The 144,179-nt window shown below is 29.1% G+C and overlaps 4 protein-coding genes and 1 non-coding gene across 11 annotated transcripts in view; all 5 read right to left on the bottom strand.

The window, feature by feature from the left end:
- RKL1 (receptor-like kinase 1) overlaps nucleotides 1-3,073 on the bottom strand; it is a 3,300-nt gene extending 227 nt beyond the window's left edge. Inside the window, exons 1-2 of the mRNA XM_022882356.2 lie at nucleotides 1,364-3,073; nucleotides 1-744 (exon numbers count right to left, since the gene is read on the bottom strand). The exon at nucleotides 1-744 is cut by the window's left edge and continues 227 nt beyond it. Of these exons, the coding sequence (XP_022738091.1) occupies nucleotides 122-744; nucleotides 1,364-2,720 (1,980 nt within the window). The 5' untranslated portion in view covers nucleotides 2,721-3,073 and the 3' untranslated portion in view covers nucleotides 1-121. The remainder of the gene's footprint in view (nucleotides 745-1,363) is intronic.
- A 49,470-nt stretch (nucleotides 3,074-52,543) lies between these two features.
- On the bottom strand, nucleotides 52,544-53,051 carry SMP1 (seed maturation protein). The gene is given in 2 exon segments (XM_022881521.2): nucleotides 52,544-52,870; nucleotides 52,872-53,051. Coding segments are annotated over 2 exon segments (435 nt in total). The 3' UTR covers nucleotides 52,544-52,615.
- Nucleotides 53,052-56,522: 3,471 nt separating this feature from the next.
- LOC111289224 (phenylalanine--tRNA ligase beta subunit, cytoplasmic-like) lies at nucleotides 56,523-101,238 on the bottom strand. 3 transcript variants are annotated; one of them, XM_089768008.1, is made up of 12 exons: nucleotides 100,985-101,217; nucleotides 100,836-100,891; nucleotides 100,644-100,753; nucleotides 100,192-100,485; nucleotides 99,978-100,093; nucleotides 98,976-99,042; nucleotides 98,385-98,426; nucleotides 92,739-92,780; nucleotides 92,471-92,547; nucleotides 91,888-92,026; nucleotides 57,044-57,139; nucleotides 56,523-56,923 (listed from the first exon to the last, which is right to left on the bottom strand). In XM_089768008.1, exons 4-12 carry the CDS (start codon nucleotides 100,216-100,218, stop codon nucleotides 56,750-56,752), a joined length of 780 nt encoding a protein of 259 aa, XP_089624134.1. In that variant the 5' UTR covers nucleotides 100,219-100,485; nucleotides 100,644-100,753; nucleotides 100,836-100,891; nucleotides 100,985-101,217; the 3' UTR covers nucleotides 56,523-56,749. The 3 variants fall into 3 exon arrangements, with proteins under 3 accessions (XP_089624134.1, XP_089624133.1, XP_089624135.1); XM_089768007.1 differs by having other exon boundaries at nucleotides 100,192-100,891; nucleotides 100,985-101,238; XM_089768009.1 differs by lacking the exons at nucleotides 56,523-56,923; nucleotides 57,044-57,139 and adding an exon at nucleotides 86,933-87,179 and having other exon boundaries at nucleotides 100,192-100,891; nucleotides 100,985-101,238.
- Nucleotides 79,509-79,615, bottom strand: LOC149516053 (small nucleolar RNA R71). The gene has a single exon (XR_016346755.1). It is a non-coding gene; the product is annotated as a small nucleolar RNA R71 (small nucleolar RNA).
- A 27,429-nt stretch (nucleotides 101,239-128,667) lies between the features above and the next one.
- On the bottom strand, nucleotides 128,668-133,188 carry LOC111291298 (nuclease). 5 transcript variants are annotated; one of them, XM_022882954.2, is made up of 5 exons: nucleotides 132,920-133,183; nucleotides 132,317-132,413; nucleotides 130,387-130,846; nucleotides 130,086-130,311; nucleotides 128,668-129,529 (listed from the first exon to the last, which is right to left on the bottom strand). In XM_022882954.2, the coding sequence occupies exons 2-5, from the start codon at nucleotides 132,388-132,390 to the stop codon at nucleotides 129,021-129,023; spliced, it is 1,269 nt and encodes a 422-aa protein (XP_022738689.2). In that variant the 5' UTR covers nucleotides 132,391-132,413; nucleotides 132,920-133,183; the 3' UTR covers nucleotides 128,668-129,020. The 5 variants fall into 5 exon arrangements, with proteins under 5 accessions (XP_022738689.2, XP_089624130.1, XP_089624131.1 ...); XM_089768004.1 differs by lacking the exon at nucleotides 132,317-132,413 and adding an exon at nucleotides 131,945-132,054; XM_089768005.1 differs by lacking the exon at nucleotides 132,317-132,413 and adding an exon at nucleotides 131,945-132,049.
- Nucleotides 133,189-144,179: the final 10,991 nt, after the last annotated feature.

Below are 144,179 nucleotides of genomic sequence, written 5' to 3'. Positions count from 1 at the left end.
AGATCGAGGTCAAGCATTCAACAAGGCCACCAAACTTATCATGCTAATTATGGACATAATAAAGGAATGACAATCCATCTATCCATCAGAGAACATGTTATGGTGGCCGGCCTGAGATAACTTATCGAGAGTCATCTGCATCATTGACCTCATCAGGCTGTGCATCCAGATCTTCTCGCAAACTAGAACGACGTAGCTCCTCAATTCGGGTTGTCACTTCAGACATGGAGGGGCGATTGTCAGGGTATTGGGCAGCACAATCTACTGCAAGTTGCAAGAGTTGGACCATCTCTTCCTCCACATTCTGATACCTGATGAGCTCAAGATCAAAAACCTCAGAAGTCCATTCCTCACGAACAACAGACTGCACCCATCTTGGGAGGTCAATTCCTTCCTCATTCAAGATTGAATGGGTGGGGGCTTTCCCGGTCAGTAGCTCCAAAAGCAACACACCAAAGCTATAAACATCAGCCTTTTGTGATACTTTGCGGGGGTCAGTCACCTCCGGTGCCCGGTACCCAGCCACTCGATTGGGAGTGGAGGAAGGCCCTACAAGGTGTGCCAGGCCAAAATCTGAAACTTGAGCTACATAGGATTTAGTGAGGAGGACATTTGAAGACTTTATGTTTCCATGAGAAACATTAGGGCCTTGAGAGTGCAGGAATTCGATTCCCCGGGCAGCTCCAAGAGCAATTCCAGATCTAGTGTCCCAGTTCAGTGGAGTCCTTCCTGCTCCTTTGTTCCCTGTATCCCAAAAGTTTAACAGTGAAATGAAAGAAAAATTAAAGCTAAATACAGCACTATCACTCCAGACTATGATGTAATCTCCAGAAATAGCTGAAAAATGATGCTAAATAAATCAACAAAGTTTGATGACAAACACTTAGATGAAAGCAAAATTGAATTTTGCTCATAACAGGAGAGGTAAATGGCTGAATGAGAAGATCAATGCAATATCATTCATATCATTCACCTATGAAGAATGAATACCATCTACATATCAAATTAAGCAACTTCAAAAGAAGCAATGAAGAATTACTTTGAATTCCACCCATTTAAGCATCCTTTTTTATCAGTTTTTTATAAGAGAATCAACCCATAATAATAATAATAATAATAATAATAGTGCAGTTTATTATTATCTTCACAAAAGAACCAAGTCTAAGAGCTAACTAATAACAAATAATAGTATCAAAAAAATTAGAAACACACACACATAAAAAAAAAAAAAAAGGCTCAGTAATCATCTCCACCAACAGATGATGAATGAAAATGATAACTATTCACCAACATAAATCTGGAAAAAGCAAAGCAATAAATGATCTAAAAAGGATTGCTCTAAATTTAAAAAAAAAATGCTCACCATGCAAAAGCGCAGATAAGCTTCCCATGGGCATGTAATCATAAACAAGAAGCTTCTCATCCCTACTAAAGTAGTAAGCTCTGAGAGGGACCAAATTTTGATGATCCATAGCTCCAACCCCTTCAATCTTATCCTTAAATTCCCTCTCAGAAATTGTGACATCCTTGAGCCTCTTAACAGCCACTGCATTGCCACCTTCCAACACTGCTTTATATGTTGTTCCAAATGGTCCTTTACCTAAAACCTCAGCAGAAGCTCTCAACAAATCCTCCAAGTCAAACACTCTCGCTGCATTCCCAAAGAAAACCAACTTCTTAGCTCCGGTCCCATTGGTTTCAGCTGCTTTCACTCCACCACTACCCACCATTGCTGCTGCTGCTGCCGCCGCGACTGAATACCCATTCCCATATCCACCATTCTCCATTTCTCCACCTGATTTCTCCCCAGGAATCTCCAATTCTTGATTTTTAATCGAAGCAATGGCAATTGACCTCGTTTTCTTGCTACTCTTCTTTCTACATAAAACCATCAAAATCATAACAATCAATAGAAATCCCAGCATAGATCCGATCACAATACCTGCAATTGCACCCCCAGACAACTTGCTCTTCTTATTTTTCTCGTGTTTATTCACGTCCGTCGGATTGGCAGGCTCAGTTGCATTCCCTGCAGCAGCAGTAGCAGGGCAAGCCTTGTCAAGTGGCAGTCCACAAAGCAAATTCCCCAGAAAAGCATCGGACCCATACTTCTGTAACCCCTTTGGGATTGAGCCGTTCAACAAATTATTTGACACATTAAACTGATCGAGATTTTGCAAAGAACTCAAATCAGGTACCGACCCAGAAAAGCTGTTGCTATCAAGAAGCAAAGTTCTTAACCTTGTCAAATTGTTGAAACCAACAGAGATTTCCCCAGAAAAATTATTACCGCCAAGATTTAGCCTCACTAAACCATGAAGACCAAACAGGAACTCCGGGATCTCACCAGAAAAACGGTTCCCTTGCAAGTAAAGGTTTCGGAGATTCTGACAAAAAGCAAGATCCGAAGGGAGTTGTCCGGTTAACGAGTTGAGACGGAGACTGAGGGTGCGCAGCTGAGTCAAGTTCCCGAAAATGCCAGGAGGGATTTGACCTGAGAGTGCAACGCCAGGTAGCCTAAGCCCTGTAACGCGGTTCTGCTCGCACCTAACCCCAGCCCAGGAGCATGGACTTTGGTTGGAGATGTTCCAGAACAGGGTTCGGCCTCCGACCGAGGAACGAAGCGCCAAAAGCGCTGCTCTATCGGTGACAAGATCTGGTTTGGTCGCCTTTAGTAGGAGCAAAAAAAGAATGGAAATGAAAAAAATTTGGGTTGGCATTTTTGGTTTTGCTTAAGACAAGGGATTAAAGATATACTAATGCGGATAATATGGGAGGATTTTGCCCCTGTTTGTCTCCCGTTTGGCTTGGAAGCATTCAAAGAAAAAAAAAGAAAAGATAAGAGAAGAGAATAGAGAGAAGAGAGAGTTTAATGAGAGAGCATTTTTTTCTATGTCGATAGGTAAAGGGTGGGTGAGTAGTAGTACTGTAGTGACGAATGTGAAGGAAATACAACCCAATCCAATACAATACGGTAATACAATACAACGGAAGAGGCAAACCCTAGCTGTGTACGGTATTGAACGATGCTGGTTAGTCAACAGGGTTTCCTACCTGCTTTTTCTTTTCTTTCGTCTTTAACGGAGTATTTCTTTTTGTGTTTTTATTTTTTTAAATGAGTAAATTAAAACATATTTAACAGAATATCTCTATTCATTTTTGTTCTTTTTTACTGATAAGCTGTAAACGTTTTTTCATCGTATTTTTCTCTCAACGGAGATGAAAATGCGGCTGAGTAAAATTAAAGGTTTTTTTTTTTTTTTATTTGATGGGGGAGTGTCGGGCCGAGGCTTTTATTTTAGCTTTTGCGAATATAGAAATTTAGCATTATGCAGCGGGAGATTCAAGATTTTTTTATGTTTAATTAATAATATAATAATAATAAATGTTGATAAATTTATTAATTTATTTAAAAAATAATGTTAAAAAATTTTGTGAATTTTTTTATTTTTAAATTTTTGGGAGTTTTCACGAATATCTTAATTCATCATTTGAATTTGCCACTGACGTTGTGTATTTATTATTTTTTAATAAAAATTTCACAAAATTGATGTCACGTTGTTAATATGGATTCGTCATTGGATGCTTTAACTACAACAAAAAAAATTTAAAAAAATGAAACGCAAAATGAAAAGAATTTGCAATTTGGTTTCTCTTTATCCAATTATAGAGATGATGCTTAAAAAATTTGGGTTCATTTGAATTAGCAAAAAAATTTTGTTTTGATGATATTAAAATTAATATTATTGTTAAAATTATAATTATTGTAATAGTGATATTAAAATCAATTTTGATATATAATTTAGATATCAATGTAATAATGGGAAAAATGTTAAATATAGTGTTAAAAAGTAAATAACAATAAATAACGTTAGATTAAAACTTGTATATAATAAAATTTATAATATATATTTGATATTTGTAAAATTAATAAATTATAAAAAATTATTTAAAATTATTTTTATATTAAATAATATTTTTATTATTAAATATTTAAAACTTAATTTTTATATATATTATTATTATATATAAAAAAAAAGAAAATAAAATAATGAAAAAGCAAAGTTAAAGGCCACAAGTGATACAACCATTTTTGTCCCTTCACTATTGTTTCAAAAAGTGAAAAAGATTTTAAAAAGTTAGCATTATTGACAAGGAAACCTGCAGTAGAGATGGAATTTACAATGTGACGAAAAAAAAAAGAAAAAAAAATATATGGTGCGTATAAAACAACTTCAACTCCACTGAAATTGTTTGCCAAATGTATGGTTAATCTAGTTTGGGAGCAAATTGCACCTCAATTGGGGACATGGGCTTTTAGTGAATTGTATCGCACTAAGGTTTTACTTTGTAGGGAAGATGAAAAAGAAAACGAAAAACTTGTTAATATAATTATTAAAATTTATAATCATTTTTATTATTTTGTAGATTAAACATTATATTAATAAATTTTTTATTCTCGTCCCTTCTAATAATTTTTATCAAGCAAAGCCTAATTGTCCAAAGAGAAAATTTTCACTATGTTAGAGACTACTTTCGCCAAGAAAAATGAATTTTTTTTTTATGGATTGTTATTTTATATATTGTGAGTGAAATTTTACAAATTAATGAGATTGAAATATTATCATACATCTTTTTTTATATTAATATTTTTATTTTTTAAGTATATTTTAAGTGGGTGTATATCAACCTCTAATCTTGATCTATGGGTAATGTACAAGATAAAATTTTATCATTTATTCAAAAAAAAACTTGCTTTATTATTTTCTTTTTATAGACGAAAATCTATTCAATTTAAATTACTCCTTCCATCTCATAAATTATGTTTGGCTTGTGTTTTTTGCAATGAATATAATATTCCAATAACATATGATAAAATAGTTTAGGTTTTCCCGAAAATCAAGTAATTAAATATTTGAATCTTTTTCATTAAAAAAAAAAACAAAAACCTTCCGTAGTCTAATTAATATAAGCCACTAGGCTCAATACTTAACTAATAATTACATTATCTGACAAATGTTCAAAGTTATATCTAATACTTACATTATACACAAAAATAGAAAGTAATTAAAAGACTTAATTAAATAAAGAACTATTCTTGATTCTAATTAGCAAATTAGCAAACAGCACCAAAAAAAAAATCCTCTTTGACCTTTTTTTCTCGTGATTGTTTCGTACATCGATCAGTTTGTTTCTTAGTAAATAGAAATTTATTAGCAAATAGCACCAAAAAAGAAAATCTCAAGTTTAACTTCATATAAAAGTGCTTGGCATGCTTCAACAACATATCGGAGATCTCAAAATTACATGAAATTATGATTGGTCCCTCGTTCTGGTTATCAAGATCATCTTATTCTTGGGATTGCATCAACAATTCCTTGAAAATTGAAAGTGAAAGATACTCTTACCTCTTACTCTCATCCTTTATGTCATTGGCATGAGTACAAGAGCTCAAATGCCGAAGATAAATCTAGCCTTTACTCTGATCGACCTTATACTTGTTATTTCAAGTTCTTACATGCAATTCAAATTTTGCACTAATATTTTGGCACACCAAGTAAGGGCTTTTTTTTGTTAAGTTTGGAATGACACCATGAAGAAAAGTAGTAGAAAAATGAGGTCAACCCATAACAACAAAAACCTCTAACACCTAACTCACCTTAAAACTATGGTGGTTGAGCTAGAAGTGATCGAGATGGTGAAGATCCAAGGTCTACCTGACTAGAGAAAAGTTAAAAAATAGGAGATTGATGGAGCTGGCTGTGATTGAAGTGGTGGTTGACCTTAAGAAGGAAAAAAAAAAGAGATTGATTGCTCTTAGCCTTGGCTTTCGAATGTCCATTATTGAAATCTAATCCAAGGTCTGGCTAACTTGATGAAAGAGGAAAAAAGAGATCGCCCACTCTCAGCCTTGGCTTTTAAATACCAATAGTTGAAACCTACAATGGTATTTCTAATCCTTTTAATCAATTGGATTTACTATATGCTAATATATTGATACAATGAGCAATACCATATAATAAGGTTCAATATTGAAGCTTCAAAAGTGAACGAGCTTTACTACAACAATAAGTGAAGCTACAAAAGTGGATGAGTTTTGAAAACGAGTTCGGCATAAGAGCTCAACTCGATAAAATTGCATTCGTAAAGGTCTAGCTCAACGAAATAGCTCATCTTGACAAATTACGTTCATAAAGGCCTAGCTTAACAAAAGAGCTCATCTCGACAAATTGCATTCATAAAGGCTCAGCTCAACAAAATTGCTTTCATTAAGGCTTAGCTTAGTAAATGAGCTCACCTTAACAAATTGATTATTAAAGGCCTAGCTTGGCAAAAGAGTTTAACTTGACAAATTGCTTTTATAAAGGCCCAGCTTAATAAAAAGAACTTATCTTGATAAATTGCCTACAAAAGGTTGAACTCGGGAAAAACTGTTTATCTTAAGAAATTGCTAGCAAAAGAGCTCATCTCGACAAATTACTTTCATAAAGGCTCAACTTAACAAAAGAGCTCATATTGATAAATTACCTTCATAAAGGTCCAGCTTAACAAAAGAGCTCATCTCAACAAATTATCTCCAAAAAGCTTAGCTTGGCAAAAAAACCACTCTAAAAAAATTTTCATATACTGATACTTGGTTATACTGACGGTCAAATTGCATTAATAAAATAGACTTTTACTCATGAATTTTTAATACCGTCAGAATATACCATACTTATATACTATACATGTACCAACACTTTATTTAACCGTTGGTATAAATAAACTTTTTTTTACAGTATATGGCTATCCGTTAGTATAAATATGTTATATACTGATGGTTATTAAAGTAACCGTTAGTATAGGCTCAAAAACAATTATTGGCTTTTGTTTAAGCAAAAAAATTAGAGGGCATTTGGTTCACGAAATCGTAGATTCCGAGAAAAAGTGTGATACCTGAGGTTTTCTTTCATTTTTAGGGTATTTCATGTTTAGATTCACTTGTTCAGTTGGAGGGATTCTATATATATTAAATCTAAAATAATTACTATAATTTCCTTGGCATATATGATGATAATTTAAATAACCTCATTTTAATTGAATGAGATTATTCAAGGCGTTTTCTAGCAAAAAATACCTTGAATAATTTCTTGAAAAACTTAAAAACTCTAGAAGTAGGGATCGAACCTATGACCTTATGGTTAACAGTTGTATGCTCTAATCGATTGAGCTACTTCAATGTTTTTATAATTGAAAGGTATTATTTAAACTAAGAATAATCCCCTTTAGGAGGGGATTATAAAAACGATTTGAATAATCCCCTCCCATTTTCTTTTTGGATTATTCAAAACATTTTTGGCTAGAAAACACCTTGAATAATCCCATTCAATTTTTTGTAAGAGATTATTCAAGGCATTTTCTAGCCAAAAATGCCTTGAATAATCCTCTCATAAAAATTGAAAGGGATTATTCAAGGCATTTTAGCCAAAAACATCTTGAATAATCCCATTCAATTTTTTGTAAGAGATTATTCAAGGCATTCTTCCAATCAACTCTACATACTTAATCTCTACCTCCCACCAACTTTCTCCACCCATCGGTACCCATAGCCTAATCTCCATCTCCCACCAACTTTTTTCACTTTTCATTGACTCTACAAACTTAAACCCATCAGCACCCATTTTGTTTTAGAGCTGAATCAAAGTTGAAGCATCAAGACTCTCATCATTTCTCAAAAGGCATTTTTCATTTTATGCATGTCAATTTTGTGTCATCGAGCATGCCTTTTTTTTTTGTCCTTCTACTGGCATTGGCTTTGATGATTGAATGTTTTGTGAAGAAATAATAGCTTAAGACAATTAACTGTTTGGGGTTCACTTCAAACAAAACATAATCTCCATTTTCTTGGTAGTTTTGGTAATGCATCTTTGTTTTAATGTTTTCTCGTTATTGATTGACAAAATTTTCTCTATTTGGTTAAAATTTGTAAAGGATGGCAAATTATTGCCATATTAAGGTGTAATCAGACCATTCATATCTAATTAAAATCAATAAAAAGAAATGAAGCAAAAGTTCCTTTCCTGCCTTGTATATGCCTAAATAATGGATAGCTTTTGGATGTTAACAAATAAGACTCAAGACACACATGATTAGGATGTCTAATGTGAAAACCTCTTGGAAGCTTGGAAATGTCTATCTCTCTTGTGCGTGTTTTGATAGCTTCACTAAATTAAAAATGATGGCAACAGTCTCAAACATTGACCTATTTATACTAAATATGTATTTTCTAGGGAATTAAGTAGGGGAATCCCAATCACTACAAAAGTTTCTTGATTTTTTATCTATTTGTTGAATTACGTTAAGCATAACATTACACCTCTAATTGTGATCATGACTAGTAATGAGCTAATCATTTCACATTTATTAGAGACTCCATTACTAGTTACATACTAAAAAAGTTGATTTTCTTTGTTTTTTTCTTTTTTTTTAATGACTAAAATTGAAAGTTTTTTGTTAAATGGGCACTTCACCAAATTATTTTTTATCCATATTTTCAATATTTTTATGGCAAACAAGTTTCATGGTATCTATGAATAATTGATAGGTTAGCAGAGGATAAACTTACAAAGTTGAAAATTTTGTGCAACCTTGAGCTAGAAATCAGCACACGAGTTCTTGAAAGTCAAAAGATGGGTTGTTCTCTTTTAGGTTTTTCTTTTGTTGCAAAGACCTCCTCTACTTTGGACTTTTAAGAGGTAAACATACAAGTAAGCTCTCACCAGATCCATCTACCTCAGTAGTATAAATTATAAATATTTTATTTAATTAATCATATGTACCTTGCTTGATTTGATTATTTTAACCAGAAAACATATGGAAAGAGCTTGCAATCTCTCACTTTCAGCCTGATATCCATGGTTTTTCTTTGATATCAAATGAGATGCTTTATATAATTTAAATTGCCTAACTTTTAGTCACTCATGATAGCTGATAGCACAAGGTATTGTTGTTCAAGAAAATGAGTTTCTTGTTTAAGCTTCAGTTTTTGTATTTTTAGCTGTATTAGATAAATCTAGGCTCAGTCTTTGTCACCTCAAAAAGTAAAAAGGGCCTATAAAGATTTTAGAAAAAAAGATTTTAGAATGTCACTTACAATGTCACTTTTATTGCAGCTTTTTCACTATTAAAGATCAGAATAGGCAGTACCCTACAAGATAAGATCATTTTTTAGACAAAAGGTGATAAAAATCCTTGTGCACAATTTACTAAAAATAGCTTAGAGATGTTTGGTTTCTCAAAAAATTGCTTACCCTTGTTTAGATGGGATGGACTCAACATTTTTTTCAAAAAATCTAAGTAAGTAAACTATAGTACCATCTTCATAAACTTTGTAATTTGTCTATTTCCTATCATTTAAACAGCTTGTTGAAGTTTCCTTTTACTTGGATCCAATGCCTTTTACTTCCAACATAGGGTTATTGTCTTTTTTGGCTTAAATGCACTAAATGAAAGGACTGTAGGTCCAAACAGTTCTACCATGGGAGCTTGGAATTCTAGTAATGATGAATCGCTTACTAGATACACTGTCAACCAGGGTTATACCATTCATGGCTTGAAACTTGGTAAAATCTCTCCCTTAATATGCAGTTTAATGTGTAGGAAAAAAATGGTAATCTTGCCTTTATTTTTTCATTAGCAAATTTTTTTCCTACATTTTTTGTTATCTAAAACAATGAAATTTCTTAAATAACAATATGACTGATCAGGAAATGAATTGTGTGGCTCCGGCATTGGAACAAGAGTTGCAACATATCAATATGCATCTGATGTGAACAATCTTCAAAACATTATTCAAAATATACATAGAAGATTTAAGGTTCAGCCATTAATAATAGCACCAGGAGGATTCTTTGATGCAAACTGGTTCACACAATTTGTACAAAAGACACCCAAATCTTTACAAGTAGTGACTCAATATATTTACAACTTAGGTATAGGTACAACAAAATAGTAAATTACATTATTTAAAAAATATTTCCTAGAATTCAATAATTAAATTACTTATTTTCCCTATATGTTGGTAATGATAATCAGCTTATAAACAAAATCCTAGATCCATCTTATCTAGATGGTGGGTAGTAGCCCTTTAGAGACCTTCAAACAATTTTGAAGAATTCAACAACTTCAGTAGTTGCATGGGTTGGTGAAGCATGATGAGCCTATAACAGTGGATACAATCTTATTAGCAATTCATTTGTTTATAGTTTTTGGTATGCTTAACTTAACCTTGGGAACATTTCCTATGTTAATTGACTGGTAAAAGCTTAATTTGACATGGAATTCTTTATTGGGTTTTACTAATTAAACAAGTATTTAGACAACTTGGGATGGCATCATCTTACTTTGGGGAGTTGTTTATTTACTTCGAGTACCATATTTGTAGACATTCAATCATAGATATTAATGTTTTTTTTTTTTAGATTTGGTACAATAACGATAGTTCTTGACTTAATTTAAATTTGTGGATTATAAAACAATTTGTTTGTTGTTTTATTTCAAATGTTATTAAATATTTTTACTTTTTATGTGTTTTTACTTTATATGAAATCATATCATATTATGATTATAAATAAATTAATATTAATAATTGAAAATATAATTCAAAAAAAAGTTTTTATCAATGCCTTAAAATTTATACCGATGCGTTTTACTATTAGAATATTTCAGGCTATACTAACAGTCATCACGAACTGTCGGTAAAAGTTAAAACACATAAGGCTATACTAACAAACATTGACTATTGGTAAAAGATATATTAATGGAGACATCGTCGATATAAGTTGAAAAAATTAAAACATACGAGTCTATACTAATTGGAATAACCGTCGATAAAAGGTATAATGTAGAACACACAATAGTTGCTATACCAATAGCTATATATATAGTGACAGATTAAAATTGTCAGTATATCTCCATTACATATTTCAACAGCTTAAAAACTATCAGTATAGATCTATACAGACAAGAGATAAGAGATATACTGACAGTTATAAATTCATTGGAATAGATATTTTGACCATTAGTATAGGGTTTATTATGCTATATCAATAGATTTTTAAGTTTTACTGATGGTTTTTTTAGCGTCAGTATAGAGCATTTTTTTTGTAATGAGCTCAACTTGATGAAATTGTCTTCATAAAAGCCCAACTCGACAAAAAAGCTTTTTTTGATAAATTATCTACATAATGGCCCAATTTGGAAAAAAAGCTTACCTTGACAAAATGCCTTTACAAAGGCTTAACTCGACAAAAAAGCTCATCTTAACAAATTGCCTTCATAAAGGCCTAACTTGACGAAAGTGCTTAGCTTAGCAAGTTGCATTCATAAAGGTCCAGCTTGGTGAAAGAGCTCATCTTAATAAATTATCTTCATAAATGCCCAACTTAGTGACAAATCTTACCTCAACAAATTACCTTCATAAAAGCCTAGCTCAAGAAAAAAGCTCAGCTAAACAAATTATCTACAAAAAGGCATAGCTCAGTAAAAGAGCTTAACTAGACAAATTGCCTTCATAATGACTCACCTCGACAAAATAACTTAACGCAACCAAATTTTTTTCATAAATGATCAGCTCGATCAAATTTTCTTCATAAAAAGATTAGTTTGACCAAGATGACTTCATAAAGGCTCAGTTTGGATAAATTTCCTTCATAAAATGGTTAGCTCGACTAAAATACCTTTATAAGGATCAGCTAAGCTAAATTGCCTTCAAAAAGTTTCAACTCAACCAAATTGTCTTAATAAGGTCTTAGCTAGACCAAAATGCTTTCATAAAGTCTCAATTCGATAAAATTTCCTTTATAAAGGATTGGCTCAGCCAAAATGCCTTCATAAAGGCTCAGTTTAATTAAATTTCCTTCATAAAAGATCAACTTTGTCAAATTACTTTCATAAAGGATCAGCTTGGTCAAATTTCTTTCATAAAAGATAAGCTTGGCCAAATTTCTTTCATAAGGATTAGCTAAGCCAAAATGTTTTCACAAAGGATCAACGCAATCAAATTTCCTTCATAAAATATTAGTTTAAGCCATTTTCCTTCACAAAGGCTTAATTCAACAAATTTCCTTTCATAAAAGATCAACTTAGTCAAAATACCTTTATAAAGGCTCAACTAAGTCAAATTTTTTTCATAAAAGATCAGCTAGCCAAACTACTTGCATAAAGGCTCAGTTCAACCAAATTTTCTTCATAAAGGCTTAATTTGACCAAATTTCTTTCATAAAATATCAACTCGATTAACTTTCTTTCATAAGGATTAACTTGGATAAATTACCTTCACAAAAGGTTTAACTTAACCAAATTTCTTTCATACAGGATCAGTTCAGCCAAATTGCTTTTATAAAGCTCAACTTGGCCAAAGTTCCTTTATAAATGATCAACTTGGCCAAATTTTCTTCATAAAGTATTAACTCAGCCAAAATAACTTCATAAAAGATCAACTCAGCTTAAATGCCTTCATAAAAGATTAGCTCTAACAAATTTCCTTCATAAAGGATTAACTCAGTCAAATTTCATTCATAAAGGACCAGTTTGATCAAATTTCATTCATAAAGGACAAGTTTGACCAAATTTCCTTCATAAAAGATCAACTTAGCCAAAATGCCTTCATAAAAGCTTAGTTTGGCCAAACCTTCATCATAAAGGATTAGCTAGGCCAAAATTTCTTTGTAAGAATTAGTTTAACCAAATTTCTTTCACAAAAGCTCAATTTAAACAAATTACATTCATAAAGGATTAGCTCAGCTAAATTTTTTCATAAAAAATTAGCTGAACTAAATTTATTTCATAAAGACCATCTTTACAAAATTCCTTCACGAAGGTTTTGCTCAGTTAAATTACCTTCATAAAAGATTAGCTAAGCCAAATTTCCTTTACAATGAATCAGTTTGGTCAAATTGCCTTCATAAAATCTCAGCTTGACCAAAATTTATTCATAAAAAATTAGCTCAGCCAAATTACCTTCATAAATATCTTAACCAAATTTTCTTCATAAGGGATCAGCTTAGCCAAAACACCTTCATAAAAGGCTCAACTCATCCAAATTACCTCTACAAAGCCTCAATTTGGTCAAATTTCTTTCATAAATGATCAACTCGGTAAAATGGCCTTAATAAAAGTTCAACTCTACCAAATCTCCTTCATAAATGCTTAGCTTGATAAAAGAGCTCAGCTCAACATTACCTTCATAAAGGCTCAAACGTTTAACTTGGCAAAAAAGCTTAGTTTGACAAAAATGCCTTTAAAAAAGCTTACTTTTATAAAAGTAGCCATTAAAAGAGCTCGCATTGCAAATTTCTTTCAATAAAGCTTAGCTTGATAAAATTATCATCATAAGAGCTCAGCTCGTAAAAATTTCCTTTCTAAGAGCTTAACTTGGCATAGACCACCTAGGCACAAATTCACTTCGACAAAATGAAAACATAATTAAGTATTATTTACCACCTCATAATTCCACCGCATTGAAATTCAACGAGGATCACTTTAGTATAAGTCACTTTAATATAAAACCATTTGCTAAAATTATCCATCTTATGAGCCCACCTTAGCAAAGATTATCTCATATGAGCTCATTTTGATAAAATTATTCTTGTATAACAAAAACTTACACCCATAAGAGTTTACTCAACATAAACTACCCTTGTATGAGGTAACCTTGGCATAGATCATTAGTTATAAAATTCACTTTGATCTAAATCACCTTGGTACAAATTCACTTTAGTATAAATTCACCTCAATATAAATGACCTCAATGCACATTATGAAAATCACTTTGGTACAAATTCCTCTCAGTGTGAATCACTTCAACACAAATTTACCTCAGTATAAATCACCTCAATACGAATTCATCTTTATAAAAATGACATTAGTATAGATTCATCTCGATATAAATCACCATAAAATAGAAAAACCTTGGCATAATCATCTTTTACAAGTATTCTTTCGAACAAGGTAAAAGAAGATTGACCTAAGGGAAATCTTTTAAAGATTGGGATAAAAAGCCTGACACATAACCAACATTTCTTAAAATTAAGCTCAAATATAATGCTATATTCATCACAATCATTGACCAAGTAGGTCCGCCAAATAATGATAAAATTATCCAAAGCATTTTAAGCTAGATTCTGATGCTTCAACCAGCTTGGTTTGATTGTTCAAGCCATTTGATTTAGGGACAAAATGATAAGGGTATTTTATAATCTAAAGGGTAAAATCATTTTTTATTATAGACAGTGATCAGTAGAACAATAAGAGTAATTTAGTCATTTGGTCCAGGCTTATGTGGCGGGCAAAGCTAACATGGCAAATCGATGTAATTTGTCAGAGCACACCTCACTAATTATTTGTATATGCCCTTCAAACTGAATTGATTTTGGTGAAAAACATTGTCATATTATGATACTTTGATATTTTATATCTAATAGAGGTCTTGATTGTTTTATCATTAAGCTTGTTTAGATATATTTTGTTGTTGATGCTTACATAATAAGATCATCAGAATATAAATAAAGCTTTGCAAGGGAATTATAATAAGATTATAATTATGAAATCTTCTTTGCATAAAAGCTATATGTTCTTAAAAAGTTTCTAGTCAATACTTATCAATAATAAGATAATGACAAAAGTTGTTGAGACTAACACATAGTTATGTTCTTACTTATGAAGCAAGCAATCATTTCTCATAAGTTAAAGTTTGGGTAAACTTGAGCTAACATGTGGGTACTTTTTGTAAGAACAAGTTAACTAAACCTAACCTGAGTTAAAAATGCTATATGATAGTTCACATAATGTCTATAACTATATTATCATGTGATGATCATATAAATGATCTTTTGACTTGAGAATACTTTGACTTTACTTATGGTTCTAATCAAGAATGATCTAGTCAAGTATAGTTGGGTATAACATAAACCCTATGAAGATGCATGAAGTAATCAAGATGAGATTCATCACCTTATGTAATTAATAAAGTATCTTAATTAATCTTGATTGAATTAACTCCAAAAATCATCGGGCAAAGTGAAATAAGAGTTTAGAATGGTTTTAAAGCTTATTTGTGAGTTAATGTCAATGATAAGACTCAATAAAATTAAACAAGATTAAGTAGACACTAAACCATGCTTAATGTACAAGTCGAGATGCTTTGTGATGAAAAGATATTAATTATATATTAAGATCATGCACGGATAGGTTGTCAAGCCAATATTAACTTTCTTTAGCAATTAAGAGCCATGACAATGTAGCTAGCAATGATCATGATCTACAAGTATGAGATTGGCTAATTAGAGAATTAGTGATGAAGTCAAAAGATTTGATTCATCTAATTCCAAATATAAAAGATTACATTGCTTATATTTATTACCAACATGCTAAGAAACCTAATGGGTTATACATAATAGGACAACTGTGAAATATTAAAATTAGGATAAATTATGTTGGACTTAATTTGAATTGGGTAAAAACCAAAGATAGAGGAAATAAACAAGAGTCACAATATCTACTTAATATGTGCAATCAGCATCATAAGAGTTAATTACGAATCACGTCACTCATGCATAACCCTAATTTAGTTTAACCTCCTCTATATAAGAAATATCAACCACCCCTTTATAAGAAGTAGAAAGGTACAAGCTAAGAGCAATTCTAAAATAGTACAATTTCATCTCATATGTTGAGAACAAATTTGAGACAAAACTAAGAAAAGGTTTCACTGTACTCACTAGCTAGAGTATCAATTTTGTTTCTTCTATCATTAGACAAGGTTCTTTCATAGTTTTTTTTATGTGAATCACAACTAGAGGCTGCATGTTTGCATAGCTTTTGGCTAGCAAAAAAATTTAGTGATCACTTGTTTTATGCAAAGCAAAGTTGGCAATAGAGGTAAACCACCCTTAGCTGAAACCCATGTATTGTGTTTGTATGATCTTGGTAATTAATCTCGGCTTTAGGGAGTTAAAAATTTTAAAATTTTATTGCTATTACTTTGTATATTGAAGCATAATTTCCTTTAAATGATATTAGACCCTTGTCAATATAGATTATACAACTTGGAACTTTGTTTGGTTGTTCATGATATCAAAACTATTTTTATTACAACCTGTTATTGTGATAAAGAGGCTAGAAAATGTGTTTTTCTATGTTATTTTGATTTGATTCTTTTATAATATCAAACATGATGTCTTAAGATGATTGACCATGAATTTTATGATTTATGAACATTGTTTGCGTGCTCTATAAATTTTTTTATTTGTAATCTATTCACAAATAGAAAAATTTAGCTATAGAAATATTGTGAAAATTGTTCTCACTCTAGGGCTATTTTTTATACAAAATTTTAACTCATGAAAATAGGCACATTGATGATCACTGTGTTAAATTTTGAGAATTTTTGGAGTTGATTTGGTCATTCAAAAGTTGATGACAAATTCTACCCAGAAATCTATCACTGCTAAACATGTAAAATATGAATATGATGCATAAAAATGCTAATGTGATTATGGTACTTTGCTTTCTTAATACAGTTGATATTCTTAAGTGTTGAGAGACTCTAAAAACTTTTTCACTAAAGTTTTAATGAAAACCAACTTGGTAATCATTATTGAAAATCTTAGAGAACTTATTTATCAAGATTTTAAGATTTACTTTCTTGATTATCAAGTAAAGTGGATTATTTTTTTATAAAAGCTTGAGTAATTATTACTTGTGATTAAAGAATCATGACTAGAGGCATAAGAAAGCATGGGAAAGAATTTAGAACTCTTAAATGATGGCTTAGTGGGGCCAGGATAGCAACCAAAACTGAAGCTATCAAGTTTTTCATCTAAACAACCCTAGCCGTATGACACTTTCCTATTTTGAATAGGTTTCAGGCAAACCCTATTATGACATTAATGCTTGTTGAATTTGGATTCCTAAATAATTTAGGATTGAGAAATTAGATTTCATACAAAAGTCGAAATTAAATTGGACTTTCTAAATTGTTTAGAACTTCTAATGAACAAGAAACTACTTCACCACAACACTTAGTGTGACTAGGAATTCCCAATACATGTATTTTGTCTTGGATTTAATTGATTGGCATTCCTAAATGGTTTAAAGTTATGATAATCATATTATACTAAAATCTAAGTTAAATTATAATTCCCTAATTGTTTAGGAAATTATGATTGCAAATTATAATTTCTAAGACATAAGATAGACATACTTAGCTACCTTGCTAAACATGTTTATGCCTTGCATCACATTGAGTTGGATTAATGTTTGATATGTGATATTAATATTTATTCAAGGAATAGATGTGTAAGATCATGAATTTGAACCAAACATGTTGTCTATTGATATGTAATAAAATATGCATGTAGTTATGAGATAAATACCAAGTGTGCGATGTTGGTTTGTTATTATACATGCTAGAATTTATGTGTGATAAATGACATGTATAATTGTAAGATACATGATAAGATTACATGTATTAGGTATGTAATGAATTTTTATGCATGCTATATGAGACCTATGATAAATTGAAAATCCTTTAGGAAAATTTTAAGTCTTGATACCTTCCATAACATAACTTAGTAAGGGCTTATTGGGCTCATTCAAGGCACTCGTTATTCGAAATAAGGTTGTGCTATAGTTCATGAGTGTTGCTTAACTAACATTATACTATTTGAATGGGAAAAAACTTGACCATATAATTTTGGAGGCAATGATTGGGTAAATCACATAAGATGTGGTTAGACAAGGATTTGTTACCCAATTAATCTAAAAGCCATTTAGGATGTGATTGATAAGCAAGTTACCTACCTAATTTACTTATCATAGCTTATTGGGTTCACTCAAGGCTATGATAAACTAAATAAGATCCGAACTCACTAAAAAAATATGATTTTTCTTAATTGATAGTGAGGGGTATTAATTTGATAAAAAAAAGTGAAAGCAATCAATATATAGATTTAGACCTTATCAATATTGGTATTGAACAATATGACTAATACTTGTTTATATTTTATAGGTTACAAAAGATGAATAATAACTTGTCACTTCATAGCATACTTAATGTTAATAAGCTTACAGGGCCTAACTTCAATAATTGGTACCATAATCTCAAGCTTATCCTATGGCAAGAGAAGATGCTTTATGTTCTTGATGAGCTGATTTCATCAAAACTGGATGCTAGTGTTAATGATGAAGTGTGGTGAGTTTATGAAACCTATGAAGACCATGCTAATTAGGTCGTATGTACCATGGTAGCTAGCATGATCTCCGAGATACAAAAGTAACGTAAAAATATGATGCTCTAACAATCATTCTGCACCTAAAATAATTGTTTGACAAATAAAAGTGGACTAAAAAGTTTGGGACCTTTAAGGAATTGTTCCGAGTAGTGATGTCTAAGAACACTTTGGTTATAATACATTGTCTTAAAATGATCAATTGGATTGAGAAACTTAAACAATTAGGATTTATGATGGATCATGAGTTAAGTGTTGACTTGATCTTATCTTTTTTTCCTAGTAATTTTTCACAAGTTGTAATTAACTTCAATACCATCAGATGGAAGTGTCATTACCATAATTGATGTATATGTTAGACATTGCCTAAAATACCATAAAGCATCAAAAGCTTGAGGCTCTTCTAATTTTTTTATCCAAAGTTAAGAAAAAATTGGCTAAAAAGAAAAAAAAACAAGTAGGTTGATAAGAAGGGATCCAAACAAGGCTATTAAGACTACTGGCAACATCAAGAAGGACAAGGGTGCTTGTCATCACATGGTAAAGAAGGTCATTGGAAGAGGAATTACAAGGTCTACTTGGTAAGTTTAAAGGGCAAGAAGTCTAAAGAGACTCATAATTCGAGTATGTTAACGATTGGGATCAATCTATCTCTTTTTTACACGTCTCCATATGTATTAGATCCCAAACATAGTTCTCACTTATGTAATGATATACAGGGGCTAAAAAATAGTAGATCCTTAAAAAAAAGAAAGATGTCTTTATAGGTTAAGGATAAGCAAGTGTTGTAGCCTATGCCATGGTGACTTATTGCTTGCCTTAACCTTCTAGTTTAGTATTAAAGCTCAAAGATTATTATTATGTTTCAGTCATAACTAGAAACATCATTTTAGTTTCTTATTTGAGTATGAATGATGAATTTTCATTTAATATTAAGGGCAATAGTTGTTCCTTTTATTTAAATGATATTTTTTATGGCATAAGAATGTATGATAAATTTTGTATGTTATTAGATTAAACAATAATATTTTCAACATAAATGTCAAGAAACCTAAACTAGATAAACCAAATCAATCTAACTTTTGGCATTATAGGCTTGATCATATCAATGAAAGAAGAGCCACAAAGTTACATAAATAAGGATACTTTATCTTTTGGATTATGAATTTTATAGAACTTATGAATCATGTTTGCTTGGAAATATGACCAAATCACCTTTTAGTGGAAGAGAAAGAACCAGTATGGTTCTTGGACTAGTACATTTAGATGTATGTGATCCAATAAACATAAAAGCTAAAGGAGGATATTCTTATTTCATTACATTTATTGATAGTCATACAAGATATGAATTTTTGTATTTAATGAAACACAAGTTTGAATCCTTTGAAAAGTTCCAAGAATTAAAAAAAAAAGGTTGAAAAGATAATTGTTAAGAGTATCATGACAATTAGGTCCGATCAAGATAGAGAATACTTAAGCCATGATTTTTAAGGTTATCTAAAAGAGAATGTGATTCTCTCATAATGGATTCCATCGAGAATACCATAGCACAATGGAGTTTTCAAAAAAAAAAATAGAACCTTGTTGAACATAGTTCGATCCATGATGAACAATTTAAATCTTTCTATATCTTTTTGGGTTATGCATTTAAAACAATCGTTTATCTTATTTACAAAGCTTGATAAGACACTATATAAGATGTGAAAAGGTAAAAGACCTAACTTATCATATATAAGGATTTGGGGTTATGACGCGTATATGAAGTATGCATAAGCCTACAAGTTTGGAGCAAGATCAGTTTAGTGTAAAATTATAGGATATCTAAAGAAAACAAGAGGATGTTATTTTTACAACTCTAAGGAACAAAAGATATTTGTTTATAGACATGATGTCTTCTTAGAAAAAGAATTTATCTTGGAAGAAAACAATGGGAATAAAGTAGAACTTGAAAAGTTCAAGAAACATAATTTGACACTATAATGAAACTTAAGCTAATGGTTAAAGTATAAAAAATGCAGCCAAAAACTCAAAGTATACAAGAATCTTATAGGTTAAGTAAAACTCGCCAAGTTCTTGGAAGATATGGATTTTTCATACATAAGGATGTGTTAATCATAGATAATAATCCTACAACCTATTAAGAAACAATGTTGGACATTGATTCTGAAAAATGTCATGAGGCCATTGAATCCGAAATGAAATCCATGTGTATAAACCAAGATGGGCTTTTGTGGAGCCACCCAAAGGGATAAAACCCATAGGGTGTAATTAGGTTTTCAAGAAAAAAACCAACATGGAAGGCAATGTACAAATGTACAAAGCCATGCTAGTTGCAAAATGATATAATCAAAAATATGGAGTTCATTTTAAAGAAACCTATTCACCAATAGCCATGATAACATCCATTATAATTTTGCTAGCAATAGCTGCATATCATGACTATGAGATATGACAAATGGATGTTAAAACAGCAATCCTTAATAGGAATTTGCATGAGGAAGTGTACATAACACAACTTTGATAGGTTTAAATTTAATGATGATGCCAACATGGTGTGTAAGCTTTAAAGATCTATCTATTAGCTTAAGCAAGCATTAAGGAGTTAGAATATACATTTTGACAAAGCAATTAAAAAATTTAGATTCATCAAAAACATAGATGAACCTTGTGTATACAATAAGACTGAGAGAAGTGCAATCATTTTCATAGTGCCATATATAGATGACATATTACTTATAGGAAGCGATATACCTATGTTACAATCTACCAACGTATGGTTATCAAAGAAGTTTTTTTGAAGGATTTAGTGGAAGTAATATATGTGCTGAACATAAGGATCTATAAAGATAAATAAAAAAGGTAGCTCGATCTCTTACAATCCAAATATATAGATAAAATGCTAAAAAGTTTTAGCATCGAAGAGTCTAAAAGGGGATTTTTGCCAATGTCAGATAACATAAATTTTTTCTAAAGACATATGTTTTAAGACACAAATTGAGAAAGATCGCATGGCTAATATTCCATATGCTTCGGTAGTTAGATCTATCGTGTATGCAATGCTATGCACAAGGCCTAATATATCATATGCTTTAACCATAACAAGTAAATATCAAGCAAATCTCGGTGAATGTTATTGAAAGGTCGTGAAAATAATTCTTATGTACTTAAAAAGAACTAAGGATGTGTTTCTTGTCTATAGTGGAGCCAAACTCCAAGTTAAGGGTTATTATGGTTTCAATCTAATAAGGATGATAGCAAATCTCAAAGTGATTAATTTTTATACTAAATAGTTGAGTAGTGAATTTGAGAAGTTTCTAACAAAGCATAACTGCTGATTCTGCAACTAAAGCCGAATATAACTTTGCATCTGTGGCTACAAAAAAGATTGTTTGGATCAAGAAGTTCATAACTAAACTAAGTATTGTTCCTAACATTGTTAATTTGATAACAATCTATTATGACAACAATGAAACAATCACTCAAGCCAAGGGACCAAGGTCTCATTAAAGATCTAAACATGTATTGAGGTGATATCATCTCATTAGAGATTTCATTTCTAAAGTGATGTTAAAATTGAATGAGTACCCATTGAGGATAATATTACTAATCCGCTTACTAAAGCATTAACCTAACAGAAACATGATAAGCATGTAATCAAATATGGTATTAAATATATAGATAATTTGGCTTTAGTGTAAGTGAAAGATTGTTGGTATATGCCCTTTAAGCCGAATCAAGTTTGGTGAAAAACATTGTCATAGTGTGATACTCTGATATTTGATATCTAATAAAGGTCTTGATTTTTTTGTCATTAAGCTTGTATACATATATTTTTTTGTTGATACTTATATGATAAAATTCTTAGAATATAAATAAAACTTTGCAAAGGAATTACAATGAAATTGTAATTATGAGATCCTCATTGCTTAAAAACTATATATATTCCTAAAAAGTTCCTAGTTGATGCTTTATCAATAAGAGGACATTAACAAAAGTTGATGTAGTGAGTAAAGCAAATGTGGCAAATTTATCTAAACTTTTTGGAGCACATTTCACTAATGCCAACATGGTAGACCACCAATCCCTAAAGCATAAATACCCCTCTTTTCATCTAGGTGAGAAGGCTACTCATTTTCTCTCAGCTCTCTCATTTTTCAATTTACTGTTTTACCTCTTTCTTTCTTTTTCTACCTTACTAACTTAAGCATCGAAGTACAAATGTTGGAAACAACTTCAGTCTTTACTCTTAACAAACCTTTTGTAATATCAAGTTCTTGCACTATGCTTTGAATTTAGCACAAACAATAATAAAATAAATAGCAAGTTTGAAAGTTGATAGCAAAAAGAAAGGGGCAAGGAATAACAAGTTTGAAAGTTGATAGCAAAAGGGATGGGTGTGAATGATCGAGCGAGCATATGGAAATAAAACTTACAAAATAACAAGCTTGAAAGTTTATAACATGTTATAACAATTATTAGGTTATAAAAAGAACAACCAAAGGTGTCATGTGTTTGGCCTCCAAGATATAAACCTCTATAAGAAATGTAGGGTCTCGTAGTATTCTTTTTACAAAGTAAGCTACAATCTAAGGATAGGGAAAGAAGTTACAGGTATTCAGATTTGAACCTCATAGTTATTGGATGTTACCTCTTAAGAGTGACTGTATAAACCAATTGAATTAAATTTTGAGTTCAAATCTTATTGTATTTGCATTAAGTACATTTAACATCTCAATGTAAGGTTTCCAAGTAATGTAGGATCTTCAACCATAAGCAATGGTCTTACCCAAAGAATGATCATGTGCAGCCAAATAACATGTGCTCTACAAGCAACAAAAAAGGCTCATAAGGACAACTTCTATAGGAATCACTAATAAATGATGGAATCACTTATAGTATAAAGAGAAGAAAAGGACATTGGGTTTGACATTGCATATCACTACTTGTTCAATATGTTAGTATACAATTTGGTAATGCATGCAAGGAAATAACGAGCAATCAAGACTATTAACACATTTTTGTTGAAAATATTTTATTAATTAGTGATTTATAAAAATAAATTATTAGACGTAGATGTACTAAAAAGCTAAATCATTGAAATTATATTATTAATTATATTTTGGTTGGAGTGGGATGTGAAATACCTAACCTTCCACTAAACTTGACTATGACTTGAGTGGTCTGTCAAAGCAAAGGGCTTGACTTAGCTCAAGCAAGCCTTTAGACAATATTTTTTAAGTTTGAATCTCGAGTTGTTTGACACATGAAAATATTTTATTATTAAATATTTTAGTTTTATATAATTTTTTAAACATATTTAAAATATTAATAATTAATATAAAAATATTTTAATATTCAAGTTATACTAAAATTAGTTTTAGGCAAAGGTTTTTAAATGTTAACCAAATCTAAGCCAATCTTTGGACACTTCTATCTTTTCATTCACGTCCAAATTAGTTGTGAACTAATAAGGGCAACAATTCTAGCCTATTTTATTAATTTTATTTAGAGATAAGATATAAATTAACCATTACACTTACGTGAATGGTTCAACTTTATTCTTAATTTTTTTTTGGATATAATTTTACCATCATATTTTAAATTTTAGAGCAAATTTACCGTCATACTTTGAATTTTGGAGCAAGTAAAAAATATTCAGTTGAAAGTTTTGTTAGAAACTGATCTATTCTTCAAAAATAATTTTAAAATGGTAGGGAAAAACACTCGTGAAGCTAAAACTTGAAATTTTTTTATCATGATTTTTTAAAAATGTAATTAAACACAATCCAGATCTTTGTTTATATTTTTTATTTTATCAAAACATTGTCTACTATATTTAACATCAGATCATACTTTTTTCAGTTGATTTTGGTCTCTTTTCGCTGTCTTTTTTTTTTCAATTTTTTTAAACTATAAATTAATTTCTAATAGAATTTTCACATAATATTCTTTAATTGCTTTAAATTTGAAAAATAATGGTAAATTTTCTCCAAAAATAAAAGTATAATAATAAAATTACACCAATTAAAAGATTAATGGTATATTTTGACCACTCACATAATTAAAGTGATAACTTTGTATTCCATCCTTTTTATTTATTTATTTATTTATTATTATTATTATTATTATTGAATTATAAAAAAGACTCAACCATATTCTTTAGGTTTGCTAGGTAGAAAATAAAAGTGGAAAGATGGATATGGTAGAGTGAAAAAAAAAAAAAAAAAGAAAGCAAATTTGGGATATACTTGCTATGAGAGAAAAGTGAGATGAAAGAAAATAATAAAAACAGCTATTTTTTTATATTTATTTACAGAAACAAATCATTCAAAATTGAAAAGGAAAAAAAAAAAAAAAGGGAGAAATGAGTTAAATGTTGTGTACTTCAAAGATTATTTATTATATTTAAATTTTACCTTTTCATCTTAATTTAAAAAGGTATAATGATAAAATAATATATTTTTTATTTTTTTATTTTCATTTTCAAATCTATGAAACAATGGACAAAAAATTTTATATTTTTTAACTTTTTATCTTTCATAGTTCATGCAAAGCATATCAATGAAAAAAATCTAATTTTTTTTTATTTTTTTCAATTTTCTCTTCTTTATGTGAAAAGAATAATTTTATTTTTTATTTTTCATTCTTTTATCCACTTTTCCAAATAATACTTTGGAGTAGAAGATCATGTACTAAACAACTAAACGAAATACTGTAGTGCTAATTTTATTAAATAAAATGATATATTTTTATTTAATTTTAAAGTGCTATATATATTTCTAAAATATTAATACAATACGGTAAACACTTAAGTTTCACTTTTCTATAACAATTAATCCTTTTATCGTTTTTGGAGGGGTTTTTATTCCGGTTGCCATTCCAGATAGAAAAGTATGCAAATAAAGAAAGTTTTTTTTTTTTTTTTTTAATATCAGTGATGTTACAGTAGGAAAAACTGTTATGCTCAATTTATGATGACCATGTATTATTGATTGATTGGATGGTTTGTTGGATACACCGACTACGTGACGGTAAGAAGCCTTATGTTACAACGTTTGTTGGGCGGGACGGGGTCCACCCTTGTCCCACCCTCGTACCGGTTGTCGCGATGCGGTGCTATACTTCATTTTATCACATATTAAATTTATTTTTTTATATTAAATTTGTCATATTTTGATTTTTATTAGTTAGAAAGTTTCAATTTTGATATTTTACAATTTTATATTTATCATTGATAAAAATGCATGTGAAAATTTATTTTAAAAACATTGACAGGAGTAGTTTTAAATATATATTTATAAATTTTAATTAATTAAAATATTTAAAATAATGATCAAAATTAAAAATTTTTAATTAAAAATCAATTGTGATAATTTAATTAAATTCATCATTTAAATCATTATTCTTTTATCGCAATCAATAGAATCTTCATATAATTATTTATACCTAATTAAGCTTTCTTTTATGTGCAAAAAAACTTAAAACTTCATTTAGCTAATGTTAAGCGAGAATTTTTTTTCCATACAGCACCGATGATAAGAGAAAATTTATAGGGTTACGTGACGAAATAGATATTTAAAATAAAATTCTTTTTAGTTTTTATTTCCCTCTTTTTATTTTCTCTTTCGTTTTCTTTTTGTCATCAATTAAAAATAAAATTTAATCCATGTAGCATTTATATCTTAGTTGACAAAAATAGTTAACAACGTTAATGTTTCCATTTACATAATTGCTTAATTAGATATAAATTATATATGAATTTAATTAATTGTAATAAAAATAATAAAAACTTTAACTCTCTCCCATTATTTTTTTTGTCTATCAGTCTTAATGTACAACTTTAATCACCATTTATAAGTATAATAACTTTCACTATGAATTCTATACATGCAAATGGTGGTGATGAGTATATTAAAAAATAATAAATAAAAAGATGATAGACAGGATCTCAACCAAACGGTAAGGGTTGAGATGATATATTTAATTAAATTCAAAGATTTTATATTGGCTAAAATACTAAAAAGACTCTAAATAATTTCATTTTTTAAAATAAATTTATATGTTTTTATTATATCTAAATAAATATTTATTTTTCATTTATATCCAAATAAATCTTTATTTCAAATAAAAGATTGCTATATATTAAGAGTATATTTATGTACAAATTAAAGATTAAGAATTTATTTAAATATAAATTAAAGGTTAAGAACTTATTTAAAAGCAAAATAAAGTTTAGGAGTTTATTTGAATGCAATAAAAATATAAAAGATTTATTTAAATAAAGTGATAAATTTTAGAGGTTTTTTTGTTATTTAACTTATATTTATTAGATGGGAGCCACAAAAATAATGAATATGTAAATAATAAATTTAAGTTGGGGTTACCTAATAAATTATTTATAAAAATCTTTAAAATTTTTGGGAAATTTATATATGTAAAGAAAATTTTAAAATTTTTTTTCCTAATCTCTAAGAAAATCTATTCAATGTAAGGTAAAATTTGAACTTGCAACTTGAAAATTCCAATTTATTATGAAAATTGATATCATAAAATATCGAAATGCAAATAAAAAATTTTGAATTTCCAATAAGAACTTAGAGGCAAATAATTAAAAATAAAGTTACTTTTAAATTGGAAATTCACCTACTAAACAAATCTGCCAATCTCAAACTGGATAAAATAAATGGAAGATAAAATGTATTAATCAAAAAACTTTGAATCTTATTCATCAATCAACATTAGCAAGTTTTTGGTTTGTCTGTGGTAGCATCTTTTTTAGGGATGCCAATTTTATCTATATTTAATGGAGAATTTGATTTTTTTTATCCAAATGAAGATGAATATAAGTATTACATTATAAGTGTGAGATGGGGATAGGTATGATTTTAAATTTTTATTGGGTACAAGGATGGGGATAGGTAATATAGCACATGTCCTATACTTGTACCCTATCATATACTTGTACCCTATCCTATACTTGTACCCTATATATATTTTTTCACACATTTAGTATATAGATTTTTTATTAAATAATATATGAATTATTATTTTAAATTAATTAAAATTAATATATTTTTATTAAAAATATTAATATATATTTTTTAAAATTTTCTTAAATTACAAGATAAAAATAAGAAAAATATTTAAAAAAAATTTAGTTTTTAGTTTTTCTTTTTAAAGTTATAGGTATGGGGATTACCTATACCCATTAAATACCCACAAGAATGGGGTTTTTTTTTTTTTTTTTAAGTTATGAGTATGGGGATTATCTTTACCCATTAAATACCCACAGGAATGGGGGATAAGGATAAATTTAAAATACCCATTGGGTATGGGTATGAAGATGGGTATAATATGAAAATCTATGATAAGGATGGAGAATGCTCTACCCTACCCATATCCTACCCATTGACATCCCTAATCTCTTTCCCTAATTTATTTTTCTAAAAAGTCTTAAGTTATATTTGGTGTATAGGATAATTGATAGAATATAGTACTAATCATTTTAAATTATGTTTGGTTTGTATCTAAAGAAAGGAATAGAATTACAAAGGGATTAATCATCCTCTTGGTATAGGATGATTCAATCCTTCCAAAGTGAGAAGATTATTTTTAATCCATAAGATTGAACTTGCATGTCCTATTATACTTTTAAAAATTATATTAATTATTTAAATTTTATAAATTTTGAAAAAAGATAATTTTGATCAATAAATAAATTATATTATCCTAATCCTTGCACACATTAAATACAAGATAGAATGATATTATTTAATCTAATCCTATTCATAATATTATCTTCTTTTATCCTATCATAACTTTATATACCAAATACATCCTAAGAGAATAAGATCACAAAAAATAATTCGAGTTTATAAGATAATTAGTATCAATTTTTCCAATGAATGGTCGTCAAAACAAAAATACAATTTTTTTTATTGAAAGAAAAAATGCTTAATATTATAGGAACCAATGGCTAGATGAAGCTTCTTTAATTACTCAATTTAGGGTGAATTTTTAATTTTTAAATACATGTAATATTTATGATTTTGGATTACAAAATTAAAGGTAATCCTTTCTTCTCTTCCCATAACCTTCATCCTCATTTTAAAATTTAGAACTCAAAATTTCAAATCATAATCTCAATCCTTAATTACTAAAGTGATTAATAAAGGCTAAAATATGAAAAAAAAAAAAAAACTTAAAGTATTTAATATAATCTAACTAATCCCTTATATTATTATCACATCTAAATAAGTTCTTCAACTTTTATTTTTTTATTGTCTACGCCCTTCTACAATTAAATCAATGACATGTAGATATAATTTAGGACATGTGGACAATGATGTGGCAAAAATATACACATGGCAAAATAGTTAAAAAATGAGAAAATTTCAAAATAAAAAAGGTGGTTTGACAATTTTTTTAAATGATACCATGACTAGAAATAATTATTAAAAAGGAAATAATACTAATATATAACATTAATAAAAAATAAAAATTATTTTGATGACCTTAATATTCAATAAGTATTAGTTCAAAATTACAAGTGATTGTCACACACACACACACACATATAAACAAAATATATGTACATTAGAGGTCATAAAAGTAATTTTAATTATTTTATTAATTTTACATATAGGCATTTTCTTTTTACTAATTATTTTTATCATGGTATCAAATAATAAATATTTTTTATGTACATATAGTTTTAAAAAACATAATAAATAATTATTATTATTTATTAATAAAAAGGAAATGTCTATACAAAAAAATTAATAAAAAAAACATTTATATTTATATGAAAATTAATAAAAAGGAAATTAAAATCATTTTGTAATTTTCATATAAATATAGATATTTCCTTTATTTTATTAATCTTACACATATACATTTCCTTTTTACTAATTATTTTCGATGATAGTGTCAAATAATTAATTATTTTTATTAATTTTCTTGTAAATATAGATATTTTCTCTTTTATAAATTTTACTTATAAATATTTTTATTAGTAAATAATAATTTTATTTATTTACATTCTTTTAGTAATTATTTTTTATCATGGTATCAAATCATTAATCATTTTTATTAATTTTCATCTAGATATAAACATTTCATTTTTTTATTAATGTTACATCTTCTTATTATTTTTTATAATTATGTTTTATCATTGTATCAATTAATAAAAATTTTTGTTAGACTACATTTTTTTCGAATTTTTGTATTTTTATATTTGTACATTTTTTTGCCACATTATTATCCACATGTGCAAAAATATGCTAACATGTCATTAATTTAAGGGTAGAATGACTTAGATAGTGAAAAATAAGAATTGAGGGACTTATTTAGATGCAATAATAGTTTAAGGACTTAGATTGTTTTGAATATTGCAAAAGCTTTTATATATATATATATAAATATATATATATATATATTTAGCCTTAAATATAAATGAAATAACAAAAATGAATGCTAAAAGTTACTAACGTGTTAACTTTTTTAAGTACTTGGCACACGTATCATATATAAATGGTTTCAAGTTAAACTTTTGAAATTAATAGATTTGTTGTGACTAAAATTAGATTGACAAAGTTAAAAAAAAAAAAAAAGCTAGGGTGACAAAAACACAAGTTTTCGAGACTTTTTCTTGTTTCCCGTTTAACTAAACCTAATTTTCTCAATATATTAAGTTGCAAACTTGGTTTCACCTACTTTTTTAGAGTGAAAATAATTTTGTGTATCGCTACAACATGGGTTAACCCTTGAAGCTTCATCTCTTTTCCTAACTACAGACATCCTATTTGACATCTCATTTTTAGTATCATACATGTACATCTGAGCAAATTTAGGATTCTAATTAGGAAAGGGAAGCAACGACTTAATCCGATGATGATTTTACCCACAAATCTTGAAAACATATGGGTCTACTCTATTATTGATACTGTTATCAACTTTACCTTTGGTTGAGGTAAATTGGAACATACAATAGCATACTCTTATGTTATCCCTAAAATCTATACATCTACATCTTTTATCATATCTAAGTAGGCTATCTAAAAACTTTAAAATTTTTTGAAAGTAGACAACCAAACAATTCTTTGCTTATAACGCAGTGTAAATGTAGGATTACGTGTTTGCTTTGAAATACTAACTCTCTTTTTGTACCACATTATAGCATCATAGAAGCGACAAACACACTTAAGACCATCGAAATTAAAAGTTACAAAACATGTTCCTCGAACAAAAAATGAAAAAAAAATAATAAACAAAAATCTTATTAGTATCACATAAAATAAACCAAATAGATTAAATCATCAATGAATAAATTATAGTAAATTTAACCTAACTTACTTGAATGCTCATTCCATTTTGTCTCCCTACGATAGCCACTCAATTATTCTCAGTCTCCTAAACCAACTATTATATCATGCTTGTCACCTAAAGACATTAAAGGCAAAGACACAAAACTAAATATAAGTCAACCACTACCATATAATTAGAGGAGAAAAGAGTGTAAAAACACCAAAAATGAATGAAAGATTGCCAGTAGATTTTATGTGCAGACTATATTTAGAAAACTTGTCAAACCATCCAATTGCAACTCAAAGTTTCTTTTTTATATATATATATATGAGTAGTTGAATTTCTTGCAATAAGGGACTTAGGTGTTTTAACTGCAACTGGCTCTAATTCCCCATTAACACCAATAGTTGAATGCAATGATATATGAGACTAATATCCATTCTTTGTGTTAGAAATAATAGAAGCTTGTCCTGATACATCACTGGCAAACCCCATTAAATCATCTAGCAAATCTGAAGATTTTCTCCTAACTATCTTTGGCCTAACTAACACATCTATTATCCTGAGGTCCATTAATAACAAATTGAGGAAAAGTACCCATAATTAGAATTTCCTACTTTTCAACCCACTATAACATAATACTACTATCATTGACCTAACCAACACATCTATTATCTCCTGATACTATTCTCCCTTACTCAACTAATAAGATCCATGGCTAAAAGCTTTTTACTTAACAGACAAAACCTTCAAGCAATATATACATGAACAAAAAAGAAAAAAAATAGCATAGCTACTTACAGCAAAAAAGCAAGAGATCAAGAACCCAAAAAAAAATTGACGTAATAAAGAACAACTAAACCTAGACAATGAACTTCAAAAAAATCTATATAAATAAAAAGAAACACAACAATAGTAGAAAAACAAAAACTTAACTTTGAGCTTACCTCAAACTTAATCAACCAAAAACCTTCAACAATAAAAAAAAAAGAATAATAATTAAAAAACCATTTTCAAACAACATACAAAACCAAAGAAATTTCCACTCAAACCATTTTCCATTAATGATAGAAAAAGTATAAACTAATCAAGACAACTAAAAGAAAAAACAAGATGAAAAGAAATGTAAGATGCTGACAATCAATCTAACACAAAAATGGCCTAAAACAAACCATAAAAAACACTAATACAAACTTCAAAATGAAATTAAATAACATGAAAATCACCTTGAATCAAATCACCTTAAATGAAATTAGCGATGACCTTGAATAAAAAAAACTCTTAGCTATATACTTGTTGGTAACCACCTACAAGGGGTGGGTTACATCCCATAAAATAAATTGCCCAAATTAACTGCCTTGGGTAGTTTATTTTCATGTCATGAAACTACCTTAGGCAATTTACAAACTCTTTTAAAAAAAAATGCCACCCATCTCATTTTGTTATATAGTAATGGCATTCAGCCATTAAAAGAAAAAGAAGGAAAAAAAGTTTCTCACAAAAGAAAATTAAGAGAAAAGAGAGAGCAATCGAACATGCGTAATATAAATTTCAAGAAGAATTCTTGCTTTAGTGTGTTGAAGAACTTATGCCGAGGAAATGAACTACTTTTGAATAATGATTTTATTCAACGACTAGTAATTCAAGTCAAATTTTCACTTTTGCTTCCATTAAACAAGTATATGTGATTATATTCGTATATATATTGCATGTATTTTATCATTCATTAGTATCAGAGCAAGGTTGGCTTATGTTCTGGTTCGTTTGTATGTTTCTCATAGCCAAAAACATGATATGTTCTTGCATGCTTGCAAACATTCATAGGAATTGACATAAGTTGTGTTATTGATATAATTAATGTTTTAATAATTCTTGGAATATAAAAAAAAGGAAATGCAATTGCTGTTTCACCATTTTTTTAATCAATTGTTTTTTGATTTCTAGATAAAGCATCTGAATGCCCTAGGAAAAATTTAAAAAAATTAATTTGTTTTCAAAATAGAAAGCAAGCATTCAAATGCCATGTCCAGAGCATTCTAATTCCTTTTGTTTTTCAAAAATATTCTTTAAAAAATGTTTTTTATCCTTCATTGACTTTGAAATGTTAGATCACATAAAAATGATTGAGATAATTCTTAATCATTTTTTTGACTTGTGTTGACTCATAAATTAATGATTTTCTTGTATTTTGTTACAAAGAATTATGACTATTTTTGTGAAGACTCCCATCATTATGAGGACATAGGCATAATTTTTTAGAGTCAAAAGGCTATCGGGGGATTTGACACAATGCCGAATAGATCCAAATGTTGCTATTGATGGGCATGTCATCAAGGTCATTGGCATGATTTAAGAATTAATCTGGTGTATCTACATGCACATTAAGAATAACCAGATCAAATATAAAATTCTAATGGGTATACTTTTGACTCATAGATAAAAGAATTTTTTTCAAAATATCTAGATATCTTTTAAGAGTGATCCTAAATATGAAACATTAATTAAGAGTTTTGTAAAGGAATAAGTGAGAATGGGAGCAAAGAGGAGTGTGAGCCTCTTTGTTTGCCTAAGTCTTAATAATGGGAAATACAAAATTCCTTAAGCTCTATGGATAAACAATGTGAATGTAAAACTATTAGAAGAATTTTTAAAATATATCCTTATTCTTAGACAAGTCATTTGAAATGATTAGAAACATGTTTGATTAACATTTAGTATGTATATATATATATATATATTTATTATGAACATGTTTTTGGATTTGAACTATGTTTTGTAAAACTTGCTTGTGTGAAATCAATGTATATGTTATTAATTATATGTTGGTAACCTTATGGTTAATGAAAATTCTAAAATAATTGATTTGTTCTATCTTAGAATGCTTGATTTTGGTTAATAAAATAAATTAGTAATAAACAAACACATTAAATAATGGAATTTGATTACGAACATAGTGACCTTTTAGTTTTATTTTTATGTGAATGATTATCACTATTTTATTTGTAACATTATGGCAAAATAAGAAGTGTGCAATGCTAGGTATTAATTAGTGCATATGTCTCTCGAATGTAAAATTATACTTTGAAATGGCTTCCATTTTAAAAAACATTGTTGTTGAGTTAAATAAGGGTGAGAAGCTAAATGGGAATGATTTGAGAATTGAAGCATGAAAATCTAGTATGTATTTGAAGAATAAGCAGTTCTTGAGGTTTTAAACAATGTCCTTGATGAGTCTGAGAAAGGGAATAAGTCCTAGCATTGAAGGGTCGAAAGGTTTATGAGGCCTAAAAAAAAAATTTCACTACATGTATTATGTTGTTTAGTAGTATGAAAAATGATATTATGAGTGAGTTTCAATTTCATGGAATAACCAAAAAGAAATGGAGTACCCTAAAAGCAAAGCTTGGTGCAACTTTAGTTACCAAACTAAGGCAGCTTACTATCAAGTTTGACACATATAAAAAGTAGCCTAATCATAAAATGAGACAACATGTGACAAAGATGTCAAACTTGATAAGTGAGCTACAGAAGGTTGGCCATACTCTGACAAATGAACAACAAGTTCAAGCTATTATTCGTTCTTTGCTACATAACTGGGAACATATAAAGGTTAACATTAACCATAAAGAGAGTATAAAAACTCTCAATGATATTTTTCATCATCTTCAACTAGAGAAAGATTGTATGGAAGCATCTAAACCTAGTGTTGATGCTTATATGGCATCATCTAGTTCAAAAAAAAATTTTAGAATTCAAACACAACCCACATGATGGGACCATGAAAAAAGCTCCTAATAGGCTAAAGAGTGGCCAAACCGGTAAAGGACAAGGTCCTAAAGCTTATCCTAAAAAGAATAAACTAAGAATCAAGTTCTTTAACTATGGCAAAAGGGGTCACTTTGCTCGTGAATGTAATGAGCTAAAGAAGGTAGAAACTCTTAAAGCATTTATACATAATACTAAAGGTACTATATTTATTTCTAATATTATTATGATGACTGAATCACATCTTTAATGGATTGTAAATCAGGGGCCACATACCATATAGCATGAAATAGAAATGCATCAGTGGATTTTTGTCAAATTTCACGCGAAAAAAAATTAATCTATGTAGGAAACAATTCATTGATTGAAGTAAAGTGAATTGGCATCTGCAAGCTATTTATTTGTGGTAGAAAAACCCTTATCCTACATGATGCATTTAGTTAGGATTTGTTTTAAATTTCAACAATACTAGATTGAGTTTGTATTTGGATACAACTTATTATGAATTTAGATATTTGTCAAATGGTTTTATAATGTTAGATATTGTTCCATACAATAATCTAAGCTTTTCCCTTATCATTGATTATGAGGCGAATATTAATGTGAATATTTGGCATGGTAGACTTAGCTATATAGGTCAACAAAAAATGGATAGATTAACAAAATAGGGATTATTAGGCCCTATTAAGAAAGTCAATTTACCATTATGTGAAAGTTATCTAGCAAGAAAAATGATAAGAAAACCATTTGGTAAGAAAACTTTGAAGTTTCATTGTAGTTGATACATTCTGACATTTGTGGCTTGATGAATGTTAGGTTATGGAAAAGAGGTCAGTATTCCATCAAATTCATTAATGATTTTACATGTTTTGGGTTTATTTATTTGATTTCTCACAAGTCTAAAGCATTGGAGTGCTTTAGAAAGTATGTGACCTTGGTAGAGAATCAATTAGATAAAAACGTTAAGCTGTTAAGAATGGATTAAGAATGTGAGTATTTGTCCAATCAATTTAGAAAATTATGTGATGAAAAGGGTATTGATAAGCAGTTGACCATTCTAACAACTCCACAATAAAATAGTGTTACAAAGAAAAGAAATAAGGCTTTTTTGGAAATGGTAAGGTTTATAATGGCCCAAGCAAATTTGTCAATCGCTTTTTGGGGTAATACATTGTTAACTACGGCCTATATACTGAATAGAGTATTTTTCAAGTTGGTTATGTCTACCCCTTAAGAATTATGGACAGGGAGAAAACCTAATCTCAATAATTTGAGACCATTGGGTTATGCTGCTTATGTACATGAGACCACTCATCTATATGGCAAGCTAGGTCCTCGAGACAAAAAGAGTATATTTGTAAGATACTCCAAGAATACAATGGGATACATGTTCATAGGTGAACAGTCAAGTGGGAGTGTAACTGAATTTGAATCTCGGGATGCCACTTTCTTGAAAAGTGAATTTCTAAACAAAGGTGAGATAGATAAAAAAATATCTTTTACAAGATTAAAAAAGTAAATAATTTGTTAGTTACAAATCAATTAATGCATATTCCTAATCAAGAACTAATACTATCTTATCCAAGTGGGAGCATAACTAAAAATGATGAATTTGGTGAATTAGTTTTCCAATAATCACAAGTCAGGCGAATGAATCGTGGAAATGTTTCTCGACATGATTTTGATTTTAAAAGAGAAGTGTTTTTTATTACTCTACTAGATGAAAAAGAGTTAAGAAATGTTAAAGATGCTTTCTCATCTTTTGTAAAAGAAAAATGGATGAAAGTAATAGAAGAAGAGATGGAGTCTATGAGATCAAACTATGTTTGAGAATTAGTTGATCTTCTTAAAGGATACAAAGCGATTGGGAACAAATGGTTTCTTAAGATTAAACATAAGTTCAATGGGACAAATGAAATACATAAAGCTTGTTTGCTAGCAAAAGGGTATACTCAACAATAGAGAATTAATTTTGAGAAAACTTTCTGTCCTATTGTAAGATTTACCTCAATACACATGATACTAGCCATTATAGCCAGTTTAGATTTGGAGTTATATCAAATGGATGTGAAAACTACCTTCTTAGAGTTTCTTACTCTAGTGTTGTTGGAGGCCTTATGTATGCTATGATGTGCACAAGGCTAGACATTTGCTATATAGTGGACATGGTAAGCATATATCATCCAATCTAAGTCAACCCAATTGGAAAGCCATTAAAAGGATATTGAGATATCTAAAATGCACTATGAATTATTCATTGTGCTATCAATGAAGTGATTTGCACTTGGTCGACAATACAGACACTGATTAGGGAAGAGATTTAGATTAAAGAAAATCTACATCTAGCTATCTTTTCTTACTAAATAGTGGGGATATTTCATGGAGTAATAAGAAACAGACTTGTATAGTACTATCTATAATAGAAGCTAAATTTATAGCATTTTTAGTGGTAGTGTAAGAGGTTGTTTAGCTTAAGAGATTCTTGAATCATTTGGATTTGAAAAAGATGAGTCCAATTTTGTATTGGCGAATTACAATATGCAATCGTATTAAAAAAGATCCCAAATATCATTTTAAGACCAAACATATAGATACCAAATATAATTATGTAAGCAATATAGTTGTACAAAAAAAAGTCAACATGTAGTATATTTCTACACATAAGACGATTGTAGATTCATTTACTAAGCCCATACTTAGATATGTGTTTAATAGCCACATAAAATCTCTAGGATTGCATAGATGTTGATGTACATGTATTGATTAAATAATATATGATAGTTTTCCATTTAAGATAGCTTATATTAAATATAATTAATCCCATTAAAGTTTAGTATTTTTTTTTAGATGCATGCATGCTTGTATACGGTATGATTCAAAAGGTATGTCAAATAGATCATTGGCATTCTCATATAAGTAATTGCTTCAATGGTTTGGCACTATATAGATAAGATTATTTTTAAGTTATGGATGGAGAACCCAAACTTAAAATGAAATCGCCTTAATAAAAGATTAAGATAAGGTTGCTCAATATTAAGATTTATGATCGAAAGTGAATAAACTCACAATTCACTGTTTGTTTTAATAAGCCAAGTGGAAGTCCTATTGATAATGTGAAATTAAGTAGATTTGTAGACTTAAGTTAGATAATGAGAGTATCTAAATTATCAACTATACGGTATTGATATATAAATGATAAAAAACATACTTTGTTAGAGAAAAAAAGAGTAATACTGTAGCATATGTTTCATACCACATGTGTATTGTTTGACCAAACAGGGTAACAAAAGAATTGATCTCTGTTTCTTATTGTGTGAGACTTTTGAGGTTGAAAGATTTCATGTTTAGTACCCTCAAGGAATTTTGACTACTTCTTAAAGTTTTAGTTCAATGTTGGCTATCTTGGATTATAGCAATAGTAATGGATGATTCAATCGAATAGGACATATTTGGATAACAGTTGAATTAAAATGGAGAGATTCTAAAAGAAGCAAAGACCATTTTGGTGTCACATTTGGTTTTATTTATATGTCGATCAATTATGTTTGAAATGTCAAACATAATTGTGAATACATAAGTATATTATATAATATGATAAAAAAGAGATCGTGAGAATGTGAAATGTGATTGACTGGGTCGAAGGTGCTGTATACTTACTCTACTTGTACTTGAGAGTTACTATACATACCTAACTGTTATATAAGTGATTGGATATGATTATGAGCTGCTATATGCACCTAACAGTCGTATAGCAACTAAGCTCTCAAAGTATGTTGGTCGCACAGCTTGTTTCCTTATATGAACCTAATGCAAAAAATAGAGAAAATATTCTTAAGATTATGAGAGTTTGGCACCAATTTTATGCAAGTGGGAGATGCTGGTAATCACCCATAATGGGTAGGTTACATCCCATGAAATTAATTACCTTGGGCAGTTTATTTTCATGTCATAAAATTACCATAAGCAGTTTATAAACTCCTTTAAAGAAAACAAAATGCTACCCATCTCATTTTGTTATATAATAATGGCATTTGACCTCCTTCAAGAAAAAGTGAGAAAGGCATTATACAACGCTCAAGAGAAAAAGAAAGAGAGCAATTGGGTATGCATTATACAACTCTCAAGAGAAATTCTTACTTTAGGATGTTAAAGGACTTACGTTATTGAAATGAACAATTTTTGAACCGTGATTTTGTTCAACGACTAATAATGCAAGTCGGACTTTTGCTTCCACTTTTACTAAACTATTAAGTTTATATGATTATGTTCATATATATATATTGCATGTACTTTATCTTTTAGTATTCACCTTGAATTAAATTAGCAAGCAACCTTCAACAATTTTTGAAGAAAAAACAAAACAATAATCAAATAAGAAAGAACTCTTTTGGAATAACATGCAGCAAAAAAATCCCATTCAAACTATTATTCATCATTGATTAAAAAAATTATAAATTGATTGACCAAACACTAAACAAACACACAAAATATTGCTAACAAAAAAAAATCTCATTCAAACTATTATCCATTATTGACAAAACAAAGTATAACATGATAAACCAAACACTCAACAAACACTCAAAATGAAGAGAAAAATCAAAATATTACCAACCACTCTCGTGCAAAAAAAAAATATATATATATATTCAAAACCAACCACCCAAAAACATTCCTTACCAATCAAAATAAGAACATTATCATTAAGTTATTTCAAACTGGAACAACACAACATGCAAACCTCTAGAAAAAAAGTAATTCAAAAAAATTTAGGACAAAATAAAACCAAACATTGAAAATAAAGAAAAAAAAAAAGAATTCAAACCATTCAACTATTTAACTCCATAAAACCAAAACTGTTCCCAAAAACAAACAATAGAAACTAATCGAAATTCAAATTAATAACCAAAAGATGAAAAAATAACCTTTTACTTGAAATCATAATGTTATGAAAAAACAATAAAATGGTTAAGGAGAACTAGGCAGTGAAAAAAACAAAAATGAAAAAGAGAAACAAGTCAATAACAACCTAGGAATAATATAGAGCCTCGCATAAAGTTGACACCATTATCTTCGTTTTTTGTGCCAAAGTTTCACTTTTTTTTAAATCCTCTTTAATGTTATAGATTATATAAGACTAGAATCTCTTAAAAGAATAAAATATCAAAGTCCACAAAAGCCAAATAAAGCTTTAAAAAAAAAACAAAACAAAAAAAAAACCTAACCTGAAAAGAAACAAAAATTGGATAGCTATGAAGCCCAAAAGAAATAAAAAATAGATAGTGATCAAGCCTAGAATTTTTTAGGATATCTAGGGCTATATATGTTATTGTTTTTCATTGAAGTTTAATTGACACCCAATATCTTATAACTTTTCATTTTTTGGTTAATTGATTTGACACATTTTATGAAAAAAAAATGAGAATAATTTACTATAGTACATAATTCCATTACTAGATAATCTTAGTATTGGCTTACATATAATATATATATTTTAGTATTTAAAGTTTTTAGAATTTAAATCTTGATCACTGAAACTAAAAATTCAACATTTTACTAACAAACCACATACAATATTATCAATCCAGTAACTTTATTTTCATTTTCAAATAAGTCATGTAGTTTAATAGGAATATTTCTTTGTCCTAATCTCATGGAATTTATTTCAAGAATAATTGATAATTTGAAGTACTTTTTTTTTAATTTGTATAATTGATAATTTTATAGAGTATAAAGATGTAGGCTCCATTTGGATGTGAACATAGCATTATTACAGTGTGAATTCAATGTTTTTTTACCTCATTTTGCACATTTAAAAACACTTGGATAACAAGAAATCAATGCATTTGCATCCATTGATATGAGAAATTGAATTTGAAGGGAGGCTTCAATGGAGATTTTCCTTTCCTACCACATCCTTTTTTCATATCTAACCTTGCTTTTTTTTTATTATTTTATTTTTACACTTGAGGGATGTTTGGTTCAAAAATTCTAAGATTTCAAGAGAAAAATGATTATGTGAAAACTAATAGATTTAGGGGAACGGCTGATTTCTACATTTTGTTAAATTTATTAGAATGTAAGATTTTTGTATCTAATAAATTCTTTTAGTATATTGATATTGATTACACGTGAATAATACGTGACATTCATGAAAATATAAAAATAACATGTAACATATAATTATATTTAAATTACTTATTTATTTAACATGTTGATTACTTATTTATTTAGGGTGTAAATGATTTATCTAATATTTTTATGAAATTAATAAAAATAGAAATTACTAAAACTATTTATACATATCAAATAATATTTGTGTAAATTAATATTTTCAAAATATTTGTATATATATTTTTGTTAAGTTATTTAGTTAAGTAGCAAGGTTTTATTTTGATTTCGCCATGAGTAGCAAAAAGCACTATGTTTTTAATCTTAAAAATGTTGTAGGTCTTTGTTAAAACTATATAATTCTAAAAAATAAATTTTTTTTCATAATATAGTTTCAACAAGATTACATTTTTAACCTTAAAAACATAGTCTTTATTAAAATTATATAATTTTGAAAATATAGTTTCAACAAAAATCAAGTTTTTAATCTTAAAAACACTATCCTTGTTGAAACGATAGAATTATGAAAATATAGTTTCAACAAAAATCATAGGTTTAATCTTAAAAACAATGGCCTTGTTGAAACTATAGAATTTTGAAAATATAGTTTCAACGAAAATCACGATTTTAAAATTAAAAGCATGGTTTTTATTGAAATTGTAAATTTTGAAATTGAATTTTTCTTCAAATTATAGATTTTGAAAAAAATAAAATTTTAAGCAATTGAAAAAAAATTAACTATAACCAACAAATAAAAAATCAATTATGAAAATGAAATTTAAATATGATCATTGTCGGGTGTCAAAGTATGGGCTTGGAATACCTTTTTACATGTCAAATTGATCTCAATTTATCATGTAATTACTTTGATATTGAAAGATAAAATAAATCATAAAAATCATTTTTTTAGGATAATAGAGAGACAAAATTTGCATGCTAAGCGAAATTTTAAAAATTCTCAAGGAAAGAAAAGTTTCATATTTCCCCCAATTTTCTTCTTCTTGATACTTTTGGTAATTTAATATTTGTAGACATAATGAAACCAAATATAAGAATCAAATAATGAAAAGTGAAATTTTAAGTGGAAAAGTTAGATTCCACTAATCGAATGTCTCCTTAAGATTATAGTGCAGGCCTAAAAATATCCTTGAAACTTAATTTTTTTTTTATTTTTCATTTTTAATTTTAATTTTTTATTTAAAAAATTTTAAATAACTTTATTAATTTAATATTATAATTATTATTTATAATCATATAATAAATTAATTAATAAATAAATTACTAAAATTTTTAAATTACTAAATAACAAATAATTTAAATGTTATATTATGTACTAATTTTAATCAAATGTTTTTAATTGTAATTTTTTCACTTAACTTTACCTCGCTTTTATCATTATTTTTGTATTTAAATGCATATCTCGCCATTAATTTTAATATCACCATTACATTAACTAATTTCAAAAATAATTTGATCATAATTGTTTAAGCTCTTTTATCACTATTTTTAATCTTATCAAAATTAATTTTATCATGACTTAGCATGGATATGTAATACCGCAACTTCTTTTACGCATCGATCAACTATAATAGCACACCCTTCCTAATCCCAAGCAAAATTTTATTTTGAACTGAAAGCATCTTTTGTTTTTGTTTTAAATAACGTGATTCCTAATGTTTTTATTTATTTCCTAATACAACTATTTTTTTATGCATGACAATTTCATAATATCATAATTTTAATAATTCATAAATGGCAATGAAGGAGCTATATATATCATATAAAAATTCCCTCAATTTAACTCTTTTTATTAATTAATATATCAGTTGTTTAAAGGAGTATCAAGCGATGATGAATGCATTTGTAAGCATGCTGAAGATAACCTACCAGCTTTAATCATCATTTCTGGCTTGTCAACGTACGTAGGTCCAATTTACCAAATAATAAACAGCCATCAATGAAAATGAAATTTTTTTATAAATGAAAATGAAAGATTTGATGTCGAAAAACAGATGTCAACTTTGAGGTTAGAAAGCATGAAAACATAGTTATTTAATGCTTTAAAAATTATGTGCAAATTAGCATTGATATATATATATATATAAATATATATATATATATATATAAAAGAGAAGATTAAGTTATACAAACAAAATTATATATTTTTTATATTTTTAATTATTAATTTTAATAAAATCAATGATAAAAATTAAATTAAAAAAAATTAATGTCATTCATTAAATCTATTAAAATTAATAATTAGTAATAAATATAAAACTAAAAAAATTATATTGATTTAAGTTTATCTCTATATATAATGAAGAGAAAATTGTTACAATTAAAGAGCGTGTAGTGCATGGATTTTTCCCAACTAACGCATCTTTTATTTTATGGGAGAAATTAGCTGTTTGAGGAGATAGATGCCTTTGCCTTCGGTTGGATAGAAAACTTCTAACTTTTTGCACTGTCGGCTGTCCCTCTTCTTCACTTAAAATAAAATAGGGTTGATTTAAGATGCTAAAAAAATAGATAGATATATAAAATAGGGCAAGCGATAGCATATGTGTGGGACAAGAACAGAGAAATGTCGGTGTCATCAATCTTGTGTCAAACCTAGAGGTGCTCAAGGCGAGCTATTCATCCCGATCCAAAAATTCGTTAAAATTTTAAGAGGTTTTAAATAAAAAAAAATTCATTAAATGAATGTAGATAAAAGTTTTAGATTCGTTTAAATTTTAAATTGAATTTTGAATAAAAAAATTAAAATTTGGGTTCATATCGATTCGAATAGAATATATAATTCAATTATTATAATTAAATAAATATGTTAATTTTTATTTTTTAAAAAAAGTATTTTTATTTTTTAATATTTTATTATATAAATTAGATTTAATGGATAGACTTGGATTTTATATTTTTAACTTGGGTAGGATTTCAAAAAAATTTAGGCCTGAAATATCGAGTTAGACTGAATATGAATAAGTATATAAACTGTTAATACCAAATAAAGATTCGATCCAATCCAACCCATAAACACTTTTAGTTATTCCTTTATTTTTGTCATATTTGCAAATTCATTTTAAAACTTTGCCAACTAATACAAGACAAATCCTTTGGTAATTATTAAGTAAATATGGATATGGTGATAACTTGTGTTTTTTAATAATTGAAAAGTTGTTTAAATAAGTATTTCAAAATTTTGTTAAAATAAGAATTATTATTAGTACTATATCGACAAGTATTGACTTTTTCAAGAATTTTTTAAGATAATTATAAGATGATTCTAGTAATGTAGGATCAATAAATTATTGATTTAGAAAATATATATACAATCAATTATACTTTATTTTAATCCTTAATATCCCTTTCATTATTATTTTTCATATATTATCTACACTACCTATATAGATAAGGGTCGGTATACTCTTTCATATAAAAATATCTACAATGTAACCCTTTGGGTTTTTCTCCCATTGATGTAGGCCACCATGGCCAAACAATTTTTTTTTTTTGTGTTCTTATCTCACTTATTCACTTTCATTCACACAAACATTTTTACTTAAAAATTAACATATTAGTATATAACTTGTTAGAAATTTTATCAAAATATGAAAATAGTTTGATTAAGTAAAAACTTAATTATAAGAGAAATCATATTTAAGCTATTTAATAGCTTAAGGTAATGTTTCGTTGTTTAAAACGATTGATTCTAGACTTAAAGAATCAATGAAAGATGTCATACTATTGAAGTAGTTGGCTACCTTAGTAAAAACAAGTGATTACCATGTTCTTGCCTTGAGGAACAATTAACTATAGGCATTTTAGAAAGGTATCAAAGTGATCTCAGTACAAAATGGAACAGTTGACTGTAGGCATTTTAGAAAGGTATCAAAGTGGTATTGGTACAAAACTTAATAAAGAAGCAGTTAACTGCCTAATATAGAGAATGAATTGCTATAGCTAAAACTGATTGCTTTATCGATTACTATAAATTTTGAGTATTCTAGAATTGAAGGAAGTCGATTGCCTTGAGGCAGCAATGACTGCCTTGCTTTTATGGAGCATGAAAATACAAAGAGGTAGTCGAATGCCTTTTGTGAGTAGTTTACTATTCTAGTGAAAATTTGTAATTTTTTGAACCTTGAAAAATAATTTCTCTTGGAGCAAAAAGAGTGATTGTTCAAATGAACCAATTCATTTGTGATTAAAAAAGGTATCTTTTTCAATAAAAGAAGTGATTTTTTATTAAAACAACACAATCAAAAAGTTACAAACTTAGAATTTAATCACTATAAATAAAGATTGTGAGTGCTCATTTGAGGAGGTTAAAAACGTTCAAGATAGTTCTATTTGAAATCACTCTCTCTTTTCTTTCATTCTTTCACAAATAAAGGCTAATTACTTTGACATTATTTGTATAGAAATTAATGTTCAAAGTTATATGCTTTTTGTCTTTTATCAAGAGATGTTTAATGGTTTGATATCATAAGTGTAAGGTGACATCAACAAGTCTTCATTACATTTTAAAGACATTTTTGTTATATCCATTTTGCATACCTTAACTGGTAAGGACAAAATAAACCTTAAGGAAAATGGCATTTGTAGCACTTTTTGAAGCCATTTCATTTGTTCTTTGAAGACTCCATCTTAGGTTTAAGACAAAACTTGGAATGGAGGACTATAACTCGAAGTCACAAGTGGAAGATCATCTCCAACCATAAGTTTGTGAAGAAACAAATCTTAAAACTAACAATCTTAAGGCTAATTCATGTCCATCAAAACTTAAAATAGAGTGGTTAAAAGGTATATTAAAATAGTTATAGAGTTTTGAAAATTGGAACAATATTAATGAAGCAATTTATGAGAAGAGAAATGGTTCACATTGAAGGAATGTCAAGAAAAATGAATAGTTTCACCAAAAGAATGACTATAATGTTTCTTACCTAAAATTAGATTAGTCCTATTAATTTCTTAATTTTTTTAATGCATGATTTTGAAATGATAGTTATTGTATTTTTATATAAGATATAGTAACAACTATATGTTATTATGAATTTTCTTAAATTCATGATGCCATCAAATGTGAATATATTTCCATCTTCATGAAAATAATATCAAGATATATTTCATATACAGTGAAATTGTAAATCTTGAAAGGCTTATGTTTAATTTATAAAAGACTTGTAATACAAGGAATATAAGAATGAACAACAAACATCTATGTCAAGTGTTCATAAAGTGGAATAAAGTTTTACCTAAGTTAATCCACATAGTAAAAGCATAATGCTAAATACCATGAAAATCATAATTAAGGTTGCAAGTTATATGGAAATACAATTATTAAAAGAATGACTGGTACTTTCTTTTATAAGAAAGGATAGTGCATTAGTAATAATAATAGGGAACTTTGTTATAAGATTGTCAAGCATAAGTAACAAGTATATATTGTGTGGTATGTTGGATAATGTCAAGTGCTACAATATATGGTAGCAAAGACAATAATTTAATTAAAGGCATTCCAATCAATATAACGAAGAATATGTGATAAACATTGTATTCCTTCCCATTGAAACCAAAAAGTGAAAGCACTATAAATTTATAATTTATATTATGTTTAAGAAGTTTGATTCAAGTTTATAATGGTGACAAAGACAAATTGCCTTGTCTAAATATGAATGGATTGTGTTTTGGATTAGGACTATGGATAAAATGACATGGTTAAATGTCTTATTTGGAATCATTTTTTGAGAAAATTGTATAGCATGATTATTTTAATACATGATATTATATGTGTGCTTGATCATGTTATTAATCTATATATTTGATATTTTTAATTTGATTATATGCACGAATCTATAGCATGTCTTGAATGATTCTATGATAACATGTTTTAATAATAAAATTTGTATTATTACATGCTTAATAAATTGTTTTAGAGCTTGTTTTCTAAAAGAAAAATCATGCCCTAAAATGAATTGATTCATAGTAATGATTTACATAGCTTTAATAAATAGAAGAAAGGAAAGAAATATGACTCCTATTGTTACTATGAATGATTAATGCATAATAATAGAATTTATTAAGTATGACATTAGCTTATGAGATTAAGTATTTTAGTTAATTTGATAAAGTACATGCTTAATGAAAAGTTTAGGGATTTATTTCCTTAAAGTAGAATTATGCTTTTCTAATGCTTGAATCCTTTTAATGGAATTTTACATAGCTTTTGAATAATAGTATAAAAGAATGCATATATGCAATAAGGAAACTATTATCGATTATGTATATGCTATGGTTAAATAAGCATGAGAATAATTGTACTAATTTTTTGATTAATAGAAGAAAAAAGAAGACTTCTATTGTTGATATTTACTATAGTTATGGTGTGCATAATAAATTTGCAAAATATTGGTTGTATATAGTTTGACAATTATATCATGATACAAAATACATTACTATTAGAAACAGATAAATTTATGAAGTCTACTAAGTTTTCTTGAAAACACTAATTTATTGTGGTAGAATGCTTGATAAATGTTAACCGAAAAGGTTAGAACAAGTTTCCTATCCCTTGACCCATGAGGTAAAAGAATTAATGACATAATGCCATTATCAAATTAAGTTCCAAATAAAGGAACAATTTAACTTTATGTACTATAAATCAAATTCTAAAGATTTGTGGACATAAAACAATAATAAAAGTTTTTCAAAAACAATGAAAAGAAATAAAGAGGAATTAGAATGTATTAATCATGCACATAATAAGCATGAAGAGTCATATTAATTGAATTTAATAGATCAATTACAAATTGTGGTTGAATTAAGGATGCCAAAAAAATGTATACATTCAAGGCAATTCCTCATATTAAAATTGCTCAAAAAGAAATTCATATGAACTTGGAAAGGATTCTTTAAATTTGAAGAATATAAATGCCTTACTTAAATAAAAGTTGTAAATGTATGATTCAAGGATCTTGGTCAAAAGAATAAGTGAATCATATAATTAGATTTCTAAATGTTACTTGTTTAAAGAACAAGTATGGTTGTGTATCAACTTATACAAAATTACTGGCATGAAATCTAAATTGAATTTTGATTAGACAAATGTTATCTTAAGGAATAAGCATTCTAGTCAAAGGTTTGTGAATGTGTTTCTTAGAATCTAAAGAAACAAGATAAAGTTCTACAATTTATAGGTTTTATAGTATTAAAAATGGCAAGTAAGGAATGAAGTGAATTTATAATTCCTTTAGGGACTAAGCCAATTTACTATAAGATTATAGTGATAGTTAAATTACGCTATCAAAGGCTTAAAAAGAAGAAATTGATATCTAGACAAGTTAAAGCATATTTATGTGAAAATTTGACAAAGGTATACCATATATTTTGTCAAAGCCAATGAAACAAATCCTTTGATGAAGGAATTGTATTGGAATGATGTCTAGACTTCCATGAGGGATAGTTAATTCAATTAGTCACAAATGATGAAACATCTACTCAATGCTTAATTGCACATTAAATCTTACGTTTTAATGAGTCAAAGTATATAATTTGAATGTGAATAGAAGTACTTAAGTTAAAGCATCCTAAGGTAGATAAATTTGAACCCTTTGTTATAAAATAAGGATAAGTGTAACTCTTAATGGATCTATAACATGTAAATTTAGTGTTGGAATGCTTTTATGGTTGTATTCTTAATGTAGTGTATCATACGAGTGGGAGTGGTGCCGTTTGTAAAAGTAAAGAGCTTGGCTTCGAAAACACTTATGAATATATAAAGACACATGACCATTGAAATTGTGTTCAAGCATGCTATATTATCTTTTAATGAGATATGAAAAAGTTTATGTGTGGTTTAGTGTATGACTAATCACATAAAATAGTTGGTTCAAATATTTAAAATGTACCATACAATTTTGATTAGCTTAACAACACTTTATCACTAGAGTGAAGATTGTAAAATCATGTTATATGATATCTTCACCTATGCATAAAATTTTTGAAAATATTGAAATTTTCTTATTTTTTAAAATAGGTAGAGGAATGTTTGAAATATTTTCAAAATATAAAAATAGTTTGATTAAGTAAAAACTTAATCATAAGAGAAATCATATTTAAGTTATTTAATACCTTAAAGTAATGCTCTATGATAAAAAAAGATTTATTCTCGACTTAAAGAATCAATAAAAGATGGCATACTATAGGAATAGTTGACTGTCTTAGCAAGAGCGATCAATTGCCATGTTCTTGTCTTGAGGAGTAGTCAACTACTTATATTAAAAAAGTTGATTGCAATGCATTCTAGAAAAGTACCAAAGTCGCGATACAAAGCTTAACAAAGGAACAATCGACTGCCTACCCTAGGGAATTGACTGCTATGTTTAGAATTGATTGCACTATAGATTGCTATAAGCTTTCAGTATTCTAGAATTAAACAAAGTCAACTATCGTAAGGAAGAAATCGACTACCCTCTTCCATGGAATGTTTTGAGAACAAAAAATATAAAGAGGCAATCAACTACCTTATGCGAACAGTCGACTACTATAGTGAAAAAATATAATTTTTTAAAATGTGAAAAATAATTTCTATGAAATGAAAAGAATGATCAATCAAATGAACCAATTTGTCTATGATGATTTAGAAAGGAATCTTTCTAATTAAAGGAAGTGATCGTTGATTGAAATTAACAACATAATCAAAGAATCACAACCTTAGCATTTAATCTCCATAAATAGAGATTGTGAATGCTCATTTAAAGAGATAGAAAATGTTCATGATAGTTTTATCTGAAATCACTCTCTCTTTTCTCCTATTCTTTCACAAATAAAGACTAGTTACTTTGATATTATTTTTGCATAAATTAATATTCAAAGTTAGATGTTTTTCATTACTTATCAAAATATGTTTAGTGGTTTGATATGACAAGGGCAAGGTGACATCAAATAAGCTTGATTGTATCTTGGAGGTATTTCAGTTATTTCCTTTTTCCATACCATGACTAATAGGGACAAAATAAGCTTTAAGGAAAGTAACATTTACAACACCGTTGAAGCCATTTCATTTGTTTTTTTAAAGATTTCATCTTAGGCTCAAGACAAGGCTTGAAAAGGAGAACTACAACCGAAATCACAAATGAAAAATCTTCATGAACTACAAATTCGTGAAGAAACAAGTCTTGAAAATAACTTTCTTTAACAAAAAATAATAACAATGTATTATATATCTCCAATGCAAAATGTTTGAATTATAGTGTATTTTAAAACTCAAAAGTATTTGCTATGGCAAAGGGTTACAATCCCACATAAAAAAAATATTAATTGAACGTATAGTTTTGAAATTTTAAAAAAATGCACAACTGCTAATTTAAAAGATATTGTTTAAACCATATTTTCAAGTAAAGTAAAAACCAACAAACCCTTAATAATTTTTTTAATTATTAAATAATGATGTTCTTTTGTCAATTCACTAAGTTGGTGTTACTTAACTCCTAACCCCAAATTTAATCAGAGGTTTAATATATTAGTATAGACTAGTTTTGCGCACACACTTTGTTGGTGAGAAAATAAGAAAATTACAGTTATGTAAACATGAAAGAAAGATGAAATAAGTTAATATATAATTATTTACAAGTGAGAATTAATAAAAATACTATATTAAAATGTACTGAATCAATAAAATTAAATTGCAAGTGTAGTAAAATCACAAGTATAATGAAATATACTACTTTTACAATTTGATTTTGTTGATCCACTTCATTTTGCAAACTTTTTTATTGTTAATTTTTGACTAGTTCGTTATATATATATATATCATGTACAAGAGGGGTTAATTAGGATCTTGCCATGACCTATTACTTATTATAAAAATTTATTATTTTTTTCAAATTATCTTAATCAGGTATTCTAATCCCATCCACGGAATTTTAAAATTTTTTCTAAACAAAAAAAAATTAATACGCCACTTATTGGGAATGAGAAATCTTTTCTTTTTCTAGAAAGTCTTATTTATAAAATATTTTTAGGAATTTTCAACGTGCACGAAATTAACCAGAAGAAAACTTGTAAGTTAATCATTGTCAAAGGAGGAGAAACAATGAGGAATCATATTTGATTAAATAGTCGCTGTTAGGATGTGCTGCCATTGACCAAGTTATCAGGTGTTTCTGTCAAGAAATTGTACGTTATTTGGTATTAATTGCTTCCTTACAATGGTCAGAGACGGGAAAATAATCTAGAAAAATCCTCCTTAACAAGAAAAATAACGTGGTGGGCACGCAATTTTTTTTCTTTAACATGAAATTTAATTAAATTAAATTATATAATCATTTTCAAGGGATTATATTTAATAAATTTGATATTTAAATTTTAATATTTATAATTTTTTTTATTGTTAGATTACAATTTATTTTTGTGAAAAACAAAATTATGTTTCTTTCTTTCTTGTTCTATTATTTATTTTGACTGAAATATTGGAGTTCGGTGTAATTAAGGAGAAACTGTCCCTTTTCTTAAGGAGACAAGATTCAATTTAAAAATTCTGGACGCAATCATCAAAGATTTTCTCAACTAAAACAACAAGGTTGCTTTTATTATATAAGTAAAGTTATGAGCATGTTGTGATTTGGTATTTAATTATTTAAAAAAATTATTTGTCTTTAAATTCAAACATTAATATATATATATGTATGTATATATGAAAATACTGGATTAGATCAATGTTAAGTCAGTGCAAAAACACATATGTATGCATGGTTGTGACTTTTTGGTTGGGCGGGTTAATGTTCTTACAAGTTTTGAACTGTGACTGGAGAGATGTTTGACTTGTTCGTGATCAACTTATTCAAATGATCATAATATATGATTTGTGTAATTCATGCGACCATTTCTAGAAAATGACGGAATATTTTTCTCTCAAGCCATTAGACTATATGTTATATATAAAGATTTGGTTTTTGTTGCTGCGGAAATTTTGGTATGGGGTGTTTCTGGTTTTGTTGCCCCTGTATCTCTGTACTTCCATCCTAGGGTTTCATTAATAAAATCTACCTATTGGTTGAGAAAAATAAAATAAAAATTTGGAATTTATTTCATATATATAGTATTTAGATAAAGGTAGCCATTAAAACCCTAAGTTCAAGTTCGAAGGCAAGCTAATTTTATTTATTTATATTATAATTATTTTTAAATATTAAAAATATTTTATCAATATTTTTAAATTAAAAATTAAATGAAATATGTATATTTTTATTAATATGATAATATTTTTACGTCCATGTATGGACTTTAATTTGAACTCTCTTCTTATTCCAAAACGACAAAATCAACAAAATAGTACAACAGTTTAAATCTTTGTTCCACCTCTAATGATTAGCTGCGTGAGGCCCTAAACAAACATTGAACCTTCATCAAACGGACGCCAAGTCCACGATATCTCTAATAGGTTGTTTGGTTAATGACATACTGGATACCAAGTTCATAGAAATCTCTAATGGATTGTTTGGCTAAGGACATGTAAGATTATTATTTCCCACCATCCACCTTTTTAAAGGGTTGATGACACATAAGACGTTAATATCTTTGCATGCTTTTTTTGGCAATTAATTCATCTGCATCTTAATTCTATTGAAAAAAGATTTTTTTTACTACTTATATTGGAAAAATATCTTTCTTATTATTTAAAAATCAATAAAAATTTTCAATACTTTATCCAAAATTGAATAATATAATTTCAACTAAATTTTAATGATTTTAAGTTAAATTTAAAAATAAAGAAAAATTATTATAAAATAATTGAACAAATATTATTAAACCAACATCGAAAATATATCATGTCATATTGTAATCAAACCAAATAAGAGAGAACTCCAATAATCAAACTAAATGGCCATAAGAACAAATTCTTATTCTTACCATTAGAAATAAGAATTAACCAATATAAAATATGTTCTCAATTATCTACTATTGAGTTAACAATAATTATTGAATCATCGGCTTAGTTCTTTGGAGATCAACAAATCTCAACTTACACACAAAGAAAAGAAAAAAAAAACCCAAAGAAAAAAAGGAAAAGAAAACATTAAAATAGCAAACTGGATTAAGAGAATTATTTGTTAATCCTATTGGATTTTTTTTTTATTATTATCAGAATTCAATCCTAATCACAAAAATTAAGAGGTTAATAAGTTATCATCAAACGGATCACATGATTGTTGCTCTATCGAGGCAGAAGTGGTGTTGTTATTATTGTTGTTGTTGTTGGAGATAGAATCAGCATTGATTGGTGGTGTTTTCCTGTTAGAACTAGATTGAGAGTGTTGAGCAGAAGAAAGTGATGGATGGGATTGGGAGGCCTGCCTTGAACTAATGTTGTGGGCATTAGAAAATATGTCAGCCGGAGAAGAGTCAGCTATTTTGCCACCCTCAAAGAGGAGTACCATGCTTATAGCCCACCCTCAAACTTTCCTCCTCTGATAGCTTTGCCTTTGCCTTTGCATGCTTCATGTCCTCCTTGCTCTTTTGCCATCTCTCAATCGTTTCTCTATTTCTTTGCTTTTTCACTTTGATTTTACTATCAATTAACGTAGAATGAATCACATCATTCATTATCTTTGCTCATTTATAAGCTCATTAGGACCAGACGTTGCAGCTTTCCGGCTTTTTATGTGTAAGATATTTGACACGTGTTGGTTTTATGAATACATGTGCCTTCCAATTCCTGATTCTAACAGAATGGATGCAACGAGAAAGAGAACGCTGTATTTATATTTAATTGAAAATTTTTTATTAAAACTACTAAATAAAAAATGATTTACTTTAATTTTAACCTTTCAATAAGAGAGAATTTTTTTATTAACGGAGAGGTGAATACGAAACTGAACCTAGATTTAAGTCAATATCCATTCCTTTAAAAAGGAGATAAAAGAAAGTGTGTAGAAAATTATAATAAGAATTAAAAAAAATAAAGAGAGATTCGAATCATATATTCTATGCTTTGAACCAAAACATGCACCACTCAAATGAGTCATGATAAATAAAAGATTTACTTTTAACTATTTTACTTTTTTGATATAAAAAAAGTAAGAAAAGAAAGAGAAATTAGTATTTTCACAATCCACTCTTACAAAATGTAATTCTTTAAGAGTTCCATAAACACTAAACGTGGAAATATTATTTCAAGTAGAATTCTTCCTTTCCCAAATAAAAACAGGTTTGAATATCAATTTTACTATTTTAAGATATTTTAAAATGTTATCAACTATCCTAAAATGAAATGCTTTTTTTTAATATTACCCTTCATTAAAATATTAACTTTAAATGCAGTCCTTTATCGTTTTATGTCGCTTCAAGAGTGAAATTTTTTATGTAAGAATCAAAATAGCACATTCTTCAAATTTTGTGTCATTGACAAAGTGGAACATTCAATTTGAATTCCCACACAAAAATAGGATTCTTCAGCAGTGTCCGCAAAAAAAGGTCAACCAAGAAACGTTAACCAAATCTTTGAATTCCCGGCCTCCAACACCCCTTACAGATGCAGGTGTAAAGTTTGATCCAGCTTTTACACCAAAACTTGGCAATTGCAGAATTTATTACATGAGAACTTACCTTTGTAAAATTAATACAGGCCATGGTAAACAGTGCAAATCATAATGTTGACATCATCATGTTAGTGTAAATAGTGTGGAAAAAAGATAATTAGAGGGACTCTTTACCTCTTAAGTATCATCACAAAGTCTTAATAACTTATAATCAAATACGATCAAATCATATCTAATGTTTGATTCAACTGACCAATGATGAATGTTTATACGTTAAATCTAGAAAGAAAAACAAAAATGCATCACCAAAATATAACTGCCATAAAGCAACCGACATAGTGCACTCAAATTTTTTTAGTTTCAATGGGCTATATATATTTCTATCTGTACCAGAGTAACCTTGCTGGACATAAGATTAATGCCTGAGATGTTAACAATATTCTGTTTCATCTTAACAGTTTTTCTTTGATTTTAGAGAATGTTGACCCAACAAAAGCTAATCATTTGGGTATGAACCTAGAACACCTTTTTTGTCCCATTTTGGAGAATGTTGACCTTACAAAAGCTAGTCATCCCGGTATGAACCGAAAACACCTGAAGTTAGCTACAAAAAAATGTTCTCAACGTCGGTAACAAGGACTCATCAAACCTACTTCCTCTCCATGGGCGCCACTGAGTCAACTAACATGGAAATATTTCAAAACTGTACTCTAAATAAGCTAAGTCAGGCCTTACTGCCACATTGCCAATTTGATCAACAATTAAGGCCACATTGCCAATTTGATCAACAATTTCTTTACATCAGCAGTTCAGAAATCTGAAGCAAACATTCTTACTCCAATGTTGATGTACATGTTTGTTCAATAAGGAAGATAGGTGTAAACTTTGTAAGCACAAGACAGATTATTAAAACCTCAAAGCAAAAATACATAAATAAATAAAATTATAAAGAATGAATTCCAATACAGAAAATAAAGCCTGTAAATGAGCAAATGAACCATAATATTTAATCACAATAACCATGATAACCTGAGGAGAGGAAAAGAGAAACATGGAAAAAACTGACATCAGCTGTCATGGAACATGTCGTATTAAACGCTCTCCAAGTCAAGTTCCAAGAAGAAGTACGGATCAGGAATATCAAAATTATTCAACACCTGAACACCATACGACAAAAATATGATAGATATAAAACTCTTACTCACCAAGGCACTTAAAATTTCAATTCATGATATTTCGATTCTGATGCATCTAGAAAGTATGCATTATAATATGTAAGAAGAAAACAAAATGGGGAGAGCAATACGGAGCAAAATCATCTATGTAATGCAACATGCTAAAGGAAGAACTTCAAATTAGAGATTTTCCATAGAATAAAAATGAAGGAAAAAATGTTCTACAAAGTTCCGGATAAATTACATGGAGCTCATATTCACTGATAAATTGGCAAAACATGAGATCAAATACACCAAAGAGAAGCATCAGTCTCATTAGTTTGATTTCTATCTGATCTGTTTTTCTTTTAGTCCCAGTGTGGGCAACAAAACAAGATTGTTGTCCTCCCCTTCCCTTAAACCCCCAAGCCCTGGTCATTGCAAACATTTAATCCAAGTCTTTGGCACAAGCAACAAAATTTACCAGCTAAGATACAGCTGCACTCATTGTTCAAGTTTGCAGTTAGTTATTTATAATAAACAAATGAATTTTCATAACTTTAATTTAATTCATTTCAATATCATGGTTTGGTACATTTCTAAACTTGTAAAAAGGAAAATTTTAATTCCATAATTTCAGCATGGTTGTTCTAATTCCTACCAAAATAGAAATTGTAAGGGACTGAGCAAAGTGAAGAGAGTTGATATTATTTTATTAGAACCCACCCCAACCCAAACCCCTTAACAAACTCAGTGCCAAATTTATTCTTTAGTTCACTACATGGAGTTCCAACCATGAAAAAATTTCTATAACAAAGGCATTAGGTATGCAAATCAGGATTTCAACACAAAATTGGCTACAAAATTACAAGTGAATCATTTTCAGCAATCTTTCAAATACACAAAGAAAGTTATGAGATTATTACTTCTTTCATTTCAAGTTAAATGTCCATCTCACAAATTTAGGATGTTTCAAAATAATGTCCACTTTCTCAAAGTAGAAAACATATTTCAATGTTGTCCTGCGTTGAAGTACCTACGTGGACACAACTAACTTTATCAAACGTAAAGGATATAAGTTGTAAGGAGACAAAATACTCATACCTATTCAATTTGAAACAGAGCAAAATTTAGAAGTGAAGGAAGTAATTTAAGTTTTGAGTTAGTGTTAGATGACTGATAGGTTAATGCAGCCTAAGGAATGAAAACCTAGGAAATTTGATTCTACAATTTATTGCGTTTGACAATATATTAAAATTCAATCACCATGTAAAAATCACCATGAAACAAAGGAAAACAGAAAATGACTAGATAAAACCTAGGCCATTCTAAACCAAAGTCTAACAAAAAAAAAAAAAAAAACACCAATACCTCTTCATTGGCAAAAAATTATATTAATGAAGACGATTAAAAGTAAAAGAAAAAATGAACACTTGTATTCAATATAGAAAATAAAGAAAAAAAGCAGCAAAAACACATTTGGAACTGCTACGGTAAAGGACTATACAAATTGTAAACTTTTTGCCAATAATTCCAAAACAAAATGGAAACTAGGATTTTAAATCCATTGCATCCAGAATGGCCGCGGCATGTCCTTAGTTGACGGGTTTTACGGAGCAGAAGGATTCACAAATAGCCAAGAACCAAGAGAACCCACATAACCTCTGACCAACAAAATTACTCGAATGGACAACAATACCCCAGGGTGCACAATACCAAAAATGCCAACGCACCTCCCTTTGTAAATGATTTTGGCTTGCCTACCCGATAAATACTCAGGTTCCTTCAGTAAACATAAAATACATAAGTACATCATGACCGACAAGCTGAAGAGCATGTCTCTCTCCTCATGTCCTCTATCTCTTTCTCATGCACCAAAGAAAATAGAGAACTAGAGACTTACATCAGAAAGCTCTATATAATATCCACTATTATCAGCAACTGGAACAAAAGGAGTCCCCATAACTTCCATAATTCTGTCCACTAGGCTATGAATCAGCTGTAGACAAGAAGTCCTCATTTCATTAGATTCTATCAAAGCATAAGGAACAAATAAATTAGTGAATAATAATTTAGATCGTAGAACAACATACTCATCCCTAAATTATAATCAATTTTTTCTTTTTCTGACTATCCATGCAATGTCAGCTTTACATATATAACAAGAATAAATTGTGAAATCTCACTCTATGTGCCAGGCCATGCAATAAATTTGAACTTCAAAAAGCTATGCACAATTAACCAGTGTTTTAAGAACCAGACCAAACTGGCTGGTCAAATCCGTTTAACCACAAAGTGTCAACTTCCAAAGGTTGGATGACCCTATCATCTTGAACCAGAAAAGTTTTTCTGATCATTTTCAAAGGAAAAGAAAACCATCAAGTCTCTAGAAGCATGAAATATCAAATCTATTGTAGACACCGATTTTGTCCCGGTCTATTATTTTATTTTTTTTATAATAATAATAATATTTAACAAAACAAAAAAGAAAAAAACAAAACAGAAAAAAACAAAACAAGTAAACAAACAAAAAAAAAGAAGTCAAGGAGTTGGTGCGATGCCGAGCTACCTCGACCAACTCCTTGACCAGCTCCTTATCAGCAACCCAACCAGCCCTCCCAACCAGCTTCCTGCCAGCCACCCTACAGTTACCAACTAACCACCCTACAGCCAGCAAAATCTCACTTAATTGAAACTCTATAAAATCAACACATAAACCCCAGAAAAAAAAAAAAAAGGAGACGGAAAAATTTTTTCAGGTGAGAGCTCTGAAACAAAAAAAAAATTTTTTCCAGCTTGAGGGTTTAGGAACGAAAAATTCCGGTCTACCCACCCAAACACCCAAAATACCCAAACACAAAAACCAACCGAAAACAACCACAAACAGAACCGCCACAAAAAAAACCAAAACAGAAACAAAAAAAAAAAAGGCAGTCCTCGCCGTAGGCGAGGAACCTCAGCGCCAAGCTTCCTGCACGAAGAAGAGAAAGAAAGGTCAGCTTCAAAAAAAAAAAGAAAAGGAAAGAACGCAGAAAAAAAAAATTTTTTTTGTGGCCGAAACTTTGAAGACAGATCTAGGAATTTTGAGACTCCTTTTGGTGAAAAGGAGGTCAGATCTACGCTCAGGGGGTCGAGAAGAGCTTGTGGGAGAATTTTAAAATTTTTCGACCACCGGAGACCGACGGTGACGACGGACGGCGGCGGCACCAACGGATGACCGGCGATCTGCTGAAGAAGAAAAAAAAAATTTTTTTTTCTAGAAAAATGAAAAACTGACAAAAAAAAAATTTGAGCCTTTTATATAAACTGCCAAAATCAAAACGACGTCGTTTCATTAAAGGCCCAAAATGACGTCGTTTTAAGGTCGAAGATCCGCGCGTCAACCCGCGACCCGACCCGGAGTCCGCGCGCCAGACCCGCGACCCGCTTCCTTCATCCGCTCTGCCCGGTCTGACCGGACCGAACCGCCAAACAAAACCGAACCGGTACTGAACCGCCGAACCAACCAGACCGAACCGAACCGCCGATCCAACCGTCGAACCGGTCAGACCGCCCGGACCAGCGTTGATCGGTCCGGTTTAGGTAAAAAAAAATTTTTTTTTTTAATTTTCTAATTTTTTTTATTATTATTATTATTATTTTTTGTTATTTTAAATATATTTTTATATTTTTGCATGATAAATTTATAAATTTGTTAGAATAAATGTTTAATCGTTTTAATAATAATAAAATTAAAAATAAATAATAATTAAAATATATTAAAATGCTTTAAAATAATAATAATAATTTTCCCTGCCTAGATGTTGGAGGGAATAAAAATATTTTTCTAAAACAGTAATTCTGCCTAGATGTTGGAGAATTATTGTTAATAATAAATAAACATAAGAAATTTTTAATTAATTTTAAAAAATTATTAAAATCGAACTTGCTTCAAAAATCCGCCTAGATGTTGGGGATTTTTAGAGATGTTCGTATTTTCTTAAAAAAATAAACCTTAAGCGCTATTTCTTAATCCTAGGTTTCTAAAACCCTTAAAAATCCAAAATTCATTAAATCCAAAACCGCTCGAAATCCAAAATCCATGAAGTCCAAAGTCCGAAAAATCCTAAGGACACGTGTGAAAATTCTATTGGAAGCAATTTGTTCCCGAATGCTGCCTAGATGATGGGGTATCTAGGAAATTTTACTTCATTAAGTCTTTTCACACGAGTTCATAATTCATATTAATAATAAGATTAATAAATAAAAAAGTATAATAAAATTAGGATTTTAAATATAAACAGTCGCACCTAAGCTCTGCCTAGATGTTGGAGAGTCGGGGTGGTCTCATTATATTTAAGAATCCAACTCTTAAATTGCATTTCATTTTACATGACATTCATTAGCATACATATGTTATCGTATTATCATCAATAATTGTCTGCATTATTCTCTCTTTAATTTACTCATGGTACTCTGCCTAGATGTTGGAGAGTCACCAACAATTTTTTGTAAAGAGTGTTATTTCATTTTAAGGATTGTTGTGTTAAATCTTAAGCAAAAAGGGTTACTTTAAATTCTGCCTAGATGTTGGAGAATTTTAAGATAATTCTTTAACTTAAAGATTTTCTCAATATTCCTAAATAAAAATTTTAGCAAAAAAAAAAAATTTTTTTTAAATAAAGGAAATTAATGTTAAATTTCAAATTAAAACCATTTTTATCCGACATTGAAAATAGCGCATAGTTGAATGGTACCAATTTATGGACGTTGTGGGGGTGCTAATCCTTCCCCACGCGTAACCGACTCCCGGACCCAACCTGATTTTTTGTAGACCGAAATATATCTTTTTGATAAACTTTAAACAACCCGTTTTTATAGTTTTATTAAAAAGATAAACTTTTGGGTGGCCAATCACACCCTAATAAAGATTGGTGGCGACTCCCTCTTTTTTTTATTTTTCTCAATTTTAAAACAACTCGTTTTTACGTCTGACGGTCTCAAAACCGTTACGACAGCTTGGCGACTCCACTGGAGACTTATTTGAGAGTCAGGCCAAAATTTTAATTATGCGCTATTGACAATGGTTGGATTTAATTGATTTTATTTGATATTTAATTTAATTTCTTTTATTTTAATTTTTTTTTCTGAAAACAGTCATGTTAATAAATGAAATAAATTATGTGCTAGTTATTACTTCATTTTGATTTTGGTTTTTGATTTATTACCTTGCACACATTTTGCATATTCACTTGCATACATGAGCTCTATACCCGGGCTCCGTCCTTTTAGGAGGAAGTGAAGTAGCTACGCTCTCGTGAGGTGATAACCTCCGCATTTGCTAGCGAAACACTTTCACTCAGATTGAACCCGTTCCGTTAGTAGCCTGTAATGGGTGAGGATTGGGGAGCCTTACTAGTCTATAATGGACGATGATGTGAGGAATAGTCTGGGAACCTTTAGACATGCAAATCTTAACCCAGCATATAATGAGCCGTAAAGTCCAACTTTAGGATAGAGCCATACTGTCCCTTTTGTGAAAAGATTACCTAAATTAGGACACTATGTATATTCTGTTATGCTTGTTCATTCATTTACTTAGTTTTATTTATTTGTTTTATTTACATTATTGATTTGTTTTATTGTCTTCAATTTTGTTGCATGCATCATATAGGTACCATTTTTAAAAGGGTATTATTTTGGACCAATCTAAAAAAAAAACTTTCAAAAAACCTAAAGGATGTCATATGTGTGTAAGAGCTACTTAGAGGTCAAGAGCCATTCAGAAGGTATTCAGAGGAAAGAAGGAGATTGCTTAGTAGAGGGTCACATATCGGTGCTACTACAGTCAGTGCATGTGGATCTCAGTCAGAATAATATATCAGAATTGGAAGCCATTTGGAAACAGTAGAGAATAGAGAAAAAAGAATCTTTTTCCAAGAAATACGGGGATGTGGCACTGCTTATGTCTGTGAAGGTTGATGAACAGCTAATGAGAGCCGCAATACAGTTCTGGGATCCATCTTATCGATGCTTTGTATTCAACCAAGAAGACTTGGCTCCCACGATCGAAGAATATTCTTCTTTACTCCGGATAGAGTCTACCAATCAAGACAAGATCTATTGGAAAGAGCATAAGACCACTGGATATAGAAAAAAATTAGCCAAGATCATGCAAGTGGAGATTGAAGAGATAGACAAGCACAAGAAAGAAAAAAATAGGGTTGACATCATTCCATCAGCTTTTTTGCTCGAGTACATAAGAAAGTATATTGATACCGATCAGGGGTCGGATGTGTTTGCTTTGGCCATCTATGGATTGATGATATTCCCTAAGGTTTTAGGACATATAGAAGCATCAGTGGTTGATTTCTTTGAGCAATTAGATAAAGGTATAAACCCTTCACCAACTATTTTGGCAGAAACTATTAGATCACTTAATTTTTGTCAAAGAAAGGGTGAAGGACGATTTATGGGGTGTGCTCAGTTACTATTTATCTGGCTCAGAAGCCATTTTTGGGGAAAAGAGAAGACATCATTTCGACCATACTCCGTGCATTTCAGTCCTATCAAGGAGTTTATGACTAAAGAATGGAGAAAAGATTGGACAAAAAGTCAGTGGTTGGCATTCTTTTTAAAGCTCACTAGCGAAGATGTAACATGGAGGGCACCATGGATGCTTCCGATGGCTATCTTATATAGTTGTGGAGACTAGTCATGGGTACCTCTGTTAGGAATATGGGGGGCAGTGAGTTACGCGCCCCTTATGGTTCAAAGACAATATGATTCACGACAGTTCATCCCTATGACTCATGGGCTTGGTTCACTCGAGTTTGATTATGGAACACCCGGTTATATGAGAAGGGTTCATGAAATCATCAAAGCATGGAAGCAGGTCAACCGAATGAGCCCAGCTAGACTCGCTGATAATGTTGCTGAAGGTTACCTTGCGTGGAGGATGAAAAGAGTTAACGAAATTAGGCCTCTACCAGCTGATGTTTCAGAGAAGTTGTCGGCTCCTGTTTCAGTATCGGTATTGTCGACTCTTGAGATCGCTCAACGAGAGTTTGAGATTGAAAAGAAAAGGTTAAAGAAAGAAAAGGTGGCTATGATGGATCAGGTTAACCAATTAAGATATGATTTGATGATGAAAAATGATGCAGTACAGAAGTTGACTAAAGAACGAAAAGTATTGAAAGAGGATCTGCAAGATTTGCATCAAGAAAATAAGAAATTAAGGTTGGATAGTAGACCTTTGAAGGGATCCAAAAAGGATGTGAAAGAACTACGAGACATGGTGGAATATTGGAAGAACAGAGCTCGAGAGAACAAAGAAATGATCTTCACACTCACCAAAGAGCAACATGAATGGAAAGAAAAACTTTCAGGGGCCTCTGAAAAGGTAACAAGGCACCAAAGAGAAAGTGAAAAGCTAAAAGCTGAGCTAATGAGGGAACAAAGCAAGAACTCCGATTTGCAAAGCAAGAAAAAAGCCTTAGAGCATGAATTAATGAGTTTGGAGCTTCAATTGACAAGCAATCAGAGGCACATAAATGAGATTTTGACTGAGTGGCAAGATAGAGAAGATTATTGGGCTCGCACTTGTAATATGGAGGTAGATGCTCGAGAGATGTGGAGAGCAGAAAGTTTAGGGAGGCAGCAATACATCGAACACCTGACTGCTCAAATCTACAAGGCTGTTCAAAAAGCAGGCAACATGGTTGAAAAGGCGAAAGCCCTGGAACGAGAGATTGTACCAACCCAAGGCCACAGTCAAAGATTATTGCACTTTTTTCATGAAGCTAAGGAGCAATATGCTCAAATCAAATGTTTTTATGGCTTTAATGCAAGAATGATTGGATGATGTGTAAAGACTCCCATGGTTAATGAAAGTTTCTTTTTATTTCGATCGATCCAAGATAATACCCTAATTTGCATTCCATTCATTTCATGCATGCATTTTCATACTAACAATAATATCAACGACATTATATCATGCGATCTAATTCGTGGTTGATAAACTAAGGTTCAAGGATAGCAAAGCCAAGGAATCACAACCCGTCAATTTCGCATAGATATAATACTCGTTCCCAGACTCGAGCCATGGCAGAAGAGAATACAGCTAGGTTTGAAAGGGTCGAAAGGGTACAAGAGGAGATACAAGAAAGAGTGATGGAAATACAACAAAAAATTGAAGCACAAATGGCTGAATTAAGACAACTGTTGATTGGATCAATGAAAGGAAAAGGAGTCGCTGGTGTATCTAGGACAGGAGATGAGATTAATGTGGAAGAGCCATTATACCCTCCTGGATTCACTCCACCTCAAGTTCAGGTTCAAGTTCCTCGGGGTATACACATACAACCACCAAGTACGCAGCCGTACCCCTATGTCAATCATTCTGCAAATCAGCAACCGACCCACTTGAATGCCAATTCGGGACCCATCCCAGTCGATCCCATCATGGTACCAAATCTTGACGACCCTGTTGAGCAAGAGAAGTCTCACGAAATGTCAGAACCTGTTATAAATTCAAAAATTCAAGACAAATATGACCAGCTTGAAGAGAGGCTTAAAGCGGTTGAAGGTAATGACACTTATGGGGTTATTGACGCCAACGAGCTTAGCCTAGTGCCTGACTTGGTTATCCCACCAAAATTTAAGACCTCAGATTTTGAGAAATACGATGGGACAAAGTGTCCATCTACTCATATCACCATGTTTTGTAGAAAGATGACGGGTTATACCCATAATGACAAACTATTGATACACTGTTTTCAGGATAGTTTGACTGGTTCAGCAGCTAAATGGTACGTGCAATTAGATCGAAATAAGATCAGTTCATGGAAAAACTTGGCCAAAGTTTTTCTTGCTCAGTATAAGCACGTCTTGGATACAGCCCCTGATAGACTGTCATTACAAAATATGGAGAAAAAGTTGACAGAAACCTTCAAAGAATACGCACATCGGTGGAGAGATGCAGCAGCCCAAGTACAACTACCACTGACTGAAAAAGAGATAACTGTGCTATTCGTCAATACACTGAAGGCCCCGTATTATGACAGATTGATGGGAAATGCCACGAAAAACTTCTCTGACATGGTAATTTCAGGGGAGATGATAGAAAATGCTATCAAAAGTGGTAAAATTGAAGGGTCTGAAAAGAGGATAGCTACATTAAGGAAGAAAGAGCAGGAGACACATGTTGTCACTCACACAAATCCCCCACACCATCCTTTTGTTTCATATAACCCACACCCTCATTACTACTCTACCATAAACCAAATCTCTCAACAACCATACCATTACCGAACCCCCAAACAATCGTTACCCAGATCAAGTTTTAGCCCTCAACCATCCCATTACACCCCAGCACCTCCAGCTCGACCATTTACTCGACCAACCTACCTAAACAGCAATCAAAGAAACTCACAGAATAATAACAATCGAGAAAGACCTCATTTTGACCCAATTCCCATGACATACACAGATTTGTATCCTCGACTTGTTGAAAAACATCTGCTTGCTCCTGTTATTATTGAACCTTTGAAACCTCTGTTTCCCAAATGGTATGACCCCAATGCACATTGTGATTATCATTATGGGAATCCAGGTCATTCCACTGAGCATTGTATTGCTTTGAAGCATAAAGTGCAGGGGTTAATCAATGAAAGAGTATTAAATTTTGATACCAGCCAACAAGGGACTCCAAATGTCAATGAAAACCCTCTACCAAATCATACCAGACCATCAATAAATGCTTTGATTGATGGGCAAACAAGTTACATGAAAAGAAGAATAGAAGAGGTCAAAACTCATATGGCTAAAGTGTTTGAAACCTTGGTCAAAGCTGACATGCTGAAGTCGATAGAACCTCAAAATTACTCTGAAGCGGTTAACTCAACTGAAAGCTGCCATTATCACAGAGGTGCTCTGGGGCATTCTATTGAAAACTATCACCAATTCCGTCAAGAGATGCAAAAATTGATGGATGAAGGTCGAATAGAGTTTTACTAAAAGAGAGAAGAGTTGGTGAAAGTGTCTACCATTGATTCAAAGAATAAGTTTGGGCGTAGACCAGTAACTATCTATTATGATGAGAAGCCAACATTGAAGCTAGAAAAACCCGTCTCTCGACCAGTGGTGACAATTAAAGTTTCTGGCCCTTTTCCATATCAGAATGATAAAGCAGTACCTTGGAAGTACGATTATGATGTCGTAGTCAACCCAGATACTGCCAACATAACGGGTGTAGGAGGCATAACTCGAAGTGGGAGGTGTTATACCCCAGAAGCTCTAGAAAAAGCTAGAAAGGAGAAAGCCAAGGTAGGAGAAGAAAATGAAAGTCAGAGTGATCTTGACACAACCCTAGAAAAAGAATGGCAGAAGCCAGTATCTGAGAGTGAAGCAAGTGAATTTTTAAAGTTAATAAAACATAGCGAGTATAGCGTGGTAGAACAACTTAACAAGATGCCAGCTAGAATTTCGCTATTGTCATTATTGCTCAGTTCAGAGTCACACCGTAATGCTTTGCTGAAAGTGTTAAATCAAGCATATGTGTCTCACAGTGTTTCTGTTGAATATGTGGAACAGCTTGTTGGCAACTTGACGATTTCAAACTATATCTCTTTCAGTGATGAAAAGATTCCTCCTGAAGGTAGAGGAAGTACCAGGGCTCTTCACATTACTGTGATATGTAAAAGTCATATAATGGCTAAGGTTTTGATTGATAATGGCTCATCCATCAATGTTATACCTGCGACTACTCTGGCAAAACTCCCTGTTGATGGATCTTATATGAAACCTAGTCATATGATAGTGAGAGCCTTTGATGGAACCAGAAGAGAAGTGTTGGGAGATATAGAAGTGCCATTACAGATTGGCCCATGTACTTTCAACATGAAATTTCAAGTCATGGACATCTCTCCTTCATATAGTTGTTTATTGGGTAGACCGTGGATCCATATGGCAGGTGCTGTCCCATCCTCATTACATCAAAAAGTTAAATTTATTGTTGAAGGGAAGCTAACATGTGTGGCAGGAGAAGAAGATTTATTGGTAACTCAACCGATAAATACTCCTTATGTGGAATCGGCAGATGAAGCTTTAGAATGCTCTTATAGATCTTTCGAGATTGCCAATACAACATATATAGCTGGAGGATCTAAATTATATTCACCACACTTATCTGTGACTACTAAAATTGTAGTCAAACAGTTTACCAAGATGGGATGGCGACCTGAAGTCGGACTTGGGAAGAACCTGCAAGGAATTACGAAGCCATCGGCCATATATGAAAAGAGAGACAGGTTTGGCTTGGGATATAAGCCAACAAGAGGAGATAGAGTAAGAATGATGAATGAGAAAAGAGATAAGAGGATAGCTAATCTTAAGGGATATGAGCTGGAGTCAGAGCTAATAGTCATTCCTTACCTTTATGATTCTTTTCACTCGGGAGGATACATTTATTCAGATTTACCGAGAGTCCCAAGTGCAGGATTCATGGAAAAATTTTCAGAGCTGGCCATTCAAATGGTGGATGATGGAGAAAAGAAGAGTCGAAGTGAAGAGCTATTCGTGTACCCTTGTCCTTCAGATTTTGAGTTGGATAATTGGAAAGTTACAGAGCTGCCTGTTGCCTTTAAAACTTTGGAAAAGTAATGTGAAACTTAAAATCTCTAATTACTTTCTACGAGTATTAGGAGATCTTTTATGGTGTGTTTATGTTTTTCATTTTAATAAAAGACTTAGAAGATGCATCCGTATTTTTTCTGTCATTTTTATCCTCGTTTTACCTTTCATCCTTTTCTTTCATACATTTTCTTGCCATTCCATTTTTGTGTGCCAATATTCTTTCCATATTACCCTTTGCAGGGTCTCAAACAATGAACATGAGGATAATCATGGCATTAATCTCGGATTTGATTTTGAAAACTTAATTCATGTTGATGAACTTGATAATGAGGAAGATTCAGATAACTATACACTGCCTCTTGATTTGTTAAAATTAATAGAACATGAAGATAAGCCAATTGAACCCCACCAAAAAATTACTGAATCAGTAAATTTGAGAGATGGTGAGAATAAAAGAGAGGTCAAAGTTGGTACATCTCTTTTACCAGCTGAAAGACAGAAGCTAGAAGAGCTGCTACGAGAATATATAGATGTGTTCGCATGGACTTACCAGGATATGCTAGGACTCAGCACTGATATTGTAGAGCACAAGTTACCTTTAAAACCAGGATGTAAACCGATGCAGCAAAAGCTAAGGCGCATGAAACCAGAGATGCTGCTGAAAATTAAAGAGAAAGTGAAGAAACAATTCGATGCTGGATTTTTAGAAGTGGCAAAATATCCTGAATGGGTAGCCAACATAGTGCCAGTTCCTAAGAAGGATGGAAAAGTGAGAATGTGTGTTGATTATCGAGATTTGAATAGAGCAAGCCCTAAGGATAACTTTTCTTTACCTCACATCGATACTCTAGTGGATAATACTGCTAGGCACTCTACATTTTCCTTTATGGATGGTTTCTCAGGCTATAATCAGATCAAGATGGCTCGAGATGATATGGAGAAAACTACATTTGTGACCATGTGGGGAACATTCTGTTACAAAGTCATGCCTTTTGGGTTGAAAAATGCTGGTGCTACTTATCAAAGAGCAATGGTGACTCTTTTTCATGACATGATGCATAAAGAGATAGAAGTGTATGTAGATGATATGATTGCAAAATCTTATGAAGGAAAAGATCATATAGTCAGTCTCAAAAAGCTGTTCGACAGGTTGAAAAGATTTCAGTTGAAGTTGAATCCTGCCAAATGTACATTTGGAGCCAAATCAGGAAAACTATTGGGCTTTGTAGTCAGTGAAAAAGGAATTGAAGTTGATCCAGATAAGATACAAGCCATTCAAAACTTATCTCCTCCTCATACCTCAAAGGAAGTGCGAGGCTTCTTAGGGAGATTAAATTATATTGCTCGCTTCATCTCTCAACTCACTTATAAGTGTGATCCTATTTTTAAGCTTCTCAGAAAACATGATCCTGGAGAATGGAATGATGAATGCCAAGAAGCTTTTGATAAGATCAAAGAATACTTGTCAAATCCACCTGTGTTGGTGCCACCAATGCCAGGAAAACCTTTGATTTTGTACTTGACAGTGCATGAAAATTCAATGGGATGTGTGCTGGGGCAAAGAGATGAAACTGATAAGAAAGAACGAGCAATTTACTACTTGAGCAAGAAGTTCACTGATTATGAGTCAAAGTATTCACCATTAGAGAAGATGTGTTGTGCATTAACCTGGACAGCTCGAAGGCTTAGACAATACATGCTTTATCACACTACTTGGCTCATAGCAAAGCTGGATCCTATTAAGTATATCTTCGAAAAGCCCTCATTGACAGGAAGAATAGCACGGTGGCAGGTTATGCTTTCAGAATATGATATCATTTACGTGACTCAAAAAGCTATTAAAGGGAGTGCAATAGCTGAATTCCTTACTGATCGTGCAGTCGAAGATTATGAGCCAATGAAATTAGATTTTCCTGATGAGGATGTGATGTCCATTGAAGAAAATGAACCTGTTGAAAAATCATGGAGGATGTATTTTGATGGAGCTGCTAATGCTTTGGGTCATGGTATTGGGGCAATTTTGATATCTCCTGATGGATATTATTACTCCATCACAGCCAGATTAAATTTTAATTGCACAAACAATGTGGTTGAATATGAGGCATGTGTTATGGGTCTACAAGCAGCAATTGAAAAGAAGATCAAAGTGTTAGATGTGTTTGGAGATTCAGCTTTAGTCATTTATCAGTTACGAGGAGAATGGGAGACAAGAGACTCTAAACTGATTCAGTACCATAAATACATCTCTGAGTTGGTTAAGCAATTTAAAGAAGTTCAGTTTGAGCATCTACCTAGAGAGGAAAACCAAATTGCTGACGCACTGGCTACTCTAGCTGCAATGATCAAAATAGATGCAAGTATTGAAATCCAACCCATCAAGCTGGATGTGAAAGATGTACCAGCACATTGCTCAGGTGTTGAAAAAGAATTTGATGGAAGGCCATGGTATCATGACATCATGCAATACATTAAAAGCCAGCAATACCCAGAACATGCAACTGAAAATGATAAGAGGACTATTAGAAGATTGGCTATGAATTTTTTCATTGACGGAGATATCCTTTACAAAAGAGGTCGAGATCAAGTGCTCTTAAGATGTGTAAATGCAGCTGAAGTAAAGAAGATTATTGAAGAAGTGCATGATGGAGTTTGTGGGGCACATGCAAATGGTCATATGATGGCTAGACAAATTATGAGGGCTGGCTATTATTGGTTGACAATGGAGAGTGACTGTATTGATTATGCTAGGAGATGTCATAAATGTCAGATTTATGCTGACAAGATTCATGCTCCACCATCAACATTACATGTTTTAGCTCCTCCCTGGCCATTCTCAATGTGGGGCATGGATGTCATTGGTCCCATCACTCCAAAAGCTTCGAATGGGCATAGATTCATTTTTGTGATGATTGATTACTTCACCAAATGGGTAGAGGCTGCATCATATGCTAGCGTGACCCGATCTGTGGTATGTAAGTTCATGAAAAGAGAGATAATATGCAGATATGGGCTTCCGGAGATAATTATTTCTGATAATGCCAAAAACTTGAACAACAAAATGATGAATGAAGTATGCACTCAGTTCAAGATCCGCCATCATAATTCGACACCATATCATCCAAAAATGAATGGGGCAGTGGAGGTTGCGAATAAGAATATCAAGAGAATCCTGGAGAAAATGATTGAAACTTACAAAGATTAGCATGAAAAGTTATCTTTTGCCTTGCATGCTTATAGAACATCAGTCAGAACGTCTACTGGAGCCACACCGTTCTCTTTGGTATATGGTATGGAAGCTGTGCTACCAGTCGAAGTGGAAATTCCCTCACTGAGAGTCTTGATGGAGGTGGAGTTAGAGGAAGCAAAATGGGTTCGAAATCGCTACGAGCAGTTAAACCTTATTGCAGAGAAAAGACTGTCAGCACTTTGTCATGGTCAATTATATCAAAAGAGGATGATGAGAGCACATGACAAGAAAACTCGTCCCCGTTGCTTTAGGGAAGGAGACTTAGTGCTAAAAAGATTTCTTCCAAATCAACATGATAATCGGGGGAAATGGACACCAAATTGGGAAGGCCCGTATGTGGTGAAAAAGGCTTTTTCTGGCGGGGCATTGATTTTGGCAGAAATGGACGGAGGTGATTTGCCTACCCCAATAAATTCAGATGTTGTGAAGAAATATTTTGCTTAAAAAAAAGAAAAAAAAGAAAAAAGAAAAAATGATGACTTATCTAAGTTGAAACCTGAAAAGGCGGCTTAGATGTGAAGTAAAAGTAGCATCAAGAAAAGATCTCACAATGCAGGGGCAAGTGTAGTTTGATGAACTCTGAATAATCAAGGAAGTCATCTGATTTAGTTTTAGAGAAAGAATCTAAGAATATTTTGTTCATGATTATCTTGTGATCATTCTTTTGACACCTTTATTTCAATTCAAACACTTTGACATACACTTGTTATCAGCCATAAGAAATACATTATCCTTCATTTGAAATAATGCCCTATCCTTTCCTTTATCCTTATTTGATATTTTTTGTCCATCAAAGAAATGTGTGATTGCATTTTATTTGTCTTGAACTTAAAATGATGAAAAGAAAAACAAACATGAAAGATCTCAGCATTACTTTTAAAGTTGACAAAGGCAAATGAAAAAGGATGAGAAACGCATGACAAGACATTAATGTTGCAGACTTTTGAAGAAAAAATATTGTGGTCAGATGTTGAAGACAGATTGGTCATATAAGAATTTGGATAAAAGAAGCTGAAAGCGAGAGATTTTGAGAACCTTTTTACTACAATGAACGATTTTGATTGCATTACATGCATTGCATCATGAGCACTCAGTACATGCATCCATGAGAAGTTGTAACAAAGATAGAAATTTTCCTTTTCTTAATGAAAAAAATAAGATTTTGGTAAAGACAATGATCAAACAAAGGAATTCAAAAAGAGAGGAATTTACTTGTTCAAAGATGAAAACTCAAATTTGAAAACAAATGAGATTTTTTTAAAGTTGTGGAGCCTCTGTTGAGAGGAGCTTTTTCAAGAAAGAATTTTAAAGTTGTGGAGCCTCTGTTGAGAGGAGCTTTTTCAAGAAAAAAATTTTAAAGTTGTTGAGCCTCTGCTGAGAGGAACTTTCCAAAATGAAATTTTAAAGTTGTAGAGCCTCTGTTGAGAGGAGCTTTTTCAAGAAAGAATTTTAAAGTTGTGGAGCCTCTGTTGAGAGGAGCTTTTTCAAGAAAAAAATTTTGAAGTTGTAAAGCCTCTGTTGAGAGGAGCTTTTTCAAGAAAGAATTTTAAAGTTGTAGAGCCTCTGTTGAGAGGAGCTTTTTCAAGAAAGAAATTTTGAAGTTATGGAGCCTCTGTTGAGAGGAGCTTTTCCGAAATGAGAATTTTAAAGTTGTAGAGCCTCTGTTGAGAGGAGCTTTTTCAAGAAAGAATTTTAAAGTTGTAAAGCCTCTGTTGAGAGGAGCTTTTTCAAGAAAGAAATTTTGAAGTTGTTGAGCCTCTGCTGAGAGGAGCTTTTCCGAAATAAAATTTTAAAGTTTTGGAACCTCTGTTGAGAGGAGCTTTTTCAAGAAGAAATTTTAAAGTTGTTGAGCCTCTCCTAAGATGAGCCATTTTCTGTAAAACCAAAAAATAACACGATTTATTTTCAGACAAAATCGTTGTCTTTGTCTTTGCCCTATTCCTGATTCTCAGAAACGTGCAAAAAGGGGCAGTTGTAGACACCGATTTTGTCCGGGTCTACTATTTTATTTTTTTTATAATAATAATAATATTTAACAAAACAAAACAAAAAAGAAAAAAACAAAACAGAAAAAAACAAAACAGAAAAAAACAAAACAAGTAAACAAACAAAAAAAAAAGGAAGTCAAGGAGTTGGTGCGATGCCGAGCTACCTCGACCAACTCCTTGACCAGCTCCTTATCAGCAACCCAACCAGCCCTCCCGACCAGCTTCCTGCCAACCATCCTACAGCTACCAACTAACCACCCTACAGCCAGCAAAATCTCACTTAATTGAAACTCTATAAAATCAACACATAAACCCCAGAAAAAAAAAGGAGACGAAAAAATTTTTTCAGGTGAGAGCTCTGAAACAAAAAAAAAAAATTTTTCCAGCTTGAGGGTTCAGGAACGAAAAATTTCGGTCTACCCATCCAAACACCCAAAATACCCAAACACAAAAACCAACCGAAAACAACCACAAACAAAACTGCCACAAAAAAACCAAAACAAAAACAAAAAAAAAAAAACGCAGTCCTCGCCTACGGCGAGGAACCTCAGCGCCAAGCTTCCTGCACGAAGAAGAGAAAGAAAGGTCAGCTTAAAAAAAAAAAAAAAGGGAAGAACGTAGAAAAAAAAAATTTTTTTTTGTGGCCGAAACTTTGAAGACAGATCTAGGAATTTTGAGACTTCTTTTGGTGAAAAGGAGGTCAGATCTACGCTCAGGGGTCGAGAAGAGCTTGTGGGAGAATTTTAAAATTTTTCGACCACCGGAGACGGTGGTGACGACGGACGGCGGCAGCACCAACGGCTGACCGGCGATCTGCTGAAGAAGAAGAAAAAAAAAATTTTTTTTTTTCTGGAAAAATGAAAAACTGACCAAAAAAAAATTTGAGCCTTTTATATAAACTGCCAAAATCAAAACGACGTCGTTTCATTAAAGGCCCAAAACGACGTCGTTTTAAGGCCGAAGATCCGCGCGTCAACCCGCGACCCGACCCGGGGTCCGCGCGCCAGACCCGCGACCCGCTTCCTTCATCTGCTCTGCCCAGTCTGACTGGACCGGACCGAACTGCCAGACAAAACCGAACCGGTACTGAACCGCCGAACCAACCAGACCGAACCGAACCGTCGAACCGGTCAGACCACTCGGACCAGCGTTGACCGGACCGTTGACCGGTCCGGTTTAGGTAAAAAAAAAATTTTTTTTTTAATTTTCTAATTTTTTTTATTATTATTATTATTATTTTTTGTTATTTTAAATATATTTTTATATTTTTGCATGATAAATTTATAAATTTGTTAGAATAAATGTTTAATCGTTTTAATAATAATAAAATTAAAAACAAATAATAATTAAAATATATTAAAATGCTTTAAAATAATAATAATAATTTTTCTTGCCTAGATGTTGGAGGGAATAAAAATATTTTACTAAAACAGTAATTCTGCCTAGATGTTGGGGAATTATTGTTAATAATAAATAAACATAAGAAATTTTTAATTAATTTTCAAAAATTATTAAAATCGAGCTTGCTTCAAAAATCCGCCTAGATGTTGGGGATTTTTAGAGATGTTCGTATTTTCTTAAAAAAATAAACCTTAAGCGCTATTTCTTAATCCTAGGTTTCTAAAACCCTTAAAAATCAAAAATTCATTAAATCCAAAACCGCTCGAAATCCAAAATCCTTGAAGTCCAAAGTCCGAAAAATCGTAAGGACACATGTGAAAATTCTATTGGAAACAATTTGTTCCCGAATGTCGCCTAGATGATGGGGTATCTAGGAAATTTTACTTCATTAAGTCTTTTCACACGAGTTCATAATTCATATTAATAATAAGATTAATAAATAAAAAAGTATAATAAAATTGGGATCTTAAATATAAACAGTCGCACCTAAGCTCTGCCTAGATGTTGGAGAGTCGGGGTGGTCTCATTATATTTAAGAATCCAACTCTTAAATTGTATTTCATTTTACATGACATTCATTAGCATACATATGTTATCGTATTATCATCAATAATTGTCTGCATTATTCTCTCTTTAATTTACTCATGGTACTCTGCCTAGATGTTGGAGAGTCACAAACAATTTTCTGTAAAGAGTGTTATTTCATTTTAAGGATTGTTGTGTTAAATCTTAAGCGAAAATGGTTACTTTAAATTCTGCCTAGATGTTGGAGAATTTTAAGATAATTCTTTAACTTAAAGATTTTCTCAATATTCCTAAATAAAAATTTTAGCAAAAAAAAAAATATTTTTTTAAATAAAGGAAATTAATGTTAAATTTCAAATTAAAACCATTTTTATCCGACATTGAAAATAGCGCATAGTTGAATGGTACCAATTTATGGACGTTGTGGGGGTGCTAATCCTTCCCCACGCGTAACCGACTCCCGGACCCAACCTGATTTTTCGTAGACCGAAATATATCTTTTTGATAAACTTTAAACAACCCGTTTTTATAGTTTTATTAAAAAGATAAACTTTTTGGTGGCCAATCACACCCTAATAAAGATTGGTGGCGACTCCCTCTTTTTTTTTATTTTTCTCAATTTTAAAACAACTCGTTTTTACGTCTGGCGGTCTCAAAACCGTTACGACATCTATGAAACCTCAAATATATTGGATTGATCCCAGAAAAAGGAAAGGCCTAGAATTTGGTGTCCAGAAATTTTGCATTTGTAGGTTCTCATATCAGATTTATAACATATTTCATTAAAGAGAAAGGGAGAGGCAAAAAAGAGAAAGAAAAAATAGAAAATAGAAAATGTAGTCTCTCACCTCACACAGTGATCATTTAGTGCTGGTTGACATTCTTGGTAGTTAATGCTAGCTTAAATATCAACATGGAAGAAAGAAGGCAATAAGTTTATTAAGATTTACAGGGATAAAATAGCAACTTACAAGAGGGCACAGAGTAAAAGAAGAAAATGAAAGCCAATTGATGTGATTTGAATGCCCTAACATTAAGTAATGTTTAAACTGCACCTAATGGATAAATCATGCCAGATGGCTATAACCACTATAAATCACAAGAAATATAAAGGTGGGAGGGTCTATCATATCATTTAATAGTAATTTTATTTGGCCTATAAACTAACATGTAATGGCTAACATTAACATAATCGACCTGCCTGGTTAGACCAGTTGTACCAGAACCCACCTCTTTGACCAGTTTAATTTAAATCCAGACTTTAAAACATTATGATTAACTTATTCCTTTCTTTTACCAACACTTTTCATATGTATATTAACTTCACAGTCCTGATTCAATAAAATTCCAATATCACCCAATTCTTCATTTACTAATGAGGAACTCATATCATACTGGATTTGATGTTTCAAAGTAGGTAGTTAAACATATCGTACTGGATTTGATGTTTCAAAGTAGGTAGTTAAAGACTCTTGTACCACTTCTATAAATAAAGTTTCATTTTGTCTTCAGCAGAGATCTTTGATTCCTAATATAATGAGAATTTGATAAATGAAAGACATATTCTTCTATGTGACCATAGGAGTAAATGATACCATTAATAGAGAGGTCAAAATTAATTTACACTTGAAGTAGAAAATCAAATGAGGAAAAGGGGAAGAGAAATAGCAGGTAGAGAAGAAAAGAGAGTAGAGTACCATCTCATTGATTTGGAAACTCTTTAAGGGGAAGTTAGATGGTTTTGAGGGCAGAAGTGGTTTTGAGGGCAGATGTTATCCTGTTGCCTTATTTTTCTTTCTTTTTCCTCTCAAACTCCCCAAAATGGAGGAGATTGAGACTATTTTCTTCATCTTTTTAACAAATATTCCAATCCTACCCCACTTAGGGCTAGTTTAGCATTGCTGTTGCAGTTGGAAAAAGATTGGGTTGAAAAGTGTAGTTAGAAATTTTAAGAGTTTGGTATTGTTGCAAAAAAGTGCTATGAGTAATTGAAATATCTAAAAAATATGTATAAAATAATAAAATATTAAAAATAAAGGGACAACAAAGCAATTTTTATCCCAAACACTTTTTCACCGCAAAAACACCTTTTGAGGAGTTTTTTGGTTTGGGTTGGAAAACCAAGCTTTTACACTGAAAAGCCAATTTATTTTTCTTGTTTTAGCATTACATTTGGTTAAAAAGCAACTATTGACCACAAAAGCTACTTTCAACAGCAATGCTCAATGAGGCCTTAATCAATTTACTTTCAACCAAAAACTAAAGGAAATAAAAGGCTCTCAACAGATTGAGCTCTTAGAGACTGTTTGGGCATTGCCTACAGTGCATATTTAAACTTCATAGTTCACTCAATGAATTCCACCCATCACCCAATAATTTATTCTTAAAAAAACACCATATTCTGGATATTTTAGAGGCAGTAAATGCAATTTAGAAGTCAGTTTTTACCCTTACATACTGGTGTTGATGGGCTGGACCAAGACTATTGTGCCTACTCCTGGCCCAATTACTCGATCTGGGGCTAAGAAGCTACAAACGACCCTTGTTTTGATGTTAAGGCAAAATGTGGTTCCCATGGACCTTTTGAATGAAAATAAGCCCAAGATAATCACTTTGATCACTTGGGAAGGTGTTTGAGCACATTTGGGCTGTTTCAAAGTAATTGGGCTTAATGCATGTATTAGGTCTTATTAATTGGGACATGCATGTATTGGGCCTTATTATGGGCATGGCATGCGGATCCAACATGAATTTAGCATGTGCAGTTATTTTAGTATATTTTGGCAGATTTTATTCGATTTTATTTGGTTATGTAATCTTTTCTATTTTTGGACAGATTTTGTAATCTTCCAGATTCAACCTTCTAGATTACCAAATCTAGTAGAATATCTTAAGAGTATCCTAGATATTTTCTTTCTTCTTTATGGTAATATCTCTTAGACTCCAGGAAATTTTATTTACTATATAAAGGCCAATAACTTATAATAGCCACACCATCTAATGAAATATTGATTGAGATTTCATAATTGCATTCACTTGCATTCTCTCTTATTCTTATTAAAACAAACTCTTGTTTTGTGGCAAATAACCCTATATTCTTATCACTTTTCCTTTTTTCTCTCTAAGAGTGGCGAATCACCCTTGTTTAATTGGTTGTGATGTGTTAACTTATCAATCAATTAAACTTGGTTTATCCTTCTTTTTCTTTGTTTTTACTTACTCTTCTTGTTGAAATCGAAACTTCACAAACTACCTATACTTCCGCAATTAGGGCGCATCATATTGGCATTAGAGCCTATGTTTTTTGTAGCTTGTGATTGACTCTCTATCATTTGGAGATATGGCTTAAAGGAAAGGAGTACTAAAAGGAATGTCCTTGAAGCAAGCATAAATACTAGCAAACTAGCAAAGGCAAGAGGAGATAATATAACAACTTGCTTGTTTGACTCAAGCTCTTGAAAGATTGGAGATGCAGTAACCTACAAGGTGAGGGCCGCAACCACAAAAAGGAGCTACTTGTGATCAAGAGGAAGAATATGATTCTATAACAGATGGTGAAGTGGAAGAACGCCCAAGACCAAAGAGGCAGGAAAGGGATTCAAGCAGAAAATCCCTCTATTCGAAGTAACTAGCTCACTTGAAGAACACTTGGAATGGGTGCAACGCATGGAAAAGGTGTTTAAATGCCAAGACTATTCCAAGGTGAAAAGTGTAAACTTGCTGCTCGAGTTTACCAATTACGCCAATTTATGGTGGAAAAAAGTCAAAGCATAGAGAAGTTGTGATGGAGAGGACAAGATCCATAGTTGGAGAGATATGAAACGATTGATGCAAAAACGCTTTGTTCCTAAATATTACTACCAAGAGTTGTATATCAAGCTTCAAAGTCTTTGACAAGGACGTATGTGTGTTCAAGACTATGTGAAGGAGTTTGAGATGATTATAATGCGATGCAAGCTGCGAGAACCCAAAGAGCAAACCAAAGCACGATTCTTGGGGGAACTGAATAGGTAGATTGCACATACGATGGAGTTTCAACCTTCTGTATTTTTAGAGGATGTTATCAAGCTTGCCGTTAAAGTGGAGAGGCAGCTTAAACATGGTTCAAACAAGCCCAATGTATCCAAATAGTTTGGGAACAAGGGGGAATCCTCTTTCCACACTCCTATGGGCTATTGCTAAAAGAATCCAATAAGAGGGGAAAATGGTGGTTCAAGCAAGCCACCAACCAAATCTGCTAAAGGTAAGGAGAAAATGGTAAAGCCTATTCCTCCAAAAGGGGCTCAAGATACTAAGTGCTTTTAAGTCTTTTGGGCTTGGATGTATGGCATCCAAATGTCCTAATAAAAAGGTGACGATCATTAGGGAGTCACAAGATGAGATGAGATAGAAATCGCAAATGAAAAGGAATTCATAGATGATGAAGATTATTGCCATGAGGAAGATTTTGTAGAATTGGCTTATGAAGGTGAATTGCTTATGATTAGGCAAGCTTTGAATTTGCAAGCCAAAGTTAGTGATTAGCAGTGGGAGAACATCCCATACTCAGTGCACTATCAACAACAAAGTTTGTGGGGTGATATCGATAGTGGGAGTTGCACCAATGTTGCATCCACTACTTTTGCGGAAACACTTAAGTTGGCAACAACAAAACATCCCCATCCACACAAAAAACAGTGGCCTAATGACAATGGTGAAGTGCAGGTTACAAAATAAGTTTTGGTGCCATTCTCGATTGGGAAGTCATACAAAGATAAATTATTGTGTGATGTGGTGGCAATGAGTGATGATCATTGATAGCACCAAATTATAGTGTTTTTACATGCTAAAAACGGTGCTAAATTTTAAATTTTGGATAATTTTTGGTACCTTTTTATGTTGTTTTCAGGATTTTTGGGTTTCAAGCTCATAGCCTTCATTTTCATGCAAGCCATGTATGCAGGGAGCATATTCGACCCAATCTTGGAGCTCATAACCGAACCACCTTCATCCACATTCCTTCATCCATGCGGCCAAGATAGAGTTCTACTTGCACAATGACTCTCCCATAATGCATTACATTCAGACACCTATAACCTAAAGAGGATTTCATGAAAGTTTCAAACCCAATTGGACTCCAACATTTTCGGCCGAAAGAGATTTGATTGAAGTGAGACTCCTTTGCTTAGCTATGAAAGAATTATGTTGCATAAGGACTCTACATTTGGCTAACTCACTTCTAAGAGGAGATCAAGCACACTTGTGATATTTGAAAAAGTTCAAGCCACCATGAACTCTAGCATGATCGGCCAAAAGTTCAAGCCAACAACTTTGTGATCAAGCCTTCAATTATACAAATGGGCTAAACTTCTATGCAATTTGGATAGTTACCATGTGATGATCCTAATCTTCACCTTTCTAACCTTCTTGAATTATCTTATACTTTTTGCTATAATGATATTTCTGATGAAGCTATTAGACTAAAATTATTTCCTTTTTCTCTCAAGGATAAGACAAAAAGTTGGTTGTCATTATTATCACCTAGTTTAATCACCACATGGGATGATTTGGTCCAGAAGTTTTTAGCAAAATTTTTCCCACCAGTTAAAACAGCCAAGCTAAGGAATGAGATCACCACATTTTTGCAAGCAAATGATGAAACATTATATAATGGATGGGAAGGATTCAAGGAGCTGTTAAGAAAATGCCCATACCATGGATTATCCTAGTGGCTCCAAATCTAGATCTTTTACAATGGTCTTACACCACCCATGAGAACGAACTTAGACTCAGCTACTAGAGGGGCAATAATGAGCAAGACTCCTAAGAAAGTAAATTAGCTTATTGAAGAGATGGCTGCTAACAACTACCAGTAGAGGATAGAAAGAAAGGTAAGTAAAAAGTGTACTGGTTTATTTGAGATTGATACTATCACCTCCATCAATTCCCAATTACCCGCCTTCACCAAGAAAATTGAAGCCTTAGGAAACCAACCCCAATCCAACCATGTGAATGCTATCCAAAATCCTTTTGTGTCATGTGATAAATGTGAAGGTTCCCATTCTAGTGAAAGATGCTAGTATACATCCAACAATCTAAGCTAAACAATAATCCTTATAGCAATACCTACAACCCTAGATGACGAAACCACCCAAACTTTTTTTGAAACCAATCAAACCACCAACTTACCAATAATCAAAATAATAACTACCGGCCCAATCCACCAACTTATAACTCACCACAAGAAAAGAAACCCAATTTCGAGGATATGTTGGCACAGTTGACGCAGCTAACGGAAGCCAACAATGCCAACATTGGAAGCCAAGCTACATCTATCAAGAACCTAGAAATCCAAATAGGAAAATTAACCCAAGCCATAGCCAACCACCCTGTAGATACCTTGCCTAGCCACACTGAATCCAACCCTAAAAGACAAGGCAAATAAGGACGTAATGCTGTCTATTCTTTGGCAAATTAAAGGACAAAAGATTCTGAGGATGATTTCATGTATGAACCTATAGCGGTAAAACTCTCAATTTTTTGAAGCAACTTGAAGTAGATTTTGTGAGGAAGGAAGACATATTAGAAGATGAAGAACTCTTGAAATTTGGAAGAGCAATTCTAAAAAGTTTTGACCAAATTGCATTAAAGGACCCTCAAAATATTGAAGAAGACCCTAAGGAAAAAACTGCTGAAATGGAATATGATCTTGAAAAATACATTGAAGAGTCTACTAAAGGTGCGCAAATGCTAATGAAAGTAGGGAAAGCATTATTAGAAAGCATTCAACCTATGCAAAATGAAATAATTCAAGAAGGGGCTATCCAAAAAAAAAAAAAAAAGATCCACAAGAGGAAGAAGAAAAAAGGAGGAAATCCAAGAGTACGTGCAACCAAGGCCAATGATGACTACCAGAATGTATAGACAATGTTTCAACATAACACCACCTGCCCCAAGGCCTATTCCAAAGGAGTTGCTTAAAAGGTTGAAGGAAGTCACATTTTTTAAAAAAAGCAACCCTAAACTTCAATAGCCCCTACCTAGAAAGCAAAAAAATACAGGGAGTTTTACTATTCCTTGCAAAATTGGACATTTAAAATTTTATGTTTTTGTGATCTTGGTTCCTTAAGTTTGCTGACTAGTTTGCCAAGTTGCCATAAGGAAGATTGAAAAATGTACTTGTAAAAGATAGTTAATATGCTTTCCCTGTGGATTTTGCTATTTTAGATATAGAAGATGATGAGGCTCCATTACTGTTAGAAAGACTTTTACTATTGATTGCTAGAGCATTAATAGATGTCTACAACTCTAACAAAAAGCTACAGTTTGTAACTGGAGGGTATGGTGTAATTAGAGATGAAAATGATGTAAATACAATCAATGTGAAATAAACCTTAGGGAGTTTGGCCTAATAGATAAACTTCCTAATCCTATGATTCAAAACCATTTGGCAACCCCTAATTCCAATCATGTCAACCCCATAAGAAATTCAAGTTCTGTGTATGTTATTCCTACTAAGAGAGTTGGTACACCTCCTAAGACCAAGTCTGTTTATGTCATTCCGTAAAAGAGGCAACAAGGTAAGCTCTCTCAGTGAAAGGACGAGATGAACTATAGACTTAGAGATGGTCAAGCTTGACCAAAACTGGCACTGCTTGAGAGGCAACCCAAGTTTTACTTTAATGGTTATGCTTTTTTTTTTTTAGTTTTCTTAAGACAGGTATGCTTTAATGTTTTTGTTTGAGTTTTTAAGGATGAAGTGAAGCAAGAATGATGCCTCATACAGATGGACATTCGACCTTGAAGTAAAATTGGGGAGTGTTTCTTTGTCCCTTGTTGTTTGATATATGGTTTAATTTAAGTGTGGGGGAAAAAGATGCTTTTTGTATTTAAATGTTTTTAAAAATTGTGATCCCATTTTTTTCTTTCAAACCAAATTGACATACTAGATTTTAGTATTATGCTCACTTAGTTGAATTTGCATACATTTTCCAAGAAAGACTAAAGTATGATATGAGGTTTAAGTATAAATGTAGTGGAACTTGAAAAGAATTCTTAAGCATGTCTTTCTTTGGATATGACTATTATGCATATGTTTCCATTCTCTTTATATGAAATGCTATGATTTTTGTGAAAGTTTGTAAGATGTGGATTTGTATGAAATTTAAAAATATGAATAAGTGCTCTAGAATTCATTTACTTAACCCTTGAGGCGAAATCCTAGACTAAGTTTGACTCAAGAGATTATCTAGGCAGTTCTTTGCATAGTTTGAGCCTTTTTCAAGCCACCTTGTTTTGATGCATCCCTAGTACCTATATTTTGAGCCTACTATATTCCATTTTCTTTGTTTATTTAGCCATAAAATAAGCCAATAAGCCTTTTATTTGATTATTATCCTTTCTTTGATTTTAGCTAACACACTTATGCTTACTTGTGTATTATGGACATTTCTTTGTATTTGGGAGGAAGGGAGGCAAGTGAAAAAAAAGGGCAAAAACAAAGGCAAATCCTAATGAAAGCTGAAATTGGCTAAAATATTTTTCCAAAAAAAAAAAAAGCCATAAATACAAAGAATAAAATGATGCCTCACAAGTCAAAGTTTAAAAAAAAAAAGCTCCCAGTTGTTCAAAATTCAAGAAACTTAAATAAAATAAGCTTAGAGTTTTTAGCCTAAAATTTCTTTTTTCTCACCTTGACCCAAGTCTTACATTAGAAGACTAAAAAACCTTTTGATTTTAAGTAGAGTATGTAAGTCTAACATTAACGGAGATGAATTAAAATGCGATAAAATATTTTGCATTCTTTTTAGTCAAGTTATATGCATGAATTAAAATTTAGGTAGATGTATATATATAATGAACATAAGATATTGAAAACTTGTTTTTGAAAGAATTTCTTGTAACTCTATGTCTGTAGCTAGCTTTATATTATGCAATAGTGCATAATAGGAATTGTATGTAATCTTTTACCTTTTAAGTATGTTTATTGATATTTGGTTTTGTTGATTTGAAGTTTTACTTGAGGATAAAAAAAGATTTAAGTATAAGTGTATGATAGCATCGAATTATATATTGTTTTTACATGTTAAAAATGGTGCTAAATTTTAAATTTTGGATGATTTTTGGTACTTTTTATGTTGTTTTCAGGATTTTAGGATTTCAATCACATAGTGTTCACTTTTATGCCAGCCATACATGCAAGCATGCAAGGAGCATATTCAAGCCAATCTTAGAGCTCGTAGCTAAACCACCTTGATCCACATTCCTCCATCCAAGCAGCCAAGATAGAGTTTTGCTTGCACAAGGACTCTCCCATGATGCATTACATTCGGCCACCTATAACCTAAGGAGGATTGCATGAAAATTTCGAACCCAATTGGACTCCAACATGTTCAGCTAAAAGAGATTTGATTCAAGTGACTCCTTTGCTTAGCCATGAATGAATTATGTTTGCATAAGGACTTTACATTCAGCTAGCTCACTTCCAAGAGGAGATCAAGCACACTTATACTATTTGAAGAAGTTCAAGCCACCATGGACTCTAGCTTGATCAGCTAAAAGTGTTTTTATCCAAGAAAAACTCCTTTTGTTTGAGTTAAGCATGCACAAGGATTCTTATCTCTTCCTTTCAGCCAAAACTCTATTCAAGAAGGAATTCATGCAATTTTCACCAAAATGAAGACTAGATACATTCGGCCAATAGTGTTTGTGCTCATGATTGACTCTTTAGCTCATCCAATGAAGAGTTTTGATAAGAGAAGAAATTTGCAAGATAATTATCAAGATAATTGAAGAAAAAACAAACTATTCTTGAAATCCCAAGCCTTAGCCGAATCCAAGAGTGGAGATTTATCAAAGATTTAATCAAGCATTAATCAAAGGCCTAAGATCACTTCTTCAAGATCCCATTCGACCAAGCACACTCAGGCAAGAGAAGTCCCATTCAATCATGCCTCCTTAGAAGATGAAGATGAGCCTTATCACCTAGAGGTTGAATTTGAAAACACAACTTGTAACCTACCCCTCGGCTAAATCCTTAACTATAAATAGGGAGGCCATTCACCACATTCCATTCATCCCATTCCTCACTTCTCCTTTTTCTTTTAGTTTTTTGTTTCTAGTTCTTTTTATTTCTTTAGTTTAATTATTGGCTTAAGTGACAAATTTGCCAATAACAAAGCTTTTGTTCTTTAAATTCTTTTATTTCAATACAAGTATTTTTTTCAAGATCTTTTCTTTTATTGTTTTAAAGTTCCAAATCTTGTTTTCCAATCTCTATTTCGACAAGCATACTCTTTACTTTAAAGTTTGATTCAAGCATTCTTTTTGTGAAAATCTAATCTTCATTATTACTTGATTAGTTAACTTTATCTATTTTAATTAAGTCTCTTATTTTTAAAATTTTCCTATTATGTGTAGAGTATAAATTTCTCCTTTGATTAGCTGTTTTAATACATGAAAATCTTAGGTTTTAAGGCTAAAAATATTTAATCTTTAGCCTATATATTTTCATGTAATTCTAGTATTATAATAAGAAAAATATAGAAGAATAAAATAGTTTTATTCTAGAGATTTTTTTATGGTATTAAAGCACAATCTATTTTTACTCCTCTAAGTCACAAGATTACCACCTAGGAAAGTACAGTAACCTAAGGTGAATCTTTTATCATTTATTGAACTTGCATAACTAGCATTTGTATATGCTCTAGAACCAACCTCGAATTTCTTTTAAATAATATACCTCTCCCAGGATTGACCTTCAAATAGTGCAATACACGGTAAACAACCTGTAGGTGTACTTTTTTAGGACTATGCATAAATTGACTTATCATACTCACAGTATATGCAATATCAGGTCTAGTATATGAGAGAAATAAGTCTTCCAACTAATCTTTGGTACATCTCTTTATCTACAATAGCATCTTCATTAGCTTTTCCAAGTTTATGATTAGGATCTATAAGAGTATTTGGAGATTTACATGCAAGCTTCCCAGTTTCCTTCAGAAGAAACATCACATGTTTCTATTGTTAGATGAAAATACCATGCCGTGAGTGAGCTATTTCAATTCCTATGAATTACTTGAATCTTCCTAGCTCTTTTATCTTAAATTCTCTAGCCAAACACTGTTGTAGAGATTTTCTCTCTTTTTTATCATCTCCAGTTACAATTATATCATCAACATATACTAATAAAATTGTGACTCTCCTTAAATCAAAGTGTTTGATAAACAATGTGTGATCTCTTTGACTCTACTTATATCCCATTGCTAACATTACTTTGGCAAATCTCCCGAACTAAGCCCTAAGAGGCTATTTAAGACCATATAAAGCCTTTTTCAACTTGCATACTTTGTTTGCTTCTAGATGATCTCCAAATCTCAGTTGAACCTTCATACATATTTCTTATTCCAAATCACCATGTAGAAAAGCATTCTTTACATTAAATTGTTAAAGCTGCCATTTGTAATTTGCAATCAATGATAACAAAATCCTAATTGTATTCATCTTGGCAATTGGAGCAAAAGTTTTAAAATAATCCACTCCATAAGTTTGAGTGTAGCCCTTAGCCACCAACCTGGCTTTACACCTTTCAACAGTACTATCTGCCTTGTATTTTACAATGAAAACCCATTTACACCTAGCTGGATTTTTTCTTTTAGGGAACTCTACTAGTTCCCATGTCTTATTTTTCTCTAAGGCCTCCATTTTTATTTTAATGGTTTGCCTCCATTTCTCACTAGATAATGCCTCAGATAATGTAGTTGGAACAGAGATAGTGTTTGGGCTCATAAGAAAATTTTTGTGGGATGGTGAAAATTTTTCAAATGACATAAAATTAGAGATTGGCTATATTTAATGCTTAGTACATTCTCTGGTTCCTTTCCTAATGGCAATAGGCAAATCATAATCATTAGTTATAGTTTTAAGATATTCATGCTCATTTTGAAAAATAGAGTTAAAAACTGTAGTTACCTCATTTCCAGAGTTAAGATTAGGTTCTTGAACTTGCACTGGTTCAGGATCTAGAACTTTCCTTCTTGAGCACACTTGTAATTCTTTCATAAAATCAAGAACAATGTTATTTTCTGTCACATCTTCTATGTTTGGAATGAATTCAGACTCAAATTCAGTGTTTGACTTGGACTTAGAAGAAACAGGTTTCGACTCAGAAGAATTAATGGATGAAAATGTTGAAGAGGAGCACAAATCAAGCAAAAAAAAATCTTTATCTTTATCTTCCATGAATGAAGTCTCCCTCTAAAGATGAGTAAAAAATCGTTTACTTTCTTCAAAAGTGACATTTGCAAGCACAGAATTTTTTGGTAGGAGGATGATGGCACTTATACCCTTTTTGAGTTGATGAATATCCTACAAAAATGCATTTAATTGCTCTAAGATCCAACTTCCCCCTATTGTGACTATGAACATGAACAAACGATGTACAATCAAATATCCTAGGTGTGAGACTGTTTGTGGTATTAAAGTTGGGATAGAATTGTGAGAGTAATTCCATAAAAGTTTTAAATTCCAAAACCTTTAAAGGTAACATATTTATAATATGTATGACAGTGAGAACAGCTTCCCCCCAATAGGATTTGAGTACATTTGCTTGAAAAAAGTAAAACTCGGGTTGTGACCAGTAAATGACTATTTTTCCTCTCTACCACTCCATTTTGTTGTGAACTATTAACACAAGATGACTCATGGATAATCCCCTCTTTTTGGAAATAAGTAGATAAACTCTGGTTAATATAATCTCTTACATTATCAAACTTAAATCTCTTTATTTTCACTCCAAATTGATTCTAAATCATGTTTTGGAAGCTTAAAAATAGACTATTCACATCTGATTTGAATTTAGGAAAAATATCCAAGAGACCTTAGTATAATCATCTATGAAAGAAACAAACCATCTTGTACCAGAAATATTAGGAATTATAAAAAGACCCCATATGTTACTATGAATCAAGTAAAAAGGAGTAGAAATTATTCTATTGCTAACTAGAAAAGACACGTATATGCTTTACAAGTTCACAAATATCACAATGACAATTTTCAGCATTTAATCCTTTGAACAAAGAAAGAAACATGTTTTTCAAAGTTTCAAAAGAAATATGTCCATGAGAAAAATGATAAAGCTAGACCTTGTCTTTATTGAGAGATTTTTTAGAAAGAAATGACAAAGGTAAACTATTCTTGATATTACTTGTGTTGTTAGATGTCTCAAGATAGTATAATCCATCCTTCTCCTTAGCAAGTCCAATCCTCTTCCCCGAACTCTGGTCCTGAAATTTACAATAAGAGGGATAAAAAATCACTTTGCAGTTTATGTCTTTAGTAAGTTTTTGTATAGATATCAAATTAGTAGACAATCCAAGAATATGAAAAATATTTTTAAGAACAAACGAGAAATTAATTTGCACATCTCTTAATCATGCCATTATAGTAAGTGAACCATCTACAACAATAATTTTCTTATTACTAGGACACGGTATATGAACTAAACTTCTGTGAAGAATATGCCATATGGTCTGTGGTTCCTAAGTCAATGATCCAAGAACTCGTAATAAGCTTAACCAAGACATTTAATCTATGAAAACCAGAAGCTTTACCTGAATTAGAGACCTTACCCAAAGAACATAATCCAGTAGGCTTTTCGAGAGTTTTCAATAAGCTTCTTACTTTCTCAATCTCTTCTCTATCCAATTCTCTTTATTCCCAAGACTACTATAGTATTCCAGTGGTTTTACCAGTTGTTACTTCCTTAAATCAAATAGTAGTGGCAGATTCTGCTATGTTTGGCATGGTTATCTTTCTCACAACTAAAATGAGACTCGATAGTAAAGGTTTAACCAAAAATGATTCTAGGCACCGAAGGCCAAAGAAAGAAAAAATAAGACTAAGAGATTTAACAAGATTTGGCTATGAAGGCCTAAAATATAATTCAGCAATGAAGGATAAAAGAATTTTCTTCCCAAGATGAACCTAAAGCTCTAATACCATGTTAACCATCCAACTTAAAACCAATTGACTGTAAGCAAAGGAGCCTAACCCGAATATAAGACTACAGGATATTGAAAATTTATTAGATGTGAGTTAACCCACTTTAATAGGCCCTCATTACGTGTAGGAAAAGATGGAATAAGCTTTCTACATGACAAATTATGAAAGGACAACGGAAAGAAAATCCTAGCTCTGATACCATGTGAAAAAACTATGAAATAAAATTGTGTGAAAAACTAAAAGTAAAACTGAATATATGTTGAAAAACTGCTCATAAAGAATTATACAAGCACCTTAGGTTTATATACGACTAACTAGTAACTAAACTAGGAAACCAAATCTTCCTAAAACTGATCCTATAATTGAGGGATTGTATATCCTAATTTTTTATCTTTAATTCTAGGGATACAAATACTTAATTTCAGACTAAAGATACAAATATAAATATACAAATTACAAAATTACAACCAACAGTAAATAAGTGTTTTCTCACACAATCTAAATTATAGACATGAAGAACAAAGGCAAGTGTTATATCATTTGAAATAATGATTAAACCTATCCTAGCTACCTAGTAGAGTGACTCATCTACTAATTGAATTGTGAGATTTTCAGAACATGGGCTATATTCATGGAACACCGATGCATCACCAATCATGTGGTCTGATGGGCTTGAATCAATAATTCAAGATCTTGATTTTCCACTTTGCACATGTAGAGCATTAAGAGAGTTAACCTTTGTGCAACAAATGCTATGCTTACAACTGACCCAATGTTCTGAAAAGATTACTGAACAATTTTCTAGAGTTCCAACTGCTCTTTACTAAACGAGCTTGATTCTAGGGGTGTTGGAGTTGTCTCAGTGGTGGCAGAATTTCCATGACTCTTGATTTTAAGTAAAACGTGGTTTTTGTCAACAGGTTACCCATGGATTTGCCAAAAATTTTCCCAAGTGTGTCATGCCTTCTGACAATGGTCACACCTAAGTCTATTACCTTTCTTCTATTGATTTTCACCACCTTGGTAACATTTTGGTCCTCATATAGCAAAGGCTGAATTTTCTATCTTTTGTGGATTGCATGATGTCCCTAGCATCACTTTCCTTCTACTCTCTTCTTGGCGAACCTCAGAGAAAACTTCTCGGATGCTGGGTAATGGCTTGATGCTAAAAATTCTCCCACGAACTTCATCAAGGCTCTTGTTTAGACCAAGTAGAAACTTATAAACTCAATCCTTCTCCATTATTTTCCTGTATTGTTGGCTATCGTCAGGGACTTCCATGCTATTTCTTCAAAGATATCTAATTGCTACCAATAACAAATTAAGGAATTAAAATATTCCGTGATAGAGGAGTCTCCTTGCCATAGGTCATATAGAGTGCTTTTGATCTTGAATGTTGCAAATATATTGTCTACATTGGAGTAGGTTTCTTTCGCAGCATCCTAAATCTTCTTAGTAATTTTGTAGTACATGAAATTCTCACCAATCTCATTGGTCATAGAATTGATCAACCACGACATTACCATGCTATTCTTCAACTTCTAAGTTCGGTACTTCGTGTCATCTTTGTTGGGTGAAACAATCATTTCTGTGAGATAATCCTCTTTACCTTTTTCACAAACAAACAGCATCACTGATTGAGACCATTGAATGAAATTTTGTCCATTGAGTTTGTGACTAGTGATAGGCAAAATAAGGGGCTCGGACACATTTGTGCTGCTGGTAATGCGTAGAAAAAAAGATAAAATATATATATAGATTTTGATGATTCAGGATAAACGCTCCGATACCATGAACAAATTCATGAGAATTTTATTTATGAATCTTAAAAAACTTCCTAGCGTGCAAGAATATATATAGCTAAAACATCAAATTTGACAAATCCTATGATATCCTAGAGATAATAACAAATCACCTAAAAATTCTCTAACAATAAATGAAAACTACCCAAGTAGTAATTTGGTCAATGAACCAAATCCCTTTTATTTAGAAAACAACCAAAATATTAAATGAATGACACCTAATTAAATCTAGTTTGGAATCGATTTTCCACACAAAGCATACAAATGATTATTCAAGAAAATGACTATATCAGACTAATGTAACCTCATCTCAATGCTCCTCCTAACCAACCCCCTTCCCACCCCCATTTCACATGCTCGCATACATAAAAGAGAAGCATTATAAAATACTAGCTTAAGTGGCATGTAATACATTTGTGGCACAAGTGAAAAATATTTAAATAGTTTTTACTTTTGAGTTAAATCCACTTGGAGAGACAAAGTAGGAGAAAACTCAGTTTCTTAGCCTACAACCTTTTAAAGAAAAGAAGAAAAAAAAAAAAAAGGAGGCTGATTACTAATTTGATTAAAACCTAAAACTCCATCTTAAGTATTTGATAAAAAAGAACCTCAGAGTTGGTGTCACACCACCCGACCAGTTGTTTTATGTAATAATAACTAGATATTTGTGCCACACACTCCTTATGTGGTATATAACTGAAAAGAATAAAATGAATTTTCTAATAATATAAAATTTTAGTTGTAAAATGCTTGCAATGAGAAAAAATAGGAGATAACAATCGTCAGAGAAAAACAAACAAAATAGAAAGTGTGCAAAAGTAGGTTAACCAAGTTGGAGAAGACTCCAACTCATTTTAAATATTTTAGAAAATAATATTGAGTTGATTGGACATTAACTCAGCTAGTTGCTTTTATGTTAGTTTCTCCTAATTACTAATGCATTTGCATGCTGACTTCATTGAAATTGGATCGAATAATAACAGACAATATTAGTCATCTTATCCTGAGCAAAGCGTAGGTGGGTGGGTAGGTACATGTGCATTTGTGGGGGGGGGTGGTGTTTGCAATCAAGAATACAGACATAATCTAAAGAATTGAGACAGTAATTTCAAAAATAAAGCCAAGATTGGCCCATCAATTTCTTGAAAGCATTTTAATAATGGGAAAGCTATCTGTCATGCTCTAAACCATTACAGCAATCCAAGTACCTTGAAGTTACATCATTCCTTCACGATCTTTAAAACCTTGTAACATTATACAAGTGATGACTATTACTACAAGTACTTGACTTCATACATGATATATTTAGTCATAGTCAACCCCACTGTATTCAATAAGAAGCTAATGACAAGTTAGTTTTCTAGATGATGGAGCATACTGGAAAATGCATCAAAAGGTGTTTAGGAAGCATCCTAAGTCTGGTTCGAGAGCAAAAGCCTTAATTCACCATGTGTCCAATGATCAGAAGCTTAGTTGGGAGCTCGAGTAGGCTTCATTAGTAGCTTTTGTGTCTTAGATTTACATTTCTTTAAATTAAAGCCGTCAGTTATTATCTTATTTTTCTATTCTTGAGTTTTAAGTGTATATCATTTTCTTAATTTTCAAGTTTGCAGGAAATTTCAGATTTTGTGGCTGGGATCTTAGTTTGATTATTCCTTATCCTTCTAGGTTTAATTTTAAGTTTGTTAGTTTTTCTCTTTGGAGCCTATGTATTTGGTAAAAGGCCCAATAGAATTTGGAGTTCTATTTCTTTAAGTATTAGGGATACTAGGAGTCCATATAAATCAATGCATATTTCAGTTGAGCTATAGTTTAATATCAAAGAATTTCCAATATTATTGATTTATGATTATCTGATACAATCAACTTTAAGTGTGACTTCGAAAGACCCTGACTTTAGGGTCTCTTCTCTTTCTTTTTCCATATTCAATTTTCCCAGTTTTCCTAAAGAATTCAGGAAATTGCCATAAACACTATTCATCTAGCTAGGCTACATCACTATAGGAAGAGCAATATTAAAATGAGCAGTTCAGAGAACAAATTCAGACAAAATTAACCAGTTTACAACATATAATAAGATCAAAACAAAATAATCACACCATCAAGAGTGGAATTCAATTACTTTCACTATATGATGTCATAAAAAATAACAAAGAAATAAATGGGAAAAAGAAAATGGCAGAAATACCTCATCCACCTCCAGAGGAACTCCAATAGAACCGGTAATATATGATAGTGGAACCTCCATATTATATTCTGACAAATCAGGATAAAAACTTGAGTTTCCATCAGAGGATATCACTTCTACTGGTTCCACCTCAAATTTCCTTTCACAATATGCTGAAAATGTCATTACCTTTGGAAAGAAAGAAAAGCCATTCTTACCACTAACTACACACAGATGAGGACAGAAACTACCAGAACTCAACTCCTTACCATTGTAGTTAAAACAATCTTAGCCTTTGTTAAATCAGTTGCCATGCATTCAAAGACATTTTTGTATTTAAAGTGATAGCTGAATGTGTACCATTAATAATTGGTGCTAAAGACAGAACAGTTCTGTGTAAAGAAAAGAAAAACAGAAAGTTCATCCAGCTGCAAGAAATATTAGGTATCTTTAAACCTAACAAGATTTACAGTATAAGCAAACACTGGAAATGACTAACATAGGCAGAAGGTTAAATAGTTTTAATTTTTTAATGATAAATTGATTGCTGTCACAAAAGTTAAAAATCCTAATAATCAGATAGGCATCACCAAAAAAACCATACCTGTAGCGATCATATATAACAGGGAACACTTTTGACTTCTCAAGTATGTGCAAGAACTTCTTCAACTTCAAATCTGGCTGTTAGATGTTTCACGGTATAACATATTTTAGTATAACCCTTCAGTGCAATAAAAATTGTCAAATCTTATCCAAAACTAGGAAGCAAGTGCAAGGAGTACAGAATGAAATAACAAACTACAATTGCTTAATAAAGTAACGTCACAATTTCACAGGTAAGCACAACAAATAAGTTCATATGAAAGATTTACCTTGTAAAATTCCATCAGCTCATCAGCTTTGAAGTTCTTCACCTAAATTAAGAAAAAGAAAAAATCAATTCCCTGAAATTAGTTTCAGCCCAGAGGACAAAGGAATGTTTTTCAAATGAATAGAAGTATACAGATGGCTAACAAGAAGAGGAATAAAGGAGTTGATGATAAACAAAGAATACTAAAGAAGTACAGGCTAATTGCAATCTCCGAAACTAAGGTAGTTCACCAACAATCATGTGGTCTGTTGGTAAAGTGCTTGGACTGTTAGTTCCAATGACCAATATTCAATCTCTGGCAACCTAAAATAATTTAAAAAAATGTAGTTCAACAGAAAATGTACCCTTAGGAAGCCTTGTTCCTAGAACATCTGCATTATGTCGCAAAGAGATACACACCAAAAAAAGCAAGGCACCAATTTCCAAAAATCAGTTCCTATATTCAAACTATACCTGAAAAACTAAAAGGGATATAATTAGTTGTTGCAACAATCAAAGTCTGATCCCAATAAGTAACAAGCACAATGACAAGTGCACAAGCTCAAGTCCATAAAAAATAAAATGTTAAAGAGCAAGGCCATTTCCCTACCAGGATTCCAGTTGCTAATAGCATAACTTGGCAATTAAGCTTCTACTAAGAAATTAAAAAAAAAAAAAAGATAAAGAAGAATTTAAAATGGTTAAGTCTGTAAATTAAGTTACACACATATTAAACAAAAATTTCAGCTAATAAATGAACAAATCAACTAATGCAATGAAAACACAAAGCCAAACACAAACAGCACTTAATGAGCATTAAATTAGCTTTAATATTACATACAATGACTATTTTTGGATTGCTTTAAATTTACATAGAAAGAAAAAAAAAAGACTAAACAATTAAAAAAACCAATTAAGATTCAACTTGCAATACTTCATTAGGAATGTCCTAAAATAGTAACACACAACTGAAAACAAGTGACCCGAAAATGCTACTAGCATAAAAATAGAATATGTCATTATGATTTCTACTAAATTTTCCATCAATTTCATTGTTTTAAATAAAATTAAATGATTATAGAGATTATCACCAACTTAGATAAACCTAGTGATGCAAAACCCTAGTAAGCTAATTGAGGGGTTAGCTTAGTTAAGATTTTATTTTATTACTCTTGTTGTATTTATGGAGTTTAATTGTAATTTTATAGATCTAGGCTTATGTTTGGTTTTTACGCATACTTTTAGAGTTTAGTATCTTAGCTTGTTTTTCTTATTCTATTAAGCTTTTTTTTAGTCAAGTTTATTAGTCTTCTATTAAAAGTTTTCCTTGAGGTTATGTTTGATATATAAGATTATAATAAGCTAGGACAAGATGATATTATGAATATGATTAGATTAAATAATGTCATCATATCTTATATTTGATGTCTGTAAGGATTAAGATAAGATAATTTATGTATTGGTCAAAATTCTCAAAATTTATATAATTTAAACTATTGATATAATTTTTAAGGATATAATAGGACATGTAAATTTAATTTCATGGATTAAAAATAATCCCCTACTTTTTCAAATGATAGAGTTATCCTATTGGCATAGAATATTTAATCTTTTCAATAATCCAATCCTTTTATTTAAGTGCATAATAAACATATGACATGATAATTAGTATATTATCCTTCAATTAATCTTGCGTGTCAAACATAGCCTTAAAGTCTTAAATACGATAGGAGTTCTAGTTCTTCTAGGATTAAGGTTGGTAGTAGGCTAGTAGCCGATATAAATAACAATGTACTAAGAAAGCACGAACATGGGGCAAATGGCACAAGCCACCAAACACCCAGCGAGACTCCAAACAAAAAAAAAAAAAAAAAAAGACAATGTCTTAACACACTTCGACACAGGCAAAGGCACAACGAAGACAAAGGATGCAATGTTTTTTGCTTAAATTTTTTTCTAAAAACTGAGAATTGTAAAGCCCATAAAGAAATGAATCAAAGGAGGAAAAGTACCCATCCACAATTAATTAAAGTATAAAACCAAAAAGGAGATGAATTTCATATCTAGATTCAAGCATCACCTATTAATTTATTGAAGGTTGAAGAAGATGAAGGATGGAGGAGATGGTAAAGCCGTAAAGTGAAAACTGTTGATTTGTTGAAGATGAAGAATAGAGTAGATGGTAAAGTCGTAAAGTGAAGAGATACTCAATTTCTTCATCCATTAGTCTTTTTGCTTTCCTTAGGGGTTTTTTGTTATTGTTATATATTTTTATATTTTATGTTTTTGAAATTTTTATTTTGTTTTATTTTCATTTTATTTTCAATTTATTGAATTTGAAAACATGTTTGGATAAAATATTTTTGTTTTAGAAATACAAAAACAAAAATATGCAAGAGAAAGTAGTTAAAATTTTTAGACTCCATTTGTAATTAATAATATTAATATAATAACATTTAATAATATATTATTTATTAATATAATATTATTTATTCATTAATATATTATTTTTAATATATTATTTATCAATATTATATTAATAAATAATATATTCTCTTAATATAATATTTATTAACATATTATTAATATAATATATTATATTCAATATATTATCAATATAATATAATAACATATTAATATAATATATTATTAATAAAATATATAATATATTATAAAATAAACAATATATTAATAAATATTATATTCATAATATATTAATATTATATTAATAAATATTATAAATAATATATTATATCTATATCATATAAATAATATATTCATAAATATTATTTATTAATAATATATTATCTTAATATAATATTATATTAATATAATAAATATTGTATGAAAATAATAATATATTAACAAATATCATATTAATAATATATTACTAATGAATTAATATATTCATAAATATTATATTAATATAATAATATATTATATTCATAAAATATATTAATAAATATTATATTAATCATATATTATATTCATATAATATTATATTAATAAATATTATATGAATAATATTATATTAATATAATCCTAAAAGAATTAAAACTTTTATCCTATGTATGTCTTTAAAGGAAAATTTTTAATAAAAAAAACATCTTAAAAACATATCCTAATAAAATAAGAAAAAGAAAGACACTAAACCCTAATATAAGGCTCCGTTTATTTTGTGAAAATTTATTTTTGAAAAATAATTTTTAGAAAATATTTACATTTTATGAATTGAAAAAAATTTTATGTTCTTTAAATGAGTTAATAAAAAATGTTTTCCATTATTTAATTGTTTTTGGAAAATTTTTTTTCAAATAATATTAATATAATTATTAAAATATTAAAAATTATTTATTATTAAAATATATTAAAATTAATATTCAAAAATAATTATATTGTAATAATAATATTTAATATTAAAATATTATGTTAATATAAAAATACTTAAAATAAAACTATTTATTATTTTTATATTATTTATTAATATATTATAATATCATTTATTAATATAATGTTATTTATTAATATATTATAATATCATTTATTAATATAATGTTATTTATTAATAATATTTATTAATATATTATTTAGTAATATAATATTATTTATTAATAGATTATATAATATTTATTAATATATTATAATATTATTTACTAATATAATATTATTTATAAGTAAAATTATATTCAAAAATATTGATAAATCATTCTACTCATAAACTGCTCTTTTTTTAAAAATATTATTTCTTTTTCAAATCTATAAGACAATTTTTAAAAAAAATGATCTTATTTTTCGTTGACCAATAACTCATTTCTCATTGACTGACCAATTTTCTGCCAAACAAACACTGAAAATGCGAAAATTATTTTCAAGAAGTCATTTTTTACAAAATGAACAGAGCCTAAATGTAAAATACCAAATGTAGTCCTAGATCTATAAAATTGTAATTAAGTCTCATAAATACAGCAAAAGTAATAAAATTAAATCTTAAGTAAGCTAATCCCTCAATTAACTTATTAGGGTTCTACATCACCTAGAGCTAAAAGCTAACTTGAATCCAAAGATCTACAAATCCCAAACCTGACCAAACAATAACAAAACCTACTAAACACAAACCTAAATTGACTTAAAGCAAATCAACCCAAACCCATTTCGACCCAACTTGAATTGAACTAGGAACAACAAAATATAAGTTGAGTATAATTTTATTTTTCTCTTAAAAAATAAATATAACAGAAACTATTAGTCTAACAATAACTTAAAAAGATAATAAAATTATAAAATCTCTTTCTTTACAATTGTATTTCTACCTTTATACATCTTTTCTTTATTACAAGATCCCTTGTGATTAAAAAAAAAGAGTAAAATAACAAATTCTTTCCATTATTATAATAAGAATCAATTTCTACAATTATACATCATATATAACCCATTTCATTTCCATTTTTCCTTCTTTATTTTTCTTTCTTACCAAATAGCAAAATAAATAATTCGAATAGAAATAATTACTTTAAAAACAAAAAGTGATACATAAACTAGAAAAATAATTAAAATAAAGTTAATTTTAAAATTTACCTTATAGCAAACATCATTTATATTTATATTCAATTTTTTTCCTTTTGACCTCTCAATAAAATTTTGGCATTCAAGAAAATAAGTAACACCACCTTTAAATTTGGAGTTATGATTTGACCTTGTCAAAAGTCTCAATAATTAATGATAAATTTAGTTATTTAAACTAAATGGTACCGATCAATGCAATAAAGATAAATATTAAATGTCAATCATCAATAAAAAATTGCTTAATGATTTTTTTTTCAAGGTGGTAAATTTCATAATATATAACAATTCTAAATTAAGAAATGACTTTTAATTTACTTTTGTTTGTCTTTATATTATCGAATCTAATTTTTTTAATATATATTTATCATATCAATATTGGAGGTGAAACAACCACTAGTTAGCGAAATGTGACTTTGAAGGACTTAATTGAGGTTCATAAAATTTGAGGCAACCCAAAAGACCCACTTGAACCCAACCCAATTTTTACTATAAAAGTCAACAACTTGAACCTCAAAAGACACAAATCCAAAATAACTCGAGATCTAAGATGACCTGGATCCAAAGTGACTCGAAACAAAAATGACCTGAACCAAAGACACCCTAGTTTTCATTGAACTAAAGTGACTCAAATTTGAATTTGACCCAACCTGAATAATGCCATCTCAAATTGCACCAATAAATGCAAAAGAATAAACATGTAAATAGAAAGACAGGGTGGAGAGAGAATCTAGCTCCTAGTTGAGTAACATTTACATAGGAAAACTATGTCTTGGTTGCAAACAAGGCAAATTGTCAATAGAGAATTCTATTGTCTCAAACAACAGATGGAATATAAATTTATGTAAACAAAAAATTTAATGTAAAAATATAATTTTTGTTTCAAATATAGTAATAGAAGCAAGATCAAATTGAGCAATTAGTACTAAATTTCTAATTGAAGATGGTACAAGGTTAACAAAAAATAAAACTAATCATTTTCTCTCTCAAATATAAGCTAAGTTCCTCATGGCTAGATCAAATGGAACTCACACTAGCAAGGTAGAAGTAGTTTTTTTAGTTAATATGTATATTGAAAATACTATTATTCCCACATATGATAAATTACCTGTTTTAGTGGCACAAAATTTATCTCTAGAGGTGGCAATGCCTGAAATAAATAGACAAATTTAAGTATTGTTTACAGGTTATAAATGGGGTGAGAAGTTGACAAGGCTAAACAATTATGTCAAAAGTAAATTACTGGATCATAAAAAGAGCAAAACAAGTTTTAAATGGGTGCAACAATTAAGAAGTTTGGGCAAACTATATGAATTGTGACAATTACCCTGTCAATTGACAAACTAGAGAAAAAGCAATTACTACCGTCACTCAAAACCAACTTGACAATTCAGAAATTGGTTAATGTAAAATAGATAAAATAATAAATAACAAGTAAACCAATGCCAGGCCCAGGAAAATAATAACTAAATGAAAAAATCTCATGTCAATTGCAAAAGCTGCTATTTGACCAAATCATCAATAGGCACAAGATTTCAGCCTTGGGCTGCAGCCACCCTTTTCCCATCAAAGAAACCTACAACAGAGGATCTAAAGCATCTTTGGAAATTTGTATACCTACCATTGTAATAAAGCATAAAAAAATTACCACAAAAGCTTTTAATCGATAAAATATGTATTAGATTATTAGGCAGCCAACCTCATATGTAAAAAGCCCTTCTAATGTGTCCAAGTCATGAGTCCCAATAGCAACTAGGGTTCTTTTCCTAAAACAACAAAGTGAATGTAAGCAATACAACTTTAAAAAAAATGCATGAAATCTTTGTACAATAATAGTTTGATGCTTTAGAAAGTTTCCAAACATTACCACTCAAGAAGTTGAAATGGAAGAAAAAATCCAAACAGTATATAAATTAAGGTCATTGAAAACAAGTTAAGATGGTAAAATATATATTTAGCAATCATTTCCTCGTTGTTGGAAGTTTCATTTTCAGCAATGTAATTTGTTTTCAAAACATATAATTTGAATTATTGTGATTAAACACAGAAGTCATTTTCATTTTCACCAAACACATTTCAAGAGTAATGCGATCATCAAATTTGCTTTAAATTCCTGTAAATATCAGGAGCAGGAATCTAACCCTCCAAGTGCAGGGTGAAATCAATTTTTGTGCCAAAACTATTCTAAATGGATGCACATTTCTGAAGACACCCATTTCAACAGCTGAATGCAGCCATCACTGGACCAAAAATAACTAGCCATGTAAGTTTTATTGATTCTTGCAAGAAGAATTTTTCTACATAGAGGCTTACTTAAATTTCTATAACATGAAGAAAAAATTGGATGCATCTTGCATTATACCAAAATTGTACACAATTATTCTTCATTTTTTTTTTGTTCTTTTCCTCCCAACCTTGTCAATCCCAACAAAAGGTCCAATTTAAAGTGTTATAAGCCACATACCACCCACATTAAGCACCTAAACAAAACTGCAGCTATTCTAGACTTAGATGAACACATTTAAATATTCCCCTTCACAATCAGAGATCAAAAGCAATCATTGATTTTTTTTTTTATAGTTCATGAATTTATTTTGCAGGTTCAAAGCCAATCAAAAGTAGGAAACCGAAAAAAAAAAAAGAAAAAAAAGAAAGGCTATAAGGATAATAGTACGCGAAGCTGCTGGTTAGATAATATCACTTGTAGATATTTTGGTACAACTTATCCTGCAGATCAATGAAGCTGTTATAGCTTGCTTCATCAAAAGTTATGCCCCTCAAAACCACACAAACAACAAAGGGGTGGATTAGAGATGTCTGCATGTAAAGGGAAAGGTATGATGTTATTATCAGTATTCAATAACACCCAAAACAATAGCCATACCCAAAATTGATTTTTCAACCTTCAAAGGTACCTCTTTTTTCACATGCATTTTAAGCATTGATTCCTTACGAATGTTGGCAACTGTATATCTGGGTGCAAACCCTTCCAAGCAAAGCAAATCATGCCTGGCTAGGAATCAAACAAAACCTTCACCAGTATTTTTTTTTCTCATTTACATGAATTATCAAGTTTCAAGGCAAAAAAAAAAAAATTGAAGCATGCTCTTTTCCTCCAAGTAATTCTCTCCAATTTCAGGTCAACAGTAGTAGATGAACCCCAACTTGAAGCTCTTTTTAGGAAAATCTAATAGTTACTGCACCTATGGCTTTAAGAAGATTAAAATAAACACATTAGCAACAGTCAATAAGGGTATAACTCAGTTTTTTTCTGTCGAAACGGGATAAAAGTTTTTTTTCCTAGCAATACTACACTGTTGAATTCTGTCAAAAGAAAATCCTAAAGTCACAGATAAGCAATGGAAACCTGTTAGTAGAAACTTCAATCTTGTAAATCTAGTAAATGACTTCATCATTAAGACTAGATTTTTCCTCCTCAAAGTGCTTCTCTTTCAAAATTATTGCTTTGTCCATTGTCTAGTTCACAATAACAATATCCTATCAAAATTCACACATATCCATTGTTTTCCCAAAGACAAAGTGTAGAAAAAAAAATCACCACATCGTCAAGTTCAACCCCAAAACTGAAACACAGATCTTCAAACTCTTCCTGAGCTGAAAAATGTATTATTTTGGTTAGATTCATAAAAATTCCAAAATAGTTTATTAAATAAAAAATAAAAAAAGGTTTTTTAATTAGAAACCCACTGTAAGATCTGTCAAGGGCAGCAAAAAAATGATCCCTTCCAACGCCGGCAGTAGGCATGGCGGTAACGGCGTCTCTCTCTCTCTCTCTCAACCAAACACCACCACACGGGGCTTTAAGTACTCAACTTTAAAACCTATTCCCCATCATCACATTTGTAAAATGAACTGGGTAAAAAAGAACTCACTGAAACCTGCCACTACCCTAGGGTGCAAACAAGGCAAGAGGAGCCCGTTTGTTTGGGCCCTATTCATTCATTTTTAAAGTTGCCTAGCTCGCGTCGTTAAAGATTTTTTTTGCCTTTTTTGTTGCAGCTTGACTTTAAAATTTGTTATGTCCTAACTCAATATTTTTAATTAAATGATTTTATTTGTGAATATTAAATAAATATATTCATTAATAAATTAAAAAATACATTCATGAACAAATAAGATCCTATTTATAAGTAATTAGAATGTTACCCTTGCGCAGGGATTTTTTAATTTTTATAAAAAATAATTTATAAATTTTGGTTTTTAAATTTTTTAGATTAAAAATTTTGAAAATCTTATATTTAGAGTTTTTTATATGGTTGTTTGTGTTGATTGGTTGTTGTTATTTTTTGTAATTTGCTAAAATATCTCAAATCTAATATTTTTAGTTTTTTAATTGTATATTTTTTGTTTTTAATAGATATTTTTTAAAAAAATATTTAAATTTTAGATCTGATAATTTTTAAAGAATGTTTATTATTTTTTGTGAGATTTTTTAGTTGATTTTCATGCAGGTTATTTTTTCAATTGATTATTTTTAGTTTTTTTTTGTCTTAATAAATGATTCAAATTTAATATGTTGATTAGTTTTAAGATTTTGAAAGTTGATTTTTTTTTTGACAAGTTAAATATATTTTTATGGATTTTTTTTTATTATCTAAGTGCTTCTTTTTCTTTACAAAAATATTTGAGGGCATTATAATTGCCAACAATACATCATTATCCTTATACTCAACTTTTATTATATTTTTGTATTATAATTATAATTAAACAAAAAATTTTTTTTTTTTAATTTTCCATGGTAAGCAAAAGATTCATTGCATGTTAACATATTAATCGTTAAAAATATTTGAAAAAAAATTAAAACAATAAAAAAAATATGGCAAGCAATGGACTTGCCATATGTCACTTTACTATGCTTTAGGGATAGTTTAAAAACAATAAAAAAATAACACATGGCAAGCAATGGACTTACCACATGTCACTATACTATGCTTTAGGGATAGTTTTTATCTATAGGATATAGATAAACAAATCAATATTTAAGCAAATTTAAACTAATTAATTAATTAATATTTTGAGTATGTTAATGGTATTTTTAGAGTTGGTAGGAAGGGAAGTAGCTTGGTGATCATATGAAGGACAGTTAGGACCTGTAACAAGAAAGCACGATCAAGGGATACTAAAATTGGTTCCTTAACGTGCACTCCGACACTTAAATCAACCAAATGTCTAAGGTTTAGGTGAGGAAAAAGGTATACTATAAGTGCTTATAAAGTTTAAAAAGGAAGGATTCTTAATTTTTACTATACCTGATTCCCGTTTTTACTTTATATATAAGAAGAACGATGGTGACATAACTAAGATAGTTGACAGTTGATGGTAAATATATGTAAAACTCAAAAAGAGGTCGTGTGAGTGATTGTAGATTGTATTTAATTATCCCAGGCAAGCATGAGCTACATTTAATGATCCTAGGCAAATTAAAGGCCAATCAATCTATTATAAAGTGATACCTTGATGGAATGCTAGTGAAGGTAGTTAGGCAAGTCCTTTCTTAATAAGGAAGAGCCCACTTTATAGCGAGAAGTCTAAATGTCAATCCTCATTTGTGGTCACATGATGATCGGGCATGTGTTAACTTGACGATCATGGGAATTGATCTTGTTGACTAAGTAAATAAATACAACAATTGCCCCCAAGTCTAAGGAGGTTATAAAGTGACCACCTTGAAACATTTAACAAAAGTCATTGAGGACATACCTGTTAGTATGTTAGTGGGGTGAAGGACATTACTTTGGCAAGGCGTGTGTGATGATGTGATCCTTTGAAGATGGGGCACTATCTTGGTGAGTCATATAATTTGTCGAGATACAGGGAACAATAGATAAAGATTTTAGAAAAAATTTTTGTGCCAAATAATATGTAGTATATGTAACGCGTGTGAATAAAGTGCATTTTTATGCTTATTGTTGAGCATATGTCAATGTTTTTAACATATGCGACTGCATAGGACACATGATATAATAGGGTTGAAGAGTTGTCAATCACAATTAATTAGTTAAGTTTGAATTTGTATCAAATCAACGAAGAGGAGAATAAAATGTGTCTTTTTTTTAAAAATGGTGTAATAGAAGAATCAGTCCTAATTAGTAATTAATTTATATCATTTTGTAATTAGCTAAAATGGCATTTTTATTTGTGCCTTTTCAACGCAGTGTTTTGGTGAGTATAAATAAGGGTGATAGAAAATTTATGAACTTACTTTACAAATTTTAAGTAAAAGAAAGGTTTTGTTATCTGGGTTTTCTACTATTTATGGTTGTTGTCACCATTTACTTCACTTTCAAAGAGTTTTGTGGGTAAGTAATCTTTAGGTTGTCATTTGTGTTTATTCAATTATTACTAGGAAAATGGCAACAAAAAATAGAATAGTGATTGAGGATTCCAGTGATGATAAAGGTGCCAAAGTACAAGTCAAGAACATTGAGAGTTAGGGTAAAAGAGAGAATGGCCAGGGAAAAGGCCATGGTAGCTAAGCATCTTAGAGTAGTGGTGGTCATGATTACGATATTGTGATTAGAGAAGTAAGGGCTCTTGGTTTTAAGGTAAGTGCTTTTAGTAGTAGTAAAGGTAAGGGGAAAGAAAAAGGGAAAGAAATGGTGGTAAGAAGCCCAAAGATTTAGCACTATAGACGTGGCCACCAAATGTGTACCAATCCGTAACAACACTAGCCATGGCAAAGTAGGTCTTAGACTGTATGGCTTTCAACCTAGGTAACTCGATGTTTTCTATCTATTTGGCTTCTAAAGGATTCACCATCAGTTAGGTTAGGGCAAATGAAGAGATGGTAAGGTTTTATCACATAACTTTCGCCACAAGTTCCACTTGCCACTATCTTAGACCGTATGGCTTTCAACCTAGGTAACTTGATATTTTTTATCCTTTTTTATGAAAGATTCACCATCAACCAAGTTGGGTAAATGACTAGATGGCAAAGTTCTATCTACATAACTTTCACCATAGGTTCACTTGGCACTATATCCATTTTTCCATTTGGTGATGGCCATATTTAACTAGCAGCTTCGTAGATAGCATCGAACACTTGAATGATCATGGTGACTTACTTCATTTATTGTCACCTAAAAAAATGAGTTCACTTAATCAATGTGATTCTAATGTTGTTCATGCTACGGAAGATTAATGAGTTGCTACATTACTTGTAAGCTGATGAAAGGTCATGTATAGTGGAATTACCATCTAACAACCATCTATTAAATGAAAGATTTATGGTGACTAGCATTAAAATGCCTATATGCGATTTCATTTAAGATCAAATGGTCTTACACGAGTACGCTAGTGAAAAAAATACAGAGCTTGAGGAAAATGAGTTTAAGCAAATGAATGTTTTGAAGGATAAGAATTTGTCTTATCTAAAATTAGCCACCTGTAAGTATATCCATGACTACTTCCTTATTCCTGACGAAAACCAAAACTTGGCTACTACAATACATGAGGTGCTAAATCAAATGGAAGAGTAGGCTAGAGGTCAAAAAAAGGAATTGAGAGTAGCAACCTCTAAGCCTAAAGGAAAAAAAATTCGTTATTGGCGATTTTATGTGTATTGAACTATTTTGCTAAAGATTACTAGTGATATGATGTTATTGTGTCTATTATTACAATGAAAATGGTAATGGTTAAGGCTAAGAAGCTTGTAGCTCACTAAAGGGGTACTCAAGCTAATGGTATATAGTAAGCTGAAAAGAGGCCAACTATAGTTGTTGTTGTTGGTACAAAAGATGTTGAAGGGGATTAAGGTAGTGAAAGGTTGTCAAGCGTGGGTAGGTTTCTGGAATTGGCTTTTAGTATGTCAAATGTTGGAGTCATAAACGAGGGTAATTCTATTATGCCTTGTTTAGTCATAATTATGCTTAACTAATTCTAATATTTGTGTTTGTTTTTGCAAAAATGGATCATGCTACCAAACTCCAAAAAGTTTTACAATAGAAAAAGCAAATGGGGAAAAGGTATCTACGAGTTAGTCTCTCTCTTGCCCAGAGGCAAGTTGTGAGAAGATTTAGAATACTAGTGCTGTGGTACCTACCAATTAGGCTTAACTTATAGCAATCACTTAGACATTTGCGGTGCCTCAAATTATGATATTAAAAATATGCTACCTCTTGCTTCAATTGTGCGAACTTCATCTCCAATTACACCTTCTTTAACAATCCTAACTTATACTACTAGTTTTACCCTTCTTGCATCCACTTCTTCGACTATTGTAACTCCATCTGTGGTAGTCAATACTAGCATTTATTAAGCCTACAAATGAAGATATGGTGACCTCTCTAAGAGCTGCTACACTTACGACTAGATACTTAAATGATAGGTTGTATAGAATGTCTTCATTAGACTTTATTGTTGTCAACCAATGGTCCACTACCCTTTTCCTTACTAAAACCACCTGTCTGTGGGCCATAATTAATTTAACTCATTTTGCAAGGGGTTTAGGTGTAGCAATTTCCCATTTTCAGCAACCTATAAGTTGAGTTATGTTTGATTGCTATAGTTATTGGTATTTACCCCTCAAGCCGAATAATTTTTAGCTAAGACATTGTCATATTTGTTATACTTTGATATTTAATATCCCATAAAGGTCTTGTTTTATTTATCATTGAGTTTATTTACATTTATTTCATTATTGATGATTATATAATAAAGTTCTCAAAATATAAATAAAGCTTTACAAAAAAATTACAATAAGATTGTAATTATGAGATCATCATTGCATAAAAGCTATTGTAATTATGAGATTATCATTTACCCTAACCCAACATATATATATATATATATTTATATAAATGTATAACCTGCATCTAACTTGACTTGACAAAAATAAATAAATTCAATAGTATAATATTTATAGAAATGATTTTTAATATAAATTCTATCTTAATTATATATAAATATAATATTTTAATAAATTAAGATATTAAATAATAACTTGATTAATGTAATACATATATAAATATAAAATTAAATAAATAATAAAATATATATTCTTATATATACCCAAGGACAAGGTGGGGCAAAGCGCCCTAAACCTATATGAAATCTGAACTTGATTTTCAAAAAAGAAAAACCACCTCCCACAACAACTCGATTTCGATTTTAAAAGAATCATGATTGTTGGATCATTAAATCAAAATCCACTGGATATTGGTTATTTTACCATCATAACCTTAATTGATCACATTATTTACAAAATTTATCTTATTAAAAAAAGAAAAAAAAGGCAAAAATAAAAAAGAAAGAGCTAAAAAAAGAAAAAAAAAGAAAAACGTAGCCAAATAGAGGTGCCACATTGACGTTGTAATTGCCCATTTACCTTTCCAAACATAGATAAGAAATATTAAAATAAACAATTAATAAACAAAATAAAAAAGCCAAAATAAAAAAGGAAATATCCAATAAAAAAAAAAACCAAATGGGGGTGTCACATAGACACCTCCATTTAAGGATAGCAACGGTTGGATTTCGTTAGATTTATGTTCATCCTTACTTTGACCCCCTTTTTTAATAATCTAGGTCGACTTTAATTCCAACCCAACTCCGAGTTATTATTTTTTTTATGTATTTTATATACTCAGAGTGAGCAATACACCTTTAACCAATATTCAACCCGACCTACATTTTAAAAAAGAGAAAACTTGACTTGATAATTTATTAAAAAAAACATATATTGAACTAGGATGAATTCAAATCCATTAAATATGAATTATTTTGTTATCTTTACCTCTATTGACTTATTTCTTACAAAATTTATCTAATTAAAAAAGATAAAAACAAAAAAAATGGCAAAAAGGAAAAAGAAAAGAAAAGAAAACCAAGTAAAGATGTCATGTGGACAGGTTCTTTGGCCCTTTTTTGTTACAAAATTTAATGTATAGATTAAAAAATAATAATAATAAGACAAAGGACTAAATAAAAAGAAAAAAATTTGGATGTCATGTCGACATCTCTATTGGTATAATTTTTTACAAAATTACCTAATTTAAAAAGTGAAAAGTATAAAAAAAGAAAAAATTTTAATAAAAAAATCAAATGAACCCCACATAAAAGTTTAAAAAAAAAAATTATTTATTAAATATGAGAAAAATAAAAAAAAAGAAAAAGGATAAGATAAAGAAATGGAAAAATAGAAAGAAAAAAAAAGAACTCTTTAGGTCTACATGGTACTCAAATAAGTGAAACTTTTTGGGTGCTACATAGTACTCAAATAAGTGAAATTTAATAAATGAATGGATGGATGAAAGAATATTAACTAAAATGATAAATGTATGATAAGTGAGTATAATAATGAAGTTAGATTTATCGGGTAAGCGTACAAGAAAGAAAGATGCATGAAAAAGTAAGAGATAAGTTGATTTATGAAGGACATAGGAAATCATGATAAGAAAATGAAAATTAAAAAAATATATTATAAAATGGTATAATGTAATATAAATATTTATTATTTTGTATTATAATGAAAATTATTTAGTTAAAAGGATTTTTTAATATACTACATATTTATTATGTTTTGTACTATAATAAAAAATAATTATTAAAAGAAAATTTTAATATAAAATTAATTAAAAATATGTACAATTGGTTAACAATTACAAATTGATAAAAGGTCAAAGCTTTATGTTTATTAATAAACATAAGCGAAAAATATTACAATAAGTAAACTGTCCAGCATAACTTTTAAATTTATATTTATCTTAATTACTATGTTTATTAACATTTATATATTATAAGGTAGTTTTGCATTTTTTTAATTAAATATACATATAATAGGCTTTGTTTGAAAATATTATAATTTTAGATTAAATTCAATATTAGGATAAAAAAGTAATTATATTTTTAATCAATTTAAAAAATTTACATTTTTCATTAATTATTCTATGTCATGATATCAAATTACAAATTAATAAATAATCTTGTCACAACATCCCATTTTTTAATTTTTTCCAAAAAAGGCATTCTTACATTGACTATCTATATGTAGAAAAGAAAGGAAAAAATATTAAAGAAAGAGATTAAAGAAAAAAATTTTAAAAAGGAAAACAATTTGAGCTAAAAATGTGAAAAATGTTAACACATTGAGCAGCTAGGGATCAAAGTTTGAATGAAATTTTGCAAAATTTATAGTATGAATTTTAGTATACAAAATATTTATTGTTTTTTTATTATAATAATAAAACATAATTAGTTAGAAAAAAATTTTAATATGATAAAAAATAAGAAAAATATGTGCAATTAGTTGACAATTACAAATCAATAAAAGTTTAAAATTTTATAATTGTTAATAAACATAAGAGAACAAATATTAAAATAAATGAACTATCAAATATAATTTTTAAGTATATATTCACCTTAATTTTTTTAGGATTATTGACATACATATATTATAAGGCAATTTTATATTTTTTATTAAACATATATATATAATACGCTTTTGGATACATATATAATTTTATATTTTGGGATAAAAAAGAAATTATATTTTTCATTAATTAAAAAATTAACATTTTTTGCTAAAAAAATTGACATTTTTAAATTATTAATTTTTTGTCATAGTTACTTAACAAATAATTTTATTTTAATACTTTTATTTTGTAATTTTTATTAGAGACAAGCTTGCTAAGATCATCATCTTTTTGTTTAAAAAATGATAAAAAATCAAAAAAAAAAAGATGAAGAATGATAAGATGGACACACATTGAGAAGCTAAGGAATGGTCAAATTTTGGTCAAAATGAGTAAAATTAAATATATAAATAGATAGACGTGATATTATTTAATAAGACAAAGGCATAGTTGAGTCCATTGTTCACATAGATTTCTTTCATCTTCTTTTACAAAATAGGTCAACAATAATAATTTTTTCCATCCTGATGAAAATTTAATTGGGTATAATTAACAATTCAAAGACTCAACTAGAATATGAAGTCACGTTTGGCTATAAGAATTGTTAAAATTAAAATATGCATCTATATAATCCAATGCTAAAGACATAATTATCAAATATAAGAGGGTTTACGTAATGCAATATTAAGAGTTTAAACAAAAAAAAATTAAGTTCAAAGTTTAGGATACAAACTATATATTCAAAGGATAGTTTAAGGAGACATTAATAATTTAGATAAGGAGCCAAAAACAAAAGAAATAAATCCTAAAAACTTCATATAATATCTTGCTAAGCAAAATAAGTCTAATAATTTGTATTCATATTTGTTACAACCTAAACATCATCATGATGATAAAACAATTGCAAATAGTTTAACTCCATCAGTTATATTATATACATAATGATTATTAGTTTTCATGAATAAAGTTACCAAAATCTTATGAAATAGAACTCATGAATATTAGTTGTAGATTCTCAATTACAATGACATAATATATATGTATACAAAGATTGTTAATTTTTGGCATTTTTAAGTCAAATTGCTTAACAATTTTACTTTCATATCTTGGCTAATTAATGAGTGGTTGCTTGCATGTCTATTCTTTTTTGTAACATTGAAATCAAAGTAAATATGAAACCAAGTATCAATGAATCTTATAACATCGTGTAGATAACGTGTGCCATAGTCACGAAGAATAAGGAGATAATGAAATAAGTGTGTACCTAAATAAAAGTTGATGTTTTTATATAAAACCTCACAAAAAAGATAACATAGCAAAAACTTGTAATTGCAAAAAGAATTAAACCTATGATTAATACTCCATTAAAACAATTTTAATAACACATGTTTCTTGGATTAAACCACTCTTCAAATTCACATAATTACATATCATTATTCTTTTTTTTTAACCCAGCCCTTTACATTAAAATTAAAGTAAATATGAAACCAAATATCAATGAATCTTATGGCATAAGATACATAAGGCATTTTCATAGTCATGAAGAAAAAAAAGATAATAAGATAAGTGTGTACCCAAATAAAAGTTGATGCTTTATTATGGAATCCTAAAAAACTTGTAACCCCAAGACAATTAAACATATGATAATTATTCCATTTAAGACAATTTTAACAGCACATATTTCTTAGATTGAATCACTTTTCAAATTCACACAATCAACTGAAAAATCTAAACTATATATTAAATTATCCTAAAAGATAGTCTTTTGAAACTAGTCTAATATTACAAAAAGACTCTTTAATTTACTTTTTAATCCATCGTAGTCTATTTTTATCCTAAAAATCCAACCAGCAACTAAAACAACCACCAATACCACATCAAGCCCTACTAAACTCCCTAATCGAACTAAACACTAGGATACACAAGTACCAAAAAAAAAACTACACTTGAAACCTATAAGGTAAAAAAAAAAAAAAGAAAAAACAACATCAATTCCCAAATGAGAAAGAACATAACACCAAAAAATTGAAAACTATAAAAAAAAAAAAATTAGGGAGAAGGAAAATATGGTTTGACTAAGGTTTCAAGTTAGGCTTGTTCTAGTGATATTAGATTTCGGATGAAAGGAAGGCTTTGGGGAAGAGCAAAACATACTTGAATCTTAAGTCGTTTAGACTGACGAAAAAAGGTATTTTTAGGTTTTGAAATTCATCGATTTAAGGTTAGACTAAATATCTAGAAGATGTTTTTAAGAAATCTATTTGGACAGAAAAAATAGGGAGCTTTTTAGTGAATTTTAAAATATTTTCAATGCCAATGAATGGCGATTGGAAGAGTTAAAAACAGTCAATATTGCTGGATTTATGAGTTTATATGAATTTTTGGCAAAAATCATTATATAAAGTGATGAGATAGAAAGAAGGTAGAATGAATTTGGAGAAAGGAAAGAAAGAATGAAAGGAAAAGTGGAAAAAGTGAAAATTTTTTGTTTTTATACAAAAGCAAAATGGTAAACTTTAGAGCAAGATAACACAAACATGCAAGTAGCAACTTAGTGTACAAGATAATGAGAATTTTTCATTAGAACTAAGCATTGTTGAATATTTAAGCACTTTATAGTCTATTTAAGTGACACATGTACTTAGAATATTTTTAAGATTCTTAGGTATTTTTTGAAATAGAGTTTTGGCTTTTGATTTTTTGAGAAAAAAAAGATTAATTTGTTGAACAAATATAATTTTGGAAATGACAAAAAAAAAGCTAATATAATTTTGGGTCTTTTGTATGTGTAAAAGAATTTTTAATTTTCTAAATTAAATTTATGTGTTGTTTTTGCTTCTTTTTAAGATTTTTTTCTTAAATTTTTGAACTTTTTTTATAAAAAATAAAAATTTTATCAAGTATTCATATTAATTTTATCAATTTATACCTTTAAAATATGGTGAAAAAATTGAAAATTTTGATAAAAAAATAAACTATAACAAAAAAAAAAATAGAGATCAAGAAGAATTTATAATAGATATGGTATTTTAAAAAATATTTAATTTTTACGCTATAGGAAGATTAATAATAATGATAAGAAAAAAGTAAAAAATGTTAAAATTTTAAGATTTTTACCCAATTTCAACTTTGATTAAAAAAAAATGATCAACTTCTACAAAGTAAAAACTCTGTACATGTGATCAAATGATCAAAATTAAAAGCAAAAAATATCAAGCAAAATTACATGATGGTTAAGTTTTCATCAAAAATTTTATTTAATATTTAAAAAAAATGTTTCTAAAAAAATTCTAACAAAACATCTAATATTTCTGAATTTTTGCAAAATACTCACATATTTAATGGAATGGAACAAGATTTACAATAAGGATTAACATGATTCTTAGGCTTTCAACAACTTTATTAACCTTGAATTGATCCTTATTTTGAAATGGCAAAACATTAAGCTAAATAAGCTTGATCAAGATTTTGAAAAATATTTATTTAGTACATGTTCTTAAGTTTTATATTTTGATACTAAATAAATAATATGTTTTTCAAAATATAAACAAATCTTTCTTTGTTTTCATATTTGTCAAACCAAATCTATCTTTAAAGATTATTTATTTAAGCTTAAATGAAATTCCAATTGTTGTTTTTAAAGTGAACTTATTCATTTTGGACTTAATACAATTTTGATAATATTGATTTTGAGAAATAGATTAACTTAAGAAAGTTATTTTACAAGAACAAAGTTTTCTAACATTGAATTTATTTTATTTTTCTGTATTAATTCACGAAGTTTTAATATTTGAATTTTATATGGTTGAAAAGCTCTTTGAGTCTACTTTCTAATAGATTAAATACAATCAAAATCTAAATTTTTTAAGAAAAGATTTGAATTTTTACTAGACACTCTGTAGTTGTCTAAAAACTACACAAAGGGTATATTTGAAAATTCACTATAATTTGTATACAATGAATTAGGTGATGAATTTTCTATGGATAGAAAGCCATTTAAATCTAGTTTCTAAATCTTTAAACGGGTTTTGATTTGAATGTGTATAACTCAAGATATGATCAAATTAGTAAGTAGAGTGCAAAATAGAATACAACAGAGTAGCTTGACTGAATTGATCCCTTAGGTTCTAGGATCAACCCCTAACTTAACCAATCAATCGAGTCCCTTACTTGATCGATTGGGTTATGTTTTTCAAGTGAAAAATGGCACAAAACTTGAACCAATCAATCCCCTCATGGAAGGGATCAATCAGGTCTGGGTAGAAACTTTCCAACGGCTAGTTTTTCATACTTCCAAACCTTCCTCAACGGCTAGTTTTTCAATTTCTCTATATATTGGCCACTCCAACACACCAAGGAGATAGATGAATTGAGAGAGCAAGATCAAACAAGTCATACTTTCATTCTCTTAAAGAAATCAAGTGTTTTAGAGCTTAAATTCAATATCTTTTGTATTTCTTGTATCCAAAATATTGTTGTGTATCATTCATCATTTTCTTTGTAATTCTTTAGGCAAAGACTCAACCTTGAGAAGTATTTTAGTTTGCAAAAATTATTTGGGTTATCTTGTAAGTAAGAGATGAGGTATCTTCTTGATATTGTAAGAGTAGAAGTTGTTAATTAAGCCTTGAAAAAAAAATAAAGATTTAGTACAAGATAGGTTTGTATTTTATAAGAGTTTTTCTTCAATTAATGGATTAAAGCCTTAGTGTGGACAACCAAAAAAGAGGATGTAGGTGCTTTATGGAGAAGGATCAAACCTCTATAAATCATTGTGTTTGATTTCTCTATCCTATCTCTTTACAATTTATTATTGTTTATGTTTGATTTTAGGTTAATTAATTGTTATTGTTTGCATTATATTTTCATCAAAAGTGCTTATTGTTTTAATTTTCATTCAATTACTTCGAAATTATTATTTGAGAAAAACTTGGAGAAATCCAATTCACCTTCTTCTTAGATCATCATCTCACCTATAAAGCTAAAAATTGGTATCAGGCTTTGATCTTTTTTTGTAGGTTTAACTACCTTTAGTAAAGCTCCTATGACTCAATTTTGGTTCCAAGATGGTGAGAAAGTCCTTAAAGCTCCTATGATTGATAAATTTGAATTTTGTGAATGGAGAAAGAGGATGAAGATGTTCATAATGGCCTAAGATTTGAGAGCTTGAAATGTGATTGAAAAAAGGCTTGGAATTCTTTTAAATGATGCAAACTACATGATACAAATAATAGATGATGCAAAGGCCAAATGTATTCTTTATAAAGTTTTAGATGATTACAACTTCAACTTGATCTCAAAATATTCAACCTCAAATGAGATATAGAGAAAGTTGGATGAACTACATAAAAGACAAATTTTCAACCAACATGTATCATATCTCATGGCTATTGAGAACCAAAGGCAACCTTTAACTTTTATGATTCAAACTCTTATACTTTTGATAAGTTACAAGATGTTTACAATGATTTAGTAATTGAGTTTGAAAATATGCATTTGAAACATAAGAAAATGATTTCAAAATGAAAAGTTGAAAATGAATTTTTAATGAATACAAAGAATGATTTGGAAAAACAAAATGAAAAGTTGAAAGATTTAAAAACCTCTCAAATTAGGTATAAAATTTTAGAAGAAGAATTTTTATTTGGGAAAGAAATTTGATATTTTGATGAATGAAAAAAAAGAGTTTTTAGATAAGAGTTAAAGTGCTAAAATGATTAAATATAATTTTTATAATTTTCATGGTCATACTATCCATACTTGTCCTATAAAGAGAAAAGTTTCATTTAGAATTAAACGTGTGGGTTCCAAAAGGAAAAAAAAGACTTGGTGACTAATTTCAAGGACCCAAAGCAATTTGGGTATCAAAAATCAAATAAAAAATATCTCTTGTAGATGTGCTAGAGCAAGAAGCTATAATGTGAGATTGAAGATTGAATACTCTAAACACACAATGGAGATGGGTACCCTCTAAACTTTTATTTTAAGTGAATATGAAATTGGTTGCCTATTCTTATTGGACATAAAGTGCTTAATGGGTATTGGTATATGCTTTGTTGATATATTTTGAATATACCAATTTTATTTAATATATGTAAGCTTGAATTAAGTACGTATTTTTTTGTATGATTTTAATATATTTCTCATGCTTGTTAATGTTGTATTAATTTCTTTTTGCTTGAGATACATTTTTAAGAGAATTTATGAATGCTTTAATGAATATGTGGGATTACATGTGAACACTCTTGATATTGAGATTGCATGAATGATCTTGATATTTTGATATTATTTGTGAAATTGACATTATTGAGAACTTGAGCTTATGCATGATTGTGTATATGAATATTGGCTATTGATGGTATCATGCATGCTTTTTGAAATTGCTATTGATGCTTGATGTGATAAATTGTGTGCTAAATTATTTTTATATTTATGCACAAATTTAGAGAGACCACTCAAAGCTTAATGATTTTGAGACTTTATGTTTTGCTCTGAAAATGATTTTCGCTAGAGTTGAGCCTTAAAATATAAAATTTTATTTTAAAAAGTTTTTAATTGTAAAATGAATTTGAATATCTTGAATTCAATGATTTAAACCTGCTTAAACAATGAAACTTGATCAACTTGCAATGGTTTTCATTTTTCATATTGTTACATACAAGTTTTAAAAGATTTTAGAGCTTAAAAGACCAAATCTTATTTTTTTTTAACATTTATGGGCACAAAAACCATTTGAACTTTCTCAAAGTGTGATATAAAGCTTGTCTAAATACTTTGAAGAGCTTAAATGTGAGTTTAAACATATTTACCCATCTTAATAGTCTTTTTCAAGGAAATATGAGATTAAGAGTTGAATTTTTTATTTTCTTGTTTCTAATGCCAAATGACCACTTGAACAACTTTGTTTTGTCATTTGAAACTTGTTGGAATAGTTCAAGATGGTTAAAAATGAACTTGACTAGTTATGAGATTTATTAAGGTCTTTTTCAAGCAAAAATAAGCTTCACAATATTAAAAATAAAAATCTTAGAAATATTAAGCTTTGAATGATTTATCCTATTATATTTTGCATAAATATATTTGTTTGAATGATTTTGGCATGATGAAAATGATTTTGTGATTTTTATACATATTTATTTGTGATTGTTAAACATGTTTATATGATCATGTTGATTAAAATTACTTAATTTGTTCTTAATGCTTGGATAGTGTGAAATATTTTTTAAACTTGATTTTTATATTCTAAATTGTTATAACTCTTGATTTGTGAATTGATGAACATCTTGTAATTAAAAGTTATATATTGATTCTTTGTTCATCTATATTTTTGGTTAATATATATGCTCAATGATGATTGGTTCAACTTGACCTTAATACTTTAATTTGAAAGTGCTTAAATTTGTTATCTCTTGATTTTTAAAATGTTCTTAAATATACTTGCTCTTATGCTAAATTGATTCATTAATTTTGTGAAATATATTGAAACTTGTGCTTAATTGACTTATCTTTTGGTTTGGAATTAAGTATTGATGAACTAATTGTGTTTAATGATATGTGTTGTTAGTTCATCTATTGTTCTTGGCAAGTGTGTGCATATATGATAAATATGATTTTTCTTAACTTGACATGGTTGTAATATGATTTAAGTAAATGATTTTCTTATGATGCTTATTTTTAGCTTAAGTTATTATCAATTATAGCCTATAATTTGTGTAGCCATATTTATGCTTTTGTGCTAAAAATGTTTTAAATATGTTTTTGATGATATATATCTTTATTGAGTCTTTAGTTTTTATATGGCCTAAAATTTATTTTGACATATTCTTTGATGATTTCTTGAATATACATGAATATTGAATTTGTTTATTTTGTGTTCATAAATGATCTAATAGGTTTGATTTTTGCACATTACATGAGAACTTTTGCTTTAGTGCTATTCTTGTGCTATTTGATATTTAAATTTATATATGACCTCTAGTTTAAGTATATATCTCTCTTGCAATTGACAACTTGTGCTCAGTGAATAAATTTTCTTTTGCCTATAATGACTTAGAATATGAAATTATTTTCTAACAATTAGTATACTTTTTATCAATTGATTTTCTTGATGTTATTAATGAACATTTCTTTTTCAAGAATATTCTTTAAGTCTATGCTAGGAGAACTTAAAATGAGCATGAATGAGCCTATATTTTTGAAATTTCAATTGGAACAAGCAAAGTAATTCATCTTCATCAGTCAAGCTCAAATACATCAAAGACTAGCTCAAAACATGTGAAATGGGAGATTTAAAGTCTCACTCAACTACAATGAGCACAACAACATAGCTTGATAAAGATGAAAGTAATTGTATTGAATCTATGCTATGTGCCTATGATTTATACTGTTTAATGCATGATTTGATAAATGATTGCTTTGATTGTGTGCAAAAATGAGATGTTATGCTAGAACATATGAACACATTGCACAAATTAATCATCAAGCCACTTGATAGATATTGTTCTAAAATGTTTGAAAACTTGGATTGATTAACTCACTTTCATTGATATTCATGCCTAGTTCTTAATTGTTTTGATTAATAGTTTTTATTACATGAATATTCGTTTAAATCTTTGAATGTGTTCATTGATTAGGAATATTAAAATAGCTTATATATCTTTATTAGTATATTGCTATATGAGATTTGAAATGTTTTTGCATATGTTTGTATGATTTTGATTGAAATATATATTTAGATACTTGCATATATTTAGATTAAGTTCATTGCTATGCATTGAAATAATTTGAAATATATTTGAATAATTATACTTTTATTATTTCTTTGCCATAGCATATGTGCTCATCATGTTTAGAAAATGCTTGAATAATCTTTGTTATGACATGATGATAATCAACCTTATTGCTCATTAGTATTCATGCTTTATTAAATACTATTATCATTTATGCATGTATTGAATGAATCTTTCATATGCTTAAAGTATGTGTGCTCTATGAAAGTTGTTGAATAAAATTGCTAACAATTGGTAACAATTGGTATCAAAATTGCTAAAGAATTTTTTTTAACTTTTATAGACAATTGTTTATGTGCCTATCCTTGATATAGCTTATATCTTTCATGTAAAATTACGTGTGCCTTAAATTGATTAATTTTTATTTTAAAAAGGAAAAGAAATCTTAGAATACAATTTTGCTTGATTTGTTTTGTGATAACAATTGGTATGCTTTATGATAATATATCTTTAACAATTGGTATTCTTAACAATTGGTATGAGCTTGTATGCATGTACTTGAATTTATGCTTAATTGCTATTGATGTTTTAGGTTCTAAAGTACATCTTATCCTAACATGATTTATGAGTCGATTGCATATCATTCATTATCTTTTGCTCATAAATTTCATGTAGTAAATTTGATGACTTGTGCTAAAATGTTAAAATTGGATACACTTATACTTTTATGCTTGAATATATGTATGTGAACTTTATTGTGCATATTACACTTGATTACATGCATTCAAAATACTCTTGATATTGTTGGTATCAAGCACTTTGTCCCATGCCTTGAATTGATTTTTCTTTCTTTTGAAATGACAAAAAAAAAAAAGGAAATAGTGTAGAGATATTTCTTCTTGTATGCTTATAGCAATTGATATAGGAGCTTAAACATTTGGTATAAACAGCATAAACAAAAAGGAAGAGAAATATTTCATGAATATATTTGTTAATGATGCCTCTTTGTGTTTATTTGCTTATTAATTTGCTCATGCTTTTTTGCTATGAAAAAAAAAAGAGAGAAATATCATTTGGATAAATTTGCTTGTGCTTTATATGCATATGTTTGATTGTGCTTATTTCATATATTTGACATACATATGTTTGTTGAGTTGTATTGGATTAGGATGCACAAATTGAGGGGGAGTTTTACCATGCATTGTTTAAGGTAGTGTTTTTTAAAATGTTTTTTCAAAATCTTAAATGTTTCAAAAAAAAGTTTTCATCAAGCAAATTTATCTTTAAATTTTGTCACATCAAAAAGGGGGAGATTGTTAGCCTTGAATTGATCCTTATTTTGAAATGACAAAACATTAAGCTAAATAAGTTTGATTAAGATTTTGAAAAAGATTTATTTAGTATATGTTCTTAAGTTTTATATTTTGGTACTAAATAAATAATATATTTTTCAAAGTATAAACAAACCTTTCTTTGTTTTCATATTTCTTAAACCAAATCTATCTTTAAATATTATTTATTTGAGCTTAAATGAAAGTCCAATTGTTGTTTTTAAAGTGAACTTATTCATTTTGGACTTAATACAATTTTGATAATATTGGTTTTGAGAAATAGATTAATGTAAGAAAGTTATTTTATAAGAACAAAGTTTTCCAACATTGAACTTGTTTTATTTTATTTTTGTATTAATTCACAAAGTTTTAATATTTAAATTTTATATGGTTGGAAAGCTCTTTGAGTCTACTTTCTAATAGATCAAACAAAATCAAAATCCAAATTTTTTAAAAAATGATTTTGAATTTTTACTAGACATTCTATAAGTATCTAGAAACTATATAAGTGGTAGATTTGAAATTTCACTATAATTTGTATACAATGAATTAGGTGATGAATTTTCTATGGATAGAAAGCCCTTTAAGTCTAGTTTCTAAATCTTCAAACGGTTTGTGATTTGGATTTGTATAACTCAAAATATGATCAAATTAGTGAGTAGAGTACAAAATAGGATATAACATAGCAACTTGATCGAATTGCTCCCTCGGGTTACAGGATCAATCACCTAGCTAAACCAATCAATTATGTCCCTTACCTGATCGATTGGGCTGTGTTTTTCAAGTGGAAAATGGCACAAAACTTGAACCAATTGATCCCTTCATGGAAGGGATCGATCAAGTCTAGGCAGAAACTCTCCAACGACTAGTTTTTCATGCTTTCAACGGGCATTTCTTCTTCCAAACCTTTCCCAACGGTTAGTTCTTCAATTTCTCTATATATTGGTCACACTAACACACCAAGAAGGTTGATAAATCGATAAAGTAAGATGAAACAAGTCATACTTTTATTCTCTAAAAAAAATCAAGTGTTTTAGAGCTTAAATTCAATATCTTTTGTATTTCTTGCATCCAAAATATTGTTGTGTATCATTCATCATTTTTTTTGTACTTTATTAGGCAAACACTCAACCTTGAGAGGTATTTTAGTTTGTAAAATTTATTTGGGTTATCTTGTAAGCAAGAGATGAGGTATCCTCCTAATATTGTAAGGATAGAGGTTGTTATCTAAGCCTTGAGAAAAAGATAAAAATTTAGTACAAGATAGGTTTGTATATTGTAAGAGTTTTTCTTCAATTAGCGGATTGAAGCCTTGGTGTAGACAACCAAAAGAGAAGACAGAGGTGTCTTGAGAAGAAAAACCAAATCTCTATAAATCATTGTGTTTGATTTCTCTATCCTTATCTTCTTACAATTTATTGTTGTTTATATTTGATTTTAGGTTAATTAATTGTTATTATTTGCATTATATTTTCATCAAAAGTGCTTATTGTTTTAATTTTGATTCAATTACTTTGAAATCATTGTTTTGAAAGAACTTGAAGAAATCCAACTAACCCCCTTTTTAGATTACCATCTCACCTATAAAGCTAACAAACTTTAAATTGTTTAGTATACTTATCAAGTAGATATAAAAAAATATCTATCAAACCTAATTTAGCTCTCTGAAATTAGTGTTCATTCTAAAATGAATGGCATCCTTTTAAATGATCAAAAACAATATCCACATTGTTTGTATTTCAAATAAATATTTCTTGATCAAAATTTACTACTAGCTCACTTTGGAAAGACATTTTTCTATCCCTTAGACTATAAGTATAATTAATTTTTAAGAGTTAAATTTCCATCTTAATTTCTTTGTTGGTAAATAGCACATCTCAAATTGTATATGGGATAAAAGCAGGTTTTATATAAGCAATCAACATGTTTTGTTTTATATAAGCAATCAACATGCTTGTTTTAGATAGTTTGCAAACAAACTATGAGACATAAAAAAATACAAAAACAAAAAAGAAGGTCATTAAGGCCCTAGTCCAGCAAAGATGGTCAAATCTAGTTAAAGGGATATATCTTTCTACCCTCACAATAGTTACTTTAAGGTTAAAACATAGTAAAAAAATATAAATTCTATGCTATCATAAATGATTGTTAAAACATTACAAATTATGAAAGATTAGTTTACATTTACAACTTTTGCTACTATAGCACATTATGAAATTCAAATACAAAAGTAAAACAACATTGAGAAATGGATGAAACAATCAAAATAAAGGCATTATTTTTCAACTAAAAAAATTAATTTTTTTTGCCAAAAATAATCTTTTATCACCAATTCAACTAAAACCAATTGCTACCTACAAATCTTTTTCCCTTTATATGCTTGAAAAGTTAAAATTCTTTGCAAAATATTTCAAATGCAAAAGAAGAATATTGCTTCATATTTAGCATATAGAAAAAAATTTCCCAAAGTTTTTACATTTCTTAGTAAGGAAAAATACAATGAAAAATAAAAGATGTAAAACTTAAATTTTTTTAATAGCTTATTATCTTTAATAATTATTTTTAAGGGGTTGTTTTCAAACCCATTTTTCCACCCCTTTCAAACATTGTTAGCTACTAACTTTCATTATTTATATCTCCAACAATAAAAACATGCATTGAATTCAAAAAAGTCATGTACTAAGAAAAAATAATCATTAGAGATTATCACAAAGAAAAGTAGACTAATTGTTTGATCTGTTCATTTCTTTTTCTTACAAAAATCAAATATAATTACATACTACCATTGAAAGTAAAAAATGAAATGGTAAGTCTAAAACTAAAAAATTCAAGTAAAAACAAAATAAATTAGTACTTTGAATACAAAATAATATCATGTTGAAATTTAAAATTATATTAAACAATATACTAAGTAATAATAACATAAAGTAAAAGGTGACAAATAAAAAGTACCAATCATCCAATTAAATTGCTCAAATTTTCACTAACAAAATCATATTTCACAAACTCAATGGAGTTAAGTATGCAACCTATAGTAAAAAAAAAAAAAATTAACTGCAAATCTCTAATAGGAAAAATTGAACATGTCCGATAAAACAATCTTAAAACATAAACATATATGAAATAAAATTGTCTTAGTAGTTTTAAGATCACTAGATGATTTTGAAAACAAGAGGAAGTATGATTATTGCTTTTTTAGTCTGCAAGTGCATAGGTCATTACAAGTAATAAAGTGATGAAGTAAAGTATCATTCTCTCGAGAATTATGTTTAGGGTGTGAAACTAAGTACCAAAGGAATTTCTTTCCAGCTTTATATTTTGACAAATAGAAATAATGGAAGATTGATTGAAAGCGAAAATAAAGGTGCTAAAAATATACAGGCCAAATGTCAAGCTAGCCAACTAGTCACTTGGTAGCAATGGGGGCTAGCCGAATATAACAAACAAATGAAAAATAGCAAAATCAAAATAGCAAATAACTTTGAAAGTAAAATAATAGATTGCTTTTTAAAAAAAATAAGTGCTGGCCAAATATAACAAAAGGTTTAATCAAGAATAGAACTGAAACTTAAAGAGCTTTTTAAAGTATAAGAGAATGCTTAAAAAATAAAAGATTGTGTGTGGAAAAAGTAAAAGAAAGCTTTTGAAACAAAAGTAGAAACTAAACTTGTATTCAAAACTTGAACTTGAGAAAACAAGAATTTAGGCTAGTTTGTCACCCTAGTTGAAAATAAAAAAAAATACAAATGACTTTTTAGAAGCCAAAACTAAAGAGAAACTAAGAGAAATGAAGTAAAAACTAAAGTAAGGGATCAAGAGATGATTATAATGAAATGACCTAGCTTATTTATAGTGCAAAGGTTAACCTAGGGGGACGAATCTGGACAGTCTTACTTTAGCTTAAAGTCATTTGAAATTGAAATGATAATCTTGAATTTGAAGAGGTTTTTAGCCGAATGTGGAGTGCTCTTAGATGATGTGGGGCTTGTGTTAGCCAATAGTACTTATTCATTGGTCCATTTGTGCTTCCATGCTTAAATGTTTAGCCAAGTCAATTTCATTTTAAAATTCAAATGGGATATTCAGCTAAGTTGAATTCAAAGACCATATCTTTTTGAGTTGTTTCACTTGGTTTAAAACTCCTTTAAAATTTAAAAAGTCTTTGTGTACAATAACTCTTGCCTTGGCTGAATATGAAATGACCATCCATTAGGCTTTTAGGTCAGCTACATATTAGGTTGCATATTGACAATTTTGCATGGGTTTAGCTCTCTCTTGCATGCATGGCTAAATGAGCTTCGTTAGGCTTCTTCATGCCTTGGTCGAGTGGCATCCACCAACTTTGCATAAGGTGCATGGTTCATGCATGGTTACCTTCTTACCACCTTTGTATGGTTTTGCATGGATTGTGCTGTTTATGTTCAAGTTAACCTAATTTTTCATGCAAACCTAAAAATTAAGATTTTAAGACATTAAAGCACCAAATTCATGAAAATTTTCAAAATTTTAAGGTTAAAGTGACTTATAAAAAACTATAAACTCTACAATCACCAAAGTTGCCATTAATTTTTTTGTTAGATATGATTGGGTACCTAAAAAATTTATCTTTTTAATAAAATCTTAAAGTTAATTAAAACTTATTAAAAGGATAAATTTTTTTCTACAAAAAGCAAAATTAGATTCGAGAGTACTGTTATAGATAAGAAGGATTAGCACCATCATAACACCCATTTTAAAAATAGTGCCAATTGATCACATGTTATCTTTTAATATTGATAAAAGTTATCTTAATTTTAATATTTTAAATAATTCCCTTAATTTTTTTTGTAAAATCCTTTTGACATTTTGTTTATAAATAAAATGAAAATTTTTAACTTCAAAAAATTATTCTGAACTCTTTAATATCTAGGTGAAATTTCAAAAAATATTTCTACACTTGAGATTCTCATAATAACCTTTAAAATCTGACATAATATTACTTTATAAAGAATAATTATTGAGAAACCTTTCAATATTTAGGTAAGGTTCCAAGAATTTTTTTCACTTAGGAATAACAACAACAACAACAACAACAAACTAAGCATTATATCCCATAACTTTGGAATCGGCTATATGAAAAATAAAAAAAGGAATCATGTTAGGTTGTAATATTTTCTTTTAAGAATAGTAGCTTTTATTTCCAATGAAAATAATTTTTCAAAATCATCATTTATTATCTTATATTTTTTTAACAATAATAAAATGCAAATATTGCACCATGGAACAAATGGATGATGCAAATATAAATTAAAAAAAGTAAATGTTTGATTTAATTTCACTTTATAAGTCTTTAATTTTAACTCTTTTTAATTATTTATCATTATTTTAAAATAATATTTAGTAATAAAAAAATTTTATTTATTTATTTTTTGTATTGAAAAATTTTCTTTAATTATCCAATATTTAAGCGAAATTTGAGAAAATTAATTCTACACTTGAGAAATTCTCACGATTAATTTTTAAAAAAAAATGAAAAGGATATTCTTTAGTAAAAATATGATTTAAAATTTTCCATTATTTAGATAGGGTTTTCAAAATCATTTTTTTAAAATTTTTTTAGATTATTATTATCACTTTAGATTTATTATCAAAAAGTATAATCATACGATGCAGAGATATCACTTTAGATTTATTATCAACAAGTACAATGCATATTTTATTTGCAGAGTATTCCAGAGATATCTAAATGGGTTCATTGTGATATTAAAAGATGATTAAGGTTAAAATAATAATTTTTTGATGAATAAATAAATGATTTTATTTTAATCTTTGCACATGTCAAACATAATATAGGATGATATTATTTAATTTAATCTTATTCATAATATCATATTATCCTATTTTATCATAATTTTGTATACCAAACATGACCTTAATATATAGTTATTGAAAATTATTGAGTATTGATTGTAATGGCATTCCTATTTAATAATATATTCTATATAATTTCAATTTTTTAATACAACAATTAATCATAGTTTAGTTTTGCACAATTATAGGTTTATTTTGCTTTTATACAAACCATCAGGTATGGCACATTGTGCTAAAAATCAAAGTATATATCAATATTTGTAGTGGATGAAATTTTAAATTTATTATATTTTTAAGTTTGTAATATTATGAAATATAAATACTTGACATTTGCCAAGTTTTATTTTATAAATTGCTAATATTTATAAAAGTTTGTCAATAATAATGAGTATTATTTTAAATATGAATATTTTACTGTAATGGTAAAAAATTATGAATAATATTTTTTATATGAATAAATTATCATAATCATAAATTATTTTTAAAATCATTAAAAAGAGTTTCTTATGATTATAACTATAAGATGCGCAAAATTGTGCAATAAGTTATGCAAAATTTGAAAAAAAATTCATTACTATGATGATTACAATTATTATAATAACAACAATTATGTTTGCAACTACGATAAACGTAATGTGACCGAAAACACAAACTCAACTACAATTTAAATTTCTAGATTGAGCATATTCTTGAATCTTGATAATTGGCCCATATGCCCTTTGGATCTAAATGAGAAAACTCATAAATTTCAGGGAAAGTTTTTTACATCCTTAGTAGAATATTTGCAGGTTTTTGTTTCTTTCAGTTGGTAACATACTTGGAAAACTAGTTTGTGACTCGTGCGATACAAGGATTAATTTTATTGATTAATTAAAATATTTTAAATTTGTGAAACTATTAATTAAAATTTATTTCTACAAACAAACTGAAAAGACTATATTAAAATATCAGTCAACAATTAAACATCAGTTCATGATAAAATATTTATGTAACCAATAGATAAAAAATTACTTTGGATCTAAAAGAAATTTCTTTGGAATATAGTTGATTCCCACTTTTAAATTTATGTGATTCCAAAACCAATAATTAATATAAAAGGCCTACTCAAGTTACAAAAATATATAAAAACTTACTTAAGTTACAAACAGTAAACAATAATCTAGAAATTCTTGAATTGAAAAATATTTATTGACTAAACAAAACTTATTATCATTATCTTCACAAAAAATAATATTTTGTGGCTTAATATTCATATGCACAATTCATGTTATCACTTTTTTTACTTGAGAAAAAATGTGTTAATATAAAAGTTAAAAAGATAAATATTTAAAAATTTAAATATAATAGCAATAATAATAATTATTCTCTTTACTCTATTTTTGTTTCCCACTTTTCATTTAATAAAACATTATAATAAATATAACCATATATGTTAAAAACCATTATCAAAAAGTTTCATATGTCCAAAAAATAAGTAATAGGATTAATGACTAACTAATTATTTGGCACCTAAGTAAGATCTTTGCATAGAGCAGGATTTTCACAAAGTTAAATTCAATACATAATCCAAAAAATATAATGAATGAAATACATATATATTATCTATAAATGATATAAAACCAATTTTTCTATTCAATGATTTTTTCATGGTGTAACAAAAAATATATATACCTCTAAATTTTGTTTTAGTGTTTGAAAACTATGATCTTGATAAAAAAAAATAATTAAAATAATTAAAAAATGTGAAGCAAATAGAAAAGAGTTAAAAATAAACAATAATATTAGAAAATAAAATTAACTCAAAAAAATTGACATACCTTAACTTAATTGTAATATTGATCAAACCATTAAAAAAATTTAAGAAATTTGCATTAAAAAAAGAATTTGAATAAAAATAATATGTTTTAGGATAATTAGATGTAGAAACACATACTTCATATTTAACTTGTAATCAATGCAAATTCAATCGAGGAAATATTAAAAGATTTTAAAAGTATAAGAGATATAATAAATGATTTTAAGTTGTTTGAATTTTAAAAAAAACCAAATATTAAAAGATTATGAGGAAATCTATGAAGATATTAAAAATTTTAAATTTAAAAGAGATATATGTATATTATTGGAAAATGTTATTCTAAAAGAAATATATCTAAATTATATTTAATTTGTATGCTTTACATAAAATTAATCCAAATATTTAAAGTAATATACATAGGAAAAAGTCAAAAAATTAGTAAAGCTATAATGATTTAATCAAAAAATATTTTATATTTAAAAGTTAGTATTTGAATTTTGGATTTGATATATATTTATGACAAGAGTTAGTTGAGATTTTTTGTGATTTAAATTAAGTTAAAGTTTATATGAAATTGAAATATTGGATAAACTTAATTTTTAAAATTGTAAATTATTTGGTAAATAATTAAAATTAAAGAACTATTCTATGTATAGATTGTACATGTAAGTGATCATGCAAAAATGCTTATTCAGTCATATATTTAAAACTATCTTATATGTCATCAATATAAATTATATAAATAGGATTACACGTGAGCAAATCTTATAATGTATTCTTGTATGTTTAATATAATATTATATATGATTGATTTTTTATTTAAATCTTAATAAACTTTAATCCATAAATATATTTAAATAGTATTTTTATCTATAGATAATATCTAATCAGATAATAATATTTAAATTTTGGTGTTTTATACGTTTATCCTCCAAATAGAAATCTCTAATTAGATAATTACTAGATAACTCTAGACTTAAGAAATTTCATCAAAGTAACCAACATGGCTTATTAGAGTTTAAAAGTTATCTAACAAAAAAATTTTTTTACTGTTATTTAGTTGTGTACTATGATTTCATCTGCATAAATAAATGAAACAAATTTATTGAATTTATTTTCTTATTTGTTTTTAAATCATAATAAAAAAGATATTAGCTTAAATGGGTTATCATTAACTTTATTATGAATTGAGAAATAAAAAAAAATAAATGTTACAGTTGATTTTTTTAAAAAAAAAAACTTACCTAATTGAGTGAATAATATATTTAGTAAAATAGTACCTATCATCAGAAAAAAGTATGTTATTTCCTATAACAAGAATAGACTAATAAAAAGAGATATTAAATTAATTGTAAGGACAATAAGTTTAGCTCATATGCTTTGTGAGACATTGAGAAAGCTGTATAATTAAGAACTACCAACAATAAAGGCTTTCCTAAAGTTGTTCTGATATTTATATCTTTTTTTTTTCATATTTTCTTAAAATATTAATATTAAAAGTCTATAACAAATACTTATTAAAATTAAAATTTTAGATAATTCAATAATTTTTAAAATATATTTTTTATAAATAATTTAAAATCAATAAATATCATATGTGTCGTTATAATAAAAAATTTTAAAAATTATCTTATATGTTGAAAAAAGAAGCTGTTTTTGGAATTATCTTATATATCAAAAAAAAAAAAAAAAAGCTCTCCACATAATCATCTATATCAACAAATGCTATCAAGTAACTATGTATGTTATAATATATATATATATATATATGATGAGGTGTGATGAAAATGCATGATTTGATAAAATGATCAGGTGCTGAGTAGTGGAATTTCCTGGAAAAACAGAGTTGAACTGGTTAAAGCTAACAAACCCCTGAAACAGGACAAATGAACTCAACCTTATGATGGGTGGATTAAGGTGAACCGTGATGGGGCTTTCTCTTGAGGTTCCAAGAAGGCTGGCGTAGGGGCTGTTTAAATAACAAGGAGTTAACTGGTGGTTATAGCAAATGGATAAAAACTAATCCCAGTTTGCTTGCCGAAGCTCAGGCTTTCAAAGAAGGAATTTCTACTAAAAAAAAGAATGGATACCGAAAGGTTGCTTTAGAAGCAAATTCTCTAGTTTCGTATAAGAAACCGATAAAAGGCAGAGGCAGTCATTGGAAGGTGGCACCAGTTAGTTATCATTCTGCTTTAAACTTTGTACTAATGTTCGCTTTCAGTATTAATGAAATTCATGTCTCTTGAAACCACCCTCCCACCCCCCCCCCCCCCCCACCAAAAAAAAAAAAAAAAACCAAAACAAAGAAAAAAAAAAGAAAAAGAAGAGAGACAGATGAGTTGCTCTTTGCCATTTAAGATTTGCTCTTGAGCCAACCTCTAACTCAATTGTGATCTGGGTGCCAACTTGCGGTGCATACCCATCAAGACCATTAATCAGAGACTTCAAACTCCCAAGAACTGTGACAATCGCAATACACCCACAGCTTTAAGTAATACCTAACAATCTAGACATTCATGACCAGAGACATCATGGGAAAGATATGACTGGCTTCTTTTGCATCAACCAATTGCCAATGTACATCCGAAAGGGGAAAATCATTCTATATGGTCATTGTTGAAGAAAATTTTTCAGGCCTAGACTAACTCTAAGCCACAATGGATCAATCTACATGACTGCTATATCACGAATATAGTCTTCCCACATTTCAGCTGCAATAGAATCCCTTAACTGTGAACTATGTTCTAGTTGTTCTGCTTCAAAAGCAACCTCCAGATCATTAGTATCAACATGCATCATTGCTTGTTCCACATCTAGAGGAGGCAACGATTCCTCTATCTGTACAGCAGTCTCTTGTTCATACATTTTAAAAAGCATATCATCCGGTTTCTCTATACGTATGTAGTTGTGTAATGCACATGCCGCTACTACCAATTTCACCTGTGTTTGCAATGGGTAGGGAGGAGCCGACATCAAAATAGGGAACCGTTCCTTTAAGGCCCCAAAAATACGATCAGTGGCATTTTGCAACAAGAAGTGTCGTTGATTAAATAGCTCTTTGGCATCTTGGAGATGATAACCACTGGGAAATTCATCCAAGTTATAGGGGGGACCGAGATACGGGGCAATGAAGCCTGGCATATTTGCATACTTGTTATCCACAAGGTAGTATCTTCCTGCATCATTGAAAATTTTCATGCAACTACTAAAACTGGAATTTTAGGCGGTAACAGACAGCAGACATATATTATTCTAGATGTTCAAAGAAGTTAAGGCTACATTTGGTGTCTGTATTTGCTACTTGTTTTTTTATTCCCAATGCTAAAAGAAAAAAGTGACATTTGTATATAAAACCAAATTTTATTTTATGTTTTTTTGGTAAGACTTGAAACTTCAAGATTTGACTTTCAAACAGAAAAAGTATGGTTTTACTTCAATATGCATTAATCATGCTTAGAATGTTTAACTATTTACTTTTAGAGAAATATGGTTTTGACAATTTGGTTTTGCTTTATAGCATGGAAAGCAAATTAAACGAGTAGCAGCAAGTGGTGACTAAATTAATCTAGAGTGTGCTATATCTTCTCGAATGTTTGATCCCATTCCTCAAAATAATACTATAGATGAATTTCTCAAACACTATGTGAATATGTCAATTTACTAGGCATCCAAGAAAAAAAAAAAGAAGGAAAAAAAGAACTAGTACGTCTTTATCTAGACAATATGTAATACCTTCAGGGACTTGCAACTTATTACGCCTAGTAAGTGCTGAATTTAGAACTCTCAAATCTGATGCTGAGCCTTCCCAGCCAGCTAGAACATAATGGAATTTAAGATCAAATGAACAAGCTGCCAGAACATTTTGTGAAAGTAATCCATTCTTATTGCGGAAAGGTCCTTGCTCATCTACACCAACCATCACTGGAATGTGTATGCCATCGACTGCTCCCACACAGTCCTAGGAAAAGTAGTTGAAAATGAGATAGAAGTAACCCAATAAAGATATTAGTAAAACTACATATTTTAGGGGTACCTTAAAATATGGATAAAATCGAGGATCCTGCGAGATTTCTGGTGGAACATCAGACCCTGGAGGCTGAAAGAATTCTAATGAAATTGCCATAATTGCATTCAGAACATTATTGAAATGGCGACTGATGGTTTCTCCAGAGTATCTGAATAACTCCTGAACAGCCCGAGTCCTTAGATTATGGCCAATTATGAACAAGAAAATGGCTAATTGCTCCTCAATCTTGATACGATTTGTATGTCGAAGCAAGCCTTTGCCTTGCAGAATATCACATAATTTGTAAAACACTGATTTATCCATGCGAAAATTTTCCAAACATTGCTCACTCTGTCCATTAAGTACCTCATCTACAAACTTTGTACCATTCGATTGAAGACTATGGCCCAGCTCTTTGGGCATAAAATTTCCATAGATTCTGTCTTTGTCATCATCAGAGCTCTCCATGAGAAAACTAGCCTCAGCACTTAAGAAGACACAGATCAATCATCAGCACACAAAAAGATGTAACGCTTTGAAAGGCTTTGTGAATGACATGAAACATTAATGCAATAAGGAGCTAACGTACCCTACCCAAGCACAAAGTATACCAGTTAAAAGCAACAGGTTAGGAGCTGAACAACCCAAACACCATCTAATGCACTCATGCTAATCTTTTTGGCTGAAGCACAGAATTGATCAAAAGATAAAGTTGATGGCATTATAGCTACAAAATGCTTTTCTAGACAACGTGAAGTCTCCAAAATCCCTATCCACCACATAAAAAGAGTTTACATCACCTGATCACCACTTCAAATATGAAATCTTTCAGTACCCATTTATTGCTATCCCCCCTTTCAATATGTCATTTTAAAATACTTAATTTAGTGCCTTACACCTAGAGCAACAAAGAAGCAAAATAGGTAATGTTATGCCTCACAAAATAATAACAGGCAGCTATTGTGGAATCAATCTCACCCAATACTACAGAAATGAAGTGCAAAAGAAAAATGAAATAATGTATTTAAAGAAGTCAGTCATTCAAAACTAGCAATGAAGGATTCAAACAACAAAAATTATTTCATAGAAACTAGAGGTATCACAACCATGCATACCTCCACAAAAATTGAATTAACAGTGGATATGGACCAACTGGGTAAAAAGTGGCAATATGTGCTCCTAGGCATTTGCCTCTTGATTTCAACTTTATCATTTCAAAGAAACAAGAAAAGAGAAGGGGCTTGTGTTTACAAGATATGCATAATGATGCCTATTAAGTAGTGAAAAGTTTCACACATTGGAACTTGTAAGAGAAAAGAGGAAAATATGAAAAGGTAAAAGAAAAAGGTTTCTTCTCACAAGCTCCATCTTGAAAAGTAGCCATGTGTGTCTTCTTTTCAATACAGTTCAATTGATTAATAAAAAAGATTATAACAAGATTTCTTTATTCTACACATCACAAATGAAACCATTCTAGTGCTTTCCGCTACGTATCTTGTACTGCCTTTTCAAAGATGTACAATCTACATGAGCACTTTATCTCCTTCCTTTCACTGACAGGAGATGTAATAAGGATAGATCTCACCTTATCATGGAAACACCAACTTGATAAAGGCAAGACTAGATCCCAGGTCTTGGCTATTGTAGGAATTCAGGAGATTGAAAAGCAACAACTCCAAGGCATATTAAACTGACCTTTTAAGATCAGAGCAGGCAACTCTAATGAGTTAGTAAAAGCAAGAAATAAGTCAAAATAAAATAGAAATTCGATATTTCACAGCTTCAGTTGTGGCGATAAAGCAACAGATGTTCTCAAATCAAATGCATCATTGACTTTGCTATTAGGTTACGTTGTTTACTCATTTCTGCACTCTTATGTCAACATGAATCGAACAAAAAGAAAGAACAAAGGAAAGCAAGACATTCTAGCTTAAAATGAAAGTATGATTATGATTACTTTGTCAAAAACAGTTGCAGAGGTGCTTTCTCTCTAAAGTCATCCCTGAAATTGTTAATGAATGGAAGGGTCATTCCTTTTTAGCCGCAGCATTCACCTACAGAAATCATTGCACCATTTCTGCCTGAAGGTTTTCTCAAAAAGTCTAACAAAATAATTAAAAAACCATAATAGAAAGGATCATAATTAAACGATAGAAGCTTTTGCATAATGACAAAAATTTTCCAAGAAAACTGAAACGCAGGCATGTTAAACCTATATATTAAAACCCTAAAAATCCGAGAAATGTGGTTCTCTGTGTCATTTTGACATATAATCAGGCACATTGGAGGGCGATTCTCTCCACAAATTTCAAACAGATAATTAAATGAAAATAACTGCCTGCCAGAGAAAAAGAAATCAAAAGAGTAACGAAACAAACACCAATCATTTCTGATAAAAGCAAACAATGTCGTGCCAAGAAAGCATAGATTTGAATAGAAATAATTTCTACTGGAGTAAAAGCATTTTTTGTTTTAATTATAATCTCAAAATGAAAATGATAGTTATAAAAATCAGCGTAGTGTAATAATTTTGTTACGGAGAAAGAAGATAAAGCAATACCTGAGAAAAGCGGGCTTCGAACGACGTCGTGGAGAGGTGTGGTGAGAATCGGATGGAATTGAAGGGAGAAATTGCGAGAGGAGAGTGATAGTAGAAGTAGTAGTAGCACCAGTCCTTCTAGTTAAAAGTTTTCAAGTAGCAGAAGGGGCTGCAGATTGCAATTATAACGCTTCTTTCTTTGAGCAGTGTAGAGTCTCCATTTTCTCCTCCACCACTGGGAATTTTTTTCTCACTTCAGAGGGAAGGTTTATTATTCATCAAAATGCTCTCATTCGGCTACAAAGCTTGGCCCATTCCTCCTCTTTAAGGAAGCCCAACCGAGCCTTATTTGGTCCACGAAGAATTTTTTTTATTTAATTGAAAAAATATATATATGGGTGATAATTTTATTTTATGGCAACATTATTATAAGGATGATTTGTGACAACTACTATGTTGCTTTAAGAGAAATGAGATTTTGCCGATTATCTTTGAATAACATATTATTAGAGTTGACATTTGAAGGTTATAGATTTGAATAAATTTATGCGTGTAATGTTTTATAGATTTGGTAATTTGTGTTTTCGTATCATATTTTATATCATGTTTAATATATGTAATTACATGAATTATTAAAATGTCAATATGACATATTTATCATATGTATTATATGTTACACGATACTATTAACATATATATAATTAATTCGTTTAAACACGATATGAATGAATATAAATAACACAAATATATATAAATAGACATAATTAATACGAATATATACAAATATATGGTTAAAATAATAAATAACTATAAAACTATCTATAATCTATAACTTAATAAACTTGACATATTAAAAAAATAAAAAATTTTGATACCCATTTAATATGCATTTAATATATATATATTTAAATTTTAATATATATTACATAATTATATTAGTTTTTAGTATCAAATTTAAAACGATGAACTACTAAAGATTAAAGAATAAAATAATAATGCATAAGATTAATATTAATATTTATATTATATTTATATTATTAATAAAAAAGTAATTTTCTAATAATTATTAAATGAGTATCATAATTAAATATTTAAAATATTCTTTATATGAAATTGAAAAACCAATTAAGTATCATGATTAAAAGATTAAAAATTAAAATAATTTTTATATGTTTATATTAAATTAAAATAAATATAAAAATATGTTAAACATATCAAACGCATACTCGTATGACAAATTAAATTAAATATATTTTTCATATTGTGTTACTTATTAAATGTGTATTCATGTGATATATTTTATTTAAACATATTTTTTGTATCTTATACATATTTATATATATCAACATATATAAAATATGAATTATATCATATCAAAATTCATGTCCACATAAATAAATACGAAACATATTTTTTAAAAAAATATATAATTTTTTTGTGTTATATCACAATATTAGGTTTTAAATTGTCAGGTATACTCTTCAACTAAGTAAATAATAGTATAAACAAATTTAAGAGCAGATTAAAATTTTCAAAAAGAAAAAGAAATGAGTTTTTTTTTTCATAAAACTAAAGTTTTTATTAAATAAAAAGTAAAATGGGAGCCAAGTTGTCGTTTGTAAGAAAAAAATAAGAACACAAATATAACAAACATCTATTTTAGTCTACACAAATATAAAAAGTAAAATGGGAGTCAAGTTGTCGTTTGTCGATTGTAAAATGATGACACGTGGACTGTTAAAAGTGTTACAAACTATGGTCTCTCGCATTTTCATTTCAAAGCCATTTATTGTCTGTCATAGGAGGGGTTTTTTTTTTTTTTGGGGGGGGGGGGTGTTGGGGAATAAAAAAAGCAAAGAACAAACCATGATTCTCAACACAACAAAAAGAGAAAAGGTTTTTTCATCTATTTGGAGGTGTTTACAACCCTTCACCTTCAAACTTTTCCAGATTGCTTTATGTTTGTATTAATTTTTTAAGCAAAAACTAATAATTTATCTTCCAAACCCAAATCATTAGCAAAAAATATATATATCTTCAGAAATTCCTACTTTCTTTCTCACGAAGATAATTGGTTGGAAGAGGCAGAGATACTAATTAAATGAGAGTCTTGGAAAAGAGACCAAGGCTTAGTTGAGCTTATAAAGGCTATGCTACATGAATGGTTAAATAGATAAAAGAAAGCATTCAACTCCTATGTATGGCATGGATCATAGAGGTAGATTTTTCGTAGGATGGATTCACAAAAGTTCTTATGACTTTACTTAAGACTAATACGCTTAGCGTGGAAGAGATTATGACGAAGGTAAGAAATCACCCAGAGGCTAAGGAGCAGATAAATTCTCTTGACCCAATCAATTCCATCCTTAACTAACCAAAGGGTATTTGGAAAATTTGAGAACATGGATTCTTTCGATGGCTTTGGTAAAATATAAGAGGGCTCATTTTATATTCTTCTATGTTGGGTAAATATAATAAAAGCTAAGGTAATTATCATGACACAACACTTTAAAGGTTTAAATAAACATAATTATTCCTTTTTTTCCTTATTACTAGAAGGAATGGATTTAAAAATGTTTTTCTTAAATAGGTAATTTAGAAGCATAATCTATGGTTTTAAAGGTTGGGAAATGTTTGATTCTGAAGTTAAAAATAGATGTAATTTGACCAATTCATCTATAGAAATAAATTTGTCAAAAACATAATAGTTAAGCTTACTCTCTGGGATGTACGAATAGATAGGCATATAATTTCATCAAAGCCACTCCTAATTATTTAGGCACTATTTTATAATCTTTTCCTTTTCTCTTTTACTGTTATATTATACACGAGTTATCTTTGCAATATTGTACCTGAAGTTAAGTTTATTGATTGATTTTTAAAATTTTTTTGTTTGCTTTCTATAGTTTCACTTCTTAATTTAATTAAGGGAGGGAAAACAATTAAACTAACATTTACTTATTAAATGTTAATTCAATTGTAGATAATAATCTAAGAGGAAGTAAATTGGATTATTTTTTATTTTTTTCCCAAAATTGACTTTTAATAAAGTTGAATGAGAAATCTAAAATAATAAAATATTTGATGGAAATTTCATGAGATTAACAATAATACAAAAAATTAAAGCACATATAAAAAATGAAAAAAAAAAAAAGGGATAAATATATTAAATACAAATATTTATAGAAATTCAATCTTTTTCTAAAGACAGCTACGTTTTCTCCCTTAACTCTTCTAGTCAAGCTCATTCCACTAATTGAAAATTCTTTTACAAAATACAATTCTTATCTTTCAAGGTAAAGATAGCAACCTTTACTATTTTAAGATTCTACCTAATCCTATAAATTTTACTTAAGAGTACTCACCCTTTGACTCAAAATTTTCTTTTTAAATATAAAAAAATTTGCACACTATGAAATACATATCAAAGGTGATAGTGTTTGCCTAATTTAAGTATAAATAATGATAAATGAAGAACAAATATAATTTGGATACAAAAAGAAGAAGAATTAAAGCTCTAATTTTTGTAATGCTTTTGAATTCTTGAGAGAATGAATATAAAGCTTATTGGTGCTTGCTTTCTTACTTCACAAGTGTGTTGGAATACCCAATTTATAGAAAAAAACAAGTTTGTAGCCATTGAAAAAGATTAGGAAATGAAAATGCATGTTTTTTCTCCTTTCACAATAGCCGTTAGAAGCTATCAGAAGCGAATAGATAAATCCAGTCCATTAAGGGATCGTTTGGTTCTTGAATTTCATTCAAAATTTGACTATTATAAGAGAATGGAATGATCCACTTTGATAGGGGATCGGTCAAGTCAATTAGGTTTTACATTCCGAGTGATTTTGGACGAACGATATTGTCAATTGTCTTAAACTAACTCCTATTTTGCACTCTATTTACTAATTTGATCATATCTTGAGTTATATAATTCTAAATCAAGATCTGTTAGAAGATTTAGAAACTAGATTTAAGGAGCTTTCTATTTATATGAAATTAATCATTTGATTCAATGTGTAAATATTATAGTGAATTTTCAAAATTACCCCTTTTATAGTTGTTAGAGAACTGCATAATCTCTAGTAAAAATTTAAAATCTTTTCTTAAAAAATTTAGATTTTGGTTTTGTTTGATCTATTAGAAAGTAGACTTAAAGGGCTTTTCATCTACATAAAATTCAAATATTAAAACTTTCTAAATTATTATAGAAAAATAAAACAAATTTAATGTTAGAATTTTTTTTTTTTTGCAAAACAACTTTCTTAATCTAATTTATTTTTCAAAACTAATATTATCAAAATTGTATTGAGTCCAAAATTAATAAATTCACTTTAAAAACAAAACTTGGACTTTTATTTAAGTTCAAATAAATAATTTTTAGAAACAGTTGTGGTTTGAGATATAAAAACATAAAGAAAGGTTTAAGGCTTTATAAAAACATTTACTATTTTGGGATACATAATATTTATTTAGTATAAAAAATAATAAATCATAGGAATCATATACTAAATAAATCTTTTCAAAAATTTAAAAGCTTTTTCCAAAATATTTTTAATTTCAATTATTACTAGTATTTATTTAGTATTAAAAACAATATAATTTAAAAACATGTACTAACTAATATCTTTTTTTAATTAAGCTTATTTAGCTTAATATTTTGTCATTTCAAAATAAGGATCAACTTAAGGCAACAACCTTGTCCTTTTTAATATGACAAAACTTAGAGATGAATTTGCTTGATGAAAAACTTTATTTGAAACTTTTAAAATTTTTGAAAACTATTTTGAAAAACTCACCCTTAAATAATACATGTTTCTTAACAAAACTCCCCCTCGACTAATGCATTCTTCATCTTAATTCAACATTCATAATTCAATCTAATTTAGCATATATTCTTTTAAGCACATACATATCAAAATATCCAACACTCATAATTCAACATATATATATATAAAGGCATATTTATCTATTAAGCAAACACACACATATATGTATTATCAAAGCAAATTTGTCAACAAAATATTTCTCCTCCCTTTTATCATAGCAAAAAAGTGATCAATTCAAGGTATAGGACAAAATTCAAAAGCAAATATTTTTAATTAAAAGCATAATGAATTCATGTATTCAAGTGTAATATGCATAATAAAGTTCAAATACATGTATTCAAGTATAAGAGCATAAAAATATTTCAAATGTATCCAATTTTAAGATTTTAGCACAATAGTCTCAAATTTACTAAATGATACTTTTGAGTAAAAAGAAGAGAAATAATATGCTTACTACTTATAAATCATGTTTTTATAAAGTGCGTAGAACTTAAAACATCAATAACATTTAAGCATATATTCAAATGTATATATTCAAGTTCATATCAATTGTTAAAGAAATATTTATCACATAAATAACCATTTTACTTCAAGCAAAATTTTTGTGTTTTAAGATTTTTCTTCTTTGAACAAAAGAAAAAATGATCAATTTAAGACATACAAAATTTTACATAAAAGGTACAAGCTATAACAAAGATAGGCATATATTTCATAATGAGCACTAGCATCCATGAAAGTTTAAAAATTCATTAGCAATTTTGTTTACTAACTTTCAAAGAGCAAAAATATTTCATGCATATGAAAGATTTAATCAATAAATCTAAAATGATAAAAACAATATTTCATTAGCACATTCTATCTAAAGAATTTCTCAGTAAGAACTGTAGCTCATATATAATTAATAAGGCATGAGTACTAAATAGCAATAAAGTTAAATCATCATGTTATAACCAAAATTATATAAGTATGGTCTTCCAAACATTATGAACACATATGGTAAAACAAAAAAAATAATGAAATCATAATTTTTCAAATATATTTCAAATTATTTCAATACATAACAATGTACTTAATCTTAACGTATGCAAGTATTCAAACATATATTTCAATCAAATTCATAAAATTGTTGAATAAGCATATGCAAATAAAATTCAAATAAATTCACAATAATCATACAATTATATGCTATTGTGCTTGAAATCATTCAAAATATAGCAATATTACCACTTTAAAAAGATGTAAACATTTAAACACAATAAGGTACATACTATTTCAAAGGTGGATCAATGAACATGTATATAAATTTCAAATTATGAGTTCATAATTTATGAGTCAAAGTAATTTAAAGATCAAGAAATCAATATAGTCAACTCTTAGCCATTTTCAAAGATTTTATCTTAAGTAAATATTCATACAATAAAAATCATTAATCTTATTAAAGCAATTAAAAATTAGGCATGAACATCAATTAGGGTGTATTAATCAATCCAACCTTTTAAGAATCTTAAAACACTTTCTATCAAATAGCTTAGTGACTAATTTGAGCAAAGTATTGACATATTTAAGCACAGTATCACATGTTTATATTTAATCTTTCATGAAAAACATTTGAAGCATTTGAATTAGTTTTATTTTACCTCTATCATTTTCAAATTTTGTTGTTATGCTCATTAGCTTTGAATTCTCCATTCCACTTCATTTGAGTAAGTCTTTTGATAAATTAGGCTTGATTGATAAAGATGATATACTTTGCTTGCTTTATTTGAAATCTCAAAATGAATATAAACTCATTCATACACATTTTAAGTCTTTTTTTACATAGATTTAGAAAATTTTTTGATAAGAAACATTCATTAGTAGCATTAAGAATATCAATTGAAAAAAAATCAATTATAATAAAATGATTTCCATATTCTAAGTCATTAGACAAAAACAAATTTGTTCTCCAAAAACAAATTGCCATTTCCAAGAAAGATATATTTCATCAAAATAAATCATTTAATATTAACTTAAGCTATAGCCTTTATATCACATTGACTATCAAATAACATAATTGTGGCACTAAAACTAAATTCTTTAAGTAATGTGCAAGCATCAACCTTTCTTGGCCATATAAATAATAAGTATAAGTAAGATATATTCAATATTCAAATATATTTAAGAAAATCTTAGCGCAAGAGAATATGTTAAAACAAATGTTAGGTCATGTAAAATTTAAAAAATTAATAAGAAATCATATTTATAATCTAAGTATATTTAAGAAAATTTTAGCACAAAAGAATAAATATGTCAACACAAGTTATAGGTAATGATGAACAATGACTTAATGTTTTGCATTTTCTCAATTCTTAAGATCAAAGTGTTCAGAGGCTATAAATGCATGTTTGGAGGTATGGCATTTGAAGCAAAATTCATCTTTTTTAGTTCTCCCAAGTCCTATATTAAACAAAAAATTTAAAAGCTTCAACATTAAAAAAGCTATTTTAAAGTTTTTGCTAGTACTTACCTTTTAAAATTTATTCTTTAATCTTAAACTCTTGATTGATTGATGCTTATTTAAGTGAGTTCTTGTTGTAGATCTAGAGTTTATTTTTTTGTTTTAGGAGTAATAATTGACTATATATGTGCTAGATTTTCCTTTTTGATGAAAATTTTGTAAGTTTTGAATTTCTGATGTCATTTTGAATGAGAAACAATGGTAATGGTAATAGCATTCTATCATAGCCATTTTTGTTTCTAGTATACTAAAATTTGTTACTACGATCAATCATTATTTACGTGAATTTTTTACACAATTTTGGGAAATTCTATGGTAAGTTTAAGCTTTTTAACCTTACAATAAGGTCAGCAAATAATAACCATTAGATTTATATAATTAAATCTCAATCAATTGATTAAATTTTAAAGTAGAGAAGGGTAAAACCTATTTATTAAGTAATGAGGTTACAAAATAAAATTTATAAAATTTTATATAATTTAAATAATATTCACTTTATGTAAAAGTTTTTTATTTTTCACTTTATTACATGTTTATGAAATTATTTAAAAATAAAAAAATAATAGTTAAAAAGTATTTGTTTTTTAAAAAAATTTAATGTAATTGGTATCTTCAAAAATAGCTAAAAATATTGTAAAAAATAGCTCAAAAGAAATTAAAAAAATATTAACATAAAAATTCTTTCAAAGAAAAAATTAACTTAAAAAGAATTTATATTTTAAATAAAAATAACAAATTATTAACATAATCAAATGAGAGAAATAATAAAATTTATATCAATTTAAGTAAAATAAGATAGAAGTGTCGTTAAAAAATGAGTTATGAAAATTTTAAACATAATTGAATGTAAGAAAAAGCATTAGAAGAATTATTTTAACATAAATAATTAAGTTAATAATGTAAATTTAAAATTAATTATTTTTCTCATAAATATAGAAGAAACTAGTTAAAAATACATTCAAGGATAAATATTAACGTAAAAGAAATGATATTTTTTAAAAAAATTAATTAAAAATTTATTTACATAAGCAAGTTAGAGGAATCATAAAGTTTGTATCATTTAGCATAAAATATGTTAGAAGTATTGTAACATCTAAGAAAGATCTATGATAATTTAAAATTAATTAAATGTAAGAACAATCATAAAAAATATTATTGTAATGTAAATAATTAAGATAGCAATATAAAATTTTAATTAATTATTATTCTTATAAATATATAAGAAAAATATCTAATAAATAAAAAAAATATGAATAACGTGAATAGTTAAGAGGAAATGTAATATTCATATCATTTGACAATAAATGGGTAAAAAAAGTCATAACACACTAAAAAAGAACAATGACAGTTCTAAACATATTGAAAATAAAAACAAACGTAAAAGATATTATTGTAACGTAAATAATTATGAAGGTAATGTAAAATTTTAATTAATTATTATTTTGTATATATATAAATAAAATAGCTATACATTAAAAAATAAATTGATAACATAAACAAGTGTGAAAAAAATAAAATTAGTGTCATTTAGCATAAAATGGATAAAAAATATTGTAACACACTAAGAAAAAGTTATGATAATTCTAAATATAATAAAAGGTAATAACAACTATAAAAAGATATTATTCTAATGTAAAAAATTATGTTGGCAACATAAAATTTTAACTAATTATTATTTTTTAAAATATATAAAGAAAATAGCTAAAAATTGAAAAACAAATAGATCACGTAAAATAAATATCATTTGGCGTAAAACTGAAAAAAGTATCATAACACAATAAAAAAACTATTACAATTTTAAACATAATTAAAAGTAAGAATAATTATAAAAACAAATTATTGTAATGTAAATAATTAAGTTGTCAGCATAAAATTTTAATTAATTATTTTTTAAACATATAAGAAAAATAACTAAAAATTAAAAATATATTGGTAACTTAAACAAGTGAAAAGGAGTATAAAATTAGTATAATTTAGCATAAAATGAGTATAAATTATCATAATACGCTAAAAAACGTTATAACAATTTTAAACATAATGGAAAGTAAAAATAATCATAATAATAAATTATTGTAACGTAAATAATTATATTGGTAATGTGAAATTTTAATTAATTATTATTTTACAAATATTTAAAGAAAATAGATAGAAATTAAAAAATAAATTGATAAAGTGAATAAGTGAGCACAAACATAAAATTGATATCATTTGGTTTAAAATAGGTAAGAAATGTTGTAATATATTAAAAAAGAGTTATAATAATTTTAAATTTAATGAAAAAGTAAACAGCTATAAGAAGAAATTATTGTAAAGTAAATAATTATGTTGACAACTTTAAATTTTAATTAATTATTATTCTTATAAATATATAAAAAATAGCTAAAAATAAAAAAATAAATTAATAACATAAACAAATGAAAAACATAAAATTAGTATCATTCAATGTGAAATGGATAAGAAGTGTTGTAAAACACTAAAAGAGAGTTATGACAATTTTAAATGTAATGGAAAGTAAGAATCATCATAAAAATATATTATTATAATATAAATAATTGTGATGGCAATGTAAATTTTTAATTAATTATTGTTTTTGTATATATATATATATATATATAAGAAAACTAGCTGAAAATTAAAAAATAAGTTAGTAATGTAAGCAAGTGAGAAGAAACATAAAAGTAGTATTATTTGACATAAAATAGGTAAGAAATATAGTAACACATTAAGAAAGAGCCATAACAATTCTAAACATAATGGAAGATAATAACAATTGTAAGAATATATTATTATAACATAAATAATTATGTTGGCAATTTAAAATTTTAACTAATTATTATTTTTTAAATATATAGGAATATAACTACAAATTGAAAAACAAATGGGTAACGAAAAAATTGAAAAAAATGTAAAACTAGTATAATTTGAAGTAAAATGAGTAAAAAATACCCTAAAATACTAAGAAAAAACAATGACAATTCTAAACATAATTAAAGTTAAGAACAATCATAAAAAATAAATTATTGTAATGTAAATAACTAAGTTGCCAATGTAAAATTTTAATTATTTATTTTTTTAGTAAATATATAAGATAAATAGCTAAAAATTAAAAAACAAATTGGTAAAAGTAAACAAGTAAAAAGAAATATAAAATTAGTATCATTGGTGTAAAATGGCTATGAATTGTCATAATATGCTAAAAAAAGTTATGAGAATTCTATAGTAATAAAAATTAAGAACAACATAATAATATTTTATTATAACGTAAATAATTATATTGGTAACATAAAATTTTAATTAATTATTATTGAATAAATATCTAAAAAAATTGTTAGAAATTAAAAAAATAAATTTGTAACATAGACAAGTGAAAACAAATGTAATTAGTACCATTTAAGGTAATAATAATGTTGACAACGTAAAATTTTAATTATTAATTATTCTTGTAAATATAAAAAAAAATTTGCTAAAATTAAAAAATATATTGATAACATAAACAAGTGGGATGAAACTTAAAATTAGTATCATTTAGAATAAAATGAGTTAAAAGTGTCATAAAATACTAAGAAAAAGTTATAACAATTCTAAACATAATGAAAAGTAAGAACAATAGTAAAAATATATTATTGTAATATAAATAATTATGATGACAATGTAAAATTTTAATTAATTATTGTTACTGTATATATATAAGAAAAATAGCTAGAAATTAAAGAAATTTGATAATGTAAACAAGTGAGAAAAAATGTAATATTAGTATCATTTGACATAAAATAGGTAAGAAGTGTTATGACAATTTAAACGTAATGGATAATAAGAATAACCATAAGAAGATATTATTGTAGCATAAATATTTAAATAGACAACATAATTTTTTTTGATAAAAAGACACCAAAATTTGCAATCAAAATATCTATAAAAAATCATACAAATAAAATGGTACAATGGTAGTTTTCAT

Source organism: Durio zibethinus, chromosome 11, assembly GCF_047325235.1.
Source record: "Durio zibethinus cultivar Kanyao isolate XHJ-2024 chromosome 11, ASM4732523v1, whole genome shotgun sequence".
NCBI lineage: Eukaryota > Viridiplantae > Streptophyta > Magnoliopsida > Malvales > Malvaceae > Durio > Durio zibethinus.
Note: the sequence above shows the minus strand (reverse complement) of the source record. Positions and strands in the feature narration are given on the sequence as shown.

What these genes read in the sequence shown, in the direction of transcription:
- LOC111289224 (XM_089768007.1), bottom strand. Translation starts at nt 100,218, where the DNA reads ATGCTTAAAATGCATGTGAAAAAAGAG. An exon ending in TTGTACCAAAATATCTACAA is followed by an intron (nt 99,043 to 99,977) that starts GTGATATTATCT and finishes TTGTTGTTTTAG; the next exon opens with GAAAAGAACCCTAGTTGCTA. An exon ending in AGCTGATGGAATTTTACAAG is followed by an intron (nt 92,548 to 92,738) that starts GTAAATCTTTCA and finishes AACATCTAACAG; the next exon opens with CCAGATTTGAAGTTGAAGAA.
- LOC111291298 (XM_022882954.2), bottom strand. Translation starts at nt 132,390, where the DNA reads ATGACCCTTCCATTCATTAACAATTTCAGGGATGACTTTAGAGAGAAA. An exon ending in CTGCAACTGTTTTTGACAAA is followed by an intron (nt 130,847 to 132,316) that starts GTAATCATAATC and finishes TGTCTTCTTAAG; the next exon opens with TGCTGAGGCTAGTTTTCTCA. An exon ending in GATTTTATCCATATTTTAAG is followed by an intron (nt 130,312 to 130,386) that starts GTACCCCTAAAA and finishes TACTTTTCCTAG; the next exon opens with GACTGTGTGGGAGCAGTCGA.